This window comes from Arachis hypogaea, chromosome 2 (assembly GCF_003086295.3).
Source record: "Arachis hypogaea cultivar Tifrunner chromosome 2, arahy.Tifrunner.gnm2.J5K5, whole genome shotgun sequence".
NCBI classification, from domain to species: domain Eukaryota; kingdom Viridiplantae; phylum Streptophyta; class Magnoliopsida; order Fabales; family Fabaceae; genus Arachis; species Arachis hypogaea.
The window spans coordinates 21,378,902-21,523,080 of NC_092037.1; the positions used below are offsets into that span (position 1 = coordinate 21,378,902).

Sequence of the window (144,179 nt, forward strand, 5' to 3'; positions counted from 1 at the left end):
AATAATTATAAAATTGGATAATAATCATAACTCGTCTCAAATCCAATAAATCAAAAATTGCCTTAATTATCTCTGATAAAATAATTTCTGAAATTAAGGCTATAAATAACTATATGATTTGAGACTTACTCATAAAAAGACTTTGCAAAGGTTTTGGGTCTTACATATTTTTTTAAAAATAAGTCAAAAAGAGAGAGATATGCATAATGGTTTATGTACCCTTTACGAAATACTTTTTTATGGTGGTCCTTGAGATTCGTGGTTTTTACTATTTTAGTCACTCAAATTCAAATTTTATTATAGGTTTAATTACTCTACAGGTCCCTATAGTTTCACCGAATTTTTAATTAGGTCTCTATTCTTTTTTCTTTTCAATTGGATCCTTGTACGTTAATTTTTTTTTTCAATTAAGTCTCTGTTAATGTTTATCATCACAAAAAACGTTAGTAAATTGTGAAATGACTTAATTACCCTTGTCTTCCACCTATAAACACTCCATGTTTATAACTTATCTGAGCTTTCTCTTCTTCCCTATTTTCCATTTCTAGTTTTCATCTTCCACAAACTTATGGCTCAAAGTCAAGGAACCTATTTCGATAAAAAGCTCAATTAACTATTAATTTGAATTTTTTATTTCAGTTTTGTAGTTAGATATATTTAGTGTTTAATTTGTGTAACACCCTAGCTACCAAAGCTCACGCTTTCGGCTACGCGGCTCTGATAGCTCGGACATTACGACGACACTTATACTATTTAATTCTAAAATATGAGCCTGTTTAAAACTTTAAACCGCAAAACCGCTCCAAGAATACTTTTGTTATACAACGTACATCCATACTTTCAAAACGCTTACAACAACTCACAAGAGTACATCTATATATATACATATATATATATATATAATATTACAAACATTAACCAATACAATTCCTATCCCTCTTACAGAATATATCAAGAAAAAGGCGAGGATACAATAAAACATAACTAAAACAATACAGCGCATCACAACAACAATTAGATAAACTCTTCGTGACTTCAGCGCTCATATCCTGAAAGGGAAAAATGTAGGGGGTGAGAACATCATCCTCGAAAGGGTTCTCAGTAGAGGGTTTTTGGGAATTACTGTAATAGGATACATGAAGATAAACCGTACCAGTGATAAATAATCATCTTATGCCTCTTTTCAAAACAGTGATTTACATTAAAAGTAAAGTCAGAAATCTTTTCTGAAAGAGGAACCGTTCAATTCTTAAAAACTCAAAAGCCTTTCAAAAAGGTTTATCTATACTGAACCAAAATAGCTTTTTCATATTCTTCCAAACCAGAAACACAAAACTGAAACCAACCATCGGTCCATCTCATTTCAACCACGGCCCTAGGCCCAAACAATCCAACCAACAACCAATCACCACAATCTAACAGAGTCCTAGTTGCAAACACAGATAGGAAGTTCAAGCACAAACAAACAGTTACAGCAAGTAGAACAAGTAGCATTTAATCTCAAATAGTCACAAATGTAAACCAAGTACAATATGCACACCCACACAATGTCACATAGATGCATATGATGCATGCCTGTTCCTAGTGACTGATGATATCATCTATCGGTTATATAGCCAACCCGACATGTCCTGGTAGCTAACCATGGACAGAAACACCCATCACGGAGCAAGTAGGTTTGAGCTACAACCCCATTGCTACTACCCGCTCAACCCAAAGCCAGTGGAATAACCACTACTGCGGCGACTACCCAGGCGGGTGTTTAAAAGCTCAACCTGGAGCGAGTGGAATCACCACTACTACCGCTACTACCCAGGCGTCACAGTCTCTGACCTGGAGCAAGTGGGATGAACCACAACCCTTGCTACTACCCAGGTATCTCAAGCATATATTCATTCAGTCCCAGCCATGGATCAACATCCATCTCAGCCATCTGGCTTAAATTCATAATTCACAGTCAGCCATACGGTCCATAACTCATTTGGCAATCAGCCATAAATCAATATCATACACAGCCATTCCGGCTCACGGTTCAATCCAGAACCAGGTAATATTCATAATCATACACAGCCATTCTGACCCATAACAAAATAGCACTTCCACCATTCAACATAATCAAATTCATAAAACCGCCATTTAAGCCATAAATCACTTTTCTCAAGCCATTTCACTTTGAAATCAAATTTCAACTCTTTTCAGCCTTGGCTTTAAAGATCTTATTTCTCAAATCATCTCAGGCTCATAAGCCAAATTTACTCAAAGAGAGTTCCCTTTTTAAAACAAAGCCACTATCGGCATTCTCTTTCCAAAACTTCCAAAACCATGGCAAGTTAAGGATTTATTTCAAAGTATTCAAAACCACCCATCCAAAAATGGGATTTTATAACAAAAGCTTTTCGGCAGAGTCCCAAGTCTTTAGGGGAGGATATCATAACTCATTTTGCCAAATTCACTTAAAATCATTAAACACCTTGGTTTCCTGATTTGAGTAATAAAATAGGATCTAAGCCAATCCGAGTCATGTAATCAATTACTCTTTTCAAAGCCATTTCCTTTACTTAAACAAAACCGGCTTCAATTCCATAATTAAATCTGAAGCGTTTCAAACTGCTAAGAGAATCATTTTTGTTGTGTTAAACTAGAGTTCAAATGATATTCTGAATCTTATTCAAAATGTCAAAATAATGAGGTTCATCAATCGAAATCCAATTCCTTTTAAAATCATGAAAATTCTTCCAATGGACAATCTTTATGTTTAATAAAGAAAAACATAAACCCGTTTTTCCTTTTAAAACAGCCGCAAGGCAAAATTCTCTTTCAAATGACTTGTACCCAAAGACATACTATTCTTCTTGGAAAATAAGGGGAAATCATGATTCTCTTTCAACAGTTCTTTCAAAGCGTAGCTTCATCGCTTTCATAATTGTTCTAAGCAAAGATAATAAAAGAAGCCCTAAATTTACAATCCTCGAAGTAAATAGGAAAGGCATTAAACTCAAAATTTCCCAAATAACATTTTAAATAAAGACTCGGATTTTGTAGAAATTTCGGCAGCATCTCCCCTAAAACTTGGACTTTGCCACCCGGTTTGGGTCCCAACTAAACCGTTTCTCATTCCTTTTCAACAGCTCAAAACCAAAAATCAATTCAAAAGCAAGCTAAATTCAACAGTCGCCTCAGTGGCATATCTCAAGGAAACCATTTCAAATTCAACTCAATATCAACCGATTTAACTCATTTCCAAAGCTTAAAAGAATCGGTTCAGCAATAAATCATTTGTCCAAAACCAAGTCAATTAAAGTAAGCCAAGCTGAATTCAAAAGTGTGTTCAACTTTTCACATCATTAAAATAATTGACTCAATTCAAATCATTCCTCGACGGATTAAACTCAAATTTTAAATCTTTAAAGAATCAACTTCAAAACATTACATTTCACGAAGCCACACAACAATTCAGCCAAACAAACATCCATAATCATTTGAGACAATCAAGTAATATATAAGACAGATACAATCACCAAATACACAATGTCTCACATCAGTATCCATATGTAATAATTCCAATACATAAAACATAGTTTTTAGAAAGCGCCCCTACCTCGACAAATTGAAACTATAATCCAAACGCCTCCCAGAAATCCTTTCGTCTCAACCCAAAACCAAAGGCAACTTCAAAGCACAGCCCCACACATTTTCGCAGCAGCATAAGTAACTCTAAATTACAACAAGCAACCTCAGTTACTAGACTCTAAGAACATTAATACTGTAAATGCTTTAATACACGTACGGGACACTAATGTAGGGCTTTCGAAACGTAATTTCTTACCAGAATAACAACACGAAGCAGCTACGATTTCGAACTGGCCCCGGCAACAGCTCCGGTGGCGGCCAGAAGCTCCGGTGGATCAACTATAAAAATCGCGCAGCATTAAAACCTTCTCGAAATCCAAAAAAGTAGAAACCTCAATTAAAACCCTTACCAGAAGAGATCTCCGGCGACGGCAGCGAGGTTCTCTGGCGACAGAAATGGGCAGAAACTCCGGTGTGGTTCTGGCAGCCACAACAGCTTCTCTGGCAGCCATTCACGACGGGCGACAACCACTGCAGCAGCTGATTGGACGGCGGCAGTTTTTTACGGCAATGGAAGCTCCGGCGGCGTCGCAGGTGGCTTCCCCCTCTCTCTCCCGTCGTGTTGTCTCTCTCTCCTCGGGTTTCTCCGACAACAGCGGCGCGAACATCGGAGACCACCGTGGCTGGGAGCAGCTCCTTCGACGGCGAGGAACAAGGACCCAGCAGCGACGGCAATCGTCGGCTCTTCCCCCTCCGCGGCCCTCTTCTCCATATGTCTCTCTCTGCTTCGTGCAATGTTGGCGGAAGCTCGGCGGGACCGCGGCGGCGTGAGATTGGCGGCGGCGATGCGTGGCAGGTTCGGCAACTTGGTGGGGACACGCAACTGGCGGTAGTGAGGATGAGCGGCAGTGTCCAGCTGAGTGGCGGCTTCCTCACTCTCCTCTGCCACAACTCAGCCTCTCTCTCTCTTTCTGCTTTCGTTCCTTTCTTTCATGGAAGGGAAGAAACAAAATTGTGTGTGCTGCTACTTTGGGGGAGAAAGGGGATTTCGGCAGCAGCTGGGGTGTGGGGGAAAAGGGAATCGGGTCGGGTAACGGGTCGCTGGGTTAGGGTTTCATTATTTTGAAAATTAGGGTTAGGAGTAATATAGTAATTGAAACTCAATTAAATCCAACACTAATTATATATAGAAAATACTATTTGTTCATCACTTTCACAAATTATTTTCAATAAAATGTCCAAATCAAATAATTTGAAATAATATACTTAATTTCTTTATTTTCCAAAATAGCAGTATTAATATTTAAAATATTACTTATCTAATCCAAATCATGTAAAACCCCTATTATTCCATAACTGCCAAATTTATAATCTAAACATAGAAAATAATTCAATAATTATAAAATTGGATAAAACCCTCAATTTATTTCAAATTCAAAAAATAAAACTTGCTCTAATTATCTTTAATAAGATAATTTTTGAAATTAAAGCTACAGAAATACTAAATTTGAAATTAGCTAATGATAGCCCTTTTTCAAAGGTTTTGGATCTTATAATTTGTACAAAAAAATTCTTTCACTGGTTTGTTTTCCTGTTGTTAAAAAAAATTGCATCATCATCAGCATCATTCACAGTCCGATCCATATGCGAACCAAAACCAATCAAACAGGAAAACCACCCAAACCATAAAAAGTTTCAAATCCACGCACCCAATTTGAAATCCACAACTTCAACCAAACACAACCATATACATCATACACCAATTGATATATGGCTATCACTAATCTAGAAACAAAATACCTGATACTGTTCACCACTACCTTATACCTAACAGCCATCAACCATCACTCAAACACCTACAGATCCTCAACCCTCATAAAAAAACAGAAGCAGATTTGAAAAAAATAGAACAGTTTTTTTTGTAGTAAATAAATCACTTTTTGATAAAAAGAAATGTGTTGACAAAAAAAACCTTTTTCTTCACTGAGATAGAACCTGCCTCCATCAGCGGTGTCGTTTGTCTTTCTGCTCTGATCTCTCTTTACCAAACGCTTTTTCTGCATGCAGGAGCACCACGACCCTTCTCTCACTTCTCTGCGTCGCTCCTTTGACTTCTTGCTCTTAACACCACTCACCGCTGCCATTCTTCTTCTGCTTAGCTGCTTCAACCACCATCACCATTGTCTCTTTCTCTTTCTGAAAAAAAAAATAAATAAGAAATAAAAGAATTTACTGAGTTTAAAAAAAATAAAATAAAATTTACTTTGTGACTAGAAGCTTACATGCACAGCCGGCGTTGTCTCTGATTTCTTGTTCTTCATATATGCTATTCGCCAGAAACAGAGCAAAAAATTTGCCTTCTTCTTCGTCACCTCTTCTTTCTTCTCACTGTCATCCTCTGGGTCGTCACTGTCACTATCACCGGTGAGCTCCTCCTTACTCCTTGCCAGTGATCTGAGACTCTGCTGCCATCTCTGTCTCTTTCACTGGCGAAGTCTTCTTCTCAATCGCCGATTACATCTCTCTTCTTCTTTGGGATAAAATAAAAGGGGTGCTTTGGGTAATTTGAAAAAAATACATGTTTGTTCAGCAAGCCACTCTAATCAAATGACAAGAATATTCATTTTTAGCTAAGAATATTTTATTATTTTAAACGTTATATTCACAGTAGGGACTTAATTGAAAAAAATTTAACGTACAGAGACCCAACTGAAAAGAAAAAAAAGTATAGGGATCTAATTAAAAATTTGGTAAAATTGTAGGGACCTGCAGAGTAATTAAACCTTTATTATATTGGTCCCTGAGATTCAGATTTCGGTACCATAATAGTTTATGCACCTTTTTTTATATTGGATCACCGAATAGAATACTAAGCTAGCTCTAACTTATCATGCTGGATATAAGGTTAAACGACGTCATTTTTTTTTATAGCTTAAATAAGACAAAAGCGAGGTCGTTTTTTAGAATAAGGGGGAGATAAAATGATTTACACATCATATAAACTCTATATTTTTTACTTATGTTTGTCTTGTTTAAGGACTAAAATAAAATGTCGTTTAATTCTGTGTTTAATGTGACAAGTCAGAGCTATTTTAACACTTTATTCATTGATTCAGTATTAGAAAAGATTTTGAAATCAATATGATATCTAGAATTTTTAGTATAGTAAATTTTAAATTTAAGAGATTAAAATAATAAAAATTATAAATTTAAAAAACTATTTTAGAGATTTGGTAAAAAAAAAAAATGTCGATATCTCGAACAGTTTTATAAAATTAATTACTATATCATAATTAGAATATATCGTCACATGATTAGCACTTAAATAAATGTTTGTGGACATGCATTATGTAAGCACCTATATGATAATTAATTAAGATCCAAACAACATATCTATATAATTTTCATATCTGATAACTCCATAATACACATTCATCCATCAGTCATGCCAAGTCCAAATCATAAGTTTAAATTTATATATTTCAATGTAACATGACAAGAATTGAATTAGATTGTCAAATAACAAATACAATGGTACTATTATATAGTATACACCGTCATTAATAATATAAGCATCTTTTTAATCTTAATCAATGCCAATGCATGTAAGGAATATTTGCCTCATGTATGTTGCTGCTGATGATGCTGGTTAACGATGAGGTCATGATAGGGATTCCTTCACTTGGAAGTAGTAAAACTAATATTGCATACTTGTCAACAATAAATAAATAAATTGTATCATTCATAGTCATAGAGAGAAAACCTCCACCATATACATATCTTCACATAGATTATATTATTTTTGTATTTTATTTTCTCTTTCTTTCACATTCACTTCTAAAATAAATAGTTAAGATCGATGTTATTTTGAATTTTTTAAAAAAATATTGGGCCTTAAATAGTGTTTTCCACCGTTGACACTGTTGTAAAAAGCGCCGTCAGAAAAGAGAAAAACGTCGACGCCGTTAGGTGACGTTTTGTGTGTAATAGGTCGGTGACGTTTTGCGTACAAAACAGCCGTAACGTTTTGCGTGCATGTGTGACACGTGGATGTGACTCTGACCTCCGCCTTGCATGATTGAGCTAGCAGTGGAACTCATCTTCATTTCTTCAAATCTTCTCCTTGTGCGGTTCCAGCAACAACAACTTTTACTTTCAAATTTTTTTTACTCCTCACCCACATTGTTCGAAGAAAACGGCGCTGAAGAAGCAGCTATTCACTCAACCAGGTAAGTGTTATTAGTAGTTGTAGTTAATTGTTATTATTATTAATAGTAGTTGTAGTTAAGTATTAGGAGCAATATTAGGGGCCATCAATTTTTGTAATTAGTAGCCATCAAATAACTATAAATGATAATTTAATGGTGTGAGATTGATGTGAAATTTTATCTAGTAGCTCACTTTTTTCTGCTGATTATATGCTGGACAAAATTCAATAAAGTTGCTGGCTCCTAGACTTTTTCAAGTATTAGTATTTAGTAGTTGTAGTTAATTAGTATTATTGATTTCTTTTATGCTTCAGTATATAAAAAAAACCTTTATAATTTTTTTATTATTATTTGTTATTGATTGAGTAGAAGTAGCTAACAAATAGGATTTTGTTGGTGTAGTTACTAGCTAGTTATAGTAGTAATACTAATACTAGTATTAGTTTTAATTAGTTGTTGCATATTATTAATTAATTAATTAATTATGTAGTTAATAGCTGGGAGTATATGTGTTTTAGTGATTTAGTTTTTTAAAAAGTTAGCAAAACATATCAGTGTTGATTATTATTACTTATTAGGATTTAATTTTAGAAATTTATTTATTTTACATAAAACAAAATATTTTCTTCTCAATCATTAATAATTTATATTTTTAGTTATTTTAGTTTTGTTTAAAATATTTAATAATAAAATTGAATTATTTTTAGTATTTTAGTTATTTATTAAAAAACAGAATTGATATTATGAATTTTTTAGCATATATTTTTACCAAATTTAGTTTTGTTTGAAATGTTTTTAAAAAAACACACAACTATTAATATTATTGTTTAGGGTATATTTTTTAGATAATTATCGTTTGTTTTAAATATTCAATTAAAAAATAACATTAATTAATAGCATATGTTGTTAATTAAGTTTAGTTTTATTTTGAATATTTGTTAAAATTAGTATTATTATTAATTGTTATGTTAGGAAGAGTAAATTTGTCATTAATATTCAATATATATTCTTAAATATTGATTATAAAAGATTAATCACTAGTGAATACGATAAAATTATCATATCTTATCATTAATTATTCGTATTTTTTATGGTAGAGATTAGAAAATATGAATAAGGGAAAATGTGACATAACACGTGTTGTAGATTATATTATAGAATGTCTTCTACATCTTATATATGTAAGTAATTTTTGTGATTAGTGTAGTGGTTAATAATTAATAAATATTTTTGGTAAATATAATTATTAGAATTTATAGCATAGTTGTAAGAACTGAACCAGTGATCAAATCAGTCATGTTATTAGTTTATTGGTTTATTAGTTCAATTGATAAATTATTGGTTGAACCGATAAAATCGGTTTTACATAAATAAAAAATATAAAATAGTCAAAAACTTAAAAAATTTAAAATATATATCTTCACCAACATTTTAAAAATAATCAAGTCTAAAATTCTAAAGATAACTAAGACAAAAATAGACATGAAATTAGTTAGTACTACTACAATAGTATCTTAATTTGACACAATAATAACAATCTATAAACTATATCCAAGGAGTGATTTCAAAGTGGCAGTATTGTTCTTCATCTGATAAATGTGGAGCTACATCCTAATTGTAGACCTTAGATTTTGTAAAAGTCAGAAGAATTGTGAGTTTTGCTTAAGCATTAAGACAAGGCCATAGGTTTTCGTTTCACTTGAGTTTTTATCAAGTTGTGAGAGTTGGCTTGAACTCTATTTTATCCAAAGCTATGTAGATTTATTTATGTTTACGCCAATATCCTCATCCCTGATTTATTTATGTTTACTGCCTACTTGTGACCCTATATTATTAGCATCACAATTCTATAGTTCAACCTCTCAAGGAACTGGTAAATAGATGGGAATAGAAAGAATACAGCAACAAGCATATTCGGTGTCAAGTAAATAACAATAACCAAAATAAACAATGAAGGAAAACAGCGAGACGAAGCAGATGAAACGGCCGGTGGTGAGATAAGGTGAGGTAAGGTTGAGAGAGACTATGGTGTGATGAGGTGAGGAAAACAGCCTTTGAGCGCGAGGAGGGCTAGATGGGGTACTGAAGGGACCGGGGTGTTGTTTGCTCGTTTAGGACATTAGGGTTCGAGTGTTCTTTTAAAAAAAAAACAAAACGAAATTGTTTTGGTAAAGGAAAAAAAGTTTCGAACTGGCCAGATTATGCAAAAGCGTCGGTTTGTCAGTTTTTATCCAAATCGGATGGTTCAACCCAGTTCGCTTCGGTTCTTTGTCTTATCCGGTCAGATTGATTAACTGGATCAGTCAGATGACCAGTTCATCGCTTGTTCGGTCGGATCAGCCAGTTTGGTCTGATTCTTACAATTATGATTTATAGTAATATAGTAATTATTAACTATATTTGTTACTGAACTAGGTATTAATTCATATTATTAGTAATCGTAGTTATTGATTGGCTTTAGTTATTAGCTGTTAATTATCATTTAAGTTTTTAGGGTTCAAACACACCAGACATTTATACCAAATAGATTCATATGACATCAGGGTGGAGACACAACTGACATAGAGCGGGTTTTATTACATATCTTAAATTGGGAGGATCATGTCTTATGGCCCGACTATAGATGCACTGGTTGAAAGATGGCGTCTTAAGACGCACACGTTTCATCTTCTGTACGGCGATGTGGTCATGTTTTTTGGACTTCGAACTGATGGTTTTTTGGTGACTGGATCAACTAATCACAGCACAAGTGGAATAGAGAACAAGTGTCTGAACCAATTTGGTATTGCTCTTGTGCTGGACGACCATAAAGGGAGCAGAGTCAAACTACCATGGTTCTGATCCCTAAAGTGGTGCCAAGACCTGACTGACCAAGTAAGTAAGGAAATTCATATGAAATGTCACATAATGTTGCTAATAAGCGAATATTTTATACACTTTTTGGCATCATTTTCATATAGTTTTTAGTATGTTTTGTTTAAATTTTATTATATTTTCATAGGTTTTAGAGTAAAAATCACATTTTTGGATTCTACTATGATTTTCTGTGTTTTTATGCAATTTCATGTATTTTCTGGCTGAAATTGAGGAGCTGGAACAAAAGTCTAATTCAGAGGCAGAGAAAGCACTGCAGATGCTGTAAGGATCTTACCTTTTTGCACTTGAAAGAGATTTTCTAGAGCTACAGAAGTTTAAATGGAGCGTTCTCAACGTCTATGGAAAGCTAACATCCAGGGCTTTCCATCAATGTCTAATAGTCCATACTTTGCTTCAGAATTAAAGCCTTAAAACTGGCATTCAACGCCAGCCATCTACCCTAGTCTAGGCGTCCAACTCCTAGAAAGGAGTGGCCAGTGTCCAACGCCCATAAAGGTGTCCCTAGCCAGCGATGCCCAAGGAGCATCCTAGCACGTGGAGACCATTCAAACTTAGCCCAAACACTTACCAAGTGGGTTCCGGAAGTGGATTTTTGCACTACAAGCCTAAGCCTATCTTATTTCTGTAATCCCTAGTTATTAGTTTAGTATATAAAGGAGAAGATCATCCTTTTGTTAGAGACATTCGATCTCTCCTAGCATTTTTTGGGATCGACCTTGACTCACTCAAGTATTACTTGGACAATCCAATGCACTTGCGGGTTCAGTTGTGCGAAGTTTAATTCCACACACCAGTTGCTATTTGGTACGATATTATTTAGTGACAAGTCTGGGATCACTGTATACTGGAAGTATTTGCCCTTGCTTCGTGAGTTTTCTTAAATTAATAAATTTAGTTGAGGTTCTACACGCCATGCATACATGTACCGATCATTATGTCGGGCATCAAGGTATGATTGTAAGGATATTGATGGCCTTCTAGCATTGCTCCTTGTGTGGGATTGGATGCGGATGCCGTCAATAGGGCCTTTGCCAATGGATACAAGCTTTCCACTCGCTCGTGTGGATTTAGTTATTTTCCTATTTTGAATGCTTTTTAGTATGCATAAACAATGTATTAGGTGGAACGATTACCAACATACCAATCAATATAAAAATTGTTGCTCCATCATACCCGTGCTGTTGTGATCCGTTATACTTGCAATGCTATCACTTCGTCATAGCCACACCATTATTGTTGTTGTCCTAATATTGTTCTTCAATTGACGATACTCCATCATGGTTTTTTTCATGTATGTTTATGATTTTTTACCAAGTTTTACATTTGTGTTGTTTGTTTTCTTCATTGCGAATAGAAGATTTTGATACGTTTTTAAAAATTTTACTTACAAGAGAAGTTGGTTCTGCTCCGAGAGAGGATAATTTAGGGATAGGATTCATTATAAAAAAAACGTTAAGTACCATAGGATTTAGCATCTCGAGTTACCACCGATTTTACCGACAAATTTATGGAGGGTTTTGTTTTGAAATTCGTTACATTAAATTGTTACCGGCAGATTCACTTATCCGACGATAAATTCATGGGTAATATTTGGAGAAAAAATGTACGGAATAGGCACAAACTTTTTTATCGGATTTACTGTGACAAGTTTTAGTTAAACGTTGCATTTTGGTGACACGAATCCGACTGTAATCAGGTTGATGAGCGGACAATTTATACGCTTTTTGGCATTGTTTTTAGGTAATTTTTAGTAGAATCTAGCTATTTTTAGGGATGTTTTCATTAGTTTCTATGCTAAATTCACATTTCTGGACTTTACTATGAGTTTGTATGTTTTTCTGTGATTTCAGGAAATTTCTGGCTGAAATTGAGGGATCTGAGCAAAACTCTGATAAAAGACTGACAAAGGACTGCTGATGCTTGACGTTAGGATTTTTGCTAGTAAAGAATTTCATAAACTCATTGTAGATATAGTTTCTAAACCAACAAAAATCTCTTCGTGCAAACATTTTGGTTGTCACAAGTAACAAACCCCTAAATAAATTGATAACTGAAGTATTTAAACCTCGGGTCGTCTTCTCAAGGAATTCTAGGGAGGTATGTTCTTATTATTGGCTATGAAAAAGGTAAAATTGGGGGGTTTTGGAAATAAGGAAGAAGTGTGACAAGTAATTCAAATGACAATTAAAATAAATAAATAACTATAAAATAAACTCTTGGCAAGATATGAGAACTGGAAGTCCTATCCTTGTTATCCTTATCAATTGTGATGAGAATTGGATTTTTCTCCCATTTTGTTAACCTCTAATTATGAAGGTAAGTTAAGTGAATGAATTAATTTGAATCCTCAAGTCCCAGTCTTTCCTTGGGAAAAGTTAGAGTTATTGGATCTCGAATTAATTCTTGAAGAATTCCAATTTTCAGTCAACAATGAGTTTGATAACTCAAGAGTTACCAATTAATCAACCAAAGCCAAAAAGGAATAAAATCTACTTGAATGAAAATAATTTCGATAGAGCCCAAGCATCAGTGACATATAAGTCTGAAATATCTCAATTGTATTAATAAAATAAAATCAATCCAAATATGAAGAGTCATAAGCCAAATAAGCAACATCAATGATCAACAATTAAAAGAAGTCGAAATAAAAAGATATTGAACCTGATAAAAAGATTCGATAAAAATATTTCTAAGTTCTAAAAATCCTAATCCTAATCCTAAGAGAGAGGAGAGAACCTCTCTCTCTAAAAACTACATCTAAAACTAAAAATTATGAATTATGAAAACTTGTTGAGTCTCTGCATGTTCCCTGACTTTAATCTGTGTTCCTGGGCCAAAAACTGGGTTGAAATGCGGCCTAGAATCTCTGCCAGCGACTTTTGTAATTCTGCAGATCGCGCACGTCACGCGTCCGCGTCATCCACGCGATCGCGTCACTCAGCATTTTTCTTTTCCATGCGGGCGCGTCGTCCATGCCTCTGCGCCGTTCATGCAGCTTCCAATCCGCGCGGTCGCGTCAGGAACGCGATCACGTCACTCTGATTTCTTCCATTTTACGCAATCGTGTGAGCCATGCGACCGCGTGACCTCTCGCTGGTCATCTCCTCAATTCCTTGTGTTCCTTCTATTTTTGCACGCTTCCTCTTTATTCTCTAAGCCATTCTTGCCCTATGAAGCCTGAAACACTTAACACACAGATCAAGGCATCGAATGGTAATAGGAGAGGATTAAGATTAGCTAAATTAAGACCAAAGAAGCATGTTTTCAATCATAGAACTAAACTAGGAAGGAATTGTAAAATCATGCAAATCATATGAATAAGTGAGTGAAAAGCTTGATGAAACCACTCAATTAAATACAATATAAACCATAAAATAGTGGTTTATCAATGCTGTTGGATTCTGACCTCCCTGAACTCGAAATAGATTTTCTGGAGCTACAGAACTCCAAATGGCGCGCTCTCAACGACTTTGGAAAGTAGACATCCAGAGCTTTCCAGCAATATATAATAGTTCATACTTTATTCGAGATTAGACGACGCAAACTGGTGCTCAACGCTAGTTCCATGTTGTATTCTGGAGTCAAACGCCAGAAACACATCACGAACCAGAGTTGAACGCCAAAAACACGTTACAACTTGGCGTTCAACTCCAAAAGAAGCCTCTACACGTTTAAAGCTCAAGCTCAGCCCAAGCACACACCAAGTGGGTCCCGGAAGTGGATTTCTGCATCAATCACTTATCTCTGTAACCCTAGTAGCTAGTTTTAGTATAAATAGGACATTTTACTATTGTATTAGTCGTCTTTTTGACCACATATCTGGTCCTTTTCCCTTATTTTCGATTTCATATGCCATTCATGGGGGCTGGCCATTCGGCTATGCCTGGACCACCATCACTTATGTATTTTCAACGGTGGAGTTTCTACACACCATAGATTAAGGGTGTGGAGCTCTGCTGTACCTCGAGTTTTAATGCAATTACTACTATTTTCTATTCAATTCAGTTTATTCCTGTTCTAAGATATTCGTTACACTTCAACATGATGAATGTGATGATCCGTGACACTCATCATCATTCTCACCTATGAATGCGTGACTGACAACCACTTCCGTTCTACTTTAGACCGGGTGCATATCTCTTGGATTTCCTAATCAGAATCTTCATGGTATAAGCTAGAATTGATGGCGGCATTCATGAGAATCCGGAAAGTCTAAACCTTGTCTGTGGTATTCCGAGTAGGATTCAGGGATTGAATGACTGTGACGAGCTTCAAACTCACGATTGTTGGGCGTGATGACAAACGCAAAAGAATCAATGAATTCTACTCCGACATGATCGAGAACCGATAGATGATTAGCCGTGCTGTGACAGAGCATTTGGACCATTTTTACTGAGAGGATGGGATGTAGCCATTGATAACGGTGATGCCCTACATACAGCTTGCCATGGAAAGGAGTAAGAAGGATTGGATGAAGGCAGTAGGAAAGCAGAGATTCAGAAGGAGCACAACATCTTCATACGCCTGTCTAAAATTCCCACCAATGATTTACATAAGTATTTTTATCTTTATTTTCTGTTTATTTATTATTATTATTCGAAAACTCCATAACCATATATTATCCGCTTAACTGAGAATTTCAAGATGACCATAGCTTGCTTCATACCAACAATCTCCGTGGGATCGACCCTTACTCACGTAAGGTTTATTACTTGGACGACCCAGTGCACTTGCTTGTTAGTTGTGCGAGGTTGTGAAAAAAGTGCTAAGTTATAAACGCGTATATCAAGTTGAAGCCATTATTAGAGATCACAATTTCGTGCACCAAGTTTTTGGCGCCGTTGCCGGGGATTGTTCGAGTTTGGACAACTGACGGTTCCTCTTGTTGCTTAGATTAGGTAATTTTCTTTTTGTTTTCTTTTAAAAAAAATTTTCAAAAATATTTCAAAAATTTTTTTCTTTATTTTCGTTTTTCAAAAATATAATTTTCGAAAGAAAAAAATATACAAAAATTCAAAAAAATTTAGAAAATCATAACATCAAAAATATTTTGTGTTTCTTGTTTGAGTCTTGAGTCAATTTTTAAGTTTGGTGTCAATTACATGTTTTAAAAATTTTTGCATTTTTTTTCGAAAATTCATGCATGTGTTCTTCATGATCTTCAAGTTGTTCTTGGTAATTGTTCTTGTTTGATCTTTATGTTTTCTTGTTTTGTGTCTTTTGTTGTTTTTCATATGCATTTTTGCATTCATAGTGTCTAAGCATTAAAGATTTCTAAGTTTGGTGTCTTGCATGTTTTCTTTGCATCAAAAATTTTTCAAAAATATGTTCTTGATGTTCATCATGATCTTCAAAGTGTTCTTGATGTTCATCTTGACATCCATAGAGTTCTTGCATGCATCATGTGTTTTGAACCAAAAATTTTCATGTTTTGGGTCATTTTTATGTTTTTCCCTGTCATCATTCAAAATTCAAAAAAAAATATCTTTTCCTCTTTTCTCTCAAAATTTCGAAAATTTGAGTTGACTTAGTCAAAAAAAATTTAAAATTAGTTATTTCTTGTAAGTCAAGTCAAATTTTCAATTTTTAAAAACCTTATTGTTCATACCCTGGGTCGAGCTGTCCGACCCGAGATGTTCGACGGACAAAGCGACCGATCTCTTCAAATCAGGGCAACCCGACCTCTTTCCAAAGAGCTCGGCCAAGTCACCAGGAAAGCCCAAAGAAGGGCCCAAATAGAGGAACACGCCCCAAATCCTAAGGCAGCCCAAGCCTACAGAGAGAAGGGCGGTTCTCTTGAAGATAAAGATGACCTCACTTGAAGATAAGATAAAGATAAGATAAGATAACTAACTTATCTTATCTAAGGAGGTCACTCTACGCCATTATAAATACACTGGAGCACCCAGGTATAACTCATACTCTTATTCTACTCAATACCTGCTTAATACCCTTGCTAACTTAAGCATCGGAGTCCCTCGCCGGTACCCCCACCCTCCGGGGACGAAGGATCAGCATTATCACCAAGTCCAACGAGTCGGACACAGCAACTCCGACCACCATCATCAAGATCAAACTCCGCAGCTCCGACCAAGCATAGAAGATCTCATCCGAGATCGACCTCTAGTTTCAGGTAACCCTCAGAACACTTATCTTTTCAAAACTTTTTCAAAAAATCAAATCTCTTTTATTTTTCTTACTATTTTTCGAAAATCTTAATTTAAATTTTCAAAATCTTTTTCTTATTTTATTTCAAATTTTTGAAACTTAACTAACAAGTAATGTGATTGATTCAAAAATTTGAAAGTTTGTTACTTTATTGTTAAGAAAGGTTCAATCTTTAAATTCTAGAATCTTATCTTTTAGTTTCTTGTTAGTAAAGTAATCAATTTTAATTTTAATCATTTCTTTTTATCTTATCTTTTATATCATATCTTTTTCAAAATTTTATCTTTTTCAAAAAATTGATTTTAAAATATCTTTTCTAACTTCTTATCTTCTTATCTTTTCAAAATTCATTTTTAAATCTTTTTCAACTAACTATTTGACTTTTTGTTTGTTTCTTATCTTTTTCAAAACTACCTAACTACTCTTCCCTCTCTAATTTTCGAAAATACCTTCCTCTTTTTCAAAAATTCTTTTAATTAACTAATTGTTTTAAATTTTAATTAACTAATTTTTTTAAATTTTAATTTTAATTTTATTTCTTCCTTTAATTTTCGAAAATCATTAACTCCTTTCCAAAAATTATTTTCGAAAACTTCTCTCTCATCTTCTTCTATATATTTATTCATTTACTAACACTTCTCTTCATCGCAAATCTCTGCCCCTATCCTCACCCTTGTGTTTGGATTATTCATTCTTTTTCTCTTTTATTCCCTTTCTTCTTCTACTAACATAAAGGAATCTCTATACTATGATATAGAGGATTCCTCTTCTTTTTCTATTCTTTTCTTTCTTATATGAGCAGGAACAAGGAAAAAGACATTCTTGTTGAAGCTGATCCGGAACCTGAAAGGATTTTGAAGAGAAAACTAAGAGAAGCTAAATTACAACAATCCAGAGACAACCTTGCTGAAATTTTTGAACAAGAAAAGGAGATGGCAGCCGAACCCAACAACAATAATGCAAGGAGGAAGCTTGGTAATTATACTGCACCTACGTCCAAGTTTGATGGAAGAAGCATCTCAATTCCTGCCATTGGAGCAAACAATTTTGAGCTGAAACCTCAACTAGTTGCTTTAATGCAACAGAACTGCAAATTTCATGGACTTCCATCAGAAGATTCCTACCAATTTTTAACTGAGTTCTTGCAGATCTGTGAGACTGTTAAGACTAATGGAGTAGATCCTGAAGTCTACAGGCTCATGCTTTTCCCTTTTGCAGTGAGAGACAGGGCTAGAACATGGTTGGACTCACAACCTAAGGATAGCCTGGACTCCTGGGATAAGCTGGTCACGGCTTTCTTGGCTAAGTTCTTTCCTCCTCAAAAGCTGAGCAAGCTTATAGTGGATGTTCAGACCTTCAAACAAAAAGATGGTGAATCCCTTTATGAAACTTGGGAAAGATACAAGCAGATGACCAAAAAGTGTCCTTCTGACATGTTTTCAGAGTGAACCATGGTAGATATATTCTATTATGGTCTATCTGAGTTCTCTAAGATGTCACTGGACCATTCTGCAGGTGGATCCATTCACCTAAAGAAAACGCCTGCAGAGTCTCAAGAACTTATTGACATGGTTGCAAATAACCAGTTCATGTACACTTCTGAGAAGAATTCCGTGAATAATGGGACGCCTCAAAGGAAGGAAGTTCTTGAAATTGATGCTCTGAATGCCATATTGGCTCAGAACAAAATGTTGACTCAGCAAGTCAACATAATTTCTCAAAGTCTGAATGGATGGCAAAATGCATCCAACAGTACTAAAGAGGCATCTTCTGAAGTAGAAGCTTATGATCCTGAGAACCTTGTAATGGTAGAGGTAAATTACATGGGTGAACCTTATGGAAACACCTATAATTCATCATGGAGAAATCATCCAAATTTCTCATGGAAGGATCAACAAAAGTCTCAACAAGGCTTTAATAATTATGGAAGAAATAGGCTCAGCAATATCAAGTCTTATCCATCATCTTCTCAGCAACAAACAGAGAATTCTGAGCAGAGCACCTCTAATTTAGCAAATTTAGTCTCTGATCTGTTTAAAGCCATTTTAAGTTTCATGAGTGAGACAAGGTCCTCCATCAGAAATTTGGAGGCACAAGTGAGCCAGCAGAGTAAGAAAGTAACTGAAACTCCTCCTAGTACTCTCCCAAGCAATACTGAAGAAAATCCAAAGAGAGAGTGCAAGGCCATGGATATAGTCAATATGGACGAATGCAAGGAGGAAGGGGAGGACGTGAATCCCAATGAGGAAGACCTCATGGGACGTCTTCCAACTAAGAAGGAGTTCCCTATTGAGGACCCAAAGGAATCTGAGGCTCATATAGAGACCATAGAGATTCCATTAAACCTCCTTCTACCATTCATGAGCTCTGAAGACTATTCTTCCTCTGAAGAGGATGAAGATGTAACTGAAGAGCAAGTTGCTCAATATCTAGGAGCTATCATGAAGATGAATGCCAAGTTGTTTGGTAATGAGACTTGGGAAGGTGAACCTCCTTTACTCATTAGTGAACTAGATATATGGGTTCAGCAAACCTTACCTCAAAAGAGATAAGATCCTGGCAAATTCTTAATACCCTGTACCATAGGCACCATGACCTTTGAAAAGGCTCTGTGTGACCTGGGGTCAAGCATAAATGTTATGCCACTCTCTATAATGGAGAAGCTGGGGATCATTGAGGTACAACCTGCCATAGTTTCATTACAAATGGCAGATAAGTCGGTAAGACAGGCGTATGGATTGGTAGAGGACGTGTTAGTAAAGGTTGAAGGCCTTTACATCCCTGCTGATTTCATAATCTTAGACACTAGGAAGGAGGAGGATGAATGCATCATCCTTGGAAGACCTTTCCTAGCCACAGCAGGAGCTGTGATAGATGTTAACAGAGGAGAATTAGTCCTTCAATTGAATGGGGACTACCTTGTGTTTAAAACCCAAGGGTGTTCTTCTATACAATGGAGAGGAAGCATGAAGAGCTTCTCTCAGTACAGAGTCAAACAAAGCCCCCACAATCAAACTCTAAGTTTGGTGTTGGGAGGCCACAGCCAAACTCTAAGTTTGGTGTTGAATCCCCACATCCAAACTCTAAGTTTGGTGTTGGGAGTCTACAACATTGACCTGATTACCTGTGTTGCTCCATGAGAGCCCACTGTCAAGCTATTGACATTAAAGAAGCACTTATTGGGAGGTAACCCAATTTTTATTTATCTAATTTTATTTTTATTTTTATTATTCTTTTATGTTTTATTAGGTTCATGATCATGTGGAGTCACATAATAAATACTAAAATTAAAAACAGAATCAAAAACAGCAGAAGAAAAAGCACACCCTGGAGGAAGGACTTACTGGCGTTTAAACGCCAGTAAGGAGCATCTGGCTAGCGTTCAACGCCAGAACAGAGCATGGATCTGGCGTTGAATGCCAGAAACAAGCAGCATCCTGGCGTTTGAACGCCAGAAATATACCTTGAGGAGAACTGGCGCTGAACGCCAGAAACAAGCATGAAACTGGCGTTCAACGCCAGAAACATGCTGCAATTGGGCGTTGAACGCCCAAAATAAGCATCACTTCGGCGTTTAAACGCCAGAATTGTATGCAAAGGCATTTTACATGCCTAATTAGTGCAGGGATGTAAATCCTTGACACCTCAGGATCTGTGGACCCCACAGGATCATCTCAGGATCTGTGGACCCCATAGGATCCCCACCTACCTCAACTTACCTTTTCTCCTCTTCTTCACATTCATCCTCTCTTCCCCATAAACTCTCTTCCCCATAAACACTCTTCTCCAAAAACTCTTCACCACTCACATCCATCCACTCTTTCCCATAAACCCCACCAAGTTTTTGACCTTCAAAATTCAAAATTTATTTCCCACCCAAACCCACCCATATGGCCGAAACATACACATCTCTCCCTCTCCTCCATATCTTCTTCTCCTTCCATTCTTTCTTCTTTACTTGAGGGCGAGCAACATTCTAAGTTTGGTGTGGTAAAAGCATAGCTTTTTTTGTTTTTCCATAACCATTGATGGCACCTAAGGTCAGAGAAACCTCAAAAAAAAGAGAAAAGGGAAGACAAAAAGCTTCCACCTCCGAGTTATGGGAGATGGAGAGATTCATCTCAAGGATCCATGCTCAGTAGAAGAGCATTTGACTGCACATTAAGAGAGCATGAGGAATCCCCTCATCAAGAAATCCCTGAGATACCTCAGGGGATACATTTTCCTGCACACAATTATTGGGAGCAACTAAGGATAGGAGCACTAAAATCACTAGGGATCAAGCAACAGAGGCAAGGAAGAGACATAGAAGAGCTCAAGAACATTATTGGTCCTTCAAGAAGAAGACGCCACTAAGGTGGACTCATTCCTTGTTCTATTTCTCTGTTTTTTTATTTTTAAGCTTTATGTTATTTATGTTTGTATCTTTTCCTACATGATCATTAGTATGTAGTAACTATGTCTTAAAGCTATAAATAATTCCACGAATCCTTCACCTCTCTTAAATGAAAAATGTTTTAATTCAAAAGAACAAGAAGTACATGAGTTTCGAATTTATCCTTGAATTTAGTCTAATTATATTGATGTAGTGACAATACTTTTTGTTTTCTGAATGAATGCTTGAACAGTGCATATTTTTTATCTTGTTGTTTATGAATGTTAAAATTATTGGCTCTTGAAAGAATGATGAACAAAGAGAAATGTTATTGATAATCTGAAAAATCATGAAATTGATTCTTGAAGCAAGAAAAAGCAGTGAAAAAGCAAAAGCTTGGAAAAAAAGAGAAAAAAATGGCGAAAAAAAGAAAGAAAAAGAAAAAGCAAGCAGAAAAAGCCAATAGTCCTTAAAACCAAAAGGCAAGGGTAAAAAGGATCAGAGGCTTTGAGCATCAATGGATAGGAGGGCCCAAGAAAACAAAATCCAGGCCTAAGCGGCTAAATCAAGCTGTCCCTAACCATGTGCTTGTGGCATACAGGTTCAAGTGAAAAGTTTGAGACTGAGTGGTTAAAGTCGTGATCCAAAGCAAAAAGAGTGTGCTTAAGAACCTTGGACACCTCTAACTGGGGACTTTAGCAAAGCTGAGTCACAATCTGAAAAGGTTCACCCAGTCATGTGTCTGTGGCATTTATGTATCCGGTGGTAATACTGGAAAACAAAATGCTTAGGGCCACGGCCAAGACTCATAAAAGTAGCTGTGTTCAAGAATCAACATACTTAACTAGGAGAATCAATAACACTATCTGAAATTTTAAGTTCCTAAAGACGCCAATCATTCTAAACTTCAAAGGATAAAGTGAGATGCCAAAACTGTTCAGAAGCAAAAAGTTACTAGTCCCGCTCATCTAATTGGAACTAATCTTCATTGATAGTTTGAGATTTATAGTATATTCTCTTCTTTTTATCCTATTTGATTTTCATTTGCTTGGGGACAAGCTGTAAATCATGTTGCTTGTATGCGAAGTTTGTATTCGTAGGTTTTGATGAATGACAAACCAACAAACGACATGAAAGACAAACCAACAAACAACTTGAATGAACAAGCATGTTGAAAGATCAACCAACATTCAACGTTGAGGAATGAAGAGTTGAAAGCAACACAACAACAACAAGAAACTCAAGTCCACAACATTTGAAGACAAGTATAGTGTCTTAGGACTTAGGTAACTTCTTGTTAAGAACCAATTGCTAAATCTCTCAACACACACTCACAAAATGTTTTGATTATCATATCATATGCACATCTTGCAATTTGATGCTAGCCAAATGGTTTAAAACTTGTTTTCAAAGGTACAAAAGCATAGGAATTGACTCCAACAAGTTTGAGATCAATCCTAAGTATTTTGAAGTGATTTTAAGCCATTCTTTAAGGTTTGCATCGATGCACACTCATCTTGCATCGATGCAAAGCATGCAACGACTTGTTGCATCGATGCAAAGATGTTTGCATCGATGCAACCTAGCTGAAAATTCAAATTTCAGCTTCAAAGACACATTTGCATCGATGCAAAGTGTTATGCATCGATGCAAATGATTCAAAAACATAAAAAACGGCTAGTTTTGACAAAAAGGCTCCATCCCACTAACTCCCCAACGTTTCTAAGGTTTGGGGAGTCTATAAATAGATGGATTGAAGCCTTATTTCACATATTTGAGTATTTGCAAACTATCTTGTTCATATTCTTTCATTCTACACATTTTTTAAGGTGTTATAATACACAATTTGAGAGAGCAATATCAATTGGTTCAATAGTGCTAAACTTGTAATCATACACTCTTCTAGAGAGTACTCATTTCATCTCAACAATTCTTTGAGAATTGTTTCTTGTACACTTTGTAAATTGGAGTGTGATCTCCAAGGTTGAGTCAAGAGTTATAAACACTATAGTCGGTGAGGATACCAAAGAGGTATACTAAGTACTCAAGGCAAATCTTAGAGAAGGTATCTCTAAGTGAAGTGGGTTAGTATACGAGTGGTGATCATATACCGTGAGGTGTTAGAAACTAAGGACTCGGATTGTAAAAGGTTTTGCGCGAGCACCTTGAAGCTTGGCAATAGTGGAACTTCTCAATAGCGATTGAGAAAGAAAGTGGACGTAGGACAAGGATTGTGCCGAACCACTCTAAATAGCGTTTGCATCTCTCCAAACTCATCTCTTCAATATTATTGTCTTTTACCTTTGAGCAAATAAATTGTGATCGAAAAGTAGCTTCGTAAGTACTTAAGGAGTAGCTTAAGTCCGATTGGTGAAAAGCTTGATCAATTTATTTGAGTTGGTGTCTATTGGAAAGTAAAAGCTCCTTATAAATGCTTAGCAATTGAGTTAAGCTCTTGGAAAAATACTAGTACAATAACACTTTTGTATATTGTCTTTAACTTTCGCAAAAAGATTCATTGTTGTTGCAATACTCAATTCACCCCCCCCTCTTGAGTAATTGTGCATAGGTTCTACAAGTGGCATCAGAGCTTAACCCTTTGAAAGACTTAACCGTTTAAGGGAAAAGATCATGGCAAGCACAAGCTTTAACAACAACAACACTAGCGAAGGTAACTCAACCACTAGACCTCCTCTTTTTAGCGGAACAAATTACTCTTATTGGAAAAATAAGATGAGAATTTGGATCCGTTCTCAAGATGTGAGAATTTGGAAAGTGATTGAGAATGGAAATCACATTCCAACAAAGACAACAAGCGCTAAAGAAGGAGAAGTCTCCGTCTCAAAGCAAGTACCGAAAGGAGAAGATGAATATAGTGACGATGGTTGGAAGAAAGTGGCAATGAATGATAAAGCCATCAACTTCATTTATTGTGCACTTAACGAGCATGATTATATGAAGATCTCTACATGTGAAACCGCTAAAGAGATTTGGGATAAACTCCAAATCACTTACGAAGGAACCGACCACGTTAAAGAATCAAAGGTATTTATGTTGGTTCATGAATGGGAAAATTTTAAAATGAAAGATGAAGAGAGTATTGAAGAAGCTCTTGAAAGACTCTCCAAGATCTTCAACAATCTAAGCATGCTTGGCACAAAATACAATGATAAACAAATTGTGACCAAGGTGCTTACAAGCCTTACACCAAAATGGAACTCCAAAGTGAACGCCATTGTGGAAGGAAGGCTCTATGATCAACTTACATTCGATCAACTACGAGGCAATCTTCTCACCTATGAAATGACTATGCTAAATAGACAAAAAGGTGAAGAAAGCAAGAAGAAAAGTCTCGCCCTTAAAACAACATCACTACAAGAAGAGAGTGATGATAATGAAGAAGAAGGAGATGAAGAATTTGCACTCTTATTGAAAAGATTCAATAAGTTTGCAATGAAGAAAAACTTCAAGAGCAAAACAAAGGTACCAAAATGCTATGAGTGTGGAGAAGTTGGACACATCAAACCCAATTGTCCAAAACTTCAAAAGGAGGACAAAAACAAGAAATTTAAGAAGAAGGAGAAAGCATACATATCATGGGAGAATGAGGATGAATCCGACTCCGATGACGACGAGGTTGCAAATCTTTGCTTAATGGCAAGCGAAGAAAAGGTTAGTGATGACAACTCCACTTCTTTTAATTTACAAGATGAATATGATGCCTTACTTGAGGTGTACACAAAACTTACCCAAGATTATTCTCTCCTAAAGAAAAAGAATATGGATCTTTTAAAACAAAATGAGATGTTGAAAAACGAGAATATCAATCTTGGAAAAGATAAGTGTAGCACAAGTAGTGATCCATACAAATCTTGTAAAATGCATGAAAATGAAATTACAAATCTTAAGAACACTTTAGCTAAGTTCAATGAATCTTCAAAGAACTTAGATAAAATGTTGAAAAACCAAAAGCATGTTCATAATAAGGAAGGTTTAGGTTTTGAAAAAGGAAAATTTAAAAATGCTAAAACTCCTATTAGGCAACCGCAAGCCCAAAAGGCAAGCATGCCTAAAAGGAATGAAGCCTTTAAACATCCTCCTCAACATGCTTCATTTAGAAATTATAATCACAATGCATATAGATCAAAAGATGTTGCATTTAGGAAACAACCTAGGCAACCATTTAGAAACATGCATAGGATGCATAATCCAAATGTCATATGTCATTATTGTAATAAAGTAGGTTATATAGCACCCGTATGCTTTACTAGAATTAAACATATAAACTTTCGTAGTCAAGATACGAGATGGGCACCTTATGGGCATTATGCTCATACTAACCATCAAGGACCTAAATTCACTTGGGTACCTAAATCCCAATTTTAATTGTTTTGTAGGTACGTGTTGGAGCTAAGGATACAAATTGGTATGTTGATAGTGGATGCTCCAAACACATGACCGGCGATGAATCAAAGTTCACCGCAATAGAGCCTACAAATGGAGGAAACGTGATCTATGGAGACAACAACACCGACAAAGTAATCGGCGTTGGAAAAGTTGGTAAAAATTCTTCTACCTCCATAGATAATGTTATACTTGTCAAAGGTCTCAAACATAATCTCATTAGTGTTAGCCAACTTTGTGACAAAGGAAACTTAGTCACCTTTGATTCAAAATGTTGTTTGATAAAAAGGCAAGACACTAATGAAATTGTGCTAATTGGGCACCGTGTTGACAATGTATACATGATTAATCTAAATGAAGTTTCCTCAAATGATGTGAAATGCCTTGTTAGTAAAAATGATGAAACTTGGTTATGGCATCGTAGAGTAGCTCATGCTAACATGGACCATCTTAGCAAGTTGGTCTCTAAAGAGTTAGTAATTGGCTTACCAAAGCTACGTTTTGAAAAAGACGTCCTTTGCGACGCATGTCAAAAGGGAAAACAAGTAAAGGCCTCTTTTAAATCCAAAAATATTGTTTCAACAACAAGGCCATTACAACTTTTGCACATGGATTTATTTGGTCCTTCTAGGACTATGAGCTTTGGTGGCAATTACTATGCTTTAGTTATTGTTGATGATTACTCTCGATTTACATGGACCTTGTTCCTAGCAAACAAGAGTGATGCATTTCGAGCATTCAAAAGATTAGCCAAAGTTATTCAAAATGAAAAGAATTTGCATATATCATCTATTAGAAGTGATCATGGTGGAGAATTTGAAAACAATCCTTTTGAAACTTTTTGTGAAGAAAATGGCATTGAGCATAATTTTTCCTCTCCTAGAACACCACAACAAAATGGTGTGGTTGAAAGGAAAAATCGTCATTTAGAAGAAATGGCGAGAACTATGCTCAATGAGGCTAATATTCCTAAGTACTTTTGGGCGGATGCGGTTAGTACCGCGTGTTATGTTATGAATAGGATTATCATTCGACCTATTCTTAAGAAAACACCGTACGAATTGTACAAAGGAAGAAAGCCAAATATTTCCCACCTTCACGTCTTTGGTTGTAAATGCTTTATTCTAAATAATGGAAAAGATAACTTAGGCAAATTTGATGCTAAGGCTGATGAAGGAATCTTCTTAGGCTACTCTTTAACTAGCAAAGCTTTTAGAGTATATAATAAACGCATCATGACTATGGAAGAAAGTATTCATGTCGCTTTTGATGAAACTAACCGTTGTTGTGCTAGAAAAGATTTTGATGAAAATGTAGAAAACTTTGATTCACTAAATTTGAATGGTGAAGACAAAGAAAAAGATTTAAATGAAGCCTCTACAAGCTCAACAAAGGATAGTGTTCAAGTTGAAGAAATTGAACCATCACAAGCACAAATAAATGCACTTCCAAAGGATTGGCGTACTTCAAAGGATCATCCTCTAGACAACGTCATTGGTGATGTTTCGAAAGGGGTAACAACTCGATCCACTTTTAGAAATTTATTTGTATATAGTGCTTTTGTTTCTCAAATTGAACCATCTACCATTGAGTCCGCAATTGATGATGAACATTGGGCTATGGCAATGCAAGAGGAGCTTAACCAATTCAAACGAAATGACGTTTGGGAATTGGTGCCTAAACCAAGTAATCAAACAATTGTAGGAACAAAATGGGTTTTTAGAAATAAACTCGATGAAAATGGTACAATTGTTAGAAACAAAGCTAGATTAGTAGCTAAAGGTTATAATCAAGAGGAAGGCATTGATTATGACGAAACTTATGCTTCCGTAGCTAGATTAGAAGCAATTAGGATGTTACTTGCTTTTGCATCCTCTTATAACTTCAAACTTTATCAAATGGATGTTAAGAGTGCCTTTCTTAATGGTTTCATTCAAGAAGAAGTATATGTTGAACAACCTCCCGGTTTTGAGGATTATGAAAATCCTAATCATGTTTTTAAACTCAAGAAAGCTCTTTATGGTCTTAAACAAGCTCCAAGAGCTTGGTATGAACGTTTGAGCAAGTTTTTAATAGAAAAGGGTTTTAGAAGAGGGAAGGTTGATACAACTTTATTTATCTTGATTGAAAACAAAAATATCCTTTTGGTACAAGTTTACGTCGATGACATAATATTTGGTTCAACTAACGAATCACTTTGCAAGTTTTTCTCAAACCTCATGCAAAGTGAATTTGAAATGTCCATGATGGGCGAACTCAACTTCTTCCTTGGTCTTCAAATCAAACAAGGAAAAGAAGGAACTTTCATTAGCCAAACCAAATATTGCAAGGAATTGCTCAAAAGATTTGGAATGGACAATGCTAAGGCAATGGACACACCAATGAGCACTACTTGCTACCTTGACAAAGATGAACAAGGTAAAAGCATAGATATAAAGAAGTATAGAGGCATGATAGGATCATTACTTTATCTAACGGCAAGTAGGCCAGATATCATGTTTAGTGTATGCATGTGTGCGAGATACCAAGCTAATCCTAAGGAATCTCACTTAAGTGCGGTGAAAAGGATTATGAAGTATCTCATAGGAATATTAAATGTTGGATTGTGGTATCCGAAAGGATCCACTTGTGATTTGATTGGTTATTCCGATTCCGATTTTGCCGGTTGCAAATTGGATAGGAAAAGCACTAGCGGCACTTGTCACTTGCTAGAAAACTCTCTTGTTTCATGGCATAGTAAGAAACAAGTAAGTGTAGCCTTGTCTACCGCCGAAGCCGAGTATGTAGCCGCCGGTAGTTGTTGCGCCCAAATTTTATGGATGAAACAACAACTTGTGGACTATGGACTCATGCTTGATCACATTCCTATCAAATGTGATAATACTAGTGCAATAAATTTAACCAAGAATCCGGTTCAACATTCAAGAACCAAGCATATTGAGATTAGACATCACTTCATAAGAGACCATGTTCAAAAGGGTGATGTGGTTATTGAATTTGTCGAAACTAGTAAACAACTAGCGGACATCTTCACTAAACCTTTATGTAAAGAAAGTTTTTTTAACATCCGAAATGAACTTGGTATCTTGGATTCTAATCTAATATGATTTGTTTGAATTCATTGTATTTATATTGCTATTTTTGTATCTCTTACTAACTTAAGCATTGGAGATATCCAATTAGCCATTGTTTTGTAGGTTTATGAGTTGATGAATGAGTGATTAATCTTGAGGTAGATTGAAGAATTTGAAGATTATAAACAATGGAGGATCAACAAATTGAAGTTTATAATGGTTTAAGTGAGTATATACATGATGGAACCCAAAGGATTGAAGTAGAGCATGGTAGGCAACTTGAAGCACTTAATCGTCGTGTGTCTCGTGTAGATCATCGCACGGGTCGCTTGGATCGTCGTATTGATGACTTATATGAGCATTTCGGCATCCACCTACCGTATGAAGAGGATAATGATGATGATGAAGACCAAGATTGATTGTCTCCTCTTCATCAAGTCACTTTTTATTGCTTTATGTTTATTTGATTATATGAATTGTTAAACTAACTCCTAGTAAGCTAAGGATTTCTATTATGGTTTAAATACTTTGATATTTCCTTCATAATTTTGTTTAATGATTAATGCTTGTATGCTTATTTGGTGAATAACTCAAAATAGGCTTGGTACCCCTATTTTAAGTTAATGTGCATGCTTTGATATATTTCACTTCTTTAGGGGGAATTATGCATGCTTGTTATATATAAAAAGAGGAAATCAAATTCTTTTTGAAAGGGGAAATATCTCATCCTTGAGATTAATAGAGAAATTGAACTTAAAAAAAAATCATTGTTTTATGCATGCTTCTATGACACATTTCAAACTCCTTTCTTTTTGATAATGTCAAAAGGGGGAAGAGAAGTTTGAGGATATTTGAAGTTTTGAACTTTTGAAAAAGAAGAAGTTTGAGGATTTGAAAAGAAGAAATAAGTTTGCGAAACAATGATTTCAAAAAAACTTCCGCTAAGCAAAAACTTTGATATCTAAATCGTTTTCTTTGATAAACGCCCTTTAAGGGAACAAATGCACATATTTAGGGGGAATTCCTGGAAAATTTTTTTTGTGAAGTCTTCTCCAAAGCTTTCTATAAAACAAAGTGCATTATTGTTGCTTTCAAAATCATTTATAAATGCATATCCTCAAAATTGGTTTGTCATTATCAAAAAGGGGGAAATTGTAAATCATGTTGCTTGTATGCAAAGTTTGTATTCGTAGGTTTTGATGAATGACAAACCAACAAACGACATGAAAGACAAACCAACAAACAACTTGAATGAACAAGCATGTTGAAAGATCAACCAACATTCAACGTTGAGGAATGAAGAGTTAAAGCAACACAACAACAACAAGAAACTCAAGTCCATAACATTTGAAGACAAGTATAGTGTCTTAGGACTTAGGTAACTTCTTGTTAAGAACCAATTGCTAAATCTCTCAACACACACTCACAAAATGTTTTGATTATCATATCATATGCACATCTTGCAATTTGATGCTAGCCAAATGGTTTAAAACTTGTTTTCAAAGGTACAAAAGCATAGGAATTGACTCCAACAAGTTTGAGATCAATCCTAAGTATTTTGAAGTGATTTTAAGCCATTCTTTAAGGTTTGCATCGATGCACACTCATCTTGCATCGATGCAAAGCATGCAACGACTTGTTGCATCGATGCAAAGATGTTTGCATCGATGCAACCTAGCTGAAAATTCAAATTTCAGCTTCAAAGACACATTTGCATCGATGCAAAGTGTTATGCATCGATGCAAATGATTCAAAAACATAAAAAACGGCTAGTTTTGACAAAAAGGCTCCATCCCACTAACTCCCCAACGTTTCTAAGGTTTGGGGAGTCTATAAATAGATGGATTGAAGCCTTATTTCACATATTTGAGTATTTGCAAACTATCTTGTTCATATTCTTTCATTCTACACATTTTTTAAGGTGTTATAATACACAATTTGAGAGAGCAATATCAATTGGTTCAATAGTGCTAAACTTGTAATCATACACTCTTCTAGAGAGTACTCATTTCATCTCAACAATTCTTTGAGAATTGTTTCTTGTACACTTTGTAAATTGGAGTGTGATCTCCAAGGTTGAGTCAAGAGTTATAAACACTATAGTCGGTGAGGATACCAAAGAGGTATACTAAGTACTCAAGGCAAATCTTAGAGAAGGTATCTCTAAGTGAAGTGGGTTAGTATACGAGTGGTGATCATATACCGTGAGGTGTTAGAAACTAAGGACTCGGATTGTAAAAGGTTTTGCGCGAGCACCTTGAAGCTTGGCAATAGTGGAACTTCTCAATAGCGATTGAGAAAGAAAGTGGACGTAGGACAAGGATTGTGCCGAACCACTCTAAATAGCGTTTGCATCTCTCCAAACTCATCTCTTCAATATTATTGTCTTTTACCTTTGAGCAAATAAATTGTGATCGAAAAGTAGCTTCGTAAGTACTTAAGGAGTAGCTTAAGTCCGATTGGTGAAAAGCTTGATCAATTTATTTGAGTTGGTGTCTATTGGAAAGTAAAAGCTCCTTATAAATGCTTAGCAATTGAGTTAAGCTCTTGGAAAAATACTAGTACAATAACACTTTTGTATATTGTCTTTAACTTTCGCAAAAAGATTCATTGTTGTTGCAATACTCAATTCAGCCCCCCCCCTCTTGAGTAATTGTGCATAGGTTCTACACAAGCAACAATTTAAGTTTGGTGTTGTGATGAGCGGATAATTTATACGCTTTTTGGTATTGTTTTTAGGTAATTTTTAGTAGGATCTAGCTACTTTTAGGGATGTTTTCATTATTTTCTATGCTAAATTCACATTTCTGGACTTTACTATGAGTTTGTGTGTTTTTCTGTGATTTCAGGTAATTTCTAGCTGAAATTGAGGGATCTGAGCAAAACTCTGATAAAAGGCTGACAAAGGACTACTGATGCTGTTGGATTCTGACCTCCTGCACTCAAAATAGATTTTCTGGAACTATAGAACTCCAAATGGCGCGCTTTCAACGGCTTTGGAAAGTAGACATCCAGAGCTTTCCATCAATTTATAATAGTTCATACTTTATTCGAGATTAGATGACGCAATCTGGCGCTCAACGCTAGTTCGATGTTGTATTCTAGAGTCAAACGCCAGAAACACGTCACGAACCAGAGTTGAACGCTAAAAACATGTTACAACTTAGCGTTCAACTCTAAAAGAAGCCTCTGCACGTTTAAAGCTCAAGCTCAGCCCAAGCACACACCAAGTGGGCCCCAGAAGTGGATTTCTGCATCAATCACTTATCTCTGTAACCCTAGTAGCTAGTTTTAGTATAAATAGGACATTTTACTATTGTATTAGTCGTCTTTTTGACCACATATCTGGTCCTTTTCCCTTATTTTTGATTTCATATGCCATTCATAGGGGCTGGCCATTCGGCCATGCCTGGACCACCATCACTTATGTATTTTCCACGGTGGAGTTTCTACACACCATAGATTAAGGGTGTGGAGCTCTGCTGTACCTCGAATTTTAATGCAATTACTGCTATTTTCTATTCAATTTAGTTTATTCCTGTTCTAAGATATTCGTTGCACTTCAACATGATGAATGTGATGATCCGTGACACTCATCATCATTCTCACCTATGAACGCGTGACTAACAACCACTTCCGTTCTACTTTAGACCGGGCGCATATCTCTTGGATTCCCTAATCAGAATCTTCGTGGTATAAGCTAGAATTGATGGTGGCATTCATGAGAATCCAGAAAGTCTAAACCTTGTCTGTGGTATTTCGAGTAGGATTCAGGGATTGAATAACTGTGACGAGCTTCAAACTCGCGATTGTTGGGCGTGATGACAAACGCAAAAGAATCAATTGATTCTACTCCGACATGATCAAGAATCGATAGATGATTAGTCGTGCTGTGACAGAGTATTTGGACCATTTTCACTGAGAGGATGGGATGTAGCCATTGACAACGGTGATGTCCTACATACAGATTGCCATAGAAAGGAGTAAGAAGGATTGGATGAAGGCAGTAGGAAAGTAGAGATTCAGAAGGAGCACAGCATCTTCATACGCCTGTCTGAAATTCCCACCAATGATTTACATAAGTATTTTTTATCTTTATTTTCTATTTATTTATTATTATTATTCAAAAAGTCCATAACCATATATTATCTGCTTAATTGAGAATTTCAAGATGACCATAGCTTGCTTCATACCAACAATCTCCGTGGGATCGACCCTTACTCACGTAAGGTTTATTACTTGGACGACCTAGTGCACTTGCTGGTTAGTTGTGCGAGGTTGTGAAGAAAGTGCTAAGTTATAAACGCGCATACCAAGTTGAAGCCATTATTAGAGATCACAATTTCGTGCACCACAGGTCTAAAATTGAGAGTGCGAATTCTCTCTCCCCTCATTTCAAAACCCCTTCTCTCTCTCTCTCTCTCTCTCTCTCTCTCTCTCTCTCTCTCTCTCTTAAACCCGCTTTTCCGTTTCTCTCTCTATCCAGCCCAGTCCCCTTCGCAGCCGCTCCATCCCTGCTGTCACCGGCCTCACTCTCTCGCCGCTTCTCCATTTCTCTCTCTACCCATCCTTCGCCGCCACTCCAGATTCAAGTACATCATCACTCTCCATCTCCATGACATCTATTTCAAAATTAGAAACAGAATTTTTTAATTGTTAGTGTGTTACCAGTTAGTTTGTTATTCTATTAGTGCTAGGAATTTGATTAGTTAGGATTGTGACTATTGAATGATTCTGACTTAATTGGAGTATTATACATTTTTTTAGGAATCAAGATGTCTGAGAATGTTAGTTCAGGAATTATATTTGATTTGTATGTTTGTGTGTGTTAATTGTTATATTAGAATATCAGAACATACAATGCTTAATTATAATTTATGATATGGGGTCTTGTTAATTTTTGGTCATGTTAATTTATGATTAAATTAATTTAGGATTTGTGCCTTGATTATTATATAATAATTTAGGATTTATTCTTACTTGTTTGATTATTATTTGTGTTTTGATTTACTTGTTTTTGTTAGATTGAAAAATCATGGGCTATGAAAAAAACTTTTATTTAATTTTTTACGTAAATTTTATTGGTTTGAATAATTGGTTTGTTTAGTGGGTTTGTTTCAATAAGTTAGGGTTTAGGGGTTTTATTCTACTCTTATATATTGATTTGGATGGATATTTGGTTTGGATGGAACCCATGATGGGTGGAGAAATCCAAATTTTAGGGGAGACTATCAAAATTTTTATAAGATTTTGAGTGAAATTGAAAAATTAAAATTATGTTTTCAAAAGTCTTAAAATTATGTTTAGGTTTGATAGATATTTGTTTTAATTGTGACATGAATTGGTTCCTTCTTAAAATTCTTATTTTAAGTGTTTTGGGTTATTTGTTATAATTATTTAGAGTTAATAGTCAAAATCGTCCCTGAAAGATACCCCGATCTCTATTTTCGTCCCCGAAAAATAAATTTAATCAAAATTGTCCTCGAAATATTTAAAATTAATCGCGTTAATCCATCCGTCCATTCTTTCACTAATGGCGTTAAATTAGAGCCCCAATCCAACGACCCAATCCGGTGGTCACAGACTCTCCTTCTCCTCTATGCGTCTCAGCCTCCATGTCAGTTCCAATAGTTGTTGCCTCTTTGTCGATGTCGTTCTTCTAGTAATGGTCTTTATTCCAACTTGGTGGTGTCCATGGAAGAACACAGAAGAAGACCGACACAAACAGAGCAGATCGGTACAAGTTGCAGTGGAGGAAGAGACCATGTTCCTCCAAAAGCCAACAGTGATGAATGAGGAAGAGAACAGAGAGGAGTTGGAGGGCGTAGCGACGGCAATCTCTCTGCATCATTGGGTGGAGAGTGTTCAATGAAGCAGCAACTACCTATTCCCAAAATGCCAACCTCTCAATCGGAATTAAATGCTTAACATAAAACTGACCAATCTTTTGATTACCAGCAAAACCAATCCCTACAACATTCTCAGCACCACGTTCCTGCTTATTAATGTCCTCCTTTGTGTGAAGCGCATGTACCAAATCAGAAGGCACAGTGGTCTTGTAGCTCTTATGGTTTTCTTTGGTTCCATCTGTAGTGGCAGCCACCCTGTCACCACCCTTGGCAGACTTAGAACAAAGATCCCCTATATATTATATCAAAGTTTCAATTTTTGAGCAACTAAAGCATCCAACAGCACAATTAAAATTTTGAAAAACAAACTATGGATATAGAGTAGCAAGTGTGTATGTTCATCCAAATCAGAAATCAATAAAGAAGAAGAGTTTCAATGTTGGTGGCAAAAAGAATAATAGAAAAGGAGGGAAGAGAAGGAGAAAAGGGATTCTGGGATTAGAACAAAGAGAAGAACTGTGGATAAGGATTGGCGGCGTCGTGGTAGAAGAACATGCAGGGACTGACGGCGAAGTGGAACACCTTGTAGGGCGGTGGCGTGGTGGAGCTTTAGGTAGAAGACAAAGAGCTGTTAAAAGTGGGAAGAAGATAATCATGTCCCTTGCTGGGTTGGGTTTGGGTTGGGTTGGATGCGAGTAGAATCTGAGTCTGGTTTGGGTTGGGTTGTCAAGCTAACGTGCCACGTCAACAAAACTTAACGTCGTTAGCGACAGATTTGATGGAGGGACTAACGTGTTTAATTTTAAATCTTTCGAGGACAATTTTGATTAAATTTATCTTTTCGAGACGAAAATGGAGATCAGAGTATCATTCAGGGATAATTTTGACTATTAACTCTAATTATTTATTCATACATTTTCTCATATTTGTTATAATTATTTATTATTTCTTGAGTTTCTTCTTATGTTATTATTTATTGGTGTGTATTATGTTATTAATATGTTTACTGTATTGAGTATATTAATATATTTAGAGTTGGTGAATTTAATTGTGTTTTGATTAGTGTTAGTAATATATTCACTGTGCAGACCTGACGACAGGTAGAAGAGGTAGGTCGAGTGGGTCACGTGGTTGTGGTAGAGGACGGTGATGACAAATCATCTTAGCCTAGTTTCACTAGTCTTTTTCTTTTGTTTTCAAGTGATTTTATGCATTTTCTTGAGCCACAAGTAAGCCAATTGGGTAGAATTTCATGTTTCCTTTGATTCAATCAACCATGGATGAATTAATGCAATTTCATGAGATTTTGTGCTATAATTGTCATAAATTATGAAAGATAGACAATCTCATGATTTTGAGCATAGCTTTGATGTTTTTGGTTGATTAATGATAGGTGAAAAGAGCTTTGAAGAAGGTTGAAGAAAGAAGGAATGGCAAGGAGTAAGAGAGAACAAAAAGCTTGAGCCAAAGCTTGCCTCAAACTTTAGCTCAAACTTTAGGAGGAGTTGAATTCACCCTGGAAGGAGCAAAAGCTTGCGCCAACGTTTGCCCTCAAGCTTTTAGGCAAACGTTGGCGCCACAACAAACACCCAGGGGAGCAAAAGCTTGCGCCAACATTTGCCCTCAAGCTTTTAGGCAAACGTTGGCGCCGCAACAAACACACCCAGGGGAGCAAAAGCTTGCGCCAACGTTTGCCTCAAGCTTTTAGGCAAACGTTGGCCAAGAAGTATTCAAGGGGGATCCACGTTTGGCTCAAAGTTTGACCTCAAACTTTGGCTCAAACGTGGATGACAGCAAAGAGAGGCTAGCTGATATGAAAAGCTTGAGCCAAAGTTTACCTCAAACTTTGACTCAAGCTTTAATGGTTCATGGCCCGGTTCACAAGTGGGTTTCTCTCCAACTCCAAGAGCAATCAACAGAGGCTTTTGTCAACCCAATTCCATCAAGAGAAAAGGCCCAATTCAAGGCTTGAAGATCATTTGAAGAGAGTGTATAAATAGCTTAGAATTTAAGTTTTTCAGGGAGCTTTTCTTTTAGAGCTTTCTTTTAGAATTTTTCTTTTAGTTCTGCTGAGAATTTTGGAGAGCTTTTGGGTTTTGAGCTATTTTGAGATTCTGAGTCTTTGGGAAAGGAGAATTGAATTCTCTCCCTCTTAGTTTTCTTGTTTTCAATTTCAATTACACTTGTCTTGAATCTTGGGTTGAAGAATTGAGGAAATTCTGTCTCAATCTCACCCTGAGATCTCTCTGTCTCACTTTACCGCAACTTTTGGAAATTGAATTTGGTTTTGTTTCTTCTACTGTTTGATCTTTAATCTTCTTGCAATTGATTTCTGAATTTGGATCTAGGAAGGCATTGAGATCTAGACTTAGTTATCTAGTCTCTTGGGTCCTGAGATCTACTAGTGTCCCTTTTAATTTCCTTGTTTAATTGCTACACCAAGCTTATTTTCATTTCCGTTTAAGATCCGGTTTAGTTAAATTCATCTTTTACTTTCCTGCTTGTTGCAATTTACTTTTCTCTCATTTAGTTTCTGCAATCCCAATTCCCAATTCCTTTTATAATTCAAGTAATTTACATTTCTTGCACTTTAAGTTTTAGTCATTTACATTTCTTGCAATCTAAGTTTCTGCAATTTATATTACTTGCACTTTAAGATTCAGCTTCTTTACTTCCTGTTCTCTTTAATTTACTGCAATTTTCCCTCTCCCTTTTAAATTTCATGCAATTTAGCTTCTGCCGGATACAAACCACTCAAATCAAATCTTGTTCGCTTGACTAAATCAACCACTAAACTAAAATTGCTCAATCCTTCAATCCCTGTGGGATCGACCTCACTCCCGTGAGTTTTATTACTTGATGCGACCCGGTGCACTTGCCGGTGAGCTTTGTGTCGGATTGTTTTCCACACATCAGGCGGGCTTCCACCGAATTCCCAAGGACTGTCCAGTCATCACCCTCTATGACTACCCTTCAACCCATGTGACGTCACAGGTGGGTCTAGCGGACCAGCAATTCATCATGGTTCCAAACCCAAACAACATGCCTCCTTCTGCTACACCCCGTGTAGATCCAATGACGACAGAGTCCACGGTGGGTGATTCCTCCAGTTTTTCCAGTAGGATGCCCCTCCACAGCTGAGGATTTGACCTGATGGCATGCAAACGTGAGTACATACAATTTTTTAATCTTATGTTTGTTAATCTTAAGTTTATGCAATTTTATATGTTTGATAATGTTATATTTTTTCTTTGCTAGGTTTTCACCAAATCCCAATGCTTGTACATAGGAGATCTCTGACATCATTAAGTCCATGTACGACCACCGTGGCCGACCTACACGCAGATTCCGATTGAGAATAAAGATCGATGTTTGCAAAAGTGGGCGGTAGAAACCCAATAATATTGAATTAATTAATTGTATTTGAACTGTATTTTATTTTGACTAACTAATGTTGGTGAATCACTTTATGCAGTTGAAATTCATATGAGATGTAGAGCATAATCTCATGATCAGGAAGATCTACTACCATTAGACAGCTAAACGTTTTCAGCAGATGATGAGCAACGTTCGTAAGGGGCACGACCACCTAACGTCGTGGATCTGTCCAGCCATCAAGTAGGAACTAGAGGCCTATTTTACTCATGATGAGGGGTTCAAGCGTCACTATTTGACGAACGTCGCTAACAGAGCTTCGCCCAGGACATCGAAGTACATGGCTAGGTTAGCAACCTTCATGAAGACAAAGAGCAGAGACTGGTAAGAATTTTGTAATTGTTTAATGTTTTAGTAGTTACTTGAATTAGTTGTTTAACTTGTTCATTTAGTTTATTGGTTGATATATTAATTTATAGTATAAGCCCTTGGACTGTGAGGCGACACTAGTAGAGACCTTTAAGTATACCTATACTTTGAAGGCCAACAAGGAGAGATTTACTGACGAGCAGTCAACGACCCATTATGTGAGTCTAAATTAACTCTAAGTTTCAAATTTATTTGGTTTAAAGGCAATTATTTAACTATTATCCAAATCACGATGTGTGTGACACAGGAGAATTACACGCAGAAGTTAGAGGCTGCGACCCAGCATCTCAGCCGCCAAGTGGGAACGACGAAGCCGGCTCTGAGACCTCAGTGGTAGACCTGATACGATTTGGTGAGAAACCGCTTCTAAGCCCTACAAGAATCGCCGCTTCAGGTTGGGGTCGTCCTTCGCCAATAGCCTCTCCTCCTCTGCGTTGGCAGCTTCCTCTGCTTCTGCCTCTGCTACTAGCCCTACCGATCCCTAGAAAGTTGTCGACTTGAGAGAAGAGGTACAGAAGCTGACACAAGAGCTTCACTAGCAAGCAGAGCAGTCTAAATAGAGGTACAACGACCTTCTTACACACGTGGGAGAAGCTGTTGCCATTAGCTCGGACCTAACAGAGAAGTTGGAGCATCTCAATCAGTTGCAAGAGTAGATGGAGGAGTACAACCATCAAATGTGTGCTGGAGCCAGCAACGCTGCTGGTTCCAATGACTATGCTACTGGTGGGACACCGACGTCAGGACCTACTCCGCCGCCTCAGTAGGGGGACCACGACGACGATGATTACCAGGATTTCTAAGGGTTTCATTTTCTTGTTTGCTTACTTCATTGTATTCTACTTCTGTGACATTTTATTGAATTCAAACCATTTATTTTTAATAAAATAATTTGTTAATTTTTGCTAATTTTAGATTTTTACTAATAATTTTGTTAACAAGAGTTTAATTTGACTACTAATGTGGCTTAACTGTGCCAAAAAAATAAAAAAAATATTACCGTAGGATTTATCTGACAGTAACTTGGCGACTAAACACGTGAAATGGCACCAAAGTTATCGTCGGTTTAATCCGACGGTAATCATCAACTCGGTCTCAACAAATCCATTGAAAAACCGATAGAAACTTCACAGATAATTAGTGTCGGACGAAAAAAATCTGCTGGTAAGTAATTTTCGACGATGTTTATACCGTTAATTCCAGGATGATGGTAAATTCGAAAGTAACTTTATTATCGATAGATTTATTTGATGAATTCGATGGTATTCAACATTTTTTTGTAGTGATTAATGATGATGAATATGATAGAAAATGGTAGTAATAGTGAGATAAAAGAGGATGTATAAAGATTACAGAGACCATGTGGGAAAAAGAGAGAATTATAATTTTAAAAATATTAATAATGCCATGTAATTATTAAGTATATTTTGTAACAATCTATATTTTTAAGAATAGATTTTTTAAGCTCTATGTGTTGGGATTCGCAAAATTCAAGTGACACGGTTAAATTTAGTTTAACCAATTGATTTTGAATATGTGAAAAAATAAATAATAATATTTTAGGATAATAATAATATTTTTAGATAATAATATTTTATTATAATAATATTTTATTAATTTATTTTGATGGTTGACCCTTATAACTCCCACGGCTTTTCATTTCCATTTACCTCCTGCTTTTTTTTTGTTTTTGTTTTTATATATAATCTGGAAAACTATCTCTTCCTTTTTTTTTTCTTTGTACGTGATATTAAGAAAAAGAATGAGAAATAAAACTGGAAGTTCGATAGTCTGAATTTTTTGAGAGTCGACTATTTAATTCTAAAACTTCAAAAAAAAATTTAAATCGATTAAAGTATTTGTTTTTTCTTCTTTTTAACAATCATACTGAATTCCTCAAAGAAGGAAAGTGATATAGACATCGTCAACAAAAAAAAAATTGCTTTTTACGAGCTAACATCAAAAGATAAAGTTTGATGGCACCGGATTCGGTGGTTCCAAAATGTTTGGACCATTAAATGGTCCTATAACAAAACATGTTTTTTAAGATTTTTTAAAAACTGCTAAATAATCCTTTTTTAAATTTAATTACAAATTAATTCTATATATTTTATTTAATTATAAAAATAATTTTTTATTTTATAAATAATTATTTTATTATAAATCTATCATGTTTATTAACAATCAAGAACAAAAACAATAACGAATTTGATCTTCCATTGATCCTAATAAATTTTTTTGCCATTCCAATCGATTAGAAGATTAAATTTGATCCATCACATTTATGAAAAATTACAAAATCGTGTTTCGTTGAAAACCAATCTATTGGACTATCAAACCAATTGATTGAATTATAACTTTCCATAACCCAATCGATTGGATTATAGCTTGTTATCACAAAACAATCGATTGTTTTTAATTCAATCGATTGGTTGTGATACTCAATATTGAATTCATGAAAACAATATGGATATGCCAAATTCAATCGATTGAAGTGTGCTACCCAATCGATTGAGATGTGTATTAGCAACTTGAGGTCTCGCTATTCAATCGATTGGTTATGTTACCCAATCGATTGAACTTTGCACGTGACTTCCAATTCAATCGATTGGTTTGAAAACAATGATTTATTTTATTATATTTATTTTTATACCAAATAACAAAAAACACTAAATTTTATGTTCGCTTTTTTGTTAGTTATTTTACTTATTTATAGTTGTTTAAATTAGACTTTATGCTTATTAAGTCATGTTTTCTCCTAACAAAAAAAATAGTTATGAAATTATTTTTATATTTGTATAGGAGTATATTCATTATGTTATAATTTTAATAATTAATATAAATTTTAAAAAATTAAATAAATTTATATTTATTTTGATTACATTCAAAAGTGAATTATATGTATTCTTATAATAAAAAAATTAAATATACTTAACTTCTTTTATAATAAGTAAGTTTTTAATAATTTAATTTAGGCCATGAATTCTATGCTCCTACAAAATTGTAGGTTAATCATTAACCATCATAAAAATAATTACAAAATGTATCCGTTTTTTTTTTTTGGAAAATTGACTAATTAAATTTGAATCCCTTTAACTTTTGATATTTACAATTTTTCTCTTTTTCTTTTAGTTTCAGATTTAAAAGAGAAGAGAGATCTGCTAGGGTTTAAAGATTGGAAAACCTAACTCTGCCCTCCCCTTTCTCACCAAACCCTATCGCTATGCCCTCCAATCTCAGTTCGCTGCAATAGCCCGGACGCAAAATTCTCTTGCAGCATCACTCAGTGAGCTCTCACATTCACGGTACTATTCTCAATTTCACTGTATCCTTTTTGTTTTCGCGTGTTTGATGTTGCTTCCTGTTCGTTTAGGTTTCATCCCTGCGTCCGCCGCCGTTCCCTGCGTCCGCCACTGCTTCCTGCTTCTGCCGCCGCCGCGCAGGACTCTGCCTAAACGCTTGGAGGTTAGTTAATCATTATGCCTTTTCAATTCACAGTTGACCTGTATATTTATTTTTATGTTGATATATGATTTTACTCTATGGTATTCCTGTGAAATTTTTTGATGAATTTTCAAGTGAGGTACCACCGTCTTATGTTTCAAGTGGGTTACTCTATGGTATTGCTATTAGAGGCTGTTGTTTCTTTCTTTTTTGTGTCACGAATTTCAGCGGCTAGATGCGAATCAGAGAAACTATACGGAAAGAAAGTTGCACCTTGGTAACAGCTATAACTTTAGAACTAGTGGTAATAACTCATTCCAAAGTGCTTGTTCCAAGTTGCACCCTTACTAACCACTATTGCTTTCTATTGGCATCAAAGTGCTCTTAAACTTGCAGTCTTCTATCATAGTTAATCGGCAATTGGAATAAGGCATTACAGCTTAAAGTTTATATATATCCAAACACACCAAGGCATTCTATCAAACAGTTAAGGTTCAATTAAGAAACAACTTTAAGATGAGAAATTGAGAATAGAGAAATGAAAAAGACAATTCAGTTTAAAATGTTATGTTACTGGGATTACCTGAGAATTTTAATAGATTCCTATGGCAAATATGAGGATCCAGAGGAGCCTGTGGGTTGGGTCTGCTACTTCACCGTCAACGAAGAGGAACGGAGGCACCAAAGCGCGACATCAGCGACGGTAACCTGGCGGCTTTGGACAAGGCAACGATAACCCAGCAACGGCGGAGCTATCACTCCGGCAACAACGGGATCTTCGAGCTCAAAGGCAGCGAAGAGGAACGGGTGGAACGAAGCAGAAGGGGGAATTGCACTGCCTACTTTTTTTGGTGGAATTGCACTGCCTACTTTTTTTGTTTTGTTGTGGTTTTTAGTCACTTGATAAGAATTAAACTTGTATTTTGCTGCTTCATGTTAATGCCTTCTGAATTTCGATTATTTTTTATTATCCTATGTTATGTAGGAACAAATGTGTTGAGAAAGGAAACTGGTCATTCAAACTCTGGGTTGCTGTGGGGGATCAACAATCAAGCCTTTAATATTGCTCCTTTTTATTACAAAGAGAAGTGGAACATTTACTATGAAACTTTTTAGCTTTTGATTTGAGTTTATGTTTTAGTTATTAGCACATGAAAAAGAAAAACCGAAGTTGTTGATGTAATGGGTTTAACTTGCTGAAGTCTGTAATGTAGAAGACTGCTTAGAACTTATGTTTGATTGATGTAATTAGAATTTAGCACAGGATGTTGCTATTGTGCCCCGTTTCTGATTGACTCGCTGTTGTATCATTTTTTTCCCACTTTTTTGTTTTGGGTGTTTTGTTTCCCTAACATATTGTTAGTATACTAGTTGAGCATGCAAATATTGTGTATGATGTAGAGAGCTAACCATTCTATTAAGGTAATCACTCAAAGCTGTAGAAGTTGTATATAATATTGTCTTGTAGATTTTTTATTTTTTGGGTGGGGTTTAGTCATGTTTTGTATTTCATGATGTCATGTAAATATATTTTTTTGGGGGTTTTGATTCATGTAAATATTGATATTTCTTTTTTTTTAAATAAAGGTCCAATCCAGCTCAAGTTCTGATTTGTTTTCTTATCTTGTTATTTATGTTAGTGAAATGGAATCCATATGTTTAGATTTTGAGGGCTTCATTGTGTTTGTCTGTTGTCACACTCACTTCCTGACTCTTCAGGAAATATAGTTTAGTAAGAAAGTCCATTAACTTTTGATTTTTTTTCTCATCTATTTTGTATCCCCATCTTAAAGCATTAGAGATTTAGAGTTGTAAATCTTGTTTTCATATGTCCGTTTTCATGAAATATATTTTTTGTAGAGTCCATTTAAATTCATTCAGATAATTGTCCAAGGCAATTCTTGATGCCCCTAAAATTAACATCATGGACAGAATCCACCTATCTCCTCTTAATGGAGGATTCCCCCATAATGAAACAGGTGTAAGAAAAATTGCAAATAAAACAAAATACTTTGGAAATTCTGTGTTTCATTGTGCGTGTTGATGATTGTTATTAATATTGCCAAAAAGCACAATTTTTGTATAGGTTTAAAAAAACCTTTATCACATTGTTCCTTACTCCCAACCTTCTACAAAAGATGTTAAGTAATGGTGAAGCGTCTTTCAGGGTTGGGATTAGTGTCTTGGAAGAAGAAATAAGAACATTTTACTTGTAATTTTATAGCATGTTAGTTTTGACTTTTGAACAATGTAGGTCACCTTTGCATAATTGCATGTAACGTGAACATTCTTATTTATTCTCCCAACAAGATATAATCTGACCTTACCACAATTAAATTTATAAAATATCAATAATTGTTTAGCATGTTTACCATCAAGTCTTGGCAATTTGAATTTCCCTTTTTTTTTTAAATCAAGCCAAAGTACACTGGTAATCAATTATTTAGTTAAAAAAAATTGTATAAATTAATATATATAAAAATAATTATCAATTAATATATAAATATATAGTGGTTGAGTGAATAATTAAATTTTTGTAACCGATAATATAAAGGGAATTAGTAATATAGAATTGTAAAACATAGAAGGATAAATTAGTGTAAATAATTTGTGAAACATAGCTTAGTACTTTGTCTTTTAAAGAAAATATTAAAAATATCTAAAAAGATAATTCCTCATTCCCAAATGTCTTCATGCTCTGCTTCCACCTTGGTCCTATATTGCCAAGCATTTTCTTGTATTACGAGACACAAATTGTTGTACTCCTCTAAAACCAGATCCACGGCAAGTCTCATTCGTGTGGAGTCGTTAACCTGCTTAGAGCACCAACAATATAATTCTAATTAGAAGTTTGTTGGAAAAATTATTTTAAAAATACTTTCTTATAAATATGACCTGAATATTGAAGTCATCTTTTAAAGTACATTCTCTCATCCAACTGGTCACCCAAACTCCGCTATCATTCCTATAATAAAAAGCATTCAACAAATAGTTATTATATACATATAAGATATAATCTATTGAACGATTTATGATATTTAAAAAATATATATAATATTAGACTTACGATCTATTTTTTTGAGTGGGTAGGCCAAAAGGTGTCATAGGCCAAAAAGTGGAGCAATCTACAACTTTAGACTTATCATCATCAAAAATATGATCATCTAACATCGCTTCTAAATAAGTCGCCTGTACAAGAGTGAATTCATGACAAAAAAAAAAGAAAAGTGAATTGTAATTGATTTAAAATGACTAAGAGTACTAGTTACAACAAATGGTTATTTAATTTGTTAAGTGATTCTAGTTGATTGAGTACTGGTTTAGAACAAATAATTACCACTTTAATTACGTTCCTTTTGCGTTGCTGATGTTTTTCGACACAAGGCAGTGAATCCAATAGGATTAGACGACGACTCTTAAAGTCAACAATGACCAAATACCAATGTAGTTCCTCGCAGATAGGGATAAAAACCTACGATAAACCTTAAACCATTATAAAAACTAAAAAAAATTTAACAGCATATTAATGAGAAACAAATTGATCACTTGTACCCTAGCGACGTGGCTAATTTTCAGTGAAACATATGTTACAAGAAAATCAGAGATAACCTCAGCCGGTGTGTATTTGTCGCTTAAAGCATATCGCTGCATAAAAAAATTGTGGAATTAAAATATGTCTTCAATTTAACAACTATTTTTGAATCGATAATTTAATTATACAATTTACTCGTGTGAGTACATAGCATGGTTTAGTCTAGAAAAAAAGAACTTCCTTATAAATTAGTATATCCACTCAAATTATTAGACAAAAAAAATAACTAATAATTTAGAGATATTATAGGGATAACTTTACTGCAAAATGTTCAGGCATGAACCAGCAAATTGGATCTTCATTCCTACGTCGAAATACACGTGTCATCATAAGTGCCACCAGATTTATAACCTACAATTTGTTAAAATTTACTGTAAAACATGTTTATATGTAAATAGAGGCTTAAAAATATAATTACAAGAAATTGTGTAACATGCATTGATCTCTATACTTACTCGTGATTCGACACATCTCTCTGGCACAAGACATCTAAATGTACTTCTATAACCTATTTCATCCGAGATTACCAACTCTTCAGAACTGCTAAAATCATAAAGTGATTAGTTGGGAGAATCATAGAATTTCTACACCATTACATTATACACATAATCATATAAGTACACGTACGGATCTAATGTATCCGAAAAAATATAGGCTGCAACAGCGGCTTGAGAATCGGTTAACATCATCGAAGCAGTAGGCTCAAATGCAATAAGTGTCCACCATTGCTCATAAAAAAAATAGTTTCAAGGTAACAATAAAAAAATAAGGAAAAAAATAAACGAAATAAGAAAAAAATTAAGTTTACCTTTGGTAGTACCGCTCCTACTCTAACATGTGGTTGTTCATTAGGTGGAGTTGTAGCTTCACGAGTAATATCCAAGTGGAATAACTTCTTGGGTTGAATTGGCATGATACCAGTAAGATCACTAGTTTTTCCACTTTCCGAAGAATGCACAACTACAGTAGGATCCAACATTGAACTACTGTTTGTGGAAGTTTTCTGTTGCGCTATGATCAAATCAATTTTTTGGTGTAGAACATGAATGACCGATTCTAAATTTTCTATTCTTTTTGTTATATCGTTAAACATACTATTGAACTGCGTATTTTTTATTGGAGCCATCTTCTACTACTCACTCAGATAGTATTTTGTCTTGTACGGTACCATATAACCCCTTAAGATGAATATATAGCGAATTCGGTTATAAAAGATAAGATAAGATAAAAATAATACGAATTTTAAGATATTTTATTTTTATAATTTTTTTAAAAAAAGGTTATCTAATTAGAGTAAGAAGATAAGAAGTTAAGAATAATAAGATTACATAAAAAAATCTAATATTATCTTTTTCAAAAAGCTAATATTAGAATTAAAAAAATTATTATTAATTTAATACAAGAGTTTAGGCTGGGTAATTTATGCCGTGGAAACTATTTTAATTTTGGATATATTTTATTTTAATTTAAAGCATATTAACTAATTTTGATTTTTAATATTTAAATTTAAATTTTAAAAGAGAATTAATTGTGTGAAACATAATCTTATTCCTATATATAAATGCTCAAGCATAGAATACTATTAACTATCTCTACTAAAACTAAAATTACAATTTTATAGAGCAATGGAAGAAAAGGTAATAGACGATCACATTGGATCTTGTTCCATGGAAATTATTGAAAATTCTCCGTTGAAACAAATACTACATGCCATAGAGGTAATATATCCAACTCATGATAATATTGCAATGTTATTTATATATACCAATGCTAATTTTCAGTTTTATAATGTAGTCTTTATCCAAGAGAGTTGATGAGATGGAGAAGGTAATGTGAATGGCGAAGAAGTCACTTGATAAATTAACCGCCCTTCAATATAAAACTGATGAGAAGCATGAGAAATTTGACAATACGGACCCACATGAGATGAAGAATAAACCCTGTGATGATGTAACGAAGAAAAACTCTAGCCCGTCGGAAGTAAAGTCCGAAAATTGTGTGTTTACGGATTTATCCGACGAGAATAAGGACGTTGAGATTTTGCACAATATGCCACCATCGTTCTACAAAGGCACGCAAACATGTCTGGATGGAGAAGAAAAATCGAAGCCAAAGTCAAGATTCGGTATTCAAAGAAATAGCAAAACTAATAAAACTGTGCAAGAACTTCCAAGTACGTTTCTAAGGCAAAAGGACAAATTGGCAAGATTCAATAATCCACCATCTATCCAAAATATGGCAATTGCACGACCAGCTAAAATGCCAAAAATTGAGCACAAGGGTCAACTATCAAGTAAGATGGCGGAAACTAGAGTACATAAAGGGCCTTTAACTTTCACCATAGACAAATCACGGTTAACAACCGCTGCGAAACCAAAAAAGATGGCTTTCAAGAACACTTCTATCCCAAAGGTAATTGATTTATTTAAAAAAATTTAGTGGCATAGTATTCACATACGTATATTGTGGATAACCTTTACGTTTTGTGCAGAATCTTAACTATTCATTCAAACCACCACAAGACATGTGGTTGAGTGAGGATTTAGTCAACATGGCTATGTACATCTTTAATGCTGATATTGACATAGCGTGAGGATTTTTTTTCTTTTATTTTAAATTTTAATTTTCTCTGTGGCTAACGTGTTGGCTTTGTGTTAGTGAGGATTTGGTTCATATCCACGATACAATTGCAACTAGAGGAGATCTGTTTTGTCTCGTACCTGGCAAGCAAGTGTCTAAACTGGTAATAAAGCTGATGGCATTGAAGATAACATCAAATATGACCATGACCAAATTAAAAAATGTTTGGTCCCTTCCACCATCATTTGCGGTAAATCAAAATCTTGCTTTTTTTCTTTTAACTAACTAAAATAAATAACCATTGTCCTCAAACATTCCTAGGATGACATGTCGTTACATATGGAGGATCATGACCTACTGGAAAAATATGCCCATTATATGCCACCAACCCGAGACCTTCAATTCGTACGTTGAAGATTATTATTGGAGTAATTTTATTATACTAAAAAGTACTCAAACTATGACTAATACATTTTACATCCTATTTGTGATACAGATATATGTCCCAATCAAGGAGAATGATACTGGTATCTGATGGTAATGAGCATTCCTGACAAAATATTATCATTACTTCAACAAGTAAAGCACACTATTATTACAGGGAGTGGCTCTTTCTGAAATAATATCATCAGAGAAGTACGCAAAATGTGGTATACAAGACATAGTGAGTTTCGAGGGTTGGGAAGTCCGTAATGCAATAGGTATTCCTAGGTGCACAAATAGGTAATTATTCAAATTGTTGGTTATTTAATTTAATATATATATATATATATATATATATATATATATATATATATATATATATATATATATATTGTGTTTTCGACTTCCTTATGTTGTATTGCATGATACGTTTTCACACAGCAATGATTCAGCTGTATGGGTTATGCAATGGATGGATGTGCAACAAGAATTCACTCCTGTGATCCCTCCAAAGGTAACTTTTAACATAAACAGTTTCGCTTTTTAATTACACTAATACATATGTTAACGTTTGGTAAAATAAATTACAGCTGCACGAGGAAAGGAATAAAATTGTATTTAGCATTGGATTTTGTCACCGGAGATTGGAATAAGATACGGGCAGATGTTAACGAGAGGTTTCAATTATGGTGGATTATGATACACCCATAGCATATTTACTTAAATTGGGAAGAATTATTTATGTCTTCTTGTTAGACTTACTAAAATAGACGAATTTATTTATTAAAACTTTTTTATTCCTATTGTTTTGTATCGCATTTTCGTTATCCTACTAAGAACATATAATTCTGAATAAAACTCAGAATCATTAGTGCTATTTACCTCATTTTTGTTCAGTTTTTCTATGATGAGCTCTTCTTCATAAAATAAAAAAATAAAGTGTATAATATATATTTCCAACTAAAACAACATAAGTACTTGAGTTATTGAGATTTAATTAATAATGATTCGTTCACTAATCATGCTCATTATTTTCTTATATGGTTCTTATTTTCTGATGACCTAATTATAAAATTAAAGTAGTGTAAGAATTCTATTTTAGTAAATTATATAAGATCCTAATTAAAAGTACTCAATTTTTTCAAATATTACACTTGAAAATTAAATTTTACAAATATTATATTATATTACACCAAGATAAATTATTATGAAACCATAAAGTATTATATAATAGAAAAATATTATATAATATTATAAAAACATAATATCTATTATTAATTTCATTAAATATATCAAGTATATATACATATATATTTGATTTAACCAAAATATAATATGAAAATATTTAACCAAAATACGGGAGTAAGAATTTTTATTGACCAATTATATTTTATTGATTTCTGTTGTTCCCACTAACAAAATCGGTTAGAATTTATTTTCAATAATGAGAACATGAAAATATTTGACCAAAGAAAAAATATATATATAACAATTTTAATATGCACGACTTCATATACACGACTCCACAAAGAAATTTTAATCTCCATTATTCTTCCTAAATTCTAGGTGGGGTTCTTTTGGCAATTATGTATATATGACTTCTGTTCTAACTAAGTACTTCAGAAAACTGAATAGCCTTTGAGTGCGGCAAATACACGTGTTTTTACATTAAAATACAATTCATATTCAAAACAAGTTAAAAAAATAATCAATTAGACAAGCAAAGTTAACGATCACGAACAAATGAAGAATTTCTACTCATTAATCCTTTCATAGTTTTTAATAGAACGGTAGCAACTAAACCAAAATTGTTGAGCGAGTTCCAATCCTTTTTCCCCTTTGAGGGAAGGAAAACTGAACTAAAAATGAACTGTTTTAACGACACAAAAAGAAAGAAAACAATACAGAACGGTCACATGATAAAAATGAAAATCCTCCATCTTTGAGCTCCAGAACTGAAACTCTGAAGCCTTTGCTAGTCCTTCTTCCTCTAGCACGCACAAATTTCCATCCTTTTGAACGAACATAGGGCTTGGTGTGACTATGGGGCACACCAGGTGCTAGTCCAAAGTACTTGACAGCCTCTCGTCCATTCTTATGGCCTCTAAGAAGAACCTGAAACAATATCACAAATATAATTTCATTACTTGTTATACTCTGCAAACATTTTTCCTTCCTTCATAGAGAACTAGTTGATTTGAGAAGAAATCATTAATTAAATATAAACTAAATATTTTCAAAACATAAAAAGAAGTTTCAAATCATAATTTCCTTATATTTTGAAACCTTAACAATGCACTTAGCAAAACATGTAGAACAGAAGTGCTAGTTATATTTTCTGTTCCCTCTACAGCTATCCTAGCAGGAATGCAGAACACAGACTAGGGCCCTAATTAACTGGGATGAAAATTGCTGGAGACAAATAATACGTTATTATATAAATAGAAGATACAGTGGTTTGAGGGGGGTGAAAATGTAAAGATCGTTCAGGAAATAATCAAATTATGTGCCAAGTACAAGAAACTCTGGACTCCAAATATCACCAATCATCAAATCGACAAAAAGGTAGGTGAGGAAACCAGGGGCCAAAAAAGTAGTATTCATCAAATCGACAACCATATCACTATGACATTTTCAAAATGCATACGAACATAAATAGCTAGATTACAAATAAATATTCACCACATTTTCTTGAGAATAATCCGGCACCTTTATGCTCCACAGCAAAGAATCTAGCATAATATACGCTGCATAGCAAGTATATTGCAGTAAAATAAAGGTTAAACTCCAAGTCTTCTAACTTTGGTCCCTAATCTTGATATCCAATATCAGAAGAAGAAAAACCAAGCAGGACTTCAAACTTTGGTTCATAATAGTAAATAGCAAAATTCTAACATGTAAGAAACATAATATTTAAATAGATCAATGTGACAAAGAACACAACAAATACCAAACCCAAATAGAATAAAAATTAAAGAATACAAGAAACTTCACCCACTAACTATACCTTATTACAGCACTTCATTGCTACTGTACGAAGCATTCTCATCATATACCTACAATATCAGCAATATAATATCGTTAGTACTAGCTGATAAGCAGCAATTAAAACCTAGTCATACCTCATTGGTAAAAATACTTACCAATGAGTCATCTTCAATGTTCATGTGATCATCCGAGTCATTATCAAATGTGTCATTTCCCCGGCCTTCTGACTGTGAGATGCCACGACGAACACGACAAGTTGTTCGATTGTGGCCCTCCATGCCACACTGTCTACATCGATATTTTCTTTTATTGGACTGTGAAGCCCCCCTTTTGTCCTACATTTTCTTGGGTCCCTTGGCATGCTATGTCCGAGATCATTGGTTGCAAGCCCAGCTCCAGAATTATCCACTTGCACACCATCTCTTACACTATCTGCATCATTGACCAACTCTTTTTGTGCAGCATCTTCCTCTTTAAATTGTTTCAACAAATTCATAGCCATTTCCCGTGTAAAGATAAATCTCTCGTTATCTCGACAAGCAAAGTTGGCTAGTTGTCTAAACCAAACCATCAAACAACCGTATTGACTTAGCATCAAAGAATCCCAATGAAGCCCTCGAGCATTTTGGAAACTAACTTTGGCAGTCTTGGTCCACCGAGGCAAGACTAATGACCTTGGCAACTCCTCTATATCTTCATGCACCAAGACGCAAATTATGTGTTCACAAGGTATGCCAAATGATTCCATTCTCATACATGAACAATTGAATTCCATCTCAATGTCACAACAGAATACACGCCACATCTCATTTGGCATTCGGTCTAAAGTGACAGAGTAAATCACATAAGAGCCAGTTTGCCTCATATTTATTACCTTCATTGATGTAGCCCGTACAAGGATTGGTTGGAACATATGAAATATTGATAGGGTGTAAACATTGGCAGCACTCCTCTCTAACTGTTGAAAACAGGTTTGCAAACTGGGTCTCCCATTCACAGAGGCGAGGTCAGCCTGGACCTCTTTCCACCTTATATGGTCGACACAACGATTAAAGTGTTGAATGAACTCAACCAGATTGTACCTTGAGTTGACATACTTTGCAATGATCGAGTTTAATCCCTCGCACCGAGAAGTAGTCCGGAAACCAGCAAAAAACTTCCCTCTTATATGTGCAGTTGCCCATGAATGTCTCTTTTTATACATATCTAGGACCCAATTCTTGTTTTCGACACCAAATCTCTCAACCATTTCAAACCACTTTTGACGAAATACATCAATTTCATAGTCACCTAGCATACACTTTTTAAACATGGAGGTAAACTGGGACTTGCCAATGTTACTTGTTGCATTGCGAATCAGATGCCATGCACATAATCTATGATGTGCATTAGGAAACTCTTTCTCAATGGCGAACTTCATTGATAAATCACCATCCGTGATCACCGAAACAGGTGCTTTCCCATTCATTGCCACTTTCAGTTGTTGTAGCAACCACCTATATGTGTCTTTTTCCTCATCGCAAATTAAAGCAGCAGCAAAGATAATTGTTTGATTGTGATGATTGACACCAGAAAATACCACCAGTGGACACATATATTTATTCCTCTTATAGGTAGCATCAAAAGCCAGCACATCGCCAAATAATGAGTAGTCTACCCTACTGAGACCATCACACCAGAATAAATTGCGCAAAGTACCATCGGCATCCATGTGATGATTAAAATAGAGAGAAGGGTCATTTGTTGCTTGATCTTCTAGATACTTCAAAGCTGCATATGCATCACCGGGTAATTGGTGCCTCTGCTTTGCTATTTTATTGTACATGTCCCTTTGCGTGAAAGAGAGATACTCGTAGCCACCTGCCTGATTTGCTAATGCCCGATATATCTGCCCAACACTAATCCCACCCTTTTTCATGTTAACCATGTGGCCAATATCAGCCTCGGACATGAATCTATGCCCAGGGAGCAATCCAGTCAACCGAGGATCCAGAAGCGGATGATTGTGTTCATCAGAAAAATAGGAAATAAACCAACGACCACTAGGTGCATCTACACGAATCTCCATCATTGCACTGCAGCCACACCTTGTCTCGTGTGTAGGTTTTCTCTTAAGGTTTCCAATGCCGTAATTATTTTGCAGTCTAAATCCTTCACGATGACATACAAAATTCTTCAACTTAAGTGCGCCCGCACGACTTTTCCTACTCCTGTTCTTCCGAGCACTAAAGCCTCTTGTCCTTGCATATCTATTGTAGAACTCAAATGCAATGTCGACATCAGAAAAGTGAAAATGACATACATCTTCATCCCTGATGTTCCAAAATTCAATCATCCCAATGTCTTCAAGTGAGTCAATGTTATACCCTTCATCGAAGCCGTGATAATCAAACATTGGTTCCACACTTGTGTCGTTCTCATCCATATAATCCACGTCAACTTCCTCATATTTTTCTTCCTCCTGCTCATACTGATCATATGATGTATGCTCGCTATTAACCCCTTCATGAGAAAATTCTTGACCCATAACTTCCTAAACACCAATACACAATTCATAATCTTTTAAAATTGAAATCAATCCAATAGTGTCAATCTTAGGAATCATGGAAGTGGACACGAATTTCATTTATTGTATTAGGGGAAATGAAGGAGCGTGAATCCAAAATCTAATAGTGAAACTATAAGAGTAAAAACAGAAAGACAAGAACAGTTGGCAATGCCAGCTATGCATGCGATGGGTGCAAGGGGAATAAAATATTAAAGAGTATATATCCTATCTATCAATCTATCCTCCAGTTTGCCATAGTGACGAAGAAGATCAACCATGCATGTGTAGTGTTGAACAGTTGGATTGATACCATAATCCCTCATCATCATATCATAAAATGCTTGCCCTTCATTGAGCAGAAGCCCACGGCTGCAAGCTGCTAGAACACCAACAAAGGTTATAAGATCCGGCCGAGCCTCTTTCCTCATTACCTCAAAGAGTTCCAAGGCTTCCTTGGCAAGACCATGCATTGCATAACCAGTGATAATTGCATTCCAAGACACAACTCTTTCCTCCCTAAGCATCTCGAACAAGGCATGAGCGACTCTCACAGAACCACATTTTGCATACATATCTATCAGAGCAGTCTTAACCTTCTCTAACCACGAATCAGGACGTTCCAGAGAAACAAGTTCAGAGGACCATTTTAAGTTTTCAAACTTGTATCATGTCATTAAGATACAAGGTCAGAGGTCCATTTTGTGACACTTGATTTTCCGTATAAAAAAAAAATTAACATGATTTAACAATATATATATATATATATATATATATATATATATATATATATATATATATATATATATATATATATATATATATATATATATATATATGCTTACAAGTTACAAGAGCATAAGAAAAACACCTACTTGTAACATAGGATGGTGGTGAAGTCACAAGATATGGAAGCTGTGATTTGTTTAAGAACTAATAACCAGAGCACAAATGAACTAGATATGTCACATATATGGTATACAATAAATCAAGTGTTACTTCATCCTAACATTTTGATGTTATCAAATAGTGATCCGCTAGAGTGAAGACTCAAAGAATTCAGATGAAGTATGATTGGTCCTGACTCATCAAGCAAGCAAGGAGAGAGAATATTATTCATCATGACTATACAATTATGTATATTATTCTACTAGTAAAATTGTTTAATTTAATTGAATAATAATAATAATGTAAAACCTTGTTACACTTTAATATAACAATGAAACTCTTAATTTATTTGTTTACTCTTTTCCTTTTGAATATATTTTGGGGTCACAGAAGAGTGAATACAAGGATGCCCTTGAAGCTTTCAATGAGAAAAACAGGGAAAAGACTCAACTAGTTACAAAATTGATGGAGGCTAGAACTTCTATTTATATTTTCTACTATTGTAAAAAGGAATGAATATTTGTCACTAAGTAAAAGAAAACAGGATAATTTTCTACATATAATTTGATCTAACTAAGTAACTTACATTCTCATTTTTTTCTTTTTCTTTTTGGCCATACCAAATATAAGCATGCAAAGGGAGAAACAGATTATACCCAAAGAACGAGCAAACAAAAAAGTAATAGAAATATGTTCACCTCAGCGGTGAAAATTAGCATCCATGTCCTCCCAGGGGATTCATTGCCAACCAGGGTTTCAAGAAAGCCAGAAGGATCAATTTTTGCTTTCTCAATGACAGAAAGTGCAGACAGAACCTTCTCTGCTGCTACTTTTCTCGTCTTAGATGCATCTTTTAATACTTTTACACTTTCCTCTACTTCCTAAGCAAACATGAAAAGAAATAAATAAAGCATATCAAACTCATCATGGCCATTAAAATAGAAAATAAAAATACTTTGATATTGTTTTCCGGCTCAAACAGATGCATTATTCCATTTCTCTTCTTATGTGGTCTTCAAATATTTATTATCATTATTAGTTAATAATTATCATTGTTAGCCGCTGAAATTCGTGACACAAAAAAGAAAAAAACAGCAGCCTCTAATAGCAATACCATAGAGTAACCCACTTGAAACATAAGACGGTGGTAACCCACTTGAAAATTCATCAAAAAATTTCACAGGAATACCATAGAGTAAAATCACATATCAACATAAAAATAAATATACTGGTCAACTGTGAATTGAAAAGGCATAATGATTAACTAACCTCCAAGCGTTTAGGCAGAGTCCTGCGCGGCAGCGGCAGAAGCAGGGAGCGGCAGCGGACGCAGAGATGAAACCTAAACGAACAGGAAGCAACATCAAACACGCGAAAACAAAAAGGATACAGTGAAATTGAGAATAGTACGGTGAATGTGAGAGCTCACTGAGTGATGCGGCAAGAGAATTTTGCGTCCGGGCTATTGCAGCGAACTGAGATTGGAGGGCATAGCGATAGGGTATGGTGAGAAAGGGGAGGGCAGAGTTAGGTTTTCCAATCTTTAAACCCTAGCAGATCTCTCTTCTCTTTTGAATCTGAAACTAAAAGAAAAAGGAAAAAATTGTAAATATCAAAAGTTAAAGGGATTCAAATTTAATTAGTCAATTTTCCAAAAAAAAAGGGGTACATTTTGTAATTATTTTTATGATGGTTAATGATTAACCTACAATTTTGTAGGAGCATGGAATCCATGGCCTTTAATTTATTAAAAAAAATCTCATCTTTTTATTTATCCTACAAAATAAAAATTCATATTAATAATTTTGAATAAGAGAACTAAAATAAAATATAAAAATAAACCTTGAATAAAAAAAATACAAAGTTTTCAATCTAAAAATATAAAATAGTTAAAAGATAAAAAAATTATTTAAATATAATTTTTCAAAACACTTTATGATTTAGATAAATAAATATTATTTTTAAAATAAATCATGATATATTGATACAAAAATTATTGTGTGTAATTTTTTGTAAAAAATAATAAACCTCTCTCGTTAATAACAATATTGGAACTTAAATTTGAACGCTAATTGATATTATATATTGTGTAGCTACTATATTAGAAAAGTACGTTAATAATTTGAAGAAAAAAGTTATTAGTGTAAATTTAATTTTTTTTTAAATTATCCTTATTGAACTATTTTATTTTTATTCCTTCAAAATATATCTTAATAAAAATATTTGTAACAATAATTTACATTCAATAAGAATATCTTAACGAGGTTACTGTGAAAAAATGGGTAGAATTTTTTTTATTTAACGAAATTGACAAAAGAATTTTTTTTAATAATAAACCTCTCTTTAAGAGTAATATTGGAATTTAAATTTAGACACTAATTATCATTATATATTGCATATAAGCATCAAGAGTATATTATTAAAATAGTATGATAATAATTTAAAGAGAAAAATGATTTTTTGTACATTTAAATAAAAAAAAATTACCTTGTTTAAACTATAGTGTAAGTGGAGCCATTTTTATAATCTTACAATTGATAGTGAGCAATTTTTTTAAGTGAAGGAGTTACATCATTCTGTCATGGGTTAATGTAAAATTTACAGAACGTGAGTACGTGATTGAGGATGTAGTTTTAAATTATAAAGATAGGGGTAAAATAGGAAAAAAATATTGGACAACAAACCCTCTGTATTCCCATTATATATTGTTATAGATAAGTATAGTTTCTTAAAATTTTGGGTGTCCAGGCCACTACTCGTCCCCTCTAGGTCCATCCTGATTGCTAGCTAATTAATAATAAAAAATAATAACATCTATTTACTTTTTAGTATTTCCCAATGTCTGTGAATTAATAAAAGATAAAAAAAATATTTTTTCATTACATAGTCAATTTCACGAATAAAGTATCGAAACGAATGATTGCAAAATTAGAGATTCTATTCACTGACCTCGATTTTGTAATCAAAACGATAGTTTATTTTCTGAACACTACAATGAAAAACTTGATTAGACCTTTGTTGATTGCTGCAACGGTGATTAACGATGAAGAAATAGTGGATATTAAATAGACGGATAAAAAATAAAAAAAATTGGATATTGAGTAGATGGATGTTCCAAAGAAAAACAATAAATTTTTTTATAATCAAAGAAAATGATACATGATTTCAATGGTGGGATTGAATAATTGGTGATGGATTATTCACCAATTTATAATGTTAATATTAAGGAAAGAATAAGATTAGAGTATCTAAATCAAAATAAAACTGCAAAAATTGAAGATAGAATATTAAAGATAAGATAGATGAATAACAAGATAATTTCTAAAAACGATAACAAGATTGAAATAGGCGTAGTACACATTTTAATCGATTGGGTAGCACAGTTCAATCGATTGAATTTGGTAAATTCATATTGTTTTGGTGAATTCAATCGATTGAGTAACAAAAGCAATCGATTGAATTGTGCTACCCAATCGATTGTTTTGAAGAATTCAATCGATTGAAAATTCTAAACAATCGATTGAATTACATAAAATCCACATTTAATTCATTGTTCAATCGATTGATTTATATGAAAATCATGCTTCCTTGCAATTTTCAATCAATTGTTTAGTAATAAACTGAAATCCAATCGATTGAGTTAGATTTCAATCGATTGGTTTGATAGTCCAATCGATTGATTTTTAACGAAATACGATTTTGTGATTTCTCACAAATGTGACAGATCAAATTTAATCGTTTAATCGATTGGAATGACCAAAAAATTTATTAGGATCAATGAAAGATCGAATTCATTATTGTTTTTGTTCTTGATTGTTAATAAACAAAATAGATTTATGATAAAATAATTATTTATAAAATAAAAAATTATTTTTATAATTAAATAAATATATGAGATTAATTTGTAATTAAATTTAAAAAATGACTATTTAACAATTCTTAAAAAATCTTAAAAAACATATTTTGTTATAGGACCGTTTAATGGTCCAAACATCCTAGGACCACCGAATTCTGAGCCAAGTTTGTTAAATTAAACATGAATGAACTATTTTTTGTTGCTTGATTACTAATTAAATTATTTGTGAATACAAAAAACCGTATTTACTTGTTGCTTTAATAATATAAAAAGAACATATGAACGCCGGATTTGACACTAGAGGCGCTAAACGCGTCTCTCTAAAACACTTTAGGCGCCGGAACTAAAACCACTCATACTGAGCATGAGAACATGGACGCCGAACGCCCCCATTAAAACCAACCAAAGGCGCCGGACGCCCCCTTTCAAATAATTATAACACTAGTGTAGAGCCCACGCTTCGCGCGAGTCATCTACATCATCTATATGATTGTATTTATAAATTATTTTCTTATAAAAAAATAATATATATTTGTAAGAAGAATTAATTTACTTAGTATATAGATAAATTAATTAGTTAATTTTTTTATATTAATGTTCAATCTAATTTAAAAAGTCAATATATAAAATTTGGCATAATTATATTTTTTAATATTTTAATTAACATTAATTTGCATATTCTTTTACAATTTTTTTATTTTAGTAACTTTAAAAATACATTTTAATTAAATATATAGAAAATAAGTAAATAAAATTACTGTTACGTATAATTAAAATTAGCTATTGAAATGATTTTTCTTTATATATTAATAGAATATTATGTAGAAGTGTCAACTATTGATAACTTAAAAATTAAAAAAAAATGTTCTAATTATTGCAAATTTAAAATTGTATCTAATTAAAAAAAAGTGTTATAATCAACCGTTAAAATAATGTAATTACATTTTCTTTGATAACATCAATCAAACATACTTTTTTATTGGACATGAATAATATTTATTAATATTTCATAAATAATACTATATTTATATTTAGATGATAAAAAATATGAGATTATTAATCTAATAAACAAAAATTATTTTCTATTACTTCTAATTTGAAGTAATTGTTTTAGTGACTTCTAATTTAAAATAGATAATACATGCTTAATTGATAACTTTTTAACAAAAAAGCAATATATTTTAACAAATATTATTATTTGAATTTAAATTAGCTTTTTTTGTAAAATAATTATCTAAAATGTTTCACAACTTTCATATAAAAAAAATTACAAATTGATAGATATCAATGTTTATACATAAAGGTATATTAATTAAAACAGCAAAATAAAAATAAAATCTTTTTAAACAAATTGACACAAATTTACTGTTAATTTCTTATTACACGCTATTTAAGTTAATTCACTTCATACAATTATATCAAAATATAGAATGCCACTAAGTGATTTTTCGTATATATTCATAAGAGGTTAAAAATTATAAATGCCCAACTTTTATAACAAAAAATTATGAAAATTAATATCCCACACTAAATTCGTATTATTTCACAAACTGTCATAACCAATTTATTATATATATAAAATACCAATTGCGTAAAAGGCTTGAAAAGATTTGAGTTTAAACACAAATCATTACAATTGCATTTCATTAGTTGACCATAGAAAGATAATTAATTACTAATCGAATATATTTTAACTTGTTCAATTATTTCTTTCATTACATAAAAAAAACGCTATAAACACAATAATTAACTTGAGTTGTATCAAAATAAAAAAATATAACACTGAGCTATTTATGCAAGAACCTCATACTCTTTTATGTTATAAATGATGCAGGATTAAGGTTATTCACAAAGTGAAGGCAATAAACAATTTTAAACTTAAAACTCAAACTAAATATAACAATGTAATCACAATAAATTGATAGCTTAAATTAAATGTATATTTACTAACATTCCTAAAACTTGTATCAGGCCTAAAAGCATATTAAACCCACTTAAGTGTTGGTTTGGTTTGATTTTTTTTTACATTTATTCAATTTTAAATTTATTTAGATACATCTTTTTAAAAAAATACTTTATTTAAAAAAATAAAGTATTTACTTTTTTTAATAGCTAACAAATAATAATACCTTATTTTTAAAAAGAGTATAAGTAAAAAACATTCTTAATACTCGAAAACTTTTTATAAAAAGTTTGTCAAAATGTAAATTAACTTTTGTCTATTAAAAAAAGATCGTTTAAAAAATATAAATTTTTTTTTAAAAGTTCTCAAACTGACTCTAAATCTAAAACAAATACAAAACCACACAACAACAAAACAACACACATACACAGCAAAAACACATAAATACACATAGTTAATCGCAGCAAAAACAAAAGAAACTTTTTTTTCCTAAATTTGATTGGAAGTCTTACTTCCTTGCCAATCCAACCAAAACAACAAAAGCAAGAAATTAATAAAAGTAAACTCAGAAAGACAATAATATTTTATTTTAAACTTTGATTTAAGTTTAATCCCAGTGCATCCTAAACCATTGATTCAAGGATTATTGGCAATTGAACATGAACTCCATGTCTCAATCTCTGATCCAACCTCACTTGATTTTTTTATTTCTATCATTTGCTCCAAATCTCACATCTTTCTAAACAATAAATAGAACTAATGCTAAAAAAAATATGCAAATATTTTTTTAATGCCACATGCCCCTAACCAAATTGAATGTGAACACTTATACCCTGAATATTACTAACACATACATTAAGCAATAAACTGTAGTCCTTAGTCTTTTGCTGCGGCTGTATACAATCTAGAGTGCAGCCCATTCCTCCTGTCAACTCTCTCCGAATCATCACCTCTAGTAAACAAAGGAACATACTTTCAATAAGTACTACAGTTCAAATTAAAAAAAATAAAAAAAGAAAATTCTCAGTCATTATTTACTCATCATTCATTCTCAATAAACAAACAACACAATGCAAATTCTTCATCAACCTAGAAATCAAAACAAATACAACCGTTCTCATTTTTCACAATAATCAATTTTACAAAAGGCCCTTACAAATCAAAGTAAAACAAATAGCGGAAAAAAAAGAAATAATTAACATAATTATTTCTCAATTACTCTTCATTGATATGGACGAACAACGCAATGCAACAAAATCCAGATATTTATGGATGCTAACAGCACACTTTGCATTTCAAGAAAACCTAATAATGCATCAAACCTAATCACGAAAATTAGAAAAAGAAAATTGTAGAGAACACACCACAAAAGTACTTCAATCTCATCTTTAAATTCATCTTTAAATCAATAAATATACATAATATGGTATTACATTTTGGATATGTTCAAGTCAGCTTAAGAGTATTTTTGTCTAATATATATTAGTAAAAGCAATAATTTCTCCAGATTCAATTTCGTATCCAAATCTAATGAAGTAAGGTAGCAAATCTGATGAAGAAAAGCACGTCAAGTTATGATAACCAAACTTTTTTGGGACGACATCAGTGGGTATATTGTCAAAGCCAATAAAGAGTAAATTCAACATGCCTCATATCAATTACAAATGCGAGGCAAATAATTAAAAACCAAAAGAAGAAAATATTAAAGCAAATAATAACTTCAAACAAATAGAATTGGTCCCTAAAATTAAATAATGTCAACAATCTATTATAAAATGTCACTGGAATTAAACAATGTCAACAGAATCCTAAAATTGATCCTCATATAGTTTGTTTTGTTTTATCATCTTGGCAAACCTGTTGAAAAAAGAAAGAGTAAAGTATCGTTTTTGTCCCCAATGTTTGGGGTAAGTCCTATTTGTGTCCCTAACGTTTAAATCGTCCTATTTGTATCCCTAACGTTTATAAAAGTGATTCAATGTTATCCTACTATCAATTATACTAACAAATCAGATTATATTTTTTAATTATTCTAATTTGGATGTATTCATTCTCAATTAGATGTCACTTGGATGTGTTCGATTTTAATATTATACCTACTATTTGTGTTTAGATTCAATTATGTCCCTAAAAAAGTAAATTATGTGTAGGAATTAGTTTCAACTTTTGATGAGCTATTTTTTGGAGTGGATCATCGATTCTATCCCAAACATTTGTATTCTAACTTCAAAAAGAGATTTTTAAAACTCAAACTAAAGCGTTCATGATGTGTAATTGACGACAGGATAACATTGAATCATTTTTATAAACAGGGATACAAATAGGACGATTAAAACGTTAGGGACACAAATAGGATTTACCCCAAACGTTGGGGACAAAAATGATACTTCACTCAAAAAGAAATTACCTCCTAAAATTTTATGCCAAAGAAACAATAAAATCATTCTCAAAGTCATCATCATACAATCACCATTAATCCCTCTTTTGGTATTTAGTTAGTAACCACCTAAAACATATTTTTTTGTAACATCATATTTATCTTACATTCCAGATTAAGTACATTTTGTAGTTGAATCCTAAATGAAATAAATATTTTTTTGTTCTTTGTTATTCATTAAAAAACAACCTCTTCTAGAAATCATACAATAAACCAATTTGATTATATGAAATTTCTTTAATTTTTCTTGAACCTCTTGTGAGATTTCACACACACGGCCTCATCAAAATTTCTTGTTTGAAAATTTTCAAAATATAAAATTCTTCTTGCATGAATTAATATGCTCAGAGAATTAGCAGATGCATGTCCTATTCAGCACATATATTTCTCAAACTGCACAAATTAAAAACAAACACTATAGCCATTGAAATTATACACATTTAATCTCTTAAAGACTGTAACACTAAACCAAAAAGTATTTTACGATTAAATTGTACATATTTCATCTATTAAGGACTGATAGTGTTAAATGGAAATGATTTAAAGTCTAAAAGCATATTAACATGAATTCACCATCAACACTTGTAAGTGAAAATTGATTAATGCAAAATTATGGACAGATAGATGACATATAAAAATAGAATAGCATGTATAGCATATTTATGAAATAAACTTCAAAGGCACTTCAAGCTTTATATTAGTGCATAATCTATAATTTGTGAAAATAATTAAGAAGGAAGCATTCTTCTACTTACTTGAACAAATCTCAAATTCCAGCCCATAATGGTGACTTTTGTAAATCTGTTTCTTAGATTTGGCATAATAGTGACTTTCACGTGAAAACTCCAAATTCTGATTCTCGAATCTACAATTTCTGATCCAAACACATAAATGAACTCATAAAAAATTAGAAAGATAAAACAATGATTTTAATAAAAATTTATTAAAAAAAGAATAAAAAAAGAATGAAGAAGAGCTTTAATTGACTACCTACCTCCATCAAAATATAGCCCCAAAAAAGATGAGAAAAAATTTTAATTGATTACCTACCATGGAGCAGTGGAACTTGTAGCTATCATTCACCGAGGAAAATAAAATACAGATCTAAAGTAAAATTCATTGTTAGAAAAGAAAAAAGACATTAAATACCAAAATTTTTTATCATCACAATTATTGCAACCACAAAAAATGTTTATAACTTAATCCAATTATGATATGATGATATCTTATGCACCCTATGAGTCATCCTCAAATTTAGATCTTTCAGTACTTTTTTTTTGCAAATGTTAAATGAAAATGATTTAAAGTCTAAAAGCATATTAACATGAATTCACCGTCAACACTTGTAAGTGAAAATTGATTAATGCAAAATTATGGACAGATAGATGACATATAAAAGTAGAGTAGCATTTATAGCATATTTTATGAAATAAACTTCAAAGGCACTTCAAGCTTTATATTAGTGCATAATATATAATCTGTGGAAATAATTAAAAAGGAAGCATTCTTCTACTTACTTGAACAAATCTCAAATTCCAGTCCATAATGGTGACTTTCGTAAATATGTTTCTTTAGATTTGGCATAATAGTGACCTTCAAGTGAAAACTCCAAATTCTGATTCTCGAATCTACAATTTTTGATCCAAACACATAAATGAACTCATAAAAAATTAGAAAGATAAAACAATGATTTTAATAAAAATTTATTAAAAAAAGAATAAAAAAAGATGAAGAAGAGCTTTAATTGACTACCTACCTCCATCAAAATACAGCCCCAAAAAAGATGAGGAAGAACTTTAATTGATTACCTATCATGGAATAGTGAAACTTGTAGCTATCATTCACCGAGGAAAATAAAATACAAATCTAAAGTAAAATTCATTGTTAGAAAAGAAAAAAGACATTAAACACTAGAATTTTCTATCACCACAATTATTGCAACCACAAAAAATGTTTATAGCTTAATCTAATTATGATATGATGATATCTTATGCACCCTATGAGCCATCCTCAAATTTAGATCTTTCAGTACCTTTTTTGCAAATGTAACCTGAATCAACATTAGTTTTTCTTATTAAGAAGACATGCTTAAATATAAATTTTAGCTCACTTTTAAAATAACAAAAATGGTTATTTTATTAGCCTTATCATCTTCATAATGAAGTAACAATATGGAAGGAAAACACTCCATTGATAAAAAGGCATTCATTCCACCTAGCTGGTATCATAATAGTAAAATCAAAATGTGACTACATTAATACATGTCCATTTATGATAAAGAAACACAGTAGCTGTAAGTCACCCACAAAATACCACATGTTAGCACATGTTAACATATATGCACAGTGATCTAAACAAATTTAAGGTAAATAAAATTCATAAATCTTGTAGAAAACAAAAAACCTTTATCATTATATATACTTACATGTAACCTTATAAAGGGAAATTCTCTTATTTGGTGTCTAACTTTTATATTTTGAAAAATATCACACTTTTAAAAGCTATCCCAACTTCGCTTTTTAATACTAAGTTTTTGTTTCAATAAGCTATATATTTTATTTTAAAATAAAATTAAAAAAAAATTAACCAAAAAAATAATGCCTCACAGCATGTAACAATATTTTTCTGAAAATACTACTCAATTGAAGATCTAAAAAGTTAAAAATCTTCATATTCTTTATGGCAGTAAAAAAAGCATAAAAATATTTATGTTTAGTGATTTCGAATAGAGAAAATTTAAATGCAAAACACTTAATATCAAATAAGTAATCACCAAAAAATACAAATGATACAAAAAATTAATTACCTAAGAATCGCAAAACAAAAAATTTATGTATCATGAGCAAAAGAGAAACAAAAATCCTTGCAACTTCCTGTTTAAAGAACAATAAAATGTCTAAAAAGAATATAAATTTAGTTGATTCAGTGGTTAACTCAATAATTCGTTTAAATAAATATCGAGGGTTTAAATTTCGTATTGTGCATATAGTAACTCATTGGTCAGCAACAAACCCTTAAATAAAACTCAGTACCATGACAGATTAGCCATCGACTTGTCGAATTGGAGAGTACTGTGATTTTACCAAAATTTTTGTTAACAACTATTTTTATATTTTACTATTAATTTTTCAATATCAATATATATTATTTTAACATTAATTAAAAAAATCTTACCATTGTTAATATGTATAACAATTAATATATATTGATATCAGAAAATAATCTTACCAAATTTTTTTTATTCAAAAGAGAATTTGATTTAAAACTCATTCTATTTGACTTTCAGTTTATCAGGAAAAGTATTATGTTTTAAGTTTATCCTATTGAGAAAGATTCTTATTTTAAGTAATAATTTAAGCCCGGTTTATTAAGGAAAGGAATTTTTATTAAACATTAAAGAAGTTTGGCTGCCTAGAAACTAAATGTTTTGAGGTATGATAAGTGAAGGAATATGTGATGATATGGAGGTGTGAAAAAAAATAAGGTGATGTGGAGGTACGTTTAATAATATGGTGATGTGGAGGTAAAATGAAAAAAAAATGAAAAGCCATGAATGAAAGAAACAATTGAAATGGATAAAGAATCATGAAAATGGAATGTGAATGGGCCTTGTGCCAAATTGCTAATGCGGAAGTGCCCGCCTAACGGATAGCCTAAGGTTGCTAATGCAGGAATGTTCGTCTAACTGATAGCACTATTTCTTACCGTGATGAAAATATATCCTAACTGACATGGGTTCGCCCATGATGATAATTGTGCCTGACTGACACGGTGAAGAGACCGAATATGGGGTTCGCCCCGAATAACATCGGGTTGCGGGTAGACAACCGACGCATGAGCTCATGACTTGCGTCAGGGATAGACATGCATCATGTTGTTTGCACGTTTGTATTTGGTTGTGTTTGCTTGTATTACTTCTCTGTGATTGTGCTGTTTGACTTGTTTGTATGTTAATTTAGATCTCTTTCTTGCGCTATTAGTTTGTGAATGTATTGAGGTGTTTAAGAATTGATGTTGTGATTGTTGAGAATTAATTATGTGGCTGAGAAATAGTTAACATGACAAGTTTTGTGAATGAGATTTTGTTTTAAACTCAGAAATTTAAAGAAAGTGTTTAGTTATCTAAAGTAAAATTTAAAGATATTTTCAGGGGTTGGTGAAAATATAGTTTTCTTGAGTAAATGAATTATTTGCATTTTAATATTTACTTTTACGGCATTCTCATTCTCTACTGAGAATGTGTGGTTTGTTCTCACCCTAAAATCTTTCACCCTTTCAGTGACACAGGTTTGAAGACTCAGTTTGAAGCTGCAGGCGATTATTAGTCTTATTTGAGTTATGTTATGTGTTGAGTTGCTTTCATAGAATTCCCTCACCTTTGATATTTAAGATTTTATTTTATACAAAGGGATAGGAATGGTATCTAAGTTTCATTTGAATTCTTTCGTATAATATTTATTAATATAATAATTGTGTGATTATTATTACTTGGTGTTCTTTGATATATGATTTTAAATAATAGAAACAAAATTTCTTGGCATTTCCTTAAAAATTGAAACGCAATATCGACGTAAAGGCTCAATATTAAATAGATAATAAAGAAAAACAAGTTAGTAACGTCTTACTTTTGGTACGATCATGACGTGCTAAAAGTTAGGATGTTACACTAAAATGGGCTGTAGATAGACAATTTATGGAGAATCATATAGGTAAATAATATTAATGGAGTAATTGAATTAATAATTGATCTTTTTTTTTTACCACAATCTCTCTATTCTATGTCATTTTGCCCACTATTCAAAATTTTTGGTACTCTTCTTTTATCTTGCCCATCAAGTTATGTTTTATTTGTATCTTGTCCAATCTAAGTTTTTTTCTGCTTTGTTCTTGAAAAAATGCTTTAACGCATTTAAATATTATTTTTTATTTTGATTTTTTTTATTTAGTTAAGTGTATGTTTTAATATGAGTGAGTTGTTGGTTATGAGAAACTGTCTTAACTATAACCAGCCCCAACTAGACTTACACTTTTTCGGATAAGGCAAATAGTATATTTGTCATTTATTTTGGGGTTAAATGAAAGTGATGTAATGTCATATTTCTTGTTTACATTCACTTCAGTAATGTTGTAATCTTTATACTTTTGCGTTTCGTTTCACAAGTTTAGATCAAACCACTCATATTTAAACAAATATTGTGTACGTAGTGTGACAAAAATATTGTAATTAAATTATATTGTCCAACACACTGAACCAATCAGAATGACCACTACCTATGTCTCTGCAGACCCAAATTCTAGTATTATCTATTTTTTTTTACCCACTGACCATTAAAAAGAATGAATTGATAACCTTTGACGTTGTAAATTGAATTGCTCATCTCTTTATTCATTGGACCCCAACTAAATACAACAAATTTGGCATCCGTTGTGTTATATAGATTCGACCGAACATATTCTTTGAGCCAAGGTGAAAACTTATCAAGTGAAGAATCAAGAATTGTTTCTTGGAATAACGTATGTAGAAATAGTATTACAACGAGATTAATTATCTAAATGAGTAATACTAATTTTTGAAACATATTACAAATTATTTAAATAAGTCAAAAAATTTATGTCAAATAGCATGAAATCTGGTCACAATTTAGCAATACATGCAGATGTGCGGCCTCGACTTCCTTCTAGTCTAACCAGTATTCACTTTCCGCACCTAGCGCATTTCCTTTCTAAACATTGATCGGGTATTTTCGTCCACTTGACGAGAATTCTCCCTTATCATTGTTCCTACCAATTTTAGTTCTCCAGGTTTCAACATGTGGCTCAAAATAGAAGAAACAAAATGCAGAAGTCTCTTTGGCTAGAATGCCTTGCATATAAATCCCTCGACACGAACTCTATTTTTCATAGTTTGCTTAAACAACCAATCAATTTTTCGAAGGGATACATCCATCAAAATTGGACTGATCCACACATTCTTACTTTATAAGACAAGTGAATTGATAAGTGTTCCATCTTACAAAAAGACTTAGGAAAAAATATCATTTCTAACTTACACAATATCATGCGAATGTTCTTCTCCGTTACTAAAAGATCATCAGTTCTTAATTTGGTAGCATGTAAAACCCGGTTAATTAACGGCTAATTAACCCATAAATGAGAATTTATTCTAGAAAGCCTAAAATGTGATTTTTATGGCTAAATGTGATAGAGGAGATTGAGACGAGAATTTCGGTACCAATTTTATAGAATTCGGACCAAGATTGGACCGAACGGGCCAAACCGGGCCAATTGGACCCAAAGTGGGCCATTGGCCCAACACAACTTAACCAAAACCCTAGTTTTCAGCACTCTCTCTCCTCACACAACACCAAACACGCTGAAAAGAGAAGAAATGGGGGAAGAATACTCTCTCAAACCTCTATCTCTCACTTGATCTTTAAACCACCATAACTTTTGATCTAGAGCTCCGATTGCCGCTCCGTTTGTGGCCACGCGTTCACCGCGGAGAGCTCTACAAAACTCATACAATCAATCTTGAGGTAAGCCACAAGTTTCTGTTCGAAATTCCAGCCCTTATTTTCGAGTTTCATGGGTGAAATGTTGAGATTTTGGGTTCTTTGATGTTATAGGACCCAACTCTCTTGAAGGAGAAGGTTAATCTTGTCTCCTTGGACCTTGGGTGTGGTAAGGTTCTTAACCCTAGTGTAATTTTGTTGTTTTATGATGTTTGGGTTTTGAGATGTTGTGTATGGGTATGATGGTTGTGGCTTAGGTTGTGTATGTGTGGATATTGGAGCTTGATTGGTGATTTTGAAAAGCTTGGAAAGGGTTTGGTGGTGAAAAATCTGTTCTTGGAGGTTTTGAGGCCTTGAGAGCTTGTGGATAAGTGGTTTGGAAGTGCTCCGGTGGAGCTTGAGAAAATCGGCTAAGGTATGGTTTCGGTTTCCCGTATCTAATATGTAATGTGGTAGGAAATACTTAGGCTAGAGGCCCTAAGATAGGCATTGAATGGTTGATGTTGTTGAATGATTGAGATATATGATGTGGTCATATATGTGATGATGATTATTGATGCCTTGGTGGTATGATGTATGAGAAATATGCATGTTGTGATATATGCTTGATGATTGGTTATGGTTGAATTGTGGGTTGAACCATGTTGATGGTGAGTATAATGTTGATTGTGTACAATAATGATTTATTGGAATTGGTATTGTTGAGAATTGGCATGAGTAAGAGTATATGATATGTCAATATATTTGAGTTGAGCCACTTGGGTGAAGTGGGTTAGCATGATGAGATAGTGATTTTGTATATTGTGGTAAAGTGTCAATGTGTGAGTTGAGGAGGCTTGATGTTGAAATTGATGTATTTTGATTGATTTCAAAGGAAAGGGATGAAAATGGCATGTTTTGATTGATTTTGAAAAGAGTTGGAAATGGCTTGTTTTGAAAATGGCACTTTGTGGTTTTTATGAAAAATATGGTTTTGGGGCATACTTTGGTGGGACATAACTTGGACTACGGATCTCTGTTTTGTGCCAAATCTATTTAGAAATGAAATTGGATCCAGGATGTCCATGCCGTTCGAAGAACGGGTGAAAAACGATTTAAAATGAGAAAGTTATGTCCGTTGGAAGATTGGGGTTTAAATTGGTGAATTCTGCAGCTTTTAACTTAGAAAATTTTTAGCAGAATGACCCCTTGCGCGTGGGCGCACTTGGCGCGTGCGCGCCGTTCTTCCCGAAAATGCCATCCACGCGTGAGCGTGATATGCGCGGGCGCGCCGATGGTGCTGCACCCAATGCCCAGCCATTTTCCAGAGAGTTATGCCAGAACTGTGCCAGTGTTGTGCCTGGGGCACGAGAACACCCACGCGTACGCGTGGTTGACGCGTACGCGTCGATTGGCAAGTTTTTAATCCACGCGTTAGCGTGCTTGACGCTTGCGCGTCGATGAAGTTTTTGAGGCCATCCGCGCGTGCGCGTGGAGTGCGCGTACGCGTGGACCTGTTTTCATCCCAAAGTTGATTTTTGAGTTTTAAAAGCCAAATTTCATACTTCTAAGCCTCCGAATCTCACCACTTATATCTTAAATCATTATGATATGCCTAGCTATGAGAGAAGGAGCTAGTGGATGTGGTAACTTGCGAGTGAAGCAAGGGAAATGAATAATCAATGAGGATCATTGATGATTATGTGAGATGTGGAGGATGGTGGTGGAAGTGCTTGTTATGCCATTGGCCGAAGGGCCGTAATTGTTTATGAATTGGCTGGTTCTGGATTGAACCGTGAGCCGGAATAGCTGTGTATGCTATGGATATTGGCTGGTTCTGGATTGAACCGTGAGCCGGAATAGCTGTGTATGCTATGGATATTGGCTGGTTATGGATTTAACCGTGAGCCGGAATGGCTGATATGGATGTTGATCCATAGATGAGAATTCATGCATGTTTATGCTGAATTATTGATAATTGTGATTTGCACTTCCACTATCGGAGATACGAGTTTCCTTGGGTAGTAGCAGTGGCTAGCCACCACGTGCTCCAGGTTGAGACTTGATACTCTTTTGTCGGGTTGGCTCTATAACCGACAGATGATATCATCAGCCACTAGGGACAGGCATTCATCATATGCATACTATATGAATTGTTTAAGATTGCCTATTTGACTGCATATAACTTGCTAATTGTCTAAATGTCTTACTTGTTCCTATTTGTACATTTCTTGTTTGATATAATTGTGTTTGCTACATTATATCCTGCTGGTGGTTGGGAGGTTTGAAGGAATTGGAAAGGGAAGTATTAGTTAGACTGAAGTATCTTTAGTCAGATGCCCTTTATGGTTTAGCTTGTTTATAAGCTTTGATATTATTTGGAGGAAGTTCTAGGATTGCCTTCGACTTTCCTCCATTATTATGTATTATATATGTGGAAGCTGTTACCATGCTGGGGACCTCTGGTTCTCACCCATGCGGATTTTGTGGTTTTCAGATGCAGGACGTGATGTTTCCCGTTGAGGCATGCTGGAGACTTCTGTAATTGCGAAGATCCTTTGTCCTCGGGGCTATGTTTTGGTTTATACGTTTTGCTTAGATACTTTTATCTCCATTGAATAATACAAACTGTGATGACTCCTCTTATGGGAGATTTTGGAGAATAGGTTTTATGTATTTGTGTCCCTTTGGGTTTCCTTTGGGGTTTTCCTTATTTCTATCATATGTATATATTGTTATGCTCGGACCGGTTATCTTCGCAGCCGGATCTTGAGTCTTGATATTCCTGTTTTTGACACTCCTTTATATATATATAATCACGCGTTGGTTATCCTTGTTCGTTACGTTATCGATCGGAGTGTTGCGCTTTCGAGTTGCGGTTTTTTGTTTACCCTTTTTCTACAAAGGCTCCTAGTTATAATCAATCATTCATACTACTATATGTACTAAACTTTTATTTTTGAGGTCGTAATACCTTGCCATCTTTGAATTATGACTTAAGCATAAGACTCTGTATGGTAGGGTGTTACATTATGGTATCAGAGCAGTTCGTTCCTGTAGAGCCTGAGGGATGGACTGATTATGCTACTGTGCATTCTCTGTGTGTATGTGTGTCATGTGCTATTAGTATATCTGCTTGATATAATTGGCATAAACGTTCATGAGCATGCATTTGGGACTTTGAAGCACTAGACTTTCGATATTGAGACTGATCAACTTAATATCGATTGTTTGGTGTGTATAGGAACCAGATGGCACCTCGTGGACGCGGTAGAGGTAGTGCGAGAGGTCGTACGAATGCTCGTGCGCCGGAGAATAACCCTCATGACCCGGTGAACTTTATGACTGCGTTGGAGAACATGGCTGCTGCTATGCAAGCCACTGCTGAGGCTCTTGGTCAACAGATGAACAACCATGGTAATGATGGAGGTGGAGTTCAGGGCCCGATGACACTGGCAAACTTTTTGAAGGTTAATCCACCTAAGTTCAAGGGAACTACTAGTTCGACTGAGGCTGATACATGGTTTCAGGCTATGGAGCGAGCGCTGCAAGCGCAAGTGGTGCCTGAAGGACAGCGTGTCGAGTTTGCTACCTATATGCTTGTCGGTGAAGCATCCCATTGGTGGCAAGGTATCCGACGTCTTCTGCAGCAGGGTGATGACTATATCACCTGGAATGTTTTTCAAGAAGAGTTCTATAAGAAGTACTTTCCGACTTCTGCTAGGACAGCTAAGGAACTTGAGTTACTGCAGCTGAAGCAGGGTACTATGTCCATATCAGAGTATACTGACAAGTTTGAGGAGCTGTTCAGGTTCTCTCGTATGTGCCAAGGGACTCCGGTGGAATATGAGGAATGGAAGTGTGTTAAGTATGAAGGAGGACTCCGGAGTGATATCTTTAGTTCAGTGGGACCAATGGAGATTAGGACTTTCTCCGAGTTGGTAAACAAGTGTAGGGTTGCTGAAGAGTGTGTGAAAAGGGCAACCGCTGAGAAAGAGAGTCACAAAGGATCATTCCCACAGAACCGAGGGAAGAGCTTTGCACCTAGAGGTCCGTCTTTCAAGAGAGGAAGCTCTTTTAGGAGGCCCAACAACAACAACAACTCCCAAGGGAGGAAGTTTGGGAAGCAGCCTCAAAATGATCAAGCTTGTACTAGATGTGGGAGACACCATCCGGGAGCACCATGCAAGGCCAGATGGGGTTTGTGCTACACTTGTGGAAAGGCGGGGCATAAAGCCGCAAATTGTCCGGAGAGGCAGAAACAAGGTGCTGGGAAAGCACAACAGACTGGTCGGGTGTTCACCACTTCAGCTGTAGGAGTTGAGGGATCTGAGACCCTTATTCGAGGTAACTGTGAACTGGCTGGTCAAACTTTAAATGCTTTATTTGATTCGGGAGCATCACATTCATTCATTGCATTTGAGAAAGCCCATGAGTTAGGATTGAAGAATGTAACTTTAGGTTATGATCTAAGAGTGTACAATGCTACCCATGAAGCCATGGTAACTAGGCTAGGATGCCCGGAAGTTTCCTTTAGGTTCAAGCAGCGTGATTTTGTTCATAATTTAGTCTGCTTACCGATGATTGGTCTTGATCTTATCTTGGGATTGGACTGGTTATCTAAGAACCATGTTCTGCTAGATTGTTCTACAAAGTCGGTGTACTTTATGCCGAAAGATACTGAAGGGCCGGTCGTGGTGAATAATTATTACTTGAATTCGATGATGGTGAACTGTTCCGGAACCGAATGTCAGGGTATCATGTTGTTAACCGCGGGTGTTTCGGGTGATGATCAAAGGTTGGAACAGATTCCGGTTGTGTGTGAGTTTCCGGAAGTGTTTCCCGATGATATTGATGAGTTTCCACCTAACCGAGAGGTTGAGTTTGCTATTGAATTGGTGCCCGGGGCGGGACCAATCTCAAGTGCTCCTTATAGGATGTCACCGTTAGAGATGAACGAGTTAAAGTCTCAGTTAGAGGATTTGTTGGGAAAGAATTTTATACGCCCAAGTGTATCTCCGTGGGGTGCTCCAGTGTTACTGGTGAAGAAGAAGGATGGGAGTATGCGGCTCTGTGTGGATTACAGGCAGTTGAACAAGGTTACAATAAAGAATAAGTACCCATTGCCGAGAATTGATGATCTCATGGATCAATTACAAGGAGCTGGAGTTTTCTCCAAGATCGATTTGCGATCCGGTTATCACCAGATAAGGGTGAGGGGTGAGGATATCCCTAAGACCGCTTTCAGGACTCGTTATGGTCATTACGAGTACACTGTGATGTCTTTTGGGTTGACGAATGCTCCTGCAGTGTTTATGGATTACATGAATAGAGTTTTCCGTCCGTTTTTGGATAAATTCGTTGTTGTCTTCATTGATGACATACTGATTTATTCCAAGACCGAAGAAGAGCATGCGGAACACTTGAGGACCGTGTTGCAGATTCTAAAGGAGAAGAAACTTTATGCAAAACTGTCTAAGTGCGAGTTTTGGAAGAGTGAGGTGAAGTTTTTGGGCCATGTGGTGAGTAAGAAGGGAATAGCCGTAGATCCAACTAAGGTGGAGGCTATGATGGATTGGAAGCAACCAACCACCGTAACAGAGATAAGGAGTTTTCTGGGTTTAGCTGGCTATTACCGAAGGTTTATCAAGGGCTTTTCACAAATAGCTTTGCCAATGACAAAGTTAACCCGCAAAGACACTCCGTTTGTTTGGACTCCTGAGTGCGAGGAGAGCTTTCAGACATTGAAGAAAAAGTTGACCACTGCACCTGTGTTAGTGTTACCCAAGCCGAATGAGCCATTTGAGGTGTATTGTGATGCCTCATTGAAGGGTCTAGGGTGCGTGCTGATGCAGCATCGTAAGGTGGTGGCGTATGCCTCACGACAGTTGAGACCTCATGAAGTTAGTTACCCTACACACGATTTGGAACTCAGTGCGGTTGTGTTTGCCTTGAAGGTGTGGAGGCATTATCTCTATGGGGTTAAGTTCCAAGTTTTCTCTGATCATAAGAGCTTGAAGTATCTCTTTGATCAGAAAGAGCTCAATATGAGGCAGAGGAGGTGGATGGAATTGTTGAAGGACTACGACTTTGAGTTGAATTACCATCCGGGAAAGGCGAACGTAGTGGCGGATGCGTTAAGTCGGAAGTCGTTATATGCGGCTTGGATGATGCTTCAAGAGGAGAAGTTGCTCAAGGGATTTGAGAGTCTAAAAATTGGTGCTCGAGAAGTATCCGGAACTTTGTGTTTGAGCCGATTAGAAATCTCAAGTGACTTTAAGTCCGAACTCCTAAAGGCTCATCAAAATGATGAAGCATTATGGAAGGTGTTACCGGCTATTGAGCAAGGAAAACAATGGAGAGTGTCGAAAGAAAAAGATGGGTTATGGAGATTCAAGGGTAGGATCATTGTGCCGGATGTTGGCACTTTGAGACAAGATATTTTAAAGGAGGCACACAAAAGCGGATTCTCCATTCACCCGGGAAGTACTAAGATGTACCATGATTTAAAGGCGATGTTTTGGTGGCCGGGTATGAAGAATGATGTGGCGGAATATGTATCAAAGTGCTTAACTTGTCAAAAGGTAAAGATTGAACATCAAAGACCTTCCGGGATGTTGCAACCTTTAGAGATTCCACAATGGAAGTGGGAAAGTATTGCAATGGACTTTGTGTCTGGATTGCCAAGGACTAGGGCTGGTTTTGATGCTATCTGGGTGATTGTGGACCGACTGACGAAGTCAGCTCACTTTTTACCCATTCGGATGACTTACACCCTTGAGGAGCTAGCACGGTTATACATGGTGTACCTGCTACTATAATCTCTGATACTACATGGTGTACCTGCTACTATAATCTCTGATAGAGATCCTCGTTTCACTTCAAGGTTTTGGGGTGCATTTCAGAAAGCTTTTGGAACCCGATTAAGCTTGAGCACGGCTTACCATCCTCAAACAGATGGTCAATCTGAGAGGACGATCCAAACACTGGAGGATATGTTGAGAGCTTGTGTTTTGGACCAACCGGCGAGTTGGGATCGGTATATGCCATTAGTGGAGTTTGCATACAATAATAGTTATCATGCGAGCATCGGAATGGCTCCGTATGAGGCCTTGTATGGGAGGAAATGTCAATCTCCACTATGTTGGTATGAAGCTGGAGAGAAAAGCTTGTTGGGGCCGGAAATGATAGCTGAGACTACTGAACAAGTCAAGAAAATCCGTGATAGGATGCTTACGGCGCAGAGTCGTCAAAAGAGTTACGCCGATCAGAGGCGAAAGCCCTTAGAATTTGAGGAAGAAGATCATGTTTTCCTTAAGGTTACTCCGACCACGGGAGTAGGTAGGGCGATTAAGGCAAAGAAGTTGAATCCTCGATACATTGGTCCATTTCAAATCCTGGAGAGGATTGGACCGGTGGCGTATCGGATGGCTCTACCACCTCATCTTTCGAACCTGCACGACGTGTTTCACGTGTCGCAGCTTCGGAAGTACACTCCTGATGCTAGCCATGTGTTGGAACCTGAGTCGGTTCAGTTGAGGGAAAATTTGACGCTTCCAATGGCTACAGTCAGAATTGATGATACTAGTATCAAACGGTTGCGTGGAAAAGAGGTTTCATTAGTCAAAGTGGCTTGGAGTCGAGGCGGTATTGAGGAACACACTTGGGAACTTGAGTCGGAGATGCGAACGGATTATCCGCATTTATTCTCAGGTAATTGCATTTGAATTTTGTGGGCAAAATTCCCAATTAGGTGGGTAGAATGTAAAACCCGGTTAATTAACGGCTAATTAACCCATAAATGAGAATTTATTCTAGAAAGCCTAAAATGTGATTTTTATGGCTAAATGTGATAGAGGAGATTGAGACGAGAATTTCGGTACCAATTTTATAGAATTCGGACCAAGATTGGACCGAACGGGCCAAACCGGGCCAATTGGACCCAAAGTGGGCCATTGGCCCAACACAACTTAACCAAAACCCTAGTTTTCAGTACTCTCTCTCCTCATACAACACCAAACACGCTGAAAAGAGAAGAAATGGGGGAAGAATACTCTCTCAAACCTCTATCTCTCACTTGATCTTCAAACCACCATAACTTTTGATCTAGAGCTCCGATTGCCGCTTTGTTTACGGCCACGCGTTCACCGCGGAGAGCTCTACAAAACCCATACAATCAATCTTGAGGTAAGCCACAAGTTTCTGTTCGAAATTCCAGCCCTTATTTTCGACTTTCATGGGTGAAATGTTGAGATTTTGGGTTCTTTGATGTTATAGGACCCAACTCTCTTGAAGGAGAAGGTTAATCTTGTCTCCTTGGACCTTGGGTGTGGTAAGGTTCTTAACCCTAGTGTAATTTTGTTGTTTTATGATGTTTGGGTTTTGAGATGTTGTGTATGGGTATGATGGTTGTGGCTTAGGTTGTGTATGTGTGGATATTGGAGCTTGATTGGTGATTTTGAAAAGCTTGGAAAGGGTTTGGTGGTGAAAAATCTGTTCTTGGAGGTTTTGAGGCCTTGAGAGCTTGTGGATAAGTGGTTTGGAAGTGCTCCGGTGGAGCTTGGGAAAATCGGCTAAGGTATGGTTTCGGTTTCCCGTATCTAATATGTAATGTGGTAGGAAATACTTAGGCTAGAGGCCCTAAGATAGGCATTGAATGGTTGATGTTGTTGAATGATTGAGATATATGATGTGGTCATATATGTGATGATGATTATTGATGCCTTGGTGGTATGATGTATGAGAAATATGCATGTTGTGATATATGCTTGATGATTGGTTATGGTTGAATTGTGGGTTGAACCATGTTGATGGTGAGTATGATGTTGACAGTGTACAATAATGATTTATTGGAATTGGTATTGTTGAGAATTGGCATGAGTAAGAGTATATGATATGTCAATATATTTGAGTTGAGCCACTTGGGTGAAGTGGGTTAGCATGATGAGATAGTGATTTTGTATATTGTGGTAAAGTGTCAATGTGTGAGTTGAGGAGGCTTGATGTTGAAATTGATGTATTTTGATTGATTTCAAAGGAAAGGGATGAAAATGGCATGTTTTGATTGATTTTGAAAAGAGTTGGAAATGGCTTGTTTTGAAAATGGCACTTTGTGGTTTTTATGAAAAATATGGTTTTGGGGCATACTTTGGTGGGACATAACTTGGACTACGGATCTCTGTTTTGTGCCAAATCTATTTAGAAATGAAATTGGATCCGGGATGTCCATGCCGTTTGAAGAACGGGTGAAAAACGATTTAAAATGAGAAAGTTATGTCCGTTGGAAGATTGGGGTTTAAATTGGTGAATTCTGCAGCTTTTAACTTAGAAAATTTTTAGCAGAATGACCCCTTGCGCGTGGGCGCACTTGGCGCGTGCGCGCCGTTCTTCCCGAAAATGCCATCCACGCGTGAGCGTGATATGCGCGGGCGCGCCGATGGTGCTGCACCCAATGCCCAGCCATTTTCCAGAGAGTTATGCCAGAACTGTGCCAGTGTTGTGCCTGGGGCACGAGAACACCCACGCGTACGCGTGGTTGACGCGTACGCGTCGATTGGCAAGTTTTTAATCCACGCGTTAGCGTGCTTGACGCTTGCGCGTCGATGAAGTTTTTGAGGCCATCCGCGCGTGCGCGTGGAGTGCGCGTACGCGTGGACCTGTTTTCATCCCAAAGTTGATTTTTGAGTTTTAAAAGCCAAATTTCATACTTCTAAGCCTCCGAATCTCACCACTTATATCTTAAATCATTATGATATGACTAGCTATGAGAGAAGGCGCTAGTGGATGTGGTAACTTGCGAGTGAAGCAAGGGAAATGAATAATCAATGAGGATCATTGATGATTATGTGAGATGTGGAGGATGGTGGTGGAAGTGCTTGTTATGCCATTGGCCGAAGGGCCGTAATTGTTTATGAATTGGCTGGTTTTGGATTGAACCGTGAGCCGGAATAGCTGTGTATGCTATGGATATTGGCTGGTTCTGGATTGAACCGTGAGCCGGAATAGCTGTGTATGCTATGGATATTGGCTGGTTATGGATTTAACCGTGAGCCGGAATGGCTGATATGGATGTTGATCCATGGATGAGAATTCATGCATGTTTATGCTGAATTATTGATAATTGTGATTTGCACTTCCACTATCGGAGATACGAGTTTCCTTGGGCAGTAGCAGTGGCTAGCCACCACGTGCTCCAAGTTGAGACTTGATACTCTTTTGACCCTATGTCATAAGTGTGGCCGGGCACTGTGAAAGACCCGGATGAGTGGTGCGCGAAATTGTGAACAATACTTTTTCACAACTCTCATAATCCCCGGTCATGAACCCCAAAAACTTGGTAGTTCAATACCATGGCATTACACAACTTCGCACAACTAACCAGCAAGTGCACTGGGTCGTCCAAGTAATAAACCTTACGCGAGTAAGGGTCGATCCCACGGAGATTGTTAGTATTGAAGCAAGCTATGGTCATCTTGTAAATCTTAGTCAGGCAAACTCAATTGATATGATGATGAACGAAAATAACAATAAGATAGAGATACTTATGTAATTCATTGGTAGGAACTTCAGATAAGCGCATGAAGATGCCTTCCCTTCCGTCTCTCTGCTTTCCTACTGTCTTCATCCAATCCTTCTTACTCCTTTCCATGGCAAGCTTAAGCAAGGGTTTCACCGTTGTCAGTGGCTACCTCCCATCCTCTCAGTGAAAGCGATTGCATATGCTCTGTCACAGCATAGCGGAATTCATCTGTCGGTTCTCAATCAGGCCGGAATAGAATCCAGTGATTCTTTTGCATCTGTCACTAACGCCCCGCCCTCAGGAGTTTGAAGCACGTCACAGTCATTCAGTCATTGAATCCTACTCAGAATACCACAGACAAGGTTAGACCTTCCGGATTCTCTTGAATGCTGCCATCAGTTCTCGCCTATACCACGAAGATTCCGGTTAAAGAATCCAAGAGATATTCACTAGAGCCTTGATCGCTTGTAGAACAAGAGTGGTTGTCAGTCACCTTGTTCATGGGTGAGAATGATGATGAGTGTCACGGATCATCACATTCATCAAGTTGAAGAACAAGTGATATCTTGGATAAAGAACAAGCGGAATTGAATGGAAGAACAATAGTAATTGCATTAATACTCGAGGTACAGCAGAGCTCCACACCTTAATCTATGGTGTGTAGAAACTCCACCGTTGAAAATACATAAGCATAAGGTCTAGGCATGGCCGAATGGCCAGCCTCCCAATGATCTAAGAACTAAAATGTCCAAAGATGATCTAGAGATCTAAAGTGATCAAAAGATTTTTAATACAATAGTCAAAGGTCCTATATATAGAAAACTAGTAGCCTAAGGTGTACAGAAATGAGTAAATGACATAAAAATCCTCTTCCGGGCCCACTTGGTGTGTGCTTGGGCTGAGCAATGAAGCATTTTTCGTGCAGAGACTCTTCTTGGAGTTAAACGCCAGCTTTAGTGCCAGTTTGGGCGTTTAACTCCCATTTGGGTGCCAGTTCCAGCGTTTAACGCTGGGATTTCTGAGGGTGACTTTGAACGCCGGTTTGGGCCATCAAATCTTGGGCAAAGTATGGACTATCATATATTGCTGGAAAGCCCATGATGTCTACTTTCCAACGCCGTTGAGAGCGCGCCAATTGGGCTTCTGTAGTTCCAGAAAATCCACTTCGAGTGCAGGGAGGTCAGAGTCCAACAGCATCTGCAGTCCTTTTTGGTCTCTGAATCAGATTTTTGCTCAGGTCCCTCAATTTCAGCCAGAAAATACCTGAAATCACAGAAAAACACACAAACTAATAGTAAAGTCCAGAAAAGTGAATTTTAACTAAAAACTAATAAAAATATACTAAAAACTAACTAGATCATACTAAAAACATACTAAAAACAATGCCAAAAAGTATACAAATTATCCGCTCATCACAACACCAAACTTAAATTGTTGCTTGTCCCCAAGCAACTGAAAATCAAATAAGATAAAAAGAAGAGAATATGCAATGAATTCCAAAAACATCTATGAAGATCAGTATTAATTAGATGAGCGGGGCTTTTAGCTTTTTGCCTCTGAATAGTTTTGGCATCTCACTCTATCCTTTGAAATTCAGAATGGTTGGCTTCTTTAGGAACTCAGAGTCCAGATAGTGTTAATGATTCTCCTAGTAAAGTATGATGATTCTTGATCAAAGCTACTTATTGAGTCTTGGCTGTGGCCCAAAGCACTCTGTCTTCCAGTATTACCACCGGATACATACATGCCACAGACACATAATTGGGTGAACCTTTTCAGATTGTGACTCAGCTTTGCTAAAGTCCCCAATTAGAGGTGTCCAGGGTTCTTAAGCACACTCTTATTTGCCTTGGATCACAACTCTTTATTTCTTTCTATTTTTTTTTCGATTTTTTTTTTGAATAAAAATGCTTTCTTTTTTTTTTCTTGCTTCAAGAATCATTTTGATGATTTTTCAGATCCTCAGTAACATGTCTCCTTTTTCATCATTCTTTCAAGAGCCAACATTCATGAACCACAAATTCAAGATACATATGCACTGTTTAAGCATACATTCAGAGAACAAAAATATTGCCACCACATCAAAATAATTAACTGTTATAAAATTCAAAATTCATGCAATTCTTTCTTTTATCAATTAAGCCCATTTTTATTTAAGAAAGGTGATGGATTCATAGGACATTCATAACTTTAAGGCATAGACACTAAGACACTAATGATCACAAGACACAAACATGGATAAACATAAGCATAAAATTCGAAAAACAGAAGAATAAAGAACAAGGAAATCAAGGAACGGGTCCACCTTAGTGATGGCGGCTCTTTCTTGCTCTTGAAGATCCTATGGAGTGCTTGAGCTCCTCAATGTCTCTTCCTTGTCTTTGTTGCTCCTCCCTCATGATTCTTTGATCTTCTCTAATCTCATGAAGGATGATGGAGTGTTCTTGATGCTCCACCCTTAGTTGTCCCATGTTGGAACTCAATTCTCCTAGGGAGGTGTTCAATTGCTCCCAATAGTCTTGTGGAGGAAAGTGCATCCCTTGAGGAATCTCAGGGATCTCATGATGAGTGGGATCTCTTGTGTGCTCCATCCTTTTTTTAGTGATGGGCTTGTCCTCCTCAATGGGGGTGTCTCCCTCTATGTCAACTCCCACTGAATAACAGAGGTGACAAATGAGATGAGGAAAGGCTAACCTTGCCAAGGTAGAGGACTTGTCCGCCACCTTATAGAGTTCTTGGGCTATAACCTCATGAACCTCTATTTCTTCTCCAATCATGATGCTATGGATCATGATAGCCCGGTCTATGGTAACTTCGGACCGGTTGCTAGTGGGAATGATTGAGCGTTGTATGAACTCTAACCATCCTCTAGCCACGGGCTTGAGGTCATGCCTTCTTAATTGAACCGGCTTTCCTCTTGAATCTCTCTTCCATTGGGCACCCTCTTCACATATGACTGTGAGGACTTGGTCCAACCTTTGATCAAAGTTGACCCTTCTAGTGTAAGGATGTTCATCTCCTTGCATCACAGGCAAGTTGAACGCCACCCTCACACTCTCCGGACTAAAATCCAAGTATTTCCCCCGAACCATAGTAAGATAATTCTTTGGATTCGGGTTCACACTTTGGTCATGGTTCTTGGTGATCCATGCATTGGCATAGAACTCTTGAACCATCAAGATTCCGACTTGTTGAATGGGGTTGGTAAGAACTTCCCAACCTCTTCTTCGGATCTCATGTCGGATCTCCGGATATTCACCCTTTTTGAGTGAAAAAGGGACCTCGGGGATCACCTTCTTCAAGGCCACAACTTCATAGAAATGGTCTTGATGCACCCTTGAGATGAATCTCTCCATCTCCCATGACTCGGAGGTGGAAGCTTTTGCCTTCCCTTTCCTCTTTCTAGAGGTTTCTCCGGCCTTGGATGCCATAAATGGTTATGGAAAAACTAAAAGCAATGCTTTTACCACACCAAACTTAAAATGTTTGCTCGTCCTCGAGCAAAAGAAGAAAGAAGAGAGTAGAAGAAGAAGAAATGGAGGAGATGGAGAGGGCTTTGTGTTCGGCCAAAAGGGAGAAGAAGTAGTGTTTAAGGTGTGCGAAAATGAAGGAGTGAAGGAGGGTTTATATAGGAGAGGGGGAGAGAGATGTTCGGCCATTTGAGGGTGGGTTTGGGTGGGAAAGTGGTTTGAATTTGAATGGTGAGGTAGGTGGGGTTTTATGAAGGATGGATGTGAGTGGTGAAGAGAAAGATGGGATTTGATAGGTGAGGGGTTTTTGGGGAAGAGGTGTTGAGGTGATTGGTGAAGAAGAGAGAGAGTGGTAGGCTAGGTGGGGATCCTGTGGGGTCCACAGATCCTGAGGTGTCAAGGAAAAGTCATCCCTGCACCAAATGGCACTCAAAAACACGTTTTGAGCCAATTCTAGCGTTAAACACCGGGCTGGTGCCCATTTCTGGCGTTTAACGCCAGCATCTTGCCCCTTTCTGGCGTTTAACGCCAGTCTGGTGCCCCTTTCTGGCGTTAAACGCCCAGAATGGTGCCAGACTGGGCGTTAAACGCCCACCAGCTAACCTCACTGGCGTTTAAACGCCAGTGGGTGCATCCTCCAGGGTGTGCTGTTTTTCTTCCTGTTTTTCATTCTGTTTTTGCTTTTTCCATTGTTTTTGTGACTTCTTATGATCATCAACCTACAAAAAAGATAAAATAACAAAAGAAAATAGTTAATTATAAAACATTGGGTTGCCTCCCAACAAGCGCTTCTTTATTGTCACTAGCTTGACAGAGGACTCTCATGGAGCCTCAGAAATGCTCAGAACCGTGTTGGAACCTCCCAACACCAAACTTAGAGTTTGAATGTGGGGGTTCAACACCAAACTTAGAGTTTGGTTGTGGCCTCCCAATACCAAACTTAGAGTTTGACTGTGGGGGCTCTGTTTGGCTCTGTTTTGAGAGAAGCTCTTCATGCTTCCTCTCCATGATGACAGAGGGATATCCTTGGGCTTTAAACACCAAGGATTCTTCATTCACTTGAATGATCAACTCTCCTCTATCAACATCAATCACAGCCTTTGCTGTGGCTAGGAAGGGTCTGCCAAGGATGATGGATTCATCCATGCACTTCCCAGTCTCTAGGACTATAAAATCAGTAGGGATGTAATGGTTTTCAACTTTAACCAGAACACCCTCTACAAGTCCATGGGCTTGTTTTCTTGAGTTGTCTGCCATCTCAAGTGAGATTTTTGCAGCTTGCACCTCAAAGATCCCTAATTTCTCCATTACAGAGATGGGCATGAGGTTTACACTTGACCCTAAGTCACACAAGGCCTTCTTGAAGGTCATGGTGCCTATGGTACAAGGTATAGAAAACTTCCCAGGATCCTGTCTCTTTTGAGGCAATTTCTGCCTAGACAAGTCATCCAGTTCTTTGGTGAGCAAAGGAGGTTCATCCTCCCAAGTCTCATTTCCAAATAACTTGTCATTTAGCTTCATGATTGCTCCAAGGTATTTAGCAACTTGCTCCTCAGTGACATACTCATCCTCTTCAGAGGAGGAATACTCATCAGAGCTCATGAATGGCAGAAGTAAGTTCAATGGAATCTCTATGGTCTCAGTCTGAGCCTCAGATTCCCATGGTTCCTCATTGGGGAACTCATTGGAGGCCAGTGGACGTCCAGTGAGGTCTTCCTCAGTGGCGTTCACTGCCTTTTCTTCCTCCCAGAATTCGGCCATGTTGATGGCCTTGCACTCTCCTTTTGGATTTTCTTCAGTATTGCTTGGGAGAGTACTAGGAGGGAGTTCAGTAATTTTCTTGCTTAGCTGACCCACTTGTCCCTCCAAATTTCTAATGGAGGACCTTGTTTCAGTCATGAAACTTTGAGTGGTTTTGATCAGATCAGAGACCATGGTTGCTAAGTCAGAGGTATTCTGCTTAGAGCTCTCTGTCTGTTGCTGAGAAGATGATGGAAAAGGTTTGCTATTGCTAAACCTGTTTCTTCCACCATTATTGTTATTGAAACCTTGTTGAGGTCTCTGTTGATCCTTCCATGAAAGATTTGGATGATTCCTCCATGAAGGATTGTAGGTGTTTCCATAGGGTTCTCCCATGTAATTCACCTCTTCTATTGAAGGGTTCTCAGGATCATAAGCTTCTTCCTCAGATGAAGCTTCCTTAGTACTGCTTGGTGCATTTTGCATTCCAGACAGACTTTGAGAAATCATATTGACTTGTTGGGTCAATATTTTGTTCTGAGCCAAAATGGCATTCAGAGTGTCAATCTCAAGAACTCCTTTCTTCTGACTAGTCCCATTGTTCACAGGATTTCTTTCAGAAGTGTACATGAATTGGTTATTTGCAACCATTTCAATCAGTTCTTGAGCTTCAGTAGGCGTCTTCTTCAAATGAAGAGATCCTCCAGAAGAGCTATCCAAAGACATCTTGGACAGTTCAGAGAGACCATCATAGAAAATACCTATGATGCTCCATTCAGAAAGCATATCAAAAGGACATTTTCTGATTAATTGTTTGTATCTTTCCCAAGCTTCATAGAGGGATTCTCCTTCCTTCTGTCTGAAGGTTTGGACTTCCACTCTAAGCTTACTCAATTTTTGAGGTGGAAAGAACTTTGCCAAGAAGGCATTGACTAGCTTTTCCCAAGAGTCCAGGCTTTCTTTAGGTTGAGAGTCCAACCATGTTCTAGCTCTGTCTCTTACAGCAAAAGGGAATAGCATCAGTCTGTAGACCTCAGGGTCAACCCCATTAGTCTTGACTGTGTCACAGATTTGCAAGAACTCAGCTAAAAACTGATGAGGATCTTCCAATGGAAGTCCATGGAACTTGCAATTCTGTTGCATTAGAGAAACTAATTGAGGCTTAAGCTCAAAGTTGTTTGCTCCAATGGCAGGGATAGAGATGCTTCTCCCATAGAAGTCGGGAGTAGGTGCAGTAAAGTCACCCAGCACCTTCCTTGCATTGTTGGCATTGTTGTTGTTTTCGGCTGCCATGAGTTCTTCTTCCTTGAAGAATTCGTTCAGGTGCTCTAAAGAGAGTTGTGCTTTGGCTTCTCTTAGCTTTCTCTTCAAGGTCCTTTCAGGTTCAGGATCAGCCTCAACAAGAATGCCTTTGTCTTTGCTCCTGCTCATAAGAAAGAGAAGGGAACAAGAAAATGTGGAATCCTCTATGTCACAGTATAGAGATTCCTTTAGGTGTCAGAGGAAAAGAAGAGTAGAAGACAGAAGTGAAAAATTCGAACTTAACAAAGGAGATGGAGTTCGAATTTTGCATTAAGGGATAGTGTTAGTCCATAAATAGAAGGATGTGAGAAGGAGGGAAGTAATTTTCGAAAATTAAGTGAAAAATTTTGAAAACATTTTTGAAAAAAACATTACTTAATTTTCGAAAATGAAAATGGAAAAGAAATCAAGTGATTTTTGAAAAAGATTTTGAAATTAGAAATCAAAAAGATTTGATTGAAAACTATTTTGAAAAAGATGTGGTTAAGAAGATATGATTGATTAAAAAAATGTGATTGAGAAGATATGATTTGAAAAACATTTTAAAAAGATTTGATTTGAAAATTAAAAAAAAACTTGACTAACAAGAAAAGATATGATTCAAACATTAAACCTTTCTCAACAGAAAAGGTAACATACTTGAAATGTTGAATCAAATCATTGATTGATAGTAAGTATCTTAAAAAATGGAAAGAAATTGGTTTTGAAGAAGATTTGATTGGAAAATTGATTTGAAAAAGATTTGATTTTGAAAAGATTTTGAAAACTTAAAAAAAAATTTGATTTGAAAACAAAATCTTCCCTTCTAGCCATCCTGGCGTTAAACGCCCAGAATGGTATCCATTCTGGCGTTTAATGCCCAAAATGCTACCCTTTTGGGCGTTAAACGCCCAACCAGGTACCCTGGCTGGCGTTTAAACGCCAGTCTGTCCTTCTTCACTGGGCGTTTTGAACGCCCAGCTTTTTCTGTGCAATTCCTCTGCTGTATGTTCTGAATCTTCAATTCTCTGTATTATTGACATGAAAAGACACAAATTAAAAATATTTTTGGATTTTTAATAATAAGGACAAACCAAAATGCAACAAGAATCAAATAACAATGCATGCAAGATACCAAACTTAGCAGTTTGTATACTACTGACATTAACAAAATGAAAATGCATATGAGACACACAAAACAATCAAGTCAATTGAATTCAAAGATCAGAGCAAGTAAATCATCAAGAACATCTTGAAGATCACCAAGATACATGAATGAATGCATGCAATTGACACCAAACTTATGATGAGACACTAGACTCAAACAAGAAATATTTTTGGATTTTATGATTTTTTTAATTTTTTTTTTTTGTGTTTTTCGAAAATCAAGTGGAAAAAGGTATCAAAATTCTTAATGAGAATTCCAGGAATCAGTGCAATGCTAGTCTAAGACTCCGGTCTAGGAATTAGACATGGCTTCACAGCCAGCCAAGCTTTCATAGAGAGCTTCGGTCCAAAACACTAGACATGGCCAGAGGCCAGCCAAGCCTTAGCAGATCATTGCTCCAAAAGCAAGATTGATAAAAATCAACAAGCTTTTGTGGTGATAAGTTGAAACCTCGGTCCAATGAAATTAGACATGGCTTCTCAGCCAGCCAGATTTCAACAAATCATCATGAAACTCTAGAACTCATCTTCAAGAATTTCGAAAAAAAGAAAAAAAATAAATAAATACCTAATCTAAGCAACAAGATGAACCGTCAGTTGTCCAAACATGAACAATCCCTGGCAATAACGCCAAAAACTTGGTGTTGTTGCCGGATCTTGGCACTGATGTTACCAAAAGCTTGCTCAAAACTTGAACAATCCCCGGCAACGGCGCCAAAAACTTGGTGTTGTTGCCGGATCTTGGCACTGATGTTACCAAAAGCTTGCTCAAAACTTGAACAATCCCCGGCAACGGCGCCAAAAACTTGGTGCGCGAAATTGTGAACAATACTTTTTCACAACTCTCATAATCCCCGGTCATGAACCCCAAAAACTTGGTAGTTCAATACCATGGCATTACACAACTTCGCACAACTAACCAGCAAGTGCACTGGGTCGTCCAAGTAATAAACCTTACGCGAGTAAGGGTCGATCCCACGGAGATTGTTAGTATTGAAGCAAGCTATGGTCATCTTGTAAATCTTAGTCAGGCAAACTCAATTGATATGATGATGAACGAAAATAACAATAAGATAGAGATACTTATGTAATTCATTGGTAGGAACTTCAGATAAGCGCATGAAGATGCCTTCCCTTCCGTCTCTCTGCTTTCCTACTGTCTTCATCCAATCCTTCTTACTCCTTTCCATGGCAAGCTTAAGCAAGGGTTTCACCGTTGTCAGTGGCTACCTCCCATCCTCTCAGTGAAAGCGATTGCATATGCTCTGTCACAGCATAGCGGAATTCATCTGTCGGTTCTCAATCAGGCCGGAATAGAATCCAGTGATTCTTTTGCGTCTGTCACTAACGCCCCGCCCTCAGGAGTTTGAAGCACGTCACAGTCATTCAGTCATTGAATCCTACTCAGAATACCACAGACAAGGTTAGACCTTCCGGATTCTCTTGAATGCTGCCATCAGTTCTCGCCTATACCACGAAGATTCCGGTTAAAGAATCCAAGAGATATTCACTAGAGCCTTGATCGCTTGTAGAACAAGAGTGGTTGTCAGTCACCTTGTTCATGGGTGAGAATGATGATGAGTGTCACGGATCATCACATTCATCAAGTTGAAGAACAAGTGATATCTTGGATAAAGAATAAGCGGAATTGAATGGAAGAACAATAGTAATTGCATTAATACTCGAGGTACAGCAGAGCTCCACACCTTAATCTATGGTGTGTAGAAACTCCACCGTTGAAAATACATAAGCATAAGGTCTAGGCATGGCCGAATGGCCAGCCTCCCAATGATCTAAGAACTAAAATGTCCAAAGATGATCTAGAGATCTAAAGTGATCAAAAGATTTTTAATACAATAGTCAAAGGTCCTATATATAGAAAACTAGTAGCCTAAGGTGTACAGAAATGAGTAAATGACATAAAAATCCTCTTCCGGGCCCACTTGGTGTGTGCTTGGGCTGAGCAATGAAGCATTTTTCGTGCAGAGACTCTTCTTGGAGTTAAACGCCAGCTTTAGTGCCAGTTTGGGCGTTTAACTCCCATTTGGGTGCCAGTTCCAGCGTTTAACGCTGGGATTTCTGAGGGTGACTTTGAACGCCGGTTTGGGCCATCAAATCTTGGGCAAAGTATGAACTATCATATATTGCTGGAAAGCCCAGGATGTCTACTTTCCAACGCCGTTGAGAGCGCGCCAATTGGGCTTCTGTAGCTCCAGAAAATCCACTTCGAGTGCAGGGAGGTCAGAATCCAACAGCATCTGTAGTCCTTTTTGGTCTCTGAATCAGATTTTTGCTCAAGTCCCTCAATTTCAGCCAGAAAATACCTGAAATCACAGAAAAACACACAAACTAATAGTAAAGTCCAGAAAAGTGAATTTTAACTAAAAACTAATAAAAATATACTAAAAACTAACTAGATCATACTAAAAACATACTAAAAACAATGCCAAAAAGTATACAAATTATCCGCTCATCAATGAGCTCGCCCCCGTAAATATTCACCAGTGAGGGTGATGGATATAGATCATGATTATGATCAAGTTTATGACGAGTATAACTCGAGTTGGGAATGCATGAGAGAGGGACAGTCCAATGGTTAGCTACCAGGACTTGTCGGGTTGGCTCTATAACCGACAGATGATATCATCAGCCACTAGGGACAGGCATTCATCATATGCATACTATATGAATTGTTTAAGATTGCCTATTTGACTGCATATAACTTGCTAATTGTCTAAATGTCTTACTTGTTCCTATTTGTACATTTCTTGTTTGATATAATTGTGTTTGCTACATTATATCCTGCTGGTGGTTGGGAGGTTTGAAGGAATTGGAAAGGGAAGTATTAGTTAGACTGAAGTATCTTTAGTCAGATGCCCTTTATGGTTTAGCTTGTTTATAAGCTTTGATATTATTTGGAGGAAGTTCTAGGATTGCCTTCGACTTTCCTCCATTATTATGTATTATATATGTGGAAGCTGTTACCATGCTGGGGACCTCTGGTTCTCACCCATGCGGATTTTGTGGTTTTCAGATGCAGGACGTGATGTTTCCCGTTGAGGCATGCTGGAGACTTCTGTAATTGCGAAGATCCTTTGTCCTCGGGGCTATGTTTTGGTTTATACGTTTTGCTTAGATACTTTTATCTCCATTGAATAATACAAACTGTGATGACTCCTCTTATGGGAGATTTTGGAGAATAGGTTTTATGTATTTGTGTCCCTTTGGGTTTCCTTTGGGGTTTTCCTTATTTCTATCATATGTATATATTGTTATGCTCGGACCGGTTATCTTCGCAGCCGGATCTTGAGTCTTGATATTCCTGTTTTTGACACTCCTTTATATATATATAATCACGCGTTGGTTATCCTTGTTCGTTACGTTATCGATCGGAGTGTTGCGCTTTCGAGTTGCGGTTTTTTGTTTACCCTTTTTCTACAAAGGCTCCTAGTTATAATCAATCATTCATACTACTATATGTACTAAACTTTTATTTTTGAGGTCGTAATACCTTGCCATCTTTGAATTATGACTTAAGCATAAGACTCTGTATGGTAGGGTGTTACATAGCACACAATTCCCTAAAAAACTCACTTATCTTTGTGAGAGATTTTTAGATGTTAGTGAAAAGTTCTCCAAACTGGCACCAGAGCTGGCGTTTAACTTCAAGAAAAGCCTATGCATGTGAAAGCTTCAATACTCAGCCCAAGCACACACCAAGTGGGCCCCAGAAGTAGATTTCGGCATCATTTACTTATTTCTGTAAATCCTAGGTCACTAGTTCATTATAAATAGGACCTTTTACTATTGTATTTTCATATTTTTGATCATCTGTGATCTTTTGATCATCTTTGATCTTGGGATCAGGTCTTTGAACCCTTTTTCATTTGTTTCATGCTATTTGGGATGGCCATGCCTAGACCTTGTTCTTATGTATTTTCAACAGTGGAGTTTTTACACATCATAGATTAAGGTGTGGAGCTCTAATGTTTCTCATGAATTAATGCAAAGTACTATTATTCTTCTATTCAATTCACGCTTATTCTTGTTCTAAGATATTCACTCGTACTTTAACCTGATGGATGTGATGATCCGTGACACTCATCATCATCCTTCCTTATGAACGTGTGCCTGACAACCACTTCCGTTCTATCTGCGAGAGCTTGAGTGTATATCTCTTGGCCTCCTGGTTCACGATGCATGGTTGCCTCTCCTGACAACAGAGCTTTCATTTCGTGCAATCAAAGTCTTCGTGGTATAAGCTAGAATCAAATGGGCGGCATTCTTGAGATCCGGAAAGTCTAAACCTTGTCTGTGGTATTCCGAGTAGGATCTGGGATGGGATGACTGTGACGAGCTTCAAACTCACAACTGTGGGGCGCAGTGACAGTGTGCAAAAGGATCAATGGATCTTATTCTGACACGATCGAAAATCGACAGCTGATTAGCCATGCAAAAAATCGTAGAGGACCATTTTTACTGAGAGGATGGATGGTAGCCATTGACAACGGTGATCCACCTACATACAGCTTGCCATGGAAAGGAGTATGAACGATTGGATGAAGGCAATAGAAAAGCAGAGGCTCAGAGGGAACAAAGTATCTTCATACGCTTATCTGAAATTTTGCATAAGTATTTCTATCCTATTTTATGTTCTATTTCATTCTTTTAATTATCAAAATCCCATAACCATTTGAATCCGCCTGACTGATATTTACAAGATGACCATAGCTTTCTTCAAGCCGACAATCTCTGTGGGATCGACCTTTACTCACGTAAGGTATTACTTGGACGACCCAGTACACTTGCTGGTCAGCTACACAAAGTTGTGTATCACGATTTCGTGTACCACTAGCAAAATTTACAAACAGTGAGTTCTGCATCCTAGTTTCAAAATTAGCTTCTTTGTCTTATAATGGTTACAGAAGATTCCAATAGTTTCGTCTAGTACTGGTTGGCGGCTCACTTATCAAATGACTCTTGGGTGTGGTTTGACTCAGATTTAATACTCATCATTCGTACATAAGCAAACAACTTAGAGTGAACACAACCCTCAAACAATGGTTGTGCGACAGACTCTAACAGATGATAAAATCTAGCTGCATCCGAGTTAGGCTCTTCCTCGACACTTTTCATAGCTTGAACCCCAACTACATCAAAGACCATATTATTGTATCTATCTTGGTTATCCTATTAATTCATGTCTTCCATATTTGTTTCTCTTATCAAATTAACCCATCCATGATCGACCCTCAGGCATATTCGCAATAAGTGCAGACCGATTGATTCCTTACTCATCAACTTCTATGTGTTCAGTCGACACCCAACGCCCATCCTTGAACCCATTATGATAAAGGTATAAGATTATATCCGAATCCCCTAGCCACTTAGTCGGCTAACACTTATATCATGGAGACCTAGATACCCCTTGAAACCTATAAGGTTCCATGTTGAATACATAAGCAACAAACTGATTAACCCTCTCAAAGAACTTAGGTTTTATTTCTCTTCCCTCATTGCCTGTTATATCTATCATACATCCACAAATAATTACTTGGAATCATATTCCATAAACAACTTAGAATTCAACCAACAACACGACTTAATTATTATTTTTTTATTTTGATAGAGTTTCGGCTACAATTAGCGACCTCCACCAAATATAGTTTTCACATTCTACAAATAAAATATGTGTTTACACAAATTTAACTAAAATTCGGCAGAGTTTTTCCTTAACTCAGATACTTCCACCAAAAAATTCCTCAGTTTAGACAATTTCAACCATATATTAAAACAAGCAAATATTCAAGCAAACATGAAATCCTAGTTGTTCTAGTGTGCATTCCCTTATTACTCCGCAATTTTCTAGTAAACAAGGGTTTTGTGAACGTGCCACTAGGCAATTTTCTTCCACTTCTGTCCTAAAACACTATCTTAGGAAAAGTAAGTCTCGCATAAAACTTAAACAATTAACATGTCTAGGAAAGAAAATCTTAGGTCAAAATCTGATGGTAAAAGACGCGCCATTTTAAATTGAATTTGTACCATCTGTTATTGTTAGATTTTTGGACGGTTTCTCCATTCTGACGATATCGCTAACAACCCGATAAAACTGTCAAACTAACCGTTCCAATGGTAAAACTGCCGGTAATGGTTGTGTCAAATCTGACGGTAAATCCAATAATTTCTAACGTAGTTCTTGTAGTGAAACTCACAAATCAAAACCAAAAAGAAGAAAAATACACAAAATAAAACTGTAATTATGTAGCAAATTTCTTCAACCACATACCTCATTTCAACAATTTCAACTATCGAAATGATGCACCAGGTATCTTGAACACATCGTCCAAATTTAAGCATAATACCACTGTTAATAAATTTGTAGTAGCTGATTTACTCCACAACTATTGCTTTCCACACTCTACTACCATCCCTCCTCTCCCTCCGCCTCTCCGCTGCTTTTGCCTCTCCCTCTGCTCCATCATCTTCAGAATGTGGTCCTTTACTAACTAAAATTTTCTCAAACCCTACCTGACCCCTTTCTTATGCTTCTCATTAGTAGATGTGAACAGAACCGAACCAATGGCATAGGAGCCTTCTTCCCCAGGTGGTTCTTTGGGATTCAAAATGGTCGATAAAGTTTAAGCTGTGATTCGAAAGAGTCTTGAATGTATTCTTTCATTTTTTCCTTTTTCATCCTTCACTAATTAATCCCACAATTCAGATTACTTTTGAATTAGATTAGACATTTTTCAGGGTTTGCTATGCTAATTTTGATTCAATTGTTGGTTGGTTCATTTCATTCTTGTTTGGACAGTTCCAAAGGTGAAGTTCTTGAGGCAATGCATGGAAGAAGCCAGTTGTGCTGTGAAGGATAATTTTTTTAGAGATGTTGTTTGCCAAGGGAGGAAAGGCATAGCTTACTTTGCTCTTGGTCATGGGGTACCTATTTCCTTTTAGGCATTTACATTTTATTTTTCTTTTTATGCCTCTTTATTTAAATTCAAAATTGTTATGTACACACCCAAAATTAGCCACAAAAAATTTGCTGTTCTAGTGCGCATCCCCTTATTACTTCGCAATTTTCTACCAAATAAAGGTTTTGCGAAGGTGCCACTTAGCAATTTTCTCCCATTTCCGTGCTAAAACTCTATCCTAGGAAAACTAAGTCCGGCATAAAACTTAAACAATTAACATGTCTAAAGTGAGAAAAACTTAGCTCAACATTACCATCAAATTTTTTTACGCTAAAAGGCGCACCATTTTAAATTGAATTTGCGCCATCTGTTATCATCAGATTTTTGTACGGTTTTCCATTCTGATGGTATCGCTAACAGCTCAATAAAACTGTCAAGCTAACCGTCACAAAAATCCCATTGTAAAACTATCGGTAATGGTCCTCTCAAATCTTATGGTAAATTCGATAGTTCCAGCGCATTTCTTGTAGTGTAAACTCACAAATCAAAACTAAGAAGAAAAATACATAAAATAAAACTATTATTGTGCAGCAAATTTCTTCAACCACATATCTCATCTCAAAAATTCGAATTATTGAAATGATGTACCAGGTATCTTGAACACATCGTCCAAATTTAAGTGTAATACAACTATTAATAAATTTGTAGTAGCTGATTTACTCCACAACTGTTGCTTTCTACATTCTGCTTCCACCCCTCCTTTCCCCTATCTCTCCTCTACTTCTGCCTCTCCCTTTGCTCCATCGTCTTTAGAGTATGGTCCTTGATGAGCGGATAATTTATACGCTTTTTGGCATTATTTTTAGGTAGTTTTTAGTAGGTTCTAGCTACTTTTTAGTATGTTTTTATTAGTTTTCATGTAAAATTCATATTTCTAGACTTTACTATGAGTTTGTGTGTTTTTCTGTGATTTCAGGTATTTTTTGGCTGAAATTGAGGGAGCTGAGCAAAAATTTGATTCAGGCGGAAAAAGGACTGCTGATGCTGTTGGATTTCGACCTCCCTGCACTTGGAATGGATTTTTTGGAGCTACAGAAGTCCAATTGGCGCGCTCTTAATTGGGTTGGAAATTAGACATCCAGGGCTTTCCAGCAATATATAATAGTTTATACTTTTCTCGAAGATAAAAGACATAAACTGGCGTTTAATGCCAGTTCCATGTTCCATTCTGGCGTTAAACGCCAGAAACAAGTTACAAGTTGGAGTTAAACGCCCAAAACAGGTTACAACCTGGCATTTAACTCCAGAAACAGCCCAGGCACGTGAAAAGCTCAAGTCTTAGCCCCAGCACACACCAAGTGGGCCCCAGAAGTGGATTTTTGCACTATCTATCTCAGTTTACTCATTTTCTGTAAACCTAGGATACTAGTTTAGTATTTAAACAACTTTTAGAGATTTATTTTGTACCTCATGATATTTTAGATCTGAACTTTGTACTTTTTGATGGCATAAGTCTCTAAACTCCATTGTTGGGGGTGAGGAGCTCTGCTGTGTCTCGATGGATTAATGCAATTATTTCTGTTTTCTATTCAAACATGCTTGTTTCTATCTAAGATATTCATTCGCACTTCAATATGAAGAATGTGATGATCCGTGACACTCATCACCATTCTCAATCTATGAACGCGTGCCTAACAACCACCTTCGTTTTACCTTCGATTGAATGAGTATCTCTTGGATTCCTTAATCAGAGTCTTCGTGGTATAAGCTAGAATCCATTGGCAGCATTCTTGAGAATTCGGAAAGTCTAAACCTTGTCTGTGGTATTACGAGTAGGATTCAGGGATTGAATGACTGTGACGAGCTTCAAACTCGCGAGTGTTGGGTGTAGTGACAGACGCAAAAGGATCAATGGATCCTATTCCGACATGATCGAGAACTGACAAATGATTAGCCGTGCGGTGATAGCGCACCTGGACCATTTTCACTAAGAGGACGGATGGTAGCCATTGACAACGGTGATCCACCAACACACAGCTTGCCATATGAGGAACCTTACGTGTGTGAAGTAGATGACAGTAGGAAAGCAGAGATTCAGAAGACAAAGCATCTCCAAAACTCCAACATATTCTCCATTACTGCGTAACAAGTATTATTTAATCCATGCTTTTTTATTTACTACCAATCAAAACTGAGATTTATTATTATCTTGACTAAGAGTTACAAGATAACCATAGCTTGCTTCAAGCCAACAATCTCCGTGGGATTCGACCCTTACTCACGTAAGGTATTACTTGGATGACCCAGTGCACTTGCTGGTTAGTGGTACGAATTGTGAAAAGTGTGATTTACAATTTCATGCACCAAAAAGAGTTACTTACAGTGGTTTACGCCATTGACAAGTTTAGATCTTATTTAGTATGATCAAAAGTGATTGTGTACACTGACCATGCTGCTCTTAAATATGTACTCAAAAAGCAGGATTCAAAATCCAGACTGATAAGATGGGTGTTGCTTCTGCAAGAGTTTGATATAGAAATAAGAGACAGAAAAGGGACAGAAAACCAGGTAGCAGATCACCTGTCCCGAATAGAACTAGTAGAAGGGGCGTCCCTCCCTCTTACTAAGATCTCTGAAAACTTTTCGGATGAGCAACTCTTTGCTATCTAGGAAGTACCATGGTTTGCAGACATTGCAAACTACTCCTCTGCAACCATGGAGAGGAAGCATGAAAAGCTTCTCTCAATACAGAGTCAAACAAAGCCCCCACAATCAAACTCTAAGTTTGGTGATGGGAGGCCACAACCAAATTCTAAGTTTGGTGTTGAACCCCCCACATTCAAACTCTAAGTTTGGTGTTAGGAGGTCCCAACAATGCTCTGAACATCTGTGAAGCTCCATGAGAGCTCACTGTCAAGCTATTGACATTAAAGAAGCGCTTATTGGGAGGCAACCCAAATTTTTAATTATCTAAATTTCTATTGTTCTTCTATGTTTTATTAGGTTTATGATCATGTGGAGTCACAAAACAATTGCAAAAATTAAAAACAAAATAAAAAACAGCAGAAGAAAAAGCACATCCTGGAGGAAGAGCTTACTGGCGTTTAAACGCCAATAAGGAGCATCTGGCTGGCGTTTAACACCAGAACAGAGCATGAAGCTGGCGTTGAATGCCAGAAACAAGCATAGAACTGGCGTTTAATGCCAGAAACAAGTATCAGTCGGGCGTTAAATGCCAGGATTGCACACAGAGGGCATTTTACATGCCTAAAGGGTGCAGAGATTAGAAATCCTTGACACCTCAGGATCTGTGTACCCCACAGGATCACCTCAGGATCTGTGGACCCCACATGATCCCCACCTACCTTCTCCCTCTCTTTCACACCTTTTCATAACACTCTTCCCCAAACATCATTCACCAATTACCTCAATCACTCTTTCCCATTGATAAACCCCATTTTTAGGGTTTATCTTGTGTTGAATTTAGAGTATTTTGATAACCTTTTCTCGCATTTAGCCTATGAATTAGCATGGTTTTGTTATCTCTCCCGTATTTGTGCTTAAGTGTAAAAACATGCTTTTTAAGCCTTATTTTGATGAATTCTAATTTCTCCTTGATTCCATAAGATGCCTTGATGTGTTTGCTAGTAATTCCAGGGTTGAAATAGGCTAGGCATGGATCAAAGGAGCAAGGAAGAAAGCATGCAAGTGGAGAGAAGCACAAAAGCCAAAGAATTTATCTCGACCGAGCACGTGCACGCGCACAAGGCGCTCGCGCGCACATTGCAGAATCGGCCAGGGACGCGCACGCGTACCGTGCGCGCACGCGTCGTAGTCTGCACGTGATTCTGTTATTGCAACACGTGCCTGGCGATTTTGGAAGGTTTCAGCAACCAACTTTGGCGCCAAATTGCATATAAAAACCAAGGATTGAAGGGGATTAACACACATTCACATCCATAGACTCATTTTACAAGTTTTCTTAGATATTTTTAGTTAGTTACATTTGTAGAGAGAGAAACTCCAACCTCTCTCTAGGATTCATCTTCATTTTCTCAATTCTCAACCATTCCTTGGTGAGATCTATTGCAACTCTCACTTTACTTTGTTCATGTTGTAGATCATCTTCTCTAATCTCAATTAGTGTTTGTAATTGTTCAATTCTCTTAGATCTTAGATTTAACTTTGTTGTTTTGGATTCTATTAATTCATTGAAGATCTCATTTTCATTGTTGTTCATTGTTGATTCTTGTTAATCTCTTGTATTGAATCACTTTGATTCTAAACCTCTTCTCAATTTTACTATGTCTTTCATTCTTGCTCTCCAAATGTTTGAGAAAATGCCAACTTTAGATATGGAGTAGCATCCCCTCACTTGGCCTAGTGGTTGAGTCATTGGAGACACTTGAATAATGGATGTCAATTGTTGATTAAGAATTGAGAATTGCTAATTGACTTAGAGTGCACTAAAGCTAGACTTCCCTAGGGTAAGACTAGGACTTGTGACTCAAGTTAGTTACTTTTACTTGACTTTCCTCTATAATTAGGGGTTAACTAAGTGAAGCAACACTCCTTTGTTATCACAATTGAAGGAAGCTATAGTGATGGAACTTCCAATGTTCAACCTTGGCCAAGGCTTTTAATATTGATTGATTGTTGTTTTCTTTTATTAGCACTTTTATGCCACACTCTTCAAGCCACAAAAGACCACTTAACCAATAACATGCATCCTTGTAGCATTCCTAGGGAAGAACGACTCGGGACTAATACTCTCGGTTATAGATTGTAGAATTGTTTGATGATGGATTTTGTGTCGGTTTAGACTATACTACGATTGATTACTTGATCATTTCTATACCGGCAAAAATTCATTCATCAAAATGGCGCCGTTGCCAGGGAGTGCACATGAGTGCCATGTTTTTGGTTAATGTAAATATGTGAATATTGTAGATATATTTGTCTTTTGCTTGTTTGTTAGTTTTCATTAGATCTCCATTAGTTTTGTTCCTATTTGCCACTATGAATTCTCGTCCTTGTGATTTCGGATATGACTATGACTACGTTGTAGGCGAGGAAAACTTGAATGATGGCTCACATTATGGGAGAGATGAATTCTTAGGAAGGGAACCACATCCATATGAGCAATCATCATGGCAACCTTCCCCTTCAAGTTACTATGATGGTAATCCTTCTTATAATGCATATCATTCCTACGGATATGATGATTCTTATCATGGTTATACCACTCAACCACCATCATTCTATACACCATATTCTCAACCCACATCTTATTTCCACCAATTGCCTACATATGATCCAAGTCTATATTCCCCCTATGCATACCCTTATGACGATTATGAACAAGCAACCCTTGAATCACCACCACTCCAACATCTTTACCCTCCAACCCAAGTCCCCATGAATGATACACTTGGTATCATTCTTCAAGAGCAAGAAGAGCTCCAAACCGCACTCACGAGTTTCACCTCTACCCTCCAAGAATTTACGTCCCGTATAATTCCACCCTCTACCAATAACCAAAATAACTTCCCACCTCAAAGCTTTGATGAATCTCCTTTCCAACTATATCATGATTTCCCCTCTCCGCCACAAACCTCCATGGCAGCATATCAATGTCCATTAATCCAAGAGCAATATGATCCCACTTATGTTAGTAAAGCAGAACAAGAATTAAGGGATCGTTTCAAGGAAGAAATGGATCGACTTCAAGCAACCATCCGTCAAAAGATAGATTCTTGGGATTCATACAACAAGCAAAGCATCTCCACGGATGAATGTGAGAAATCAATCGAAGAGATGAGCATGAAGGAGATTTTAAGATCCCAACACGAGGACAAGGGGATGGGATATGTCTTGCAACAAGTGAAGGAGGAAGAGATCATTGAGAAAGAAGAAATGGTTGAAGAGTTAAAGGAAGTTAAACAAGAGGTGGATTTCAAGCTTGAGAACACTTCCACACCAAGTGGTATCGTTGATGATCTTGTGGAAGTTGTTGAAGTCTCTCCCATTAAACTTGAAAATGATGTTAAGGAGGATGATGCGCAACCTCCAAGGCATAGTATGAGTAATGAAAGATTGGAAGAGGTTGATCGAGAGATGGATTCACTCATTGAGAATTCCTTATCTACGACTGAATCCCCTCCCATGCCGTTGGTAAGCGATGAAGAAGAGAATGAATTTGAAAGAAGCCACCAAGAGGATGAGGTTGAATTTGAAGAAGCTTGTGAAGAGGTGAAGGTAATCAAGGAAGAGTACAAGGGAGTGGAGCTTGCAAGATCATTGGGACCACCCCTTCCGAAGTCACCATCCAACATAACATTCAAGTGGGTAAAATCCTTATCTCTAATCTTTACTTTCCCACTTGAATATGGTTTACTTAAGACGGATGGGCAACTTAGAGCTCTTTGTGGATTGAGGAGTAAGAAAGGGTCATGTAGTGGTTGGAAACATCACTCTAAGTTCATGATGGGCGCTTGCTCAAGGTTGAACGGCAATGGATGGTGTAGAACCAAATTGTGTGGGTCTAGGAGAATGTTTGGAGGCCTAATCGAGAATTCAATGAGTTTGCCACTCAAATGGAAGCATGAAGCTCAAGAAGAAAAGGGGTTGACAAATAAAGTATGGGACCCCGGAACATACATAGACCACTATCAACTTAGGGGCCTTGTTACTTGCTTAGGCCCCCTTGGAAGCCTTGTACGTTTAAGTTGGGACCCCGGAGGCTATTGGAAATGCAAACACTGGTGGGGATTCGAAGAAGAGTTCAAGCATAAGCCACCCTAGCAAGGACTCCATCAAAATGTCCAACTTAAGGACTTAAACTAAAAGTGCTAGGTGGGAGACACCCCACCATGGTAAACTCTTTCCATACTCTTTTAGTTTTGTTAATAAGTGAATTAAGTTGCCATTTTAGGTAGATTCTCATTTTCATTTTTATCTTTTGTAAATATTGGTAGAATTAGTTTAATTTCTTGTTTTTATTGTTTTATTAAGTTTAGTTAGAAGTATAATATGATAAATAAGGTTTTAAGGTGTTTTGGTAGCTGTTTGGGGGATTGAAAGGCTTGGATTGGTGCAAGAACTTAGAAAAAATATTTTGAAAAAAAAAAACAGAACACCATCCACGCATGCGCGCACATCACACGTACGCGCACCCGAGCATTTTTCAACCATCCACGCGGACGCGAACTGTACGCGTACGCGTGGATGCAAAAAAATTCGACCCCAGCCAAAAACCCGAGAGTTAGGCCTGCACTGTGCGAACATTGGGCCGAGGCAAAGTCTATGCACGCGTGCGCGCACCTGGCGCGTACATGATCTTAAATTCGCAATGCACGCGCACGCACACTGTGCACGCGCGCGTCGATTGCACATTCTGCACCCCCGGTACTTTTACCTGAGAGTTGTGCCAGACTTGGGCTGACACTATGCCTCCGGCCTAACTCGACGCACGCGTGCGCGCACCTAGCGCGTACGCGTCTTTCAACCAATTTGCCCATTGACGCGTAAACGTGCATGACGCACACGCGTTGGTAAAAAAAAAGTTTTTTTTCTCATCTTCCATTTTCTTTTGTTCATTACATTCGCATACTTCTACTCTTTCCATTTTCATTTTGTTTCTATAGCATGTTTTCAGTTTTTTTTCTAAGTGTCATTTCAATAATGGTGTTGAATTCTTATACTCAATTATTGAGACTCTCTTGCTTTATCTTGGTGCTTTGTGACCTGTTTAACATTAATTGAAATGTTTGTTCCACACACAAGGTAGTGCTTTAGTCCTTCCTAACTCATTATCCTTTATTTTTGTGCTTCATCATCATTGAGTTAGGTTGGGACCAAATGCCCTCATGCTTATCACTATTCTTGTTTGTGTCAATTCTTATTTGATCTTGATGCTCAATATGTTTTTCATGCTTTAACTTTACTCTTGCATCAAGTGTTAGTTGATATGTCGTGGCTTATATTGTTCTCTCTTTTACATGTTGTAGCTACCATGTAATAGAGAACCATACCTTTATTTGGCATTAGCCCCCGCCTATGTTCTATTTGCTTTGATATCTTTGTCATAGGCTTAATATTCCTTTCCTTTTCTATCCTTTTAGGTTGGCCACCAATACGGAAGGAAAGAAAAGTTTCTAAATGGGGCAACAAACAAGTCATCCGCACAACTTTTTGAAGGAGCTCATCAATTGTAGCAACCCGTCCACCCTGCTCTTCTTTGCATGCACCGAGGACGGTGCAATCTTCAAGTGTGGGGAGGTCGTCCGACTGATCTCCATGGGTAACAATTTCCTTTTCAACACCAAATTTTTATTTTCTTTGTTAGATTAGCTATTGCATTGCATGATAGGTTGCATGTTAGTTAGAATTTGTACATATTTTTACTACTTCTTTTTTTATTAGGACTACTTGGTTAGGGTAATGATTTCTTTCCCAAGAAATCGTTTTAGGGCAACCTACTAATTTGAAAATTTTTGTTGAACTTGCTTGAAAGAATGTATTTTGGAACATGGTTTTTGAGCTAAGAACACAAGCTTGTGAGATTTGAGCCTAATTGTGTGGTTACATCTTATAACCACTTATTTTTTCCTTCTTGTGTGCATTATTCTCTTTCTATGAATGTAATCTTTGATTTGTTTGATTCTTTATGTCCATTATTTTGTGTATTCATGCATTTATATGAGTGAGGCCATCATTTCATTAGCTCACTTACCCAAATAGCCTACCTTTTACTCTCCATTGTAACCAAATTTGGGCCTATGCTTAACCCACTTATTCTCAATTTTAGCACATTACAAGCCTTAAAGCAAAAAATAATAAATGTTCTTTATTTGGATCTTTGATTAGCTTAGACTAGTGTGTGTGAGCATCATTCAAGTGTGGGAAACTTGGGAGGGACATTGGTTGAGGTAAAAGGATGTGTTTTGTTTTGTACTCTTATATTTGGGAATCGGGTACATACTCATGTGTTAATTAAATGTAAGACCTTATGCATTGATATTCTAGAAAAAAAATGAGAAAAACAAAAGGAAAAAAAATGATATATATGAAAATAGAAAAGAATGAAAAAAAAGAAGAAAAAAAGAAAGTAATAAAAGGGGACAAAATGCCCCAAAGTAAAGTTCAAATAAAATCAATGCATATGTGTGATAATCAAAAGAGAATGCATGAGTATGCGAAAAAGTGAGGAATGGGGAGTTATATTAGTACTTAATTGTATAGGTTATTATATAGGTTAGGTGGGAAAGTTTAAGTTAATCAAAGATTCAAATCCTAAGTCCACTAGCCATATATGATCCTACCTTGACCCTAGCCCCATTACAACCTAAAGAAAAGACCTCATGATAATTGTATGCATGCATTGAATAATTTTTGATTGTTAGATGAAAAACAAATCTTGGAAAGCATGATTAGGGGAGAATTGAGAGAATCAACCCCAAACACCGAGCGACTAGAGTGCAAACACTCCCGGTGAGGGTTCGATGCTCAATTCCTTGATTCCCGACTTTCACGAGCGTTCTTCTTGCAAGTCTATGTGAACTTCATGTTTATACTTCAATTGGTAAGACTCATGAATCGTTATATGATCTTGGCCCTACTTGTGCATATATGTCTTGGAGATTGATTTATCTTTAACCAAGTAGGTAAAACCATTTCGCATTTAGTTGCATATAGTTTAGGTTGCATATAGTTTATTTACATTGAATAAATGTTGATGCCCTTTGCTTTCTCTTAGCTTAAGCATGAGGACATGCTAAGGTTTAAGTGTGGGGAGGTTGATAAACCCTATTTTTAGGGTTTATCTTATGTTGAATTTAGAGTATTTTGATAACCTTTTCTCGCATTTAGCCTATGAATTAGCATGGTTTTGTTATCTCTCCCGTATTTGTGCTTAAGTGTAAAAACATGCTTTTTAAGCCTTATTTTGATGAATTCTAATTTCTCCTTGATTCCATAAGATGCCTTGATGTGTTTGCTAGTAATTCCAGGGTTGAAATAGGCTAGGCATGGATCAAAGGAGCAAGGAAGAAAGCATGCAAGTGGAGAGAAGCACAAAAGCCAAAGAATTTATCTCGACCGAGCACGCGCACGCGCACAAGGCGCCCGCGCGCACATTGCAGAATCGGCCAGGGACGCGCACGCGTACCGTGCGTGCATGCGTCGTAGTCCGCACGTGATTCTGTTATTGCAACACGTGCCTGGCGATTTTGGAAGGTTTTAGCAACCAACTTTGGCGCCAAATTGCATATAAAAACCAAGGATTGAAGGGGATTAACACACATTCACATCCATAGACTCATTTTACAAGTTTTCTTAGATATTTTTAGTTAGTTACATTTGTAGAGAGAGAAACTCCAACCTCTCTCTAGGATTCATCTTCATTTTCTCAATTCTCAACCATTCCTTGGTGAGATTTATTGCAACTCTCACTTTACTTTGTTCATGTTGTAGATCATCTTCTCTAATCTCAATTAGTGTTTGTAATTGTTCAATTCTCTTAGATCTTAGATTTAACTTTGTTGTTTTGGATTCTATTAATTCATTGAAGATTTCATTTTCATTGTTGTTCATTGTTGATTCTTGTTAATCTCTTGTATTGAATCACTTTGATTCTAAACCTCTTCTTAATTTTACTATGTCTTTCATTCTTGCTCTCCAAATGTTTGAGAAAATGCCAACTTTAGATATGGAGTAGCATCCCCTCACTTGGCCTAGTGGTTGAGTCATTGGAGACACTTGAATAATGGATGTCAATTATTGATTAAGAATTGAGAATTGCTAATTGACTTAGAGTGCACTAAAGCTAGACTTCCCTAGGGTAAGACTAGGACTTGTGACTCAAGTTAGTTACTTTTACTTGACTTTCCTCTATAATTAGGGGTTAACTAAGTGAAGCAACACTCCTTTGTTATCACAATTGAAGGAAGCTATAGTGATGGAACTTCCAATGTTCAACCTTGGCCAAGGCTTTTAATATTGATTGATTGTTGTTTTCTTTTATTAGCACTTTTATGCCACACTCTTCAAGCCACAAAAGACCACTTAACCAATAACATGCATCCTTGTAGCATTCCTAGAGAAGAACGACTCGGGACTAATACTCTCGGTTATAGATTGTAGAATTGTTTGATGATGGATTTTGTGTCGGTTTAGACTATACTACGATTGATTACTTGATAATTTCTATACCGGCAAAAATTCATTCATCACCCATCACTTCTTCACCATTCACATCCATCCACTCTTCCCCATAAACCTCACCTACCTTCAAATTCAAAATCTCTTTCACACAACACAACCCTCTCTTCTCCCCCTTGGCCGAAACCCCCACATCTCTCCCTCTCCTCCATATCTTCTTCTTCTTTTTCTTCTATTCTTTCTTCTTTTGCTCGAGGGCGAGCAACATTCCAAGTTTGGTGTGGTAAAAGCATAGCTTTTTGTTTTTCCATAACCATTGATGGCACCTAAGGCCGGAGAAACCTCTAGAAAGAGGAAAGGGAAGACAAATGCTTCCACCTCTGAGTCATGGGAGATGGAGAGATTCATCTCAAGGGTCCATAGCTCAGTAGTAGAGCATTTGACTGCACATCAAGAGAGCCCACTCATGGACCTCAACAAGAGCATGAGGAATTCCCTCATCAAGAAATCTCCGAGATACCTCAGGAGATACATTTTCCTCCACACAATTATTGGGATCAACTAAGGATAGGAGCACCAAAATCACTAGTGATCAAGCAACAAAGGCAAGGAAGAGACATAGAGAAGCTCAAAGACACCATTGGTCCTTCAAAAAGAAGGCGCCACCCTCACTAAGGTGGACTCATTCCTTAACTTCCTTGTTCTTGTCTCTCTGTTTTTCGATTTTATACTATATGTTTGTCTACGTTTTGAGTCTTTACTACATGATCATTAATATTTAGTAACTATCTCTTAAGGCTATGAATAATTCCATGAATCCCTCACATTCCTTAAATGAAAAATGTTTTTAATACAAAAGAACAAGAAGTACATGAGTTTCGAATTCATCCTTGAAATTAGTTTAATTATATTGATGTGGTGACAATACTTTTTGTTTTCTGAATGAATACTTGAACAGTCCATTTTTTTATACTGAATTTTATGAATGTTAAATTTGTTGGCTCTTGAAAGAATGATGAACAAGAGAAATGTTATTGATAATCTGAAAAATCATAAAATTGATTCTTGAAGAAAGAAAAAGCAGCGAATAACAAAAGCTTGCGAAAAAAAAAAGAAAAAAAATTGGCAAAAAAAATATAAAAGAAAAAAAAGCACGCAGAAAAAGCCAATAGCCCTTAAAACCAAAAGACAAGGGTAAAAAGGATCCAAGGCTTTGAGCATCAATGGATAGGAGGGCCCAAGAAAATAAATCCAGGCCTAAGCGACTAAATTAAGTTGTCCCTAACCATGTGCTTGTAGCATGCAGGTCCAAGTGAAAAGCTTGAGACTGAGTGGTTAAAGTCGTGATCCAAAGCAAAAGAGTGTGCTTAAGAACTCTGGATACCTCTAATTGGGGACTTTACCAAAGCTAAGTCACAATCTGAAAATGTTCACCCAGTTATGTGTCAGTGGCGTTTATGTATCCGGTGGTAATACTGGAAAACAAAGTGCTTAGGGCCACGGCCAAGACTCATAAAGTAGCTGTGTTCAAGAATCAACATACTAAACTAGGAGAATCAATAACACTATCTGAATTCTGAGTTCCTATAGATGCCAATCATTCTAAACTTCAAAGGATAAAGTGAGATGCCAAAACTGTTCAGAAGCAAAAAGCTACTAGTCCCGCTCATCTAATTAGAACTAAGCTTCACTGATATTTTGGAATTTATAGTATATTCTCTTCTTTTTATCCTATTTTATTTTCAGTTGCTTGGAGACAAGCAACAATTTAAGTTTGGTGTTGTGATGAGCGGATAATTTATACGCTTTTTAGCATTGTTTTTAGGTAGTTTTTAGTAGGTTCTAGCTACTTTTTAGTATGTTTTTATTAGTTTTCATGCAAAATTCATATTTCTAGACTTTACTATGAGTTTTTGTGTTTTTCTATGATTTCAGGTATTTTCTGGCTAAAATTGAGGGAGTTGAGCAAAAATCTTATTCAGGCTGAAAAAGGACTGTTGATGTTGTTGGATTCTGACCTCCCTACACTCAGAATGGATTTTTTGGAGCTACAGAAGTTCAATTGGCGTGCTCTTAATTGGGTTGGAAAGTAGACATCCAGGGCTTTCCATCAATATATAATAGTTTATACTTTGCTCGAAGATAAATGACGTAAAATGGCGTTTAACGCCAGTTCCATGTTCTATTCTGGCGTTAAACGCCAGAAACAAGTTACAAGTTGGAGTTAAACGCCAAAAACAGGTTACAACCTGGCATTTAACTCCAGAAACAGCCCAGGCACGTGAAAATCTATAGTCTCAGCCCCAGCACACACAAAGTGGGCCACAAAAGTGGATTTCTGCACTATCTATCTTAGTTTACTCATTTTCTGTAAACCTAGGTTACTAGTTTAGTATTTAAACAACTTTTAGAGATTTATTTTGTACCTCATGACATTTTAGATCTGAACTTTGTACTTTTTGATGGTATGAGTCTCTAAACTCCATTGCTAGGGGTGAGGAGCTCTGCTGTGTCTCGATGGATTAATGCAATTATTTCTGTTTTCTTTTCAAACACGCTTGTTTCTATCTAAGATATTCATTCGCACTTTAATATGAAGAATGTGATGATCCGTGACACTCATCACCATTCTCAATCTATGAACACGTGCCTGACAACCACCTCCGTTCTACCTTCGATTGAATGAGTATCTCTTGAATTCCTTAATCAGAGTCTTCGTGGTATAAGCTAGAATCCATTGGCAGCATTCTTGAGAATCCAGAAAGTCTAAACCTTGTCTGTGGTATTCCGAGTAGGATTCAGGGATTGAATGACTGTGATGAGCTTCAAACTCGCGAGTGTTGGGCGTAGTGACAGACGCAAAAGGATCAATGGATCCTATTCCGACATGATCGAGAACCGACAGATGATTAGCCGTGCGGTGACAGCGCACCTGGACCATTTTCACTGAGAGGACGGATGGTAGCCATTGACAACGGTGATCCACCAACACGCAGCTTCCCATAGGAGGAACCTTACGTGCGTGAAGAAGATGACAGTAGGAAAGCAGAGATTCAGAAGACAAAGCATCTCCAAAACTCCAACATATTCTCCGTTACTGCATAACAAGTATTATTTAATCCATGCTTTTTTGTTTACTACCAATCAAAACTGATATTTATTATTATCTTGACTAAGAGTTACAAGATAACCATAGCTTGCTTCAAGCCAACAATCTCCATGGGATTCGACCCTTACTCACGTAAGGTATTACTTGGATGACCCAGTGCACTTGCTGGTTAGTGGTACGAATTGTGAAAAGTGTGATTTACAATTTCGTGCACCAGTCCTCTACTAACTAAAATTTTTGCAAACCCTAACTAAACCCCTTCTTACACTTCTCATTAGCATTTGTGAACAGAACTGAGCCAATGGCATGGGAGCCTTCTTCCCTTGATAGTTCTTTGAGAGTCAAACCAGTGGACGAAGTTCAAGCTATAATTCAAAAGAGTCTCAAATGTATTCTTTTCATTTTTTCCTTTTTCATCCTTCACTAATTAATCCCACAATTCAGATTACTTTTGAATTGGTTTAGACGTTTTTCAATGTTTTCTCTGCTGATTTCGATTCAATTATTGGTTGGTTCATTCCATTTCTGTTTGGGCAGTTCCAAAGGAGAAGTTCTTGAGGCAACTGTAGAAGATAATTTTTTTTTTAGAATTGTTGTTTGCCAAGGGAGGAAAGACATGGCTTATTTTGCTCCTGGTCACGGGATACTTATTTCCTTTTAGGCATTTACTTTTTTTCTCTTTAGGTCTCTTTATTCAAATTCAAAATTGCTATATACACACTCAAAATTATCCACTAAAAATTAGTCATTTTAGTGTGCATCCCCTTATTACTCCGCAATTTTCTAGGAAATAAGGCTGCATTTGTTTATAGAGACAGGACATTGAGACAGAGATATAGAGACACAAAATCATGTTTGACAGAGGAGACATGGACAGAGATAATGTGCCCAGAAATACTGAATTAGTGTATTTTGTGTCCATCCTGACAAGAAGGATACAGAGACACTAACAAGGGACACAACTTATTTTTTATTTTTTCATTATTCTTGTTAATTTTTTATAATTATATTTTTTATTATTATATTTTTCATCTCAAATTTTTTTAAATGAAAAAATGAGAATAAATTAGATTTTTATAATTTGTTCTAGTTTATCATCAAACAGAATACAAGAACATAAAATTTTGTGTCTCTGTCCATCAGTGTCTTGTCCTGTCCTGTTCTCAGTGTCTTGTCCTATCCTGTTCTCAGAAATAAACGCAGCCTAAGGGTTTTGCAAAGGCGCCACTAGGCAATCTTCTTCCACTTCCGTCTAAAACTGTATTCTAGAAAAAGTAAGTCCGACATAAAATTTAAACAATTAACATATCTAGAAAATGAAAACCTTAGGTCAACGTTACCATTGGATTTTTTCAACGGTAAAAGATGCGCAATTTTAAATTGAATTCGCACCATCTGTTACCGTCGAATTTTTGAACAATTCTCCATTTCGACAATATCGCTAACAGCTCGACAGAACTATTAAGCTAATCGTCGCAACAATCCAACAGTAAAATTGTCGATAATAATCGTGTCAAATCTGACGGTAAATCCGATAGTTTTTAATGTATTTTTTGTTTAGGTAATTTCAAAGGTAAAGTTCTTGAGGCAATGCATGGCAGAAACTAGCTGTACTGTGAAGGACAATTTTTTCAGAGCTGTTGTTTGCCAAGAGAAGAAAAGCATGGGTTATTTTGTTCCTAATCACAAGGTACTTATTTCCTTTTAGGAATTTATATTTTATTTTTCTCTTTAGGTCTCTTTATTCAAATTCAAAATTGCTATGTACACACCAAAAATTCACAAATGGTGTACATCAACCGATTCGGCCCGAAGTCTCGGTCTGGACCCAAAACATGTTGGAACCCGTTGGCTTGGTCTGATCCGGAGTAAAGAAACGAAACTTAGAAGTTAGAACTTAAAAGCAAGGTATTGAAAATCGGTTTGAACCGATCGGTCAAATCGATTAAACTGTGAACCGTTGCCAAATACGGTTCGGTCAGAAGCTAAAATCGTAAATTTAAAAACCGACAATTGGACTGCTGAATCGGCCGGAAACCGTCAATCCAACCGTGAACCGGCCAGTTTTTTAAATGGGTCAAAAATCAAAATTTCCAAAAACGGTGCGTTGAAGTTTGGTTGTGATTTTTGAACCCTAATATGCCTAACACACAGTAACACCCCTCTTGGCCTCTCCTCTCCAGCACGCAGAAGCCGAACGCAAAGCAGCACACAGTAACACCCTAGCCCAAGGTTCCTTGCCGCCGCCGTCCCCAGGTTCTCGGCGCTTCCACTTCTTACTCTTCCCCCTGTCCGGAACCCAGGTAGCTCAGCTCGTCGTCCCCATCTTCCCTGGCTTCTCTGTTCGTGGCTTGGAGCAGCTCGCCGTTGGGTCGCCGCTTGCCGTCGCCTCGCCTATCGCCGTCGTCTCGCCGGTTGCCATCCGTGTCTTCGTCGAAGGTTAGTGATGGCTCTATCTAATTTTGCTTCTGGTTACTGATGGCTCTGTTAGTCTGTTTAATTTTGCTTCGCATCCGCTCTTTCTTTTTAATTTTGCCATGGTTAGTGGTTACTGATGAGTGATGAGTGATGGCTCTGTTTAATTTTGCTTCTGGTTACTGATGGGTCTGTTTAATTTTGCTTCGCATCCGCTTCTTCCTTTTAATTTTGCTCTGTTTACTGATGAGTGATGGCTCTGTTTAATTTCTGAATGCTTGGTTCTTCTTGTTCTTTTTAATTTCTGGAATTTTTGTTCAAATTTTTGTGTAATGTTTTGTAATCTTTTATAATGTTTGTTGTAGTTTTGTAATTGCTAGTTGCTGGGTGCAGTTAGTGTCATCACTGTTTTGAAATGTTTATGTACTAATGTTTGTTGCTATTTTGTCATTGCTGGTTGCTGGTTGCTGGATGGAGGTTTAGTGTAATTATTGGTTAATGTTTGTTGTTGAATGCTGATTGTTGAGTTCAGAAATGGTCTTGTTGCTGAATGCTGTTTGTTCTGAATGGTAAATGTTTGTTGCTGAATGCTGCTGCTGTTTTTAATTTCGTGAATGATTTATTAATTTCATTGCTCTTAATTTCTGTTCTAATTAAAAAATTTGCAATTGGTGATCTTTTGATTTATTACATGCTTCATGTTTTTAATTTCACTTTGCTTCTAGGCTTTGAAATCAGTTTATGATAACTGTGATGCAATTATTTAGTTGGATAACTGATGTAATTATTGAGTTCAAGAGACTAGTTTTTCTGTTCTCGTTATTAGTAAGACATGGATAATTTAGAATTTTCTATTTCTTTCCCTTACTTCTGAAGTTCATTATTTCAGAAGGTTCAGTGTTGGCTTCAACTTTCAAATGGGAATTGGGAGCTGGTGAAGATAATAACATCTTTTGGAGCTGAGTCTGTTGTTTCACTGCCTGATGGAAAAGTAAGATATGATCTAGAATTACAACAGTACACAGTGATGTTTGTTACATCTATAGCTGGACTCAGTGAGACAACTGGAAAATGTTCTTTTTATTTAACCTTGTTAACCGTATCTTGTACAATTCAGACAAAAGCAGGGCCTATTTTGGTTGCCATAAATCCCTTCAAGAAAGTTTCTCTGTAGAATTAAAAGGGCCTGTTTTGTTTTACTTTTTGACTACATTAAGACAATATTCTCTATCTTTAACCTGTGCACTATAATTCAATTCAGTTATTTTTAATGGAAATATAATTATGTTAATTGTGAACAAATTTGCTGTATGTTTTGCGTATTTTGATGATTAATTACATTTAGTTGGTGATATTTTATGTATGGTTTTAAATTTGAAAGATATTTTTATGATGTTTATTTATAATTTATTTATTATTTTATTAAAAACAGTTTTTCGGTTGAATCATGGTTAGACTGGTTGGACCAGTAAACTAGTGAACCAATGACTAGATCGGTTCGATGACCGGTTCGGTTTTCAGAACCTTGCTTAGAAGGCTACCTCAACCGGGTCTGGGCCCTATATCGGATCACCTGGACCGACCCGGTCAGGATGCATAGTACTCCAAAATTTAGGGCGCGCACAAGCACTGAAGACAGTGAGGCACAGCCCTGAACCTGAACCCCCCCCCTGTCTCTCAGCAGGCAGCCACGCACCCTCCTCAGTCCCCTCACGCACGGCGCCATCCTTTCCCTCTCAGCCCTCTCGCTGTCTTTCACCAGCCACCGTCACCACTCGCCACCCTGAAAAAAATTAGTTAGTGATGGTATTTGGTGTTCTGATTCTTGGTCTGATTACCAGTAAACTAAATATTTTCTCTGATTATTACTTGTTTTTTTTTTCTGATTTGTTCTTAATTTAGTTGATGTGGTTATTGTTGATTTTTCTGATTATTGTTATTATAAGGTCTGATTATTGTTCTGTTTATTATGCTGTTTAGTGGGCTGAATTTTTAATTTGTTACTCATTATTGCTGAACAGCATTTGATTTTTCTTTGATTTTAACTGTGTAGATAAAGAAGAATGGGAGGAGGAGATAATTGTATTCCTTCACAAATTACTTAGGAGAACAAAGTAATGGATACTGCTATTGATACTGCTCCAGCTCCTGATGCACCACAATGTTGCTATTGATTCTCACCCGGTTTTCACCCGGTGTAATTGTGGCCTGAATGTGTATAGATTTCACGTAAACATAATTTGATTTTTTTTTTCTCATTTGCATCTAAATAGTTTACAAAATTGTAATTTTAACCATTACCATAAGCCCTCTTCTGCGCTCTCCCTTCACCACCGTCGCCCCCCGCAGTTCCTCCTCCACAACTGTTGCTTTCCACACTCTGCTTCCGCCCCTCCTCTCCCTCTGCCTCTCCTCTGCTTCTGCCTCTCCCTTCACTCCATCGTCTTCAAAGTGTGGTCCTCTACTAACTGAAGTTTCCTCAAACCCTAACTAATCCCCTTCCTACGCTTCTCATTAGCATTTGTGAACAGAACCGAACCAATGGCACAGGAGCCTTCTTCCCCTGGTGGTTCTTTGGGAGTCAAAGCGGTCGACGAAGTTCAAGCTATGATTCAAAAGAGTCTCGAACGTATTCTTTTCAGTTTTTCCCTTTTTTTATCCTTCACTAAATCCCACAATTCATATTACTTTTGAATTGGTTTGGACGCTTTTCACTGTTTGCTCTGCTGATTTTGATTCACTTGTTGGTTGGTTCATTTCATTGTTGTTTGGACAGTTCCAAAGGTGAAGCTCTTGAGGCGACGCATGGCAGAAGCTGGCTGTGCTGTGAAGGACAATTTTTTCAGAGCTGTTGTTTGCCAAGGAAGGAAAGGCATGGCTTATTTTGCTCCTGGTCACGGGGTACCTATTTCCTTTTAGGCATTTACATTTTATTTTTCTCTTTAGGTCTCTTTGTTCAAATTCAAAAATGCTATATGCACACTAAAAATTAGCCATCAAATCAGATATTGTGTTTTTGTGGACGTGTTGTTTATATCATTTTCAATGTATATTTCGTATTTCATCATGTATTTTATCTTAGTGGCTGATTTTTGGCTGCTTTAAATGGTAATTGTGTTGAATCTACTATAGGATTGGGATCACCGTTTGGTTGCAGATCTTAACTATTAATTTTGGAGTGCTTGTACAATGCTTTAATAATTTGTTTTTCTGAGAGGGAAATGATTTGTGTATTTGTCGAAGGCGCTTTCCAAATTAATAAGGTGGCCATGGCTTCCAAAACTATATCAAGATTCAAGATCCAATAAGTGTTCTGTATAAACTATTTAAGTCAAATGAAACTTGTCTTGTTTGCAAAGAAAATAAGGTGCCAATACTAGTGCATAAACTATTTGTGGTCGATGCTTCTTTTTGGTTATGTGGCAAGATTTGCAACGACCTAACATTCATTTAATCCTCCATTGGATTGCCTTTGATTGCAGATATTTGTGTGCAGTAACCATGTGAGATTTCAAGATGAGGTCAACCAGTTGATAATTCATGAGCTAATTCATGCATATGATGACTGCCGTGCTGTCAATTTACAATGGAATAATTGTGCTCACCAAGCTTGTAGTGAGGTGCGTATCCTGAAGTGTTTTCCCACCAATATTAAGTTGAATGGGTTTTTATATCTTATAACTTTCCTGTCCAGCATTTCTCAACAATCTGTTGAAACAGATACGAGCTGGTCATTTAAGCGGCGATTGTCATTTCATGCGGGAACTACTTCGTGGTCATTTCAAATTGCGAGGGCATGAACCGGTATACTTTTACTTTTCTCCTCTGTTAATACCTATCATTTATTTTTTCTTCCAATTAAATCTTCCAATAGATTTACATTCCAATAGATTTACATCTGAGTTCTGTAAAGTCTTCCTCAGAAGCATTAATGTCAAAATTTTATAAAGTGCACTTGGTGCTGGAGGGGGATCAGGAATGCAAAATAAATCACTCAATGTTGCACTTAAATCTTTTGAAACATATCAAAACATAAAAATGAGGGTTCCTTTGTTTATTATTATGATTATTGGATGCCAAAGAATATTCTTGCTTATTGGATGCCAAAGAATATTCTTGCTACAGTTTAAGCCTTCTTCCTTAGTCACCTATGTAAGCTATAATGGATTATTGCAATATAGGTCCATTAACCAGTAACCAAGTATATCTGATAACTTGTCATATGATAAATACATGAGATATGATCTGATCAATACAAGTACAAGTTTCAGCTAAGTTAGTAACAGCTAGCTTTAAAATGATAGGCCAAGTTGCCAGATCAATGATCAAAGACTTCCACCATTTTTTAAGGATGGTATAAAAAATTGTTTGTGATCAATGCCAGTGCCATTTCCATGATCAAACTTATCATCCATGTTAGTTATTCCAAATTCCAATGCAAAATAATTTGCAACTTATGCATAGTTGTAATTTACTGTCTAGTGTCTTCACTAAGGTGATTCATCTTCTGTTGAATATTTATTTGTTGGTTGTTAAATTAGTAGAGGGGGTCGAAAAATGCAAGGATAGGGAGTTAATTACCAAGAAGGATAATTTGAATTCAAATGGATATATTGCTCCTAGTAGACCTATCTCCATTTATTGCTGGTTTTCCTTTGACTTAGATGAACCAAAGGTAAGCTTAGAAGTTTCACATTATGAGATTGAAGTAATCTCCTAGGCCTTTATGCTCAAATTGATGTTCATTAATCCTTAGTGAAGGGTAACCAGAGGATAATATCATGTGGTTTAAAGGCAAGTGGTCATTGGTCTGTGAACTATGGTAAAGATTAGATTTGGGAGTGCAAATTCGTTAGCAAATAATAGAAATATGGATTGCCAGAATTCAAATTCTGTAGGGAAACATAGTTGACAGTGTTCCAATGACTGATAGTGCTCCTAATATTCATACCATCATCATTGCATTGCATGTAAGTGAACTAATATTTTTTTTTTTTGAAAAAAATGTTCCGATGATTGGCTGAGGTGAAGAATGGAACTTTAAAATAAACAATTATTTTTAAAAGTTGGGTACTATTTTGTATTTTATACTACATTAGAAATGTTATGCAATTCTCTTGTTGAAGTTTATTCTATGTTCTATACATATGTAGTGTTATTCAGTGCCGATTTAATTTAATGTATTGGAACTTGAAGGAGTGTATTAGAAGAAGAGTCTTGTTATCTTTGTTTTCAAACCCCAATTGTGTTGGTTCAGCTGCCAAGGATTCAATGGAAGATGTATGGGATATTTGTTACAATGACACACAGCCATTTGATAAAGCTCCTTAAGAAATTGCATGGATTGGTAGTGTTACCATTTTAGCCGACCCACCTAGTGGGATAAAGCTTTGTGATGGTTGGTAGTGTTACCCTTCTTGCTATTCTTTCTTTGACTAAGTTTTGGAGGGAGACCGGCTTAATGACCCAATGTTGAGAATTAATTATACAAATCATTGAAGGCTCGTTATTGTTATGGTGTAAATTTCAATAAATTTTTCTCTGTTCAACAGATCTTCTATAATTATTTTAGGGTATATGCTCAATTTAATTCTTTTATGATTGATCGAGTCATTTTAGTTTAAGAAATTGTCAATTCGGAGTCAAAAGTCCATCAAATAGTTTTCCGTTAAACAGCATTACTGGTGATGCGAATTGTTATAGTAATGCCAATGCTGGGGCCCATCCTCTTAATAGGCATTACAAGCATTAATTAGCAATTCACAATAATCACAGTAGCAATATGGCAAAGTAATATATGTGTACTCTATTGACAAATGAAGTACTCAATTGATATATAAGGCAAGAATCAACGAAATAGTATACCGATACCACTCTGAGTACAAGGGAGGTCTGCACTATCAATTATCAAATAGCAACATAATTCCTATCCTTTTCTTGCACTATAATTCCCGTTTTACATCATAACCTATTTTCCAATCTGTTGTAACTAATTCTGACCTAACTAATTTTGACCATAGCACAAGTTAATAATTCTCTGTGATGCATCACCATAGCACAAGTATGGGTGGTTTTCTCATCCTTTTGTTATTTGGGTTATTCTGTATTTCTGTATAATGGTTTTTTTAGACTCATTCTCTTGTTTTTTGGGCCCCAGTGTTGGCATTATTATTACTATTCGTAGGCGTACAAAGAATTGTGTTTAGATATTCTAAAGTGAAAGAATTTTGTGTTTAGATACCCTAAAGTGAAAAAATTGATAAAATAATAAGTAAGGTTAATTACTATTGAATTTTATAATTTTCATGAAATGTATGCTTTACTATCTTAATTTAAGAGTGATTAATTTTTATTTTACTACTTTATTAATTTTCTCCCTCTAAAGAATTTTAATCCAATGATTCTTTAGGTCCTCTAAGAGGAAAGGAGAGTTTTCGTTCTATTTCATGTTGCAAGGCAGTAGTAATACTGTTTTTTTTTTTTCAGATTAACTTTACAAATACCATCATAAAAGTCATTGCATGATTAATTTTCAAAAAGGTTAAATTATTCTATTAGACTATGATGTACGGACACTGATACGGACATGAGACACGATACAACATGGGATACACAGACACACGAATTTTAAAATCTTATAAAATATGGGGATATGACATATATATATATATATATATATATATATATATATATATATATATATATATATTTTAGATGAATTATAATAAATTTTGATATTTTATTAGTATTAAAATATAAAATAATTTTTTAATGTCTTCTTTTAACTAGATAAAAGTATTTAAAATATTTTTTATTTTAATAAATAATAATATATATTATTTCTAAACTCATTTCAAAAATACATGTTAAGAATAAGGCTGGACACGCTAACACGTGATGGTATTTAGGTGTGTTCGGAAGAGAATTTTTCTTTTTTATTAAGACACGGTTGGACACGACAGACAAGCGTGTTGGAAGAGTGTCGGTGAGTGTCGTGTCCAAAATGTGTTCGACACGCAGACACAGTAACTCAATGAAGTGTCCGTGCTTCATAGTTATTAGATGCTATAATTTTTTTAAATTTACAATATGTTCTTACATTTTAAAGTTTTTAATTTAGCTTCTATACTAAATTTAAATTTGTAATTAGACTATTTTTAACCGTAAATATTACACAAATGTTTTAATTCATATTTTACCACTAATAAATATGTTTAGTATATTTTGTTAAACTAAACGGTTTTAGAACAATAATAATGTAATTATAAATTTAAAATAAATGTAAAAATTTAATTAAAAACTTTTAAAATATATAAATTTAATACAATTATAAAATTAACGGTCTAATTTAATGTTCGTTTGTCGGGTTCCAAACAGATCGGATGGATAGTTGTAGGGGTGAGGACGCCTTAGCTTGGGTCGCACTGCTTACGGGTAGTCGAGTAACCGAGTACTTGTCTTGGAGAGATGATGAGGGGGGTGCCACCTGCAAAGACACTCCGACGCTCAAGTCAGTAACGTGCAGGCGGGCAGAATAAAGAGTTGAAAGGATATGACGTACCTCGGGGAAAGAGCCAGCTTTCTCTTTATATACATGTCAGTCATGGGCCCCCCATGGAGTCAGGCCCATATCCCAAAGGACGCTGTCCCACAGCCGCGTGTGAGCCGTACAGGACGCGTGTCCGGGTCGGTTGGAGGGCGTGCAACCGGGTCGGGTAGGCCTTGAGCCGGGTCGACCCGTGCGAACGCCGGGCCAGGCCGTAACAGTGCCCCCACGCGCCAATGGTAGTCGCGGGAGCTACCAATGGCGCGTCGCCTTCGCGTCTCGTCTGGTCGGCCCTTCGTGGGAAGGGTATGCCCCCAACGCGCGTGTCCTTTGGTTGCACAAGCAACCGTTTCATCGCATCGTTCCTTGCGCCGAGCATTGAATGCTCATAATGGTGTGGAAAAACCCTGTTTGAAAAGACTGCTATGCCCCCAGGTGTTTCGTGCCTTTGGGGAAGCAGTTTTTTAAACTGTTCGGTTTTGTGTTTCTGCATTTTTCCACACTTCCCATTCTTCTCCTTCTTCTCATTTGACATAAGATCTCAGAGTGTTGCTGTGGCGTCTTTGCTCATCCTTCCTGTATTTTCCCAGACTTGCAACTTCATCTTCTTTCCATCAATTTAGGTAACTTTCGAATCAATCTCCCTTTTATGTGTTATTTCTGCGTGTTGTTGTTTGGTTTTTTGCTGTTGTGGCGCAGCCTTTTGATTGCGACTAGATGTGTTAGGGGGGAAAGTACCATTCCAGGATAGGTTTTTGTTGTTCTTTTCGTGCTTTAGTCTCGTTTGGCCTTGGTCGGGGAGTCGTGGGGGTAGTGTCTGTATTCGGCCTGAGCAACCGATCTCTTAGACTGACTGGATGGTCCCCCCATGTAGGTATGGCTCGCACGGTTTCCCGGGCTTCCGCTAACCCCGCGGCGTACGATCCATATGCTTGGGTCGTTTCCGACGTGAAGGAATCGCCTAATCAAATGGGCGAGGAGGAGCTCACAGAGTTCCGACAAGCTGGGTACTTGTGTGGTGGGACTGACGAGGAGGCCAATTACGACGTTTTTGTCCCGGCTCCTCACGAGCGATTGTACGAAATCAACTTCCGACCCCGCCAGGTCGCCGACTGGATTTGGTTCTACAAAGCCATGTTCACTCAAGTCGGGGTTCGTATTCCGTTTTCAGCCTTTCAAATGGCGCTTTTAAATCGAATTTCCGTGTCACCGTCGCAGTTGCATCCGAACAGTTGGGCCTCGATCCGCTGTTTCGAGATGGTCTGTGAATATCTCGAACTGCCGGTGTCCGTGGACGTTTACCTTTTCTTCTTCACCCTCACAAATCCTTCCAAGGAGGGGAAACACAAAAAAGGGTTCATGTCTTTCCGGTCTGCCCAGGGTCGGAAGATTTTCGGTTTGTTTGAAGATTCTTACCATGGGTTTAAGGACAAATATTTTAAGGTCCGCCCTGCCAAAGGTCGTCATCCCTTTTGGCTGTCTTTGGAGGGGGTACGGCTCATCCTGACTTATTGGAGTTTCGGGGCAGGGGCCAATACTTTTATTAAGGTAACTTATAGAGGCATGTCGGCGGTGGATAAGCAGATTGCCGAGGTGTTGATGGCAGTTTTTGGGAGGAACCAAGTAAATCCCCACCTCCTCATGGGTGACCGGGAGTCCGGTCGTAATTATATTTGTGAGAAGCTTTTTACTTTACTCTACCTTTTTTCCTTTTATTGATATTATGTGGCGATTAACCGACCTTCTTTGCTTTCCTGCAGTGGATATGTCTGCGTCGGTGACGGGTCTTCCCGACTTGTTTCAAACCTTTCTAGGTGGTGGTGATGACGAGGAGGGTGACGAGCAACCCACCCCCGAGGGGCCTGATGCTCCTTCGGAGGGCAAAGATGTTCCCGAGCAGAGTGCCGCAACCGACGAGATCGGCACCTCGGCTCAAGGTGCCACGGTTGAAGGTGGCAAGGCAGTCCATGCCTCCCCTTTCCGCGAGGTGATTGGGACTGGGGGTTCCGTGCCTAAACCGGACGTTGAGGTGGAAGAGGTCCCCAACCCGAAGAAGAGAAAGAAGGCCTCCACGGCGTCGTCTAGCCCTGAGGGTGTCCTTACTGTCATGGAAAGGAATTTTGACGCCGGGAACTTCATAGACTCCCAGCTGATCCCCGGTACCGAGGAGTATTTCCACGAGTCATCCCTTGCCGGGCAGGCAAGGTGGATGTATCGCACTCTCCTGCGCGGCGCAGTCATAGCTCGGAAGGCCGAGTTCGAACTGTCCGGGATGGAGTCTCTCCGCAGGAGGTTGGATTCTGCCGGGAAGGCTAATAACGAGCTAAAAAGCGAAGTTGAAACCCTTCGGGAGCAATTGACTCAATCTTCGGAAAAACTGGACGCTGCCGAGAAGAAAGCCACCGCTGCCGAGCAGAAAGCTACCGCCGCCGAACAAAAGGCAACAACTGCTGAGAAGAAACAGAAAGAGTCGGACGCGACGGTTGAACGTTTGGTCGAGCGGGAAATGGCTTTGGAGGGTCAGGTCGGCGCGGCGCAAAAGCGTGTGGCCGAAGTTGAGAAAGAGAAGCAGGCCGTAGAGGCCGAACTGGCAACATGGAAGGCGAAGTATAAAGACGTCGTCAAACAGGGGAAGGGTGCGATTCTGGCGACCGAAGAGGCTCTTAAGGCTCAGGTCAAAATCATTGCCCCCGAGTTCGACACATCGGCAATCGGTGTTCGTAAAGTCATCAAGGATGGCCAAGTTGTCGATGTCCCCAAGAAATGAATCCTTTGTTTTAAGGTTTTTGTTTAGCCGTTTTGTTTTGGCTTGTGAATAGTCTTGATTTTAGCCGTTTTGGCTTGTGAACAATTTGATCTTAGCCGTTTTTATTTTGGCTTGTGAACAATGACCTTTTTGGTCGCTTGCTCGTGTTGCCGCGATGAACCTTTTCTTATTCGTCCGATCGCGTTATCGTTTCTAACCGTTTTGGTTTATAGTTGTCGTTTATTCGCCTGATCGTGCTATTGTTCCTATTAACCGTTTTTGGTTTGTAGTCGTTTATACCGGCGGCCCATGGCCTTTCGTGTAGTTATTTGTTACAATGGTAGTTGATGATCTCCCGGGGTGATCAGTCCCGGGTCGCATGTCGTCGTTAGTCATGACGAGATGGTTTATCTGAAAAGCGGAGATAAAATAGGGTGGAGAATTTGCACGAGTATATCTTATTCGGTAACCACGTAAAAGGCTTAAAAGTTACTATAAAGTTCAAATGACAAATTAACTACTTAGCTAGATTAGCCGGCGTGTCGTTCCGTCCTCTAGGAGTAGAATCTTCTAAGGTTGTCCGCGTTCCATGTCCTCGGGACCTCCTTGCCATCAAGCTTTTCTAACTTAAAGGCTCCTTTTCCCATCACCTTTTTGACTCTGTAGGGGCCTTCCCAGTTTGCCGCTAGCTTGCCCTCTCCGGGGGTCGGCAGGCCGATATCATTTCGCCTTAGGACGAGGTCGTTTGGCTCGAATTCCCTCTTGAGCACTTTGGTGTTGTAGCGCAGAGCCATTCTTTGTTTTAGCGCCGTTTCTGTCAAATGGGCCATTTCCCGGGCTTCATCTATCAGGTCCTTTTCTACGGTTTCGTCTACTCCTTTCAGAAGCAACCGCGGACTCGGTTCACCGATCTCTACGGGTATTACCGCATCTACCCCGTACGTTAGTCGGAAAAGAGTTTCCTTGGTGGAGGATTGCTCGGTTGTTCGGTAAGACCAGAGGACCGATGCTAGCTCGTCGGCCCAAGCACCCTTTTTGTTGTCCAACCTCTTTTTTAACCCTGAGAGGATAACCTTATTGGCGGACTCCACTTGTCCGTTCGTCTGAGGGTGTTCTACCGAAGAGAACCTTTGCTTTATGCCCAGGCCGTTGAGGAATTCCATGAACTTCTTGTTAGTAAATTGCGTGCCGTTGTCGGAGATGACGACTTCCGGTATCCCGAATCGCGTTACCACCTGCCTCCACATGAACTTCCTGTAATTAGATGAGGATACGCTGGCTAGCGGTTCGGCTTCTATCCATTTGGTGTAGTAGTCAATTGCGACAATGAGGTATTTGACTTGCCCCGGGCCGACTGGGAAAGGCCCTAAGAGGTCGACTCCCCATTGAGAAAATGGTCGAGAAGTCGTCAGCAAGCTTAACTCGGAGGCCGGCGCCCTGGCGAAGTTGGCGTTCTGTTGGCACTTTACGCATTTTTTGACGAACTCTTTGGAGTCTGCCATCATCGACGGCCAATAGTATCCGGCTCGGATTAGTTTCCTCGCCAGGGCCTTGCCTCCGATGTGGTGCCCACAGCAGCCCTCATGGACTTCCCTTAGGACGTAGTCCGTCTGATCGGGGTGTAGGCACTTCAGTAGGGGTTGGTTGAGCCCTTTCCTGAACAACTGTCCTTGGATGACGGCGTATTTGGCCGCTTCCCTTCTCAATTTTGCCGCGTCCTTTTCATCACTGGGGAGTTTGCCGTGTTCTAGGAAGTCGGTGAGTGGGTCTAGCCATGAAGAACCTAGGCTTGTCACGTGCAGTGTGATTGCTGGTTCTCTCGTCATGCCTTGGATGAGAGACCGGTTCCCTTCCCCTGGCTTTGTGCTGGCCAACTTTGATAGGAGGTCTGCCCGTGTGTTCCTTTCTCTAGGTACGTGGTGGATCGTGACCTCTTCGAACTTTTGGCTCAAGCTTTTAACCTTTTCCAGGTACTTCTGAAGCAAGGGATCTTTGGCTTGGTAGCTACCGTTTACTTGGGAAGTGACGACTTGGGAGTCACTGCATATTTCCAGTCTTCTCGCGCTGACTTCTGCCGCTAGGGTTAAGCCTCCTATAAGGGCTTCATATTCTGCCTGGTTGTTCGAGATGGGGAACTCGAATCTGACCGACTGTTCGTATACGACTCCAATTGGGCTTTCCAGGATGATCCCGGCACCTCCGAAGGTCTGGTTGGAGGCTCCGTCCACATGGAGCCTCCACCGTGTGCCCCCTTCCTCGCTTGCGTCCCCCGTCACTTCTACTAAAAAATCCGCCATAGCTTGCGCCTTGATGGCTTGCCGGGGCTCGTACCGTATGTCATATTGGGAGAGTTCGATGGACCAAGTCATCATTCTTCCCGCCAGATCGGGTTTTTGGAGTACTTGCTGGATCTCTTGGTCCGTCCTGACGACAACTTGGTGACTCTGGAAGTACTGTTTCAACCTTCTTGAGGAAGTTAGGAGTGCCAAAGCTAGCTTCTCCAACTTGCTATACCTTAATTCTGCTCCTTGCAAGGCCCTGCTTATGAAATAGACTGGCTGTTGAGTTCTCCCGTCCTCCCGCACCAAAACTGCGGCCAGGGCTTCACTCGTTATAGCGAGATATAGGTATAGTGGCTCTCCGTCTTTTGGCTTCCCGAGAACGGGTGGTGCCGCCAGGATTTCCTTGAAGTGCTGAAAGGCTTCTTCACATGCGGGAGTCCACTCAAACGCCATCCCTTTCTTCATGAGGTTAAAGAATGGCAAGGCCTTTGTTGCCGAAGCCCCGAGAAATCGAGATAGTGAGGTCAGCCGTCCTGCCAACCTCTGCTATTTGCTGGTAGACTTCCACGATGGAGAGAGTGAGTGGAGTGTAGTTAGTAAACTTCCCGACTCGAGGGAACGGCCTAGGTGCTTTGTTCGATGCCTCCTCCCTGGCCTTCTCTTTTGCTCTCTCACCGTCGCCACCGGACTGCCGAGCCTGGCCGTAACCGGACTGCCGCTTATTGGCAGCCACGACTCGGCTGACTTCCTCGTCGTTTATGTACTCCTTGGCCACCGTCTAGATTTCATGCATTGTCCAAACCGGCTTCGTGGTAAGGTGTTTTCGGAAGTTCTCGTTGAGGAGGCCGTTTGTCAGGCAGAGACTGGCCACTGAGTCGGTTAAGCCGTCGATTTCCAAGCATTCGTCGTTGAACCGATCTAAGTACCTCCTGGTCGGCTCTCCCTGTCTCTGGGTTACCCCTAGAAGGTTGATAGGATGCTTGGCCTTTGCTATTCGCGTTGTAAATTGGGCCAGGAATGCACGGCTAATGTCTGAGAAATTGTAGATGGAACCTTGAGGGAGGCCGTTAAACCATCTGATCGCTGGTCCTGCTAGGGTTACCGGGAAGGCGCGGCATCTTACTTCGTCCCCTACTCCCTCTAGATTCATCCTGGCTTTGAAGGCCGTGAGGTGTTCTAGAGGGTCTTGAGTTCCGTCATACCTCATGTCCGTTGGTTTGTCGAAGTGTTTCGGCAACCGGACCTCGAGGATAGATCGGTGGAACGGGGTGACACCCATTATGACGGGTTGCCGGGTTCTCTCGGATCTCCCTTTCCCGTCCTCGTGACCTCTTGCTGCTCGGCGGGTGGGTCCGCCTCGGGAGTAGATGATCCTGTCGTTTCGCCTTCTTATTATGGGTGACTCCTCCCGCGTGCTCTCCGCTTCCGTCCGGGAAGCGGATGTACGCCGCTGGCGGCTTCGGTAAGAGTCTTCCTCCTCGCTCCCGGGAGATGGGGTAAAGCTGGGATCGGTAGACCGTCCATCCCGCTCCCGGTCGGCTAGCTGTCGCTCTAAGTTCTGGACTCTGTGGCGTAGCTCCTGCATTATTATGGCGCTATCGCCACCAGTTCCCCCGAAAGGTCGTGTTCTCGCGTGCTGTTGGGGGGACCTCCGCCGCCCCCTTAGTGAGGCAACGGAGGCTGCCCCCTCCGCTCCAATTGCTCGAGCTTGGTCCCCGGGGCCCAGCACGGCTTCCATTTAGGTAGGGAATCCCCACAGACGGCGCCAATGTTCGTTTGTCGGGTTCCGAACAGATCGGGTGGATAGTTGTAGGGGTGAGGACGCCTTAGCTTGGGTCGCACTGCTTACGGGTAGTCGAGTAACCGAGTACTTGTCTTGGAGAGATGATGAGGGGGGGTGCCACCTGCAAAGACACTCCGACGCTCAAGTCAGTAACGTGCAGGCGGGCAGAATAAAGAGTTGAAAGGATATGACGTACCTCGGGGAAAGAGCCAGCTTTCCCTTTATATACATGTCAGTCATGGGCCCCCCATGGAGTCAGGCCCATATCCCAAAGGACGCTGTCCCACAGCCGCGTGTGAGCCGTACAGGACGCGTGTCCGGGTCGGTTGGAGGGCGTGCAACCGGGTCGGGTAGGCCTTGAGCCGGGTCGACCCGTGCGAACGCCGGGCCAGGCCGTAACATTTAACCTTTTGAAAAATCTTACCTTCTTTTAACTAACATCTCTCTCGTCCAATATCGTTATTGTATATATGAATGGAATAGAACAAAAGCTTTTGTTTGCTCTTGAAACACTTAATTCTAGTAAGATGCAAATGTGTTAAGTGTCACGTGACAAAAAGGATTGGTACTAATTTGGTTATGTTGATGTCATGCAACATGGCACTCATGTAACACTTGTTGGTTGTGAAAGTTAAAATGATTTATGTGAAATACACGAGGCATAGGTCAATCTTGCGAGTATGTATGTTGAATATACATTGTTACATTATATAATAAAGGGGAATTTTGTCATTTTGTTATCCAATTATTACACATAATTCTCAATTGTCTATGATGTTTAAGGTAAAAACGATGTTATGGTTAGTCACTTAGTCTGTGATTTGCATATCTGTTTAATGGATTCACTAGTGTGCAACTTTTCAAATTCTGTTTCAGTTTAGATAACTAAAATTAGTTAATTCATTAAATAATGTGGATTTGGATAAACTCAGGTAAATTCTTTAAACTTGTAAAATTCGTTAATTCAATTGAATTTATTTGTTTATTCCCTGAAACTATCTATTTGTTATTGGCTCCATAGTGAACTTGTATAACAAAATACCGCTAATTAATTAAGTTGCATATTCATCTTCTAAAGTATTATTTTTGTTTCTTTTCTGTAATTTTAAACTATTGAGTTTTTTGGAATTTTACCAAAATATGAAAACAAATTATAAAATTAGAAATTGGTGGGTGAAATTTTTTGGTTTTTTTTTTAAATTGCAATAAAAAAATTGGAAGGTGAAATTTCTATTTCTACACTACACCACATAGGAGCAGAATTAGCATAAAATTTGAGGAGGGATCAAAGTTTAATTTTTAAATATAAAAAGATTAAAATAAAAATTTTAAAAGAGGCTAAACAAAAATTTACATACAATTTATAAGAAATTAAAATCTAGGAATTGTCCTTTTCCCAATGAGAGGCTCCGCCTAGGGGTGGTAAGTGGGGAAGCTCGTCCTACCCCGCCCGCCTAGTGAGGCAGTTCTAGAATCCCACCCTGCCCCGCCTAATTGCGGGCTGGCGGGCTAAACCCGCCAAAACTTTTTTTTTTTTACTATCAACTATTAAATAATATATATAATTTCACAATCATATTAATAAATTTATAAGTTTTAAAGACTTAAAAAAATTATATTTTTTATATTCACAAACATTAAAATTTTTGTAATTATAAATATCTAATAAACATAATTATAAACTAAATTTTCATCCAAAACATAATTATAAATATTCTCTCCAAAGTAAAATAAATATAATCTAAAACATCATTATAAATATTATCTTCAAAACAACATAAACATAATCCAAAACACTCAATTTTTATCTTCATACTCTTGTAAATTGGGTTGGAAAAAGTTGGATTTTGGTAAAAAAATTGTAAAAATACCCCCTTACAAAAAAAACTAAGTCCGGCGGGAAAACTCGCCCCACCTCGCCAAAGCCCGCTAAAGCCCGCGGTTTAAGCGGTGCGGGTTAGGCAGATTTTTAATCTTTGGCAGTTTCAATTTTTCAACTCGATTCATTTTTTTGGTGGGTTACGTGGGCTGATCCGGCAGGTTTAGGTCCATTTGCCATCCTCCATTCTGATACCACACACTTGTAAAACACAAAAATGCATCATTTTCTAGTAAAACACTAGATTTACTATCATAAAAAAAAAGTAATTTGCAAACTTGTTCTATTATGATACATAGCTGAAAATGATAGGAAAACTTTAAAGTGTACTGATATACTGATTGTTTCAGTCATTTTTAATTGTTGAGTTTAATTATAAAAAATATATATAATATATATAATTAAGATTAATAATTAAAAATTACTGAAAAATATTAGTGTATTGATATATTTAAAAACTTTTCAAAAAGATAGGTTACATTACTATAACAAGCAGGTCTATGTCAGTTTATCAGAAGCATTAATAGTTTTGTTGTTGATGGATACCAGACCTATATATTTATGATTCAGTTTGTGCCTCCCTTCTATTTTTCTAATTTAGCTGCCTCCTGCTTTTTATTTAGGTTGCCTTTTTTCAACATTTTAATCTTGATATAGCTGAATCAAAATATGAGACTACTATACATAATAAGTAATAATTAAGGGACTTCTCTCATATTATTGTTTGTGCCTTGCAGCAAAGTAGCAAAATGGGTGGGCGAGCTAGCTATGATGCCATTGCTAACTTATTATTATTATTATTATTCCAAGAGAGTGCACATGCATTTGATAGGTACATTTCAAAATTGCAGATCTCACATGCTATATTATATAGCAATATTTTTTTCCCTATAAGTCCTCTTTAGTGTTTTTTTTTTTTTTTTTTTTTTTTGGTTATGAACCATGATCCAAGAGCATAAATATGGTTAATAATTAATCTCTGTGTCTTTTCAACGTGATCATAGAAACAACTCTATGATTAACAGTTTGACCATCTCATCTTGCTTCAATTTGATAAGAAAACCAAACCCAAATCGAAGAAATTAAAGTGTATGTTTTGCTAATACAAGTGGTTGTCTTTTTAAGGTGCTGCCGTGCTGGTTAAGATTTTCAATAACCAAAAAATAAAATAAAATACCAGAGCGCATAATAAAAAATTAAACAGCAATATTGGATATAATATTTTTTGATATAATAAGAACAAGTGGTATATTACTTAAAAATACAAAATTATATAAAAAAGAACATTAAAATATAAATGTCACTAATTTTAGATTTAAAGCACTAAAATAGTACTTCATTTAAATACATATTAATTAACTGACTTCACAAGATTTGATGTTATATATAAGAATCAATTTGTATCTATAGAATAGATTTTTATTATCCTACTCAAGCAATAGTCATCATGAAATATTTAATAATACACATACAGTTGTTAAGAGGTACTTGTACTTTTTGGTTACTAGGTCACTCACATTCACTCATATGGGGGACATCTTTTGTAATTATTCATTGGTTTAATTAGAGCAATATATACCAACAATTTTTTTTTTGTTAATACTTACTCAATACTCTAAATTTTAAGTACTAAGATTTAAATTCTAAATTCTAATTTTAATTTTAATAGTATAAAAATAAGATATTGACTAATATTGATAAAAGAATAAATTATTCTATTAGTCCTTAATATTTTGACTAAATTCTAATTTTATCTTTAACATTGAAAATATTTTATTTTTATCCAAAATATTTTATTTCATCCTATTTTAGTCTTCTAGTCAAAATTAAAATTTTTTTCTTCTAAAAATACAATTTTTTTTCTAGTGTTATTTTTTTTCTTATTATTCTGCCATTTTATTCTCAAATTACTACAACAACTACTATGACCACTACAATTACGTTTTTTGCTATCTAAAAAAAAAATCATATATTGAAAAAAACGGTATTTTAGAAAGAAAAATTTTAATTTTAACCAGAGATCTAAAATAGAACAAAATCAAATATTTAAAATAAAAATAAAACGTTTCAAACATTAAAAAATAAAATTAGAATTTAATCTAAATATTAAGAATTAAAATAATACTTTATTTTTGATAAAATGTGTTGGTCCTATAATATTTTTTATTTTATTATTTTATGAATTTATATAATTTTATCAAACTTTTAACTAAATTCTGACAACTTAAAATTTTGTAATTAATTTTCTATTAATAGTTGTCATTCATAAAGAAAAATAGAACATTCTTAAAATATTTATTTTTCTATATATAGTTTTAGAATGTAATATTTTAAGACTATTCTATTTTTCTTTTTAAATACCAACTCGTAGTAAGAATTTAGTTGAAAATTCTTATTTAGTTCAGATATCTAATAATAAATTTTAAATTATAAATATATAAAATGATAAGTTCCTACAAAATTTTTAAACCTTATTTAAAAGAGAAAATTTCACTTCTTTTTTTAAAAGATGCTAAAATGACACTTTATTCTCTTTTATTTGTAAAATATATATTTTCTTTCTTTATAACTTTTAAAAAATTTTCTCTTTAATCTATTTTAAATTTTTTGTATTAACTAATGTTAATTTTATTATTTTTTTAAAAAAATATTTTTTTACAAAAATATTCTTTAACAAAAATTTTATTTTTTTGTCATTAAATTTTGTTTACCAATATCTTTTAATAAATTATTTTTTATTGATTAAATTGTATTTTTATTTAAAATATTTTAAGAAAATTAATAATTAAATATTCTTTTATGATACCTTTTAATAATTTTTAATTATTAAATTATGATTTTATCAAAATTTTTGTTAATAATTATTTTTAGATTTTATTATTAATTTTTTGATATAGATATATATTATTTTAACATTCAATAAAAAATTTTTTACCATTGTTAATATGTATAACAATTAATATATATATATATATATATATTGATATCAGAAAATAATCTTACCAAGATTTTTTTATTTAATGTTAAAATATTATATATCGATATCAAAAATTAATAATAAAATATAAAAATAATTGTTAACAAAAATTTTTGTAAAATCACAATTTAATAATTAAAAAATTATTGAAGGTATCTTAGAAAAAAATAATTTAACTATTAATTTTTTAAAAAATATTTTGATAAAAATATAATTTAATCAATAAAAAATAATTTATTAAGGATATTTTGGTAAGTAAAATTTAATAAAAAAAATTTTTGCTAAAGGATATTTTTGTAAAATATAATTTATTTTTTCTTGAAAAATAGATAAAGTTAACATTAGTTAACAAAAAAATTTAAAATAAATTAAAGAAGAGATTTTTTAAAAGTTACAAAGAAAGAAAATATATATTTTATAAATAGAGAGAAAAAAATATTATTTAACATCTCTCAGAAGAGGAGAGTAAAATTTTTTCTATTCAAAATGTATAAATAAACCTCTCCTATGAAATTACACAATTTAAATCATTAAAAAGCAATCAACAATAAAGGTGATTATGCAATGAGTTTTGTCAATGAGCCATAGTTCAAACTACACAATTTTTTCATCTTCACCTAAAGGCCTTGAGTTTGAATCTCACTCCTAACTTAAAAAAAAAATATTCAATGAGTTTTGGTACAATGTAAAAAGAGTTGAGTTTTCCTTTTAATTAAGAAGATATAAATATATGTATTATTTTATTTATTTTCAAAGTATGTTTTATATTCTAATATATATTTTATATAAATAATTAATTTAATAACTAATTTATATATATAATATAATTTTTAAAAAGAGAGTTTTTTTATTATTTTAAGAATATTTGTTAAGAATACAAAAAAATTGTTTATAAACAAAAAGATATTTTAAAATTCCAAAAGTATTAAATGTATTAAAAATTTTATTTTTTTCAGAAATAAATTTATTTTTATATTTTCAACAAGTGGTCGCGTATTAGAAAAAGATATTAAAAATTCATTACATTTGTTGAGAATCCAAAACAAACACACCCTAAGACGACATAGATAAGCATGAATCCACTTGTATGCGTAGAATAATTGACACTCACATGTTACCGGATCTTATGCATTTCCTGCCTCAATGAAAATTGGTCTAATTAATTAGTTGCATGGATAAGTGTGTGACTTTGTATGAATGTGTGTGTGTATGTATGTTTTAGTTAGTGTTATATAGTCATTGTTAGTATTTTCAGGTAAGAAGCATATCAACACAAATCTTACGTATTTGAAGGGCACTTGAAAAAAACGACTATCACTACTACTTTGAACATAAATTCAGATGTTTGCGTAAACGTAACGGATACACCGATGCAGCGGCGTATAATCTATCTCACTACTTTCTTTTTTTTTTTTTGTGCGCCTGCAGTGGATAATATTTTTTAGGGAATAGATGAACGATTAATTCGTTATAGTTCTAAATTTTATTTAAAAATTTATTATTAATTAATATTTATTATATATATAAAATAAAATTTAATTCTTTGACACTTAATTAAATAAATTAGTAAATTAATCACTAAATTAGCCCAAATCGATTAACATTCTCATTATCTAAGTGTCATTTGTGGACTTGGGTTTTATTTGTTTGGTTGCATCATTTTTTGAGGGACTTCTTGCTACACGTAGTGTCACTATTACAGTAATACTCTCTAGTAAACACGTAGTTGAAATAGAATCTGTTTGGAAGCTTTAAAAGTAATTTTTTTGAGTTTTTGATTTATAAAAAGCAATAGTATTAATGTTTGGTATAATTTTTAAAATTAAATTATAATTTTCTAAGAAACTATTTAGGAGTTTATAAAGAAATTAAAAAAAATGACTTCTCATACTACTCCTACTTTTTATCACATTTTTATAAAATAAGTACTTTTAGAGCTAAAAATCCAAATACAAAATAATTTAATTATAAATTACTTTTAATATAGCCATTTGTTGTTTAAGTTATTTTATCAAAATGAATTTAATTAAGTTATTTATCCAAACTGGACCTTAGTCACTCAAATACATATTAGAGTAAAATAAAAAAGTACCAAATTATTTAAAAAAGTTTATACTGTTAAAAAATAGTAAAGATTGATGTTTAAAATGATTCCTAAAAGATAACACATAAATTAATTGGTCTTTCAAGGTTTAAGAGTGAAGTACCAACCCGGCCACTGTCCATTTTCAAGAATGACAACGCGACCCCTCAAAATAAAATTGATCCAATTCGGTCCTTGTCCCCGACTTCCGTTACACAAGGCAGTCCCCATCCGTTTTTCTCTGGCGAGACTTGACGGAAAACGCTGAGTTGGCTCGTTCGGTGCGTGACCTGTCATAAGAAGTGGATGACGTGTTCAATCAGTGCTGAGCTGGAGAAATTGAAATGGACAGGGGCTAATTTGTCCTACCCAGTCACCATATAAACGACGTCGTTTTAGTGGGAAGCAACGTTTCATTTGCTTTTGAGAAGGTGGGTTTCCATAAAAACCCTTCCCCCAGGCTCGACATTTACAAGAAAACCCTAGGTCAAAAACTTCTTCACTTCTCAAGACCATTGTGGACGCTGTGTTGGTGGAGGAAAGCGCTGACGTTGCTGCTTACAGTGTTGACGACGTCATAGTTCATGGCGGGTTGGTGGTGCTATTGACGGAGCTGGACGGAATCGTGTCAGGATGCTGCAGACAGTTCAGGTTAGTGATTTTATATGAAGCATTTGTCCCTTGTACGTTGTGTGGTCCCCCCCAAATTGATTCTGCTTCTGACAAGGAACCATTGTTGTCTGCAATCCTTTGTGGTCCTAGTCATGGAAAAATTCAAATAACCCTGAACTATGTGCAATTTGGAAAAAATTAAATAATATAGTGGTGGTCATTATTGTTTAAACATGTTTATTGTTAGGAAAATTTTATTAAAGCTTGAATAAACTGATTGCAGATGTCTGAATATATGGTCATTCCTGTGTTTCACTATGGAGAGAGATTTGTTAGAAACTCTAAAAGTGATCTCTGCTACTTGGATGGTAAAGTGAAGAGATTTTCCCCCTTAATCTTGGATTACATACATTTTTTTGACTTGGTTAAATTATTTAAAGAATTGGGTTACCGGGAGTATAAGCAGATGTTCTGGCTTGATATGGGAGAACCGAATATGAAAGCTGGACTCCATGTAATTAAAAGAGACGTAGAAATTAATCAGATGAGGGAGAGTAAGTCGAGGTACAGGAAAATTGATGAGCTATACATCTACTTTGAACACGATGTGGACATGCCTGATGTAGTTGAAGAAGATGTGGCTGAGGAGACTGTTGTGTTGGATTCATCATCATCATCGTCATCAACTGATGATGGATATGAGACAACAGAGTATGAGCCTTACAAGCCTCCTCCCCCTGGATTTGAGACAGATGACAGTGGTAGTGAAAAAGAAAGCAAGAGAAAGAAAAAAGTTCCCAAAAAGGGAGTTTCAACAAAGAAAAAGACGAGTAATGAGGCTGCTGGGTATGAAACTGAGGATAAAAGTACAGATGAGGAAAGAAGAACTAAGAAGAAGAATAGTGTGCCTAAAAAAATATTGTCACCTAAAAAGAATGAGAGAAAGAAGGGTGGTGTAAGTAGTAATACCCCAAGACAATCACCAAGGACTGCAAAGAAGAGAACATCTAAAAAATACTCTGGTGTTAGAAGGAGGCATATCTTAAGAGATAGACTAGGCAAGAAGGGGATGGAGGCCAAAGTAGAGAAGCTGGACCAAATATTGGGGCTGGACAAACAGACCAAAGAGATGGGCCTGTAGGTGGATCAGGTGAGGGTCCTAATGTGGGTGATGGGCCTAGTAACCGAAGCTCAGTCCCAACTGAGGTGGAGATGGATAGTGATTTTGAGAAACCATATGAGTATGAAAGTGAGACCTTCAAGAGCCTAGTGTCTTCTGAGGATGAGGGAAGGACATCATATGATTCCTTTAGTGAGGGTACTGAGTATGGAGAGATAGTGTTTAAGGTTGGTCAGATGTTTCCTACAATGAAAATGTTCAAGAAGGCTTTAAAAGACTACTTTGTATCTGAGGGAAAGGATATGTTATATATTAAAAATAAAAAGCATAGGCTGAGGGTAGCATGTGCTGCTGAGGATTGTCCATGGCTGATTTTCACATCCTGGAATAGTGCTAATAGGTGTTTCCAGGTGAAAACTCTGATAGATGAGCACACCTATGCCAGAGACTATGGCAGCAACATGGCAGATAGGGGCTGGGTGGCATCGAAGCTCATTAAGAGACTACTAATCCATCCTGGTATGAAACCAAGGCAGGCAATAGATCACATGATTGAGGAATACAATGTGCAACTTAACCTTAGAATGATTGCGAGTGCCTTGAAAGTAGCTAGAGAGGTGGTCATTGGTAATGCACGGGCACAGTATGGAAAGGTTAGAGACTACTTGAGTGAGATTCATCGGAGTAATCCTGGGTCCACAGCATTGATGGAGACAATACAACAACCTGAAGCCCTCCCATTGTTTGATAGGATATACATTAGCTTAGACGCTTCCAAGAAGGATTTCATTCAGGGTTGTAGGCCGTTAATTGTCCTAGATGGCTGTTTTTTGAAAGGGTATTATGGCAGACAATTGCTGAGTGTATTGGGCCAAGACACAAACAACCATTTTTTTGTCGTAGCATATGCTGTTGTCCCTAATGAATGTAAGGACACCTGGAAGTGGTTCCTAACGCTGTTGCAAGATGATTTGGGGCTAGTGACGCAGCATGGATGGAATTTTATAAGTGATTAGCAAAAGGTAATTCAATTAATTTGTTTGTTATCTTTCATGAAAAATGCAAGTGATAACTAAACTGTTAAAATGTTTCTGTGTCTGTAACGCTTGCAGGGGCTAGAGTTAGCTATCAAGGAAGTAATGCCTAATGCACACCATCGCAATTGTGTGCTACATATTTGGAAAAACTTTATCAAGCATTTCAAAGACCAGCAAGCAAAGCAAATGGTATGGGAAGTAGCAAGATGCACAACATTCCAGGAATTCAATGCATGCATGGAGAAAATGAAGAAAATCAATCATGGTGCATGGGAGTATTTACAGCAATTTGATTCGACAATGTGGACTAAAGCATATTTCAGTCATGGGCCGAAGGTGGATAATATAACCAACAACATGTGCGAGATGTGGAACGCGAAGATCGTAGAGTATCGGGAGAAGCCCATATTAACGATGTGTGAATACTTGAGATGCTATCTAATGAGAAAAATGACAACACACAAGAAGAAGATTGAGAGTTATAGCGGTCAATTGGCACCAGTACAGTAGATAAAACTGGAGGAGTTTGTGAAACCTAAAGCTAACAAGTGGAGAGCCATTTGGGCTGGAGACAATGATAGGATGCTCTTCAAGGTTCACAGAGGGGCAAGCAAGGTTGGAGTTAACCTTCAACAAAGGACCTGCACTTGTAATGTTTGGCAACTTACTGGTATGGTTGTTTATGAAATCATCTTATCTGAATTATTGTATCTTATGGAATTTTATAAATTTCTGTTGTGTTGGTGCTGGAATATTGGCATATTTGTTGTGTATGAATCAATCATTATTTGAATTATTGTATCATAACACCTTGTGGATTGCATGTTTCAATTGTGCTTCTTGTTAGGCATGCCTTGTTGTCACGCTGTTGCAGCAATGTATAAAATTGGTCTGAAGCCAGGTGCATAAATGGCTCACCATGCAATCAATTAAAGCAACATATATGCATTGCATCAAACCAGTTAATTCAGAGGAGTACTGGATCCCATGTGATGCTCCAAGAACGGAACCACCCAACATCAAGAGACCAGCTCATCACCCCAAGATGAAGAGGAAGGTAGATCCTGTAGAACCTGATATGCATGCCACTAAAGCCAAGAAAATCTTTGAAGTGACGTGCAGCAAGTGTGGACAGCTTGGGCATTACTACAAGACCTGTAAGAATGACCCAAAGGATCCAAACTGATAGCCATTAACCAAGAAGGAGAGAAGAGCTAGTAAGGGAAAGGGGTTGCAGATTGTACCCTTTGACACAAACCAGAACAGAGGCCAGGTAATTAGGGTTTGATTTGGTACACAGTAGTAGTTGTTAAGGGTTTAAGTGTCTCATTTAAAATTTATGAAGGGTTTAGTTGTCTCATGTAAATATTGTGAGGGGTTTATGTGTCTCACTATTGGTTGTTTATATGATTAGGATATAGGACTTAATGTCAATCTGAACAGTGCTAGTGTTCAACCTCCCCCACCTATGGATCCACTGGTAATATCTTTTACCCTGCTCCTTATCCCTATTGTTGTAAGATGACATATTACACTCTCCTTGAACTAACATGTTTATACTCCTGTGATAGACAAAAACAAAGAAGTATAAGAAGAAACTTCCAAAGATAATGCATAAGAATGGTACTTCTGACCAACAGGAACAGGGAGAAGAAATTTCCCTTTCACAAAATGTACCACAGGCAGATAAGGTATAGTGATTGGTCAATGTTGTTTTAAACTTTTTGTTTATTTTATTCTCATTAAATTTTTGTTACAGGTTGCAGGAGAGGCTATGAACCTGAATCAACCACCCCCACAATCCTGCTCCACCCCAACCTCAATTATGCCCAAAGAAGAAAGCACCCTGTGGTTAGGCCCCCAACCTCTCCTATCTCGGCTCCACCTTCATTTGGACAACCTACTCTACCATCAGTTCAAGCAGCATCAGGTCTTAGACCATGAGTTCTAACCGGTCAGGCTGTGAACCCGGCGACAACAACTGCTAATGTTCCCTTTCAACAAAGTGTTCATTCTACTGAGACCATGGCTGCAGCAAGTTCTGGGACTGCAGCAAGGCTTTTCAAGTTCATTCCTACCCTGGATTTATACCTCTGAGAAAGACTTGATATCTGATATGTTGCTGTTGACATAGATGATAAGAATGACTCCTTTTGTTATTAGTCTAAGTGTTAGTGTTTAGAAATCTAGGAAATGTTTTGGAAGCTTTTAAGTGTTTGTATGCATGTTTAAGTCATTTTAAAACTCTACTAGACTGATGTATAAGATGTTTAAGTCAGTTTGAAACTTGACAAATTTAAGAAATATTTTAGTTTAAAACTACATGTTGGCCTTCTTTTTGGTGTTAGAGGGCTATAAGTTATCCCTTTCTCATGCTGAACAAGGACATGTTTGGTTATTTTGTGTTAATGTTTTATATAAGACATCTTTTGGGTATGTTTATCTAACATTTTCTAGTAAGAAATCTGTATGACTACATGCTGCCAGAATTCATCAAAGTAGTAACAGACCCCTTTTTCTTGGATCAAATCATAATCTCATCTGAAATAACATACATACTTCTAAAGTAATACAACTTACGATGTAAACAACATACACTTGAAAAAAATAAGACACACTATGAACCTAGTGTCACAGAAGGTTCTTGCTACTCATATGCCTTAAAAAAATTTGGAGATCACAATTCCAAATACAAAAGCAATAACCAAAGTTTTAACGCTACCGCCGCTAGAACCGCTATTGCCATTACAATTTTTAGCTTCCAATTCTAACCCACTAACTCTTGCATCTAGTTCCCTCAGTTTTCTAGCATCAACACCAGCAGCATCAGAAATCTGACTCTGATCTCGCGTCCAACCCTCTATATCCGGAGAATTTCTGGGAAACTCTTCAAATGATGCAACATAATCATTTAACCATGCAAAAAATTTACAATGCGATTTTGTGCTCTGTAAAATATACCCACAGCTCATAAGATGTCACATCTGAGTTAAAATCAACAAAACTTAAATTCAATTTCAAATTACCTTGAAGTGTGGACATCCAAAAAATAACCGATTAGAGTTCAGTTCTATTGAAGAGAGAAACAAAATAGCATGCGCCCCACACCGACATCGTGGAGCAATGAACTTCTTATTCTTCGACGCAGCAACACTTCCTGCAGATACACTTAGAGGACTTCTGCCTTCATCTTTAAAAACTTCTCTTCCACTCCCATCCATGGAACTTGACGGTGGTTTGTTGCTGCTGCTCATGGCTCTGTTAGGATGTCGAGGTTGGGAGAATGGTTTTTATGGAAACCCACCTTCTCAAAAGCAAATGAAACGTTGCTTCCCACTGAAATGACATCGTTTATATGGTGTCTGGGTAGGACAAATTAGCCCATGTCTATTTCAATTTCTCCAGCTCAGCACTGACTGAACACGTCATCCACCTCTTATGACAGGTCACGCACCGAACGAGCCAGCTCAGCGTTTTCTGTCAAGTCTCGCCGGAGAAAAATGCATGGGACCGCATTGTCATTCTTGAAAATGGACAGGGGCCGGGTTGGTACTTCATTCCAAGGTTTAAAGACTCAATTTCGTTTCTAAAAAGGAAACTAACGTGAGTTGAATTGGTTCTTCCATAATTTTTTGCTTATATATTATTGATAATCGATAGTATATGAGATTAATTTTATTTTATATTTTGTCTATAGATTGAACCGTCAATTCAGTTAACAGGAAATCAACTATAAGATCAGTTCAGTCTAGGATAAAAATTATTTGATAGAAAATTGATAAAAGATTGAAAAAATTAATTAAAAAATTAATTAATTAATCGAATCATTGCAATTTCTAGCAGTTAATCAATTTAAAATAAAAATTAACTTTTAAAAAATATATATTTTATATATAAATGTATTATTTTATTATATTAAATTTAATTGCAATTGAATCTCAAATGAATTTTTTAGAACCTTGATCTTATTTCTAATTTATCAAGTAATACTTAATTGGAATACAGTAGTAAAAAAATGGGTTAAGTACTTTTTTCGTGTTTACAGTTTGAGATAAAAATCAAAATTGTTCCTGACTTTTTTTTGTTATTAAAATCATCTGCAACGTTACAAAACGTTATAAAATTATCTTTTTCTACTTCAATTATATTTTTTTGACCAAATTACCCTTAACTATTAATAAAAATAATATTAAAAAAAGGCTAAAGTCTGAATGCTGAGCCACTTTTCTCTTCGACACAGACTCTCTGGTCACCTCTCAACCCTAATCTCTTCAACCTTCTCCCTACGAAGTACAAACGCCACCGTCAAATGAAGCCGTCGCGGGTAGAAACCTCACCGTCGTGGATAGAAGCATCATCGTCACCGAAACGTCGTCGTCTGGCTTTGGCCTTCTGTGCTCTCCCGCGGTGAGTACTGACTACTGAAAAATTCTGTTCTTCAATTAATTTTGAGTTTCTGTGCTATGGCATTCTATCATCTTCAGGACCAAAAGCACGTTGTCCTCCTACAACAGCTAACACATCAAGATCGGCCCAGCCATTCTATTGCATCACCTAGATCTGTTTTTACCTTCTCTTCGTCTTCCTCACCTTTTTCTCGTCGATTTTGTTGCTGTCGCACCTCCAATGGTTGTTTGATTTTTTCGCTGTGACAGTGAGTCCCTGTATTCCCTTCCCTGTTTTTCCTGTTCTGAAGATTCCATTGTTCAATTTTCATTCTTGATTTTTCAGTATCTATTACAGACAATCCTTTCAACTTTCTTTAGATAATTGATTAATTGTAATAATGAATAATATGGGTTTTGAATTTTAGATAAGCAATCTTGATATTTGATGGAATAAGGAATGACTTGTTGATTAGTTTTTAAATTTAAACCTTTTATGGAATTGTTTTGGACAAATCTACCAATCCTATGCACGTGGAGTGAGAAGTTTATGGATTAGTAATGACGATATGATGTTTTTGTGCCGCAGCTTGGAAAAGAGTCAGAACGAAGAAGAGATGCTAGGGAGTGGAGTGGGGTGAAATTTTTCTTTTTTTAATATTATTTTTATTAATAGGTAAGGGTAATTTGGTCAAAAAATATAATTGAAATAGAAAAAGACGATTTTATAACATTTTGTAACGTTGGAGATAATTTTAATAACAAAAAAAAGATTAGAGACGATTTTGATTTTTACCTCAAATTTTAGGGACAAAAAAATACTTAAGTCTAAAAAAATTTATTAAAAAAGATTAATCTGATTCATATCAATCATTTTAATGATCAAATTAATTCATGCATAATATTTGATAAGGCAATTTGAATATTAACCCAAACTAAAGAAAAAGATTAGGGCCAAACTAAAATATAAATCAACTCAATCAATTTTTTTATTTTTAATTTAAAAATTTAAAAATTTAGAATAATTAAGAATTATTTATTTATTTTTTAATAATAAATCAATTTTTCAAATAATTGGCTCTAGCTAGCTATATTATTAACTGGTTCTTAGCGGAACTCTAACCCAAATTTATAATCAAAGAGTGTTGATTGATGACAAAGTTACCAGAAAAAAAGGGAAAAGAAAAATTGTATGCTACATGCAAAAGGTTTAGGTTTCTATACATTTTAATTGGATCCTCTACTATATCAAATTTTGTGATTAAGTCCCAACCGTAATAAAAATATTGAAATTATCAGAATATTCTGTTAAACAAAATAAATATACCTATTTGAATAAATATTCTATTTTATTTAATAGAATATTCAATTAATGCCAATATTTTTGTGACGGCAAAGACTTAGTTACAAAATTTAATATAGTATAGACCCAATTAAAAATAGAAAATATAAGAACTAACCTAATTGAAATTTGGTAAAATTATAGAGACTAACAGAATAATTAAACCTATAATAAATTCATCTAAAGGATAAGTAGTAGTATAAGGAGAATAGATTTTTTTTTCAATTGAGGGAGTAAAGTGTGATCTCTAACATTTTAATATTTCTCTCTCATGTTTTCTCTTATCTCACTTATAAAATTAATAGTAAAATATTATACTTTATCCTCTCAAGTGAAAAAAATTGAGAAGATCCAATCCAATAATATAAATACTTTTCATAACTAATTTTAATTTTTTCTTTTTTTTATCTATAATATTATCTTTCATGAACAATTTTCATGCTTTATTCTAAAACTTCATTTATAGATAGATACTTGTTACGATGGAGAACCGGAGATTAATGAGCTGGACTCGTTGGGTTGGCTCAATCATCTGAAGGAGGGAGTCCTTTGACTAGGTTCGCGTCTGAGAGCCTCCGTCCGACTTGTGTATGTGCAAGAATGGGGGGTGGTACCTGCAAAGACACTCCGATGCCTAAGTCAGCAAGGGTCTAAGCAAGTTTAAGAGTATTGGAACTTAGAGATACCTGAGGGGTGTCAGTGTATTTATAGTGGTGAACCAATAACCACCGTTGGAGTAGTTCCACCTTTTAAGGAGGATAACCGTCTCTTTATCTTAGGGAAGTTGAGATATGGCTCCTAGAAGTGGGTTGAGAGATTTTAGGGGCAGTTACTTATTTGAATGGGTGTTATCTGCCAGCTAATCTTTACTCCTGACTTCCTTAGAGCAAGTCGTGGTTAGATCCGACTTCTTGAGAGAAGGTCGGTGTCGAATGAGGGTCAATCTTTGGATTGGGTCTTTCGTTTGGTCCTGAGCCTTAGTGTTGGGCCAGGATATGAACAGTTCCCCTACTCGAGTATAATATCTTTTCTTCAAGAGTTTGACTCGAGTATTTTAACTCGGACTTGTAGCCAATGTGGTGAGGAACCAACGTGATTTTTCGAAACCGACGTGATTTAAAAATTTCTCGACAGTCGTGTCCGTTAGGGTTTCGTATTTACACGTGGGGAGCAGTTACATTGGTAACGACGCATCTCTTTAATGACCGTTTTGATTTTACCATTATGCTCGTGGAGTGTTTATAAATACTTTTTCCTCTCTTTCTTTGTTTTCTTTCTAAAAAACTTTTTGCCTTCACTCTCTTGTTCGAAAGAAACTTCTTCTGCTCGAAAGAAACTTCTTCCTTTTTCGAGTCACTGTCGCCTCTGCCCTTCTTTGCAAGTAAAGGTCAGTTCTTTCTCTTCTCCTATTTTATTTAAATACTTTATCTTTGCGTATTTAGAGGAGTTTTTTGCGCATCCGTAGTGAGTCTGTTGATAGGTCTAGTGACTCTACTTTGGACCTTTTAGAGAACTTGTTTTTGATCTTTTTCCCTTTTCCTTTGTAGGTCTCGTCGCCTTTTCTCCTATTTCTTTTACTGGAAAGGATGACTTCTTCCATTTTCGAGTGGGTAGATGTTACTGTTCTTGGGGAGGAACCCCTAGTAGACACAGATTATATTACCGACCTCCGCACCCACCATAGAATATGTGATTCTGATGATGATGAGTCTAAGTATGAGTTGATTGCCCCGGGTCCGGAAGACCGGGTCTGTTTTGGGAGGGCTTCTATTGCGGACCCTCATTTCTTTTTTATGTATGAAAGCTTTTTACCCACCTGGGAGTTTTTCTACCTTTTTCTTATTTTGAGATCTCTGTTCTGTCTCACTGTCGAGTTGCCCCTACTCAGCTTCACCCCAACTCTTGGGGTTTCTTGAAGATTTACCAACTTGTCAGCCAAGCACTAGATTTTTCGACCTCTTTGAAAATCTTCTTTTATCTTTTTCATATGACCAAACTCTTTAGTGGGCAAAACAATAAGCAGCAGTGGGTGTCTTTCCGAGCTATTCAAGGCCGGAGAATTTTCAACCTTTTTGATGAGTCATTCCATGATTTCAAAAAATTCTTTTTTAAAGTTCAAGCCGTAGAGGGTCACCACCCCTTTTTCTTGGATGAAAATTCTTCTCTCTGTTTTCCCCTTTACTGGTCAGAGGCCTCTCCTATAGAGAATTATGGCCTGGATGACTTGGACGAGGTGGAGGAGGCTGTCGTGGGGTTCTTCCAAGAAGTTTGGGGAAGAGCCCCTTATCTTGATACTAAAAATTTTCTTCAGGGGTCTCCAACTTTTGTACAGACTCAATTAGGTAGCTTTATTGTTGCTTTTCTATTATTTTCTGACTTGATTTTGCTACTTCTGGCTTTGATCTCTTTTCAAACTGTTCTTTTCGACTTGTAGGCTGATTCTTTTATCATTTCTTTTTGCAAAAATGGTGAAGAAGAATTTCAGTTCCTCCTATCAAAAGGTCCAAGATGCTAAAAAGAGATCTCGTGCCCGAGTAGATGCTGCCAAGGCTGTTGGCACTCTTCCTCCTCCTCCTCCTCCTCCTCACAACTTGGGGACCTCCTTTTGTTCAATTATGGTACCTTCTTCTTCTACCTCTTCTCTTCTTTCTCCTCCCCCTCCTCCCCGATCTTTCCATGAACCCGAGAAGAAGAAGCGCAAGACTTCTGGCTCTTTTTTGGGGGCTTTTACATTCGATGGTCCTCAATTTGTCCAGAACCATGTCTTTCCTCATACATCAATCAGTATGGAAGATGCTATGGTACGGAACCAGTTGAATGTTATAGTCCAGGGGAGTGTTCGGGCAGCGGGGGTGTGTACCAAACTCCTTGATATTTTGGAGAAGACTCTCCTTAGCTCTTTGGGTTCTGCCCAAAAGGTGGAGGAGTTTGAGGGGAGGATTTTCCTTTATCAGGAGGAGGAGAAGAGGCTAAAGGAGGAGGTCGCCAAGTTGAAGGAGGAGAAGGATCAGCTTTGGGAGAGGGAGAAGAAGTTGATGGGCCAGTGTGCCATGGCGGAGGGCCTCAAAGAGAAGGCGGAGCAGAATTACATTAGGCTTTTTACGAAAAACCTTGATTTGAAGAAAGAGCTAGC

The 144,179-nt window shown here is 36.4% G+C and overlaps 3 protein-coding genes and 1 non-coding gene across 9 annotated transcripts; 2 read left to right on the forward strand and 2 right to left on the reverse strand.

Annotated features, from left to right (window-relative positions):
- Window positions 1–51,531: 51,531 nt before the first annotated feature.
- Window positions 51,532–53,883, reverse strand: LOC112722893 (protein FAR1-RELATED SEQUENCE 5-like). The gene has a single exon (XM_025774085.1). The coding sequence runs from the start codon at window positions 53,881–53,883 to the stop codon at window positions 51,532–51,534; it is 2,352 nt and encodes a 783-aa protein (XP_025629870.1).
- Window positions 53,884–54,113: 230 nt separating this feature from the next.
- On the reverse strand, window positions 54,114–100,211 carry LOC112722901 (pentatricopeptide repeat-containing protein At4g16835, mitochondrial-like). The gene is made up of 3 exons (XM_025774096.1): window positions 100,125–100,211; window positions 55,488–55,670; window positions 54,114–54,563 (listed from the first exon to the last, which is right to left on the reverse strand). Exons 1-3 carry the CDS (start codon window positions 100,209–100,211, stop codon window positions 54,114–54,116), a joined length of 720 nt encoding a protein of 239 aa, XP_025629881.1.
- Window positions 85,986–86,093, forward strand: LOC112765631 (small nucleolar RNA R71). The gene has a single exon (XR_003183854.1). It is a non-coding gene; the product is annotated as a small nucleolar RNA R71 (small nucleolar RNA).
- A 10,723-nt stretch (window positions 100,212–110,934) lies between the features above and the next one.
- Window positions 110,935–116,803, forward strand: LOC112741096 (mitochondrial inner membrane protease ATP23). Of its 6 annotated transcripts, none has more exons than XM_072216135.1 (8): window positions 110,937–111,278; window positions 112,144–112,245; window positions 112,687–113,060; window positions 113,308–113,883; window positions 114,031–114,155; window positions 114,737–114,874; window positions 114,975–115,058; window positions 116,408–116,803. In XM_072216135.1, exons 4-8 carry the CDS (start codon window positions 113,796–113,798, stop codon window positions 116,426–116,428), a joined length of 456 nt encoding a protein of 151 aa, XP_072072236.1. In that variant the 5' UTR covers window positions 110,937–111,278; window positions 112,144–112,245; window positions 112,687–113,060; window positions 113,308–113,795; the 3' UTR covers window positions 116,429–116,803. The 6 variants fall into 6 exon arrangements, with proteins under 6 accessions (XP_025645747.1, XP_025645717.1, XP_025645741.1 ...); XM_025789940.3 differs by having other exon boundaries at window positions 116,451–116,803; XM_072216131.1 differs by having other exon boundaries at window positions 116,512–116,803.
- The last annotated feature ends 27,376 nt before the right edge of the window (window positions 116,804–144,179 follow it).

Bases quoted from the DNA above. Each gene is read 5' to 3' on its own strand.
- LOC112722893 (XM_025774085.1), bottom strand. From the start codon at position 53,883: ATGGGTCAAGAATTTTCTCATGAAGGGGTTAATAGCGAGCATACATCA.
- LOC112722901 (XM_025774096.1), bottom strand. From the start codon at position 100,211: ATGGACATTGATATGCTGCCATGGAGGTTTGTGGCGGAGAGGGGAAAT. The intron at 55,671-100,124 runs GTGGGAAGTTAT...ATGTTTGCTTAG, and splicing joins AGATTCATCAAAGCTTTGAG to GAAGTAGAGGAAAGTGTAAA. The intron at 54,564-55,487 runs GTGAACATATTT...ACATGATACAAG, and splicing joins TGCTAATTTTCACCGCTGAG to TTTGAAAACTTAAAATGGTC.
- LOC112741096 (XM_025789932.3), top strand. From the start codon at position 113,796: ATGGCACAGGAGCCTTCTTCCCCTGGTGGTTCTTTGGGAGTCAAAGCG. The intron at 114,875-114,974 runs GTGCGTATCCTG...CTGTTGAAACAG, and splicing joins CTCACCAAGCTTGTAGTGAG to ATACGAGCTGGTCATTTAAG. The intron at 115,059-116,450 runs GTATACTTTTAC...TGGAACTTGAAG, and splicing joins AATTGCGAGGGCATGAACCG to GAGTGTATTAGAAGAAGAGT.